This window comes from Loxodonta africana, chromosome 21 (genome assembly GCF_030014295.1).
Source record: "Loxodonta africana isolate mLoxAfr1 chromosome 21, mLoxAfr1.hap2, whole genome shotgun sequence".
NCBI lineage: Eukaryota > Metazoa > Chordata > Mammalia > Proboscidea > Elephantidae > Loxodonta > Loxodonta africana.
Genome location: NC_087362.1, coordinates 66,861,701 through 67,004,556, shown reverse-complemented (window position 1 = coordinate 67,004,556; position 142,856 = coordinate 66,861,701). Strand labels below are relative to the sequence as shown.

At 49.3% G+C, this 142,856-nt stretch overlaps 1 protein-coding gene across 1 annotated transcript; it reads left to right on the top strand.

Annotated features, from left to right (window-relative positions):
- The first annotated feature begins 26,948 nt into the window (after window positions 1-26,948).
- NKD1 (NKD inhibitor of WNT signaling pathway 1) lies at window positions 26,949-139,762 on the top strand. Its single transcript, XM_064273516.1, has 10 exons — window positions 26,949-27,033; window positions 33,896-34,135; window positions 34,321-35,714; window positions 102,933-102,999; window positions 121,177-121,283; window positions 124,969-125,064; window positions 135,526-135,673; window positions 136,168-136,252; window positions 137,516-137,643; window positions 138,411-139,762. Exons 1-10 carry the CDS (start codon window positions 26,949-26,951, stop codon window positions 138,998-139,000), a joined length of 2,940 nt encoding a protein of 979 aa, XP_064129586.1. The 3' UTR covers window positions 139,001-139,762.
- Window positions 139,763-142,856: the final 3,094 nt, after the last annotated feature.

Here is a 142,856-nt window from a genome sequence, read left to right as displayed (position 1 = left end):
CTTCCAGCACTATATTCGACAATATTCTATTGTGATCAATAAGGTTTTCATGGCTCATTTTCAGAAGTAGATTGCCAGGCCTTTTTTCCTAGTTTGTCTTAGTCTGAAAGTTCTGCTGAAACCTGTCCACCATGGGTGACCCTGTTGGTATTTGAAATATCGGTGGCATAGCTTCCAGCGTAACAGCAACACTCAGGCCACGGCAGTATGACAAACTGACCGATAGTTGGTGGTTCTAATTATTAGCTTCAACTAATTCAACAACTTAACACCTATTGCTTCTAAATTACCAATGAGTAGATTTAATTAGGACATTGGCCTTGTTCCTACCTACTCAGTAACAGGAGAGGAAACTTTTTAAGAAGGTGAGGTGACTCCTAAGGAGGCAAGAAGAGAATTGCTAAAGGGATGCCGCAGTCTTCTATCCTCCCAGCAGCTGGAAGAAGGAGAGAGGTCCAAGAAGGGGTGAATCTGAAGTTGTGACCCTGGTTTAGCTCCCAAAACAGAGGAGGCCTGGGAAGTAAAGCAAGTTCTCTGAGCAAGGAAGAGAAAACCAGGGAGGCCACCCTGGAAGCAGCTTTAGGGACTCACATGTGTGTTTTTCTTCTCATAGACTTCTAAAATTCATCAAGCTTTTGAGTTAGGTTCATGAAGTCATAACTTCACTCTACTAAAATGCCAACCACACTGTCGGCTGTAAATCCAAGTAGGACATGGAGCACGTGGGTGAGGATCCCTGCCCTCTCCAGCATTCTGGGGGCATTTCTGGGGGCGGTGACGGCTCCTTTGCCTGCAAATTGCATCTCCCAGGTCTCTCTAAGCTTCTCTGGAGCACCCGGGGCAGGAGCATCTACAAGAGGCCTGATAGTTCAGTTTTCTTGCTGTAGTGCTTCTAGCTCTCAGGTAGACAGGAGATGAAATCACTAGCACACTGCAAGACCTCGGGAAACTCATATAACCTCCCTGAGCCCCAGTTCCCTTCTCTACAAAAGAGGAATTATGGTCCACACCCACCTGTACAGGGTTAATGTCACGATTCAATGTGATCATGTAGGTAAAGAATTTAGCAGTCGGACATTCTGTAAGCACACAATGTCTGCCACCTAGTAGCATTGTTATCATCAGTGTCACAGAAGAGGCAACCTATGTGCATTTAACTCAGCTATACATGCCTGAAACTTGCTCTTGAACGTAGAGTAGCTAAAGGGAATGGAAGAAATGATCATGTAAAAGAGCCAAACAGAAGATTTCAAAGGGCAGCTCGAGAAGACAAAGTAAAATATTACAATGAAATGTGCAGAGACCTGAAGTTAAAAAACCAAAAGGGAAGAAAACACTTGGTGTTTTTCAACCTGAAAGATCTGAAGAAAAAATTCAAGCCTCAAGTTGCAATGGTGACAGACTGTATGGGCAAAATATTGAATGATGCAGGAAGCATCTAAAGAAGATGGAAGGAATACACAAAGTCACTGTACCAAAAAGAACTGTCGATGTTTAACCATTTCAGGAGTCAGCATATGATCATGAACCAATGGTATTGAAGGAAGAAGTCCAGGCTGCACCAAAGACATTGGAGAAAAACAAGGGTCCAGAAATTAACAGAATACCAATTGAGATGTTTCAATAAATAGATGCAATGCTAGAAAAGCTCACTGGTCTACGCCAAGAAATTTGACAGACAGTTACCTGGCCAACTGACTGGAAGAGATCCATATTTTTGCCCATTCCAAAGAGAGGTGATTGACAGAATGCAGAAACTATTGGGCAATATCATTAATATGACATGCAAGTAAAATTTTGCTGAAGATAATTCAAAAGCGATTGCAGTAGTACATTGGCGGGGAACAGCCAGAAATTCAAGCCAGTTTCAGAAGAGGACGTGGAATGAGGAATATCATTGCTGACGTCAGATGGATCTTGGCTGAAAGCAGAGAATACGAGAAAAATGTTACGTATGTTTTACTGACTATGCAAAGGCATTCCATTGTGTGGAACATAACAAATCACAGATAACATTGTTAAGAATGGGAATTCCAGAATACTTAATTGTGTTCATAAAGAACCTGTACATAGACCAAGAGGCAGTGTTTGGACAAAACAAGGGTATACTGCATGGTTTAGAGTCAAGAAAGGTGTGCATCAGGGTTGTATCCTTTCACCATACCTATTCAATCTGTATGCTGAGCAAATAATGCGAGAGGCTGGACTATGTGAAGAAGAATGGGCTTCAGAATTGGAGGAAGACTCATTAATAACCTGCAATATGCAGATGACACACACTTCTTGCTGAAAGAGAAGAGGACTTGAAGCACTTACTGAAGATCAAAGACTACAGCTTTCAGTATGGGTTACACCTTAACATAAAGAAAACAAAAATCCTCACAACTGGACCAATAAACAACATCATAATAAATAGAGAAAAGATTGAAGATGTCAAGGATTTCATTTTACTTGGATCCACAATCAACACCCATGGAAGTAGCAGTCAAGAAACCCAATGACACGTTGCTTTGGGCAAATCTCTTTAAAATGTTAAAATGCAAAGAGGTCACTTTGAGAATAAGGTGTGCATGATCCAAGCCATGGCGTTTTCCATCACCTCATGCATGTGAATGCTGGACAATGAATAAAGAAGACCAATGAAGAATTGATGCCTTTGAATTTTAGCATCAGCCAAGAATATTGAACATACCGTGGACTTCCAGAAGAAAGAACAAATCTGTCTTGGAAGGGGTACAGCCAGAAATACAAAAACAGTTTTCTTGATTGAAAACCAAGTAGAAGGGAGGATGGTGAGACTTCATTTCAGGTACTTTGGACATGTTATCAGAAGGCACCAGTCCCTGGAGAAGGACATCATGATTGGGAAAGTAGAGGGTCAGTGGAAAAGAGGAAGACCCTCAACGAGATGGGTTGACACAGTGACTGCAACAATGGTCTCAAGCATAACGATTGTGCGGATGGTGCAGGACTGGGCAGCATTTCCTTCTGTTGTACATAGGGTCGCTATGAGTTGGAACCAATTTAAAGGTACCTAACAACAACAACATATATGCCTGACCAAAAAAAAAAAGTAAAAGATGTGCATGTGTGCACATACACATACACGCATATACACACATACACACACACACACAGTGGCAGCTATGAAGACCCACCCACCACCCCTTGCATCTCCCTTCAAAGAAAGCCTTGCTGTTCAGCTGCAAGAAGTGCAGCTAGCAGACACCTGCAGTTTCAACACCTTTAGAATCTGCCTCAGCTTTCAGATCAAGGCCATGCCCTTCCCAGGAAGCTCCCAAATAATCACCGAGCACAAAGTGGGTAGTGTTGTTGTTGTTAGCTGATATCGAGTTGGCCTCAGTGTAAGCGGGTTGAGGTGAGGAGAGGGCTGTGGACCTGCTGGATAGGAGAGAATGTAAATCAGGTGATTGCATGGTGGGGATGTGGGGGGTAAGTGAAGTGTATTCGTGTGAGTTGTGGGTGTGGCAGAGATGTGTGTGATATGCACTTAAGTAGTATGTGCGGTTCCCGCAAAATGACCCAGGCAACAGGATCTGGGTTGAGTGGGGAGAAGAGTCCTGCGGGAGCAAGGGAGTGTGGCTAGTTAATGAAGAAAACCGGGTCTCCAGGAACCTCAATAAGGACATGAGCTCTCTACACACTTCACACAACCCACTTCCATGAATACCTCCCCGGGGTTGCCAGTGGAGCTGCTCTGCACCCAGCTGTCCTGGGAGGGGTCAGGGTGGGTGTTGTATCCCCCCACCCCATCCTCTCGGTATGCCAAGGGGTGCTTCATGTGGAGGCAAACCCAGGGTCCAGCTCAGTTGACCTCTCCCTTATCTAGCTGTGCGTCCCTTCTAGTGGGTAGGCATTTGGAGCATAATGTCTCTCGTTGGCACAAGAAGGACTGTGCCAGGCTGGAGGCGGTTTCCAAGCACCAACCCTCCATGCCAACATCTGCCTCTGGCCTTTGGCAAAACCAAATAGGGACAATGTGGTAAGTTGTTCCTATAATGAAATACATTCAGCTTAATGGGCTAGTCTTTCTTCTGAGATGACGTCCTTCCACTTTTTCATGTTCAAATGCTCTCTTAGAAATCAAATGATGGAAGATGGTGGTATTTAATATGTGTGTGTGTGCATGTCTGTATGCTTCTAGAAGAAGGCAGAATTGTGAAAGGCAGTGGTTATCAAAGTGTGGTCTGAGAATGCCTGGAGGTCCCCAAGATTCTTTCAGGGGCTCTCCAAGGTCAAAACTGTTTTCATAATAGTACTAAGACGTTATTTGCCCTTTTCACTGTGTTGACATTTGCATTGATGGTGCAAAAGTCTGACGAGTAAAACTGCTAGTGTGTAAATTAAGGCTGGGATGCACTCGCAGTAGAACAGAGAATTAAAAGAGCAACCGTATCCCTTAAGAACGTCCTTGAAGCAGTAAGACTTATTAATTTCTTGACTTTTGCATACAAGCCATTTTAATATCCTGTGTGTCATCATGGAAACAGGCATAAAGACTTTCTGCTGTAGACTGAAGTACAATAGTTGTCTTAAGGAAAAACACTTGTGCAATTGTTTCAGCTGCAAGCTGATCTAGCTGAACACCATTCTGACTTGGAAAAAAAAAATGACTAACAGGGAAATTATGGTTATTCAGGCTTGGGTATTGGCAGATATGTTCTCGAAAATGAACAAAGCGTGCCCGTTACTGCAAGGAAAACAAGGGACAGTATTTGTCACTAATTATAAAATTCAAGCTTTCAAGATAATGGAGATAAATGCCTGGAACAGAGCGGGTGTCCAGTAAATTCTACCATTCCCCCCACCCATTTCTCTCCTTTTCTCCCTCCCTTCTTAGGCTGGCAGGTCTCTGAGTCCTTGGCATGAGATTGGAGAGGAAGCATTAGGGTAAGCTGTTATAAAAGCAATTCCCAAATACAGCAACATAAAGATAGAAGGTAATTTCTCTCATAGAAAACATCAGTTCAGAAGGTGGTCTGGGAGTGGAGGGCAATGTGACTCCATGAAATGGAACAGGGACCCCAGTGACTTCCATCTTGATCTCTGTCCATGCTCAAGGTGGAAGCTCCATCTTAGAACCATGTCTGTGCTCCAACTGGCAAAAAGAAGGAAGGAAGATGTGCAGGGCAAGCACACATCACTTTGGCTCACTTCCCCATTGGCCAGTGCTTAGTCACATGGGCACACTTAGCTGCAAGGTAGGCTGGAAAATGTAGCCATTCTATTACAAACAGAATAAGCAGCGAGTGGATGCTGGGGCACAGATAGCAGTTTCTGCTACAATGGGAGGGGTGTAGGATCAGGAGGGGAAAATATGGAACTAGCAAGATGGCATCTACGGGCTGTCAACTTCAGAGAGATTCTGAGCTGAGAACCCAGAGAGGACTACATAGACTCAGCACTTGGTGTTGTTACTTCTTCTCACTTTGCCAGTCTGTATATGTGACTTGGGCCAAGTGTCCTCACATGTTCCCCCAAAATCTGAATGTGATAGATTTAGAAGAGATCTTAGAAATCTTCCTCTGCATCCTATACAAGGAGAAGCTGAGATCCGGAGGAGGAATGGTCTTACCCAGCAACACACAGCAAGTCAGTGGCAGGGTTGGGTCCAGAATGAAGTTCTCCTGCCTCCACCCAAGGATCATGGCCTTCCTGCTGAAACACTCAACTCTCTCTGTGATGATGCATCAGGCCCGCTCCTTCCTGAACACATTAGGTGACTCTCCCTAGCTCAGCTGGCCACCTGACTCCTGAATAGGAAGGAAATGAGGCAAGCTTGTATCACACAGTCGAAAAGACGACCAGCAGAAATGTAGGAAGGTCATCCAAGGAAGGAATCCCCGCACCTATTTTCTCATATGTCACTCGAGGTCTTTTGATTGCTCGTGCAAAAATCCCACTCGAGTTTGCTTACATAATTAAGGGGAACTTATTGGCTCACAGAGCCCAGGTGGCACAGTGGTTAAGAGCTCAGCTGCAAACGAAAAGAACAGCAGTTCAAATCCACCAGCCGCTCCTTAGAAACCCTATGGGGGTAGTTCTACCCTGTCCTATAGGGTCACTATGAGTCAGAATTGACTGTATGGCGAGGGGTTTGGTTTTTGGTTTATTGACTCACATTCTTGCCAATTTTTTTTTTATTGTACTTTACATGAAGGTTTACAGAGCAAATTAGTTTCTCATTAAACAATTAATACACATATTGTTTTGTGACATTGGTTGCCAACCCTACAGCATGTCAACACTCTCCCCTTCTTAATCTTGGGTTCTTCATTACCAGCTTTCCTGTCCCCTCCTGTCTTCTTGTTCTTACCCCTGGGTCAATGTGCCCCTTTAACCTCATTTTGTTTTATGGGCCTGTCTAATCTTTGGCTGAAGGGTGAACCTCAGGAGTCACTTCATGACTAAGCTAAGAGGGTATCCAGGGGCTATATTGTCAGGGTTTCTCCACTCTCTATCAGACCAGTAAGTCTGGTTTCTTTTTTGTGTGTGTGAGTTAGAGTTTTGTTCTACATTTTTCTCCAGTTCTTTCTGGGACCCTTTATTGTTATCCCTGTCAGAGCAGTTGGTGGTGGTAGCTGGGCACCGTCTAGCTGTGCTGGACTCAGTCTGGTGGAGACGGCGCTTGTGGTCCGTTAGTCCTTTGGACTAATCTTTCCCTTATGTCTTTGGTTTCCTTCAGTCACCCTTGCTCCAGATAGGATGAGACCAGTGGAGTATCTTAGATGGCTGCTCATAAGCTTTTAAGACCCCAGATGCTACTCACCAAAGTAGGATGTAGAACATTTTCTTTATAAACTGTTACGCCAATTGACCTAGATGTCCTCTGAGACCATAGACCCCAGCCCTTAGTCCCAGTAATTTGGTCCCTCAGGGAGTTTGGATGTGTCTATGAGGCTTCCATGACCTTGCCTTGATCGAGTTGTGCTGGCTTCCCCAGTATTGTGTACTGTCTTACGCTTCACCAAAGTTACCACTTATCTATTGCCTATTTAGTGTTTTTCCCTTCCCATTGCTCCCTTCCTCGTAACACTCGAAGATTGTTTCTTTTTATGTGTAAGCTTTTTCATGAGTTTTTATAATAGTGATCTCACAGAATATTTGTCCTTTTGTGATTGACTTATTTCACTTAGCATAATGCCCTCCAGATTCATCTATGTTGTGAGATGCTTCAACGATTCATCACTGTTCTTTATCGTTGTGTACTATTCCATTGTGTGTATATACCACAGTTTGTTTTATCCATTCATCTGTTGATGGGCACTTAAGTTGTTTCCTTCTTTTTGCTGTTGTGAACAATGCTGCGATAAACACGGGTGTGCATATGTCTATTTGTGTGACAGCTCTTATTTCTCTAGGATAGATTCCTAGGAGTGGGATTGCTGGATCTTACGGTATTTCTATTTCTAGCTTTCTAAGGAAGCACCGTATCATTTTCAAAAATGGTTGTACCACTTTGCATTCTCACCAGCAGTGCAATCTCCCCACAGCCTATCCAAACTTTATTTTATTTTATTTTAGTTTTGATTTGTGCCAGTAATGCTGGATGAGGTGGTATTTCATTGTAGTTTTGATTTGCATTTCTCTAATGGCTAGTGATTATGAGCATTTCCTCATGTGTCTGTTAGCCACTTGTCTTCTTTAGTGAAGTGTTTGTTGATATCCTTTGCCCATTTTTTAATTGGATTATTTGTCTTTTTCTTGTAGAGGTATTGGCTTTTCCTGTAGAGTTTAGAGATTAGACCTTCATTGGATTTGTCATAGCCAAAATTTTTTTCTCAGTCTGTAAAAAAACAAAATTTTTTTCTCAGTCTGTAGGTTCTCTTTTTACTCTTTTGGTGAAGTCTTTTGGTGAACATAAGTGTTTAATTTTTAGAAGATCCCAGTTATCTAGCTTATCTTCTGGTGTTTGAGTGTTGTTGGTTGTGGTTTGTATCCTGTTTATGCCATATATTAGGGCCTCTAGAACTGACCCTGTTTTTTCCTTCTATGATCTTTATAGTTTTTTTGTTTTATATTTAGGTCTTTGATCCATTTTGAATTAGTTTTTGTGTATGATGTGAGGTGTGAGTCCTGCTTCATTTTTTTGCAGATGGACATCCAGTTTGGCCAGCACTATTTGTTAAAAAGACTGTCTTTTCCCCATTTATGAACTTTGAGCCCCTGTTGAAGATCAAGTGACCACAGGTGGATGGATTTACATTTACGTCTGTGTCTGTCATTGTAGCAGTACCAGGCTGTTTTGACTACCATAGCTGTACAGTAGGCTTGGAGATCAGGTAGTGCGAATCCTTCTACTTTATTCTTCTTTTCCAATAGTGCTGTAGTTATCCAGGGCCTCTTCCCTTTGTATGTAAAGTTAATGATTAGTTTTTCCATTTCATTAAAGAATACTGTTGGTATTTGGATTGGGATTGCATTGTATTTGTAGCAAATCGATTTTTGTAGGGTTGTTCACTTTCAACACCCCCTTCTTGGTACTAATTTCTGCATTACTGGAGGTGTCTCATTGAGAGGCAGCAGCAACAGGCTCTGATTAACTCAAGTCTTTTGGCATTGTATTGGAATAATCCTGGGCTAGCTCAGAGGATTGAAGAAAAAAGGACTGAAGAATCAGGCTCCAAGTGACATCACAGAGAATGTCAACAATAGGGTCTACCTCCTGATGTTTCTGTTGCAACCACCTTCCATCCCTGAGTCTGTGTTCAAAGGCCAAATCTGAGAAAAAAAATTCTGATCATATGCCCACTCCTATTTTTTATCTGATACTAGAAGATAGGGCAAAGAGGGAATGATATGCCTAGGAGAAAAACAATCTTTATCACACCTTCAATTCCCCTATAAATGCATTCTGTGATTATTCACATTTGTTTACGAGCGCAATTATGTCTTTTTCTCAGGTTTTAACTTATAGATTTATGTATATAGATCTTATTGATGTCATCTTTCTAATGGGAGGCAATAAATATCGTAGTTAGAAAATCTTGGCCCAACACTTGTTGTTAGCTGCTGTCCAATTGGCCCCCAACTCATGGTGACCTCGTATACAACAGGACTGGATGGTTGTAATCCATAAAATTTTCACTGGTTGATTTTTTTGAAGTAGATCAGCAGGCCTCTCTTCCTATTCTGTCTTAGCCTAGAAGCTCCACTGAAATCTATTCAGTATCACAGCAACATGCAAGCTTCCACTGACAGGTGGTGGCTGCACTTGAGGGGCGTTGGCCGGGAATCAAACTCAAGTCTCCTGCATGGAAGGTGCGAATTACTAGCTGTATGACCTTGGACAAGTTACTTCTTGGTAAATGGGTCTAAGGAGATACTGGTGGAGCACTGACACTGCCTGTCATCAGTGTCTCTCTCTTATCTACACAACAGACCTAAAAGCTGGAAATGACTCTAATGAAGGGCCCAAGCCGAGAGAAGACATGAAGGACCTCCCACTCTGGGCCAGAGGTCTCTCTGTGGCCTCTCTTCTTGGGGCGGCCAACGTGTAAGGCATTTTCACATGAGAAGCTCTGCAAACCTGGAGACTTGGTGTGCTCAGCTCAGAAGCTGGGAGTGTTTGCTTCAAATCCCAGCCTGAGGAAGTAAGGATTCCCACCTGGGTACTTTTTCACTGGGCCAGGCTGCACATACTAGGCCGGGCTCACAGCAGCAGAAAAAGTGAGTGGCTGTTCCCGTTGCCCACACGTTTTTAGAGGCAGGCTGGGGTTTTGTGGTGGGCAAAAGGCCCACTTGCACAGGTATTCTTCCAGGACTTCCTGAGCACCTACAAACACCAGACATTGGGCTAGGCATTGGGGAAGACCTCACGACTCACAGGTCCACCACAGATGACACCAATCCCTGCTCAACATAAAAAAAGATGCTGATAAAGTATGTCGGGGGTGCTGAGGAGATTTCCACTTGGAAATTGGGGCAAGCTTTCCAGTTGGCCTTGAAAGGATCTGAATTTACCAAATAGGGGAAGAGCAAATCAAGGGCCATATTTAGCCCATTACCTAAAAGTTGCATATTTTAATATTTAATTTTTTTATTGTGCTTTAGGTGGAAGTTTACAGCTCAAGTTAATTTCTCATTGAAAAATTTATACACATGTTGTTTTGTGACATTAGCTGCAACCCCCTACTCCCCCTTTCCACCCTGGGTTCCCGGTGTCCATTTGACCAGTTCCTGACCCTTCCTGTCTTCTCATTCTGCCTCCGGCCAGGAGCTGACCATTTGGTTTTGTATATCTGATTGAACTAAGAAGCACATTCCTCACGTGTATTATGTTTTGTTCTATAGTCCTGTCTAATCTTTTTCTAAGAGTGGGCTTCAGGAATGGTTTCAGTTCTGGGTTAACAGTGAGTCTGGGGGCCATAGTTTTGGGGGTTCCTCCCATGTCCGTCAGACGATTAAGCCTGCTGTTTTTATGTGAATTTGATCTCTGTTCTACATTTTTCTCCTGCTCTGCCTAGGACTCTCTGTTTTGTTCCCTTTCAGGGTGGTCATTGGTGGTAGCTGGGCAACATCTAGTTTTTCTGATCTCAGGCTGGTGGAGTCTCTGGCTCATTAATTCCTTTATTCTTTTAGTCCTTTGGGCTATTCTAATATTTTAGAAACATTCATATGGTGCTGACGGTTTGTCCTACTGTGGTGGCTTGGGTTTTACCATGATGCTAGAAGCTATGCCACTGGTATTTCAAATCCAGCAGGGTCAGCCATAGTGGACAGGTCTCAGCAGAGCTTCCAGGCTAAGATAGACTAGGGAGAAATGCCTTTAGATCTATTTTTGAAAATTAGCCAATGAAAACCCTGTGGATCACAGAATATTGTCTGAGACTGACTTGCTTGCTTTGGACGTGTCATGAGGAGGGACCAAGTGCTGAGGAAGGACATCATGTTTGGTGAAATACAGGCTAGCAAAGGTGGGGGAAATCCTTAAGGAGGTGGATTGACGCAATGGCCAAAACAATGGACTCAAACATACCAATAACTGTGATGATGACGCAGGACAAAGCAACACTTTGTTCTATTGTACGTGGGTCAGAGTTGACTCTCTGGCAACTAACAACAACAATGTGCCAAAAACCTTCAGGAGCTTTACCGACATGAACTCACTTGGTGTTGGTTGGAAGTACAAGGTACGGGGTGGTTGTGGAGATTTAGACTGCCCAACACCTGACCCTAATTTCTCTTTGGGAGTCTTATGATTGTTCTCTTTCCTCACTGATGGCTGGGGTGTTGCTGAGCCAGGGGATGCTTTCTTCCTCAAAGAAGCAGGGAGAGCTGAAGAGTCCCTCTTTGCAAGTGGTGGCCTAAGGATCCTGCGCCCAGTGTCTGGGGAATCAGTGGTGGTCTCCTCCGGACTATGCCTGTGGCTTCCTCTGGCTCTGGCTCCAGCTGCTGACTTTTCCTGATCTCTGTATTCTGAGTCTGATTCTCCAGCAGCCTCTGAATGCTTTTCTGCTAGGGTTAACCAGGGATGGTTTCTGTTTTTGCACCAAGTTCTGGGAGGCCAGAGACATAAATGCGAGCCACACCAAGGAAGGCCTTGAATGCCAGGTTAAAGGTTTGGGACTTTATCTAGCGGACCAGTGGTTCTTAACCAGGGAGGTGCTTCAGAATCGCCCAATGTCTTAGTTAGCTGTTACTGCAGTAATGCTGCATAACCAGTGGACCCTCCCCCGCCACCAGAGGCGTACAACAAAAATTAATTTTTCTCCCTATACCATATACCAGTGACGGCTGAGTTGGTTTCGACTCATGTTAACCCCCTGTGTGTCAGGGTAGAACTGTGCTCCACAGGGTTTTCAATGGCTGATTGTTCAGAAGTAGATCACCAGGCCTTTCTTCCTAGGTGCCCCTGGGTGGACTCGAACCTCCAATCTTTTGATTAGCAGCTGAGTTTTTCGAACTTTTGCACTACCCAGGGACTCCATTTCTCTCACTTTGTTGTTGTCATTCAGTGCTGTTGAGTTGATTTTTAACTCAGAGTGACCCCATGTAGAACTGCCCCATAGGGTTTTCTAGGCTGTAATCTTTACAGGAGCAGATCACCAGGTCTTCTCATGGAGTGGGTGGGTGGGTGCAAACCACCAACTTTTTTATTAGCAGCCAAGTGCTTAACGGTTGTACAACTGGGCTACGGGTCTGCAAATCAGCTGAGTGACTCTGATGAACTTGATTAGAATGCCTTAACTTGGGTCCAGGCTAAGATTTGACTTCAGGTCTGTTCTTTATGTTTCTCATCCTGGGACCCAGGCTGAAAGGGTAGTGGCTATTCAGGGCAAACTCTTTCATGGTGAGTAGTAGGAGTACAAGTGGGGTGAGTGGAAATATGCAAAGTCTCTTCAGGTCTTGGCTTGGAACTGGCACAGTGTCCCTTTTACCCATATCCATTTGAGCAAAAATTCACATGGCCAAGTCCAACATCACTGGTGTGGGCAAGTACCCTCTGATCACGGTGAATCACAGTAGAGGTAGATGCCATGGACTGAATTGTGTCCCCCCAAAATGTGTGTCAACTTGGCTAGGCCATGATTCCCAGTATTGTGTGATTGTCCACCATTTTGTCATCTGATGTGATTTTCCTATGTGTTGTAAATCCTACCTCTATGATGTAAATGAGGCAGAATCAGAGACAGTTATGCTAATGAGGAAGGATTTAATCTACAAGATTAGGTTGAATCTCAAGTCAACTCTTCTGAGATGTAAAAGAGAGAAGTGAGCAGAGAGACGGGGGACCTCATGCCACCAAGAATGAAGAACCAGGAGGGGAGTGTATCTCCTGGACCCAGGGTCCCTGCGCCTGAGAAGCTCCTAGACCAGGGGAAGATTCATGACAAGGACCTTCCCCCAGAACCAACAGAGAAGGAAAGCCTTCCCCTGGAGCTGGCACCCTGAATTTGCCTCCTAAATTGTGAGAGAATAAATTTATCTTTGTTAAAGCCATTCGCTTGTAGTATTTCTGTTATAGCAGCAACAGATGACTAAGACAATAGACAAAGAAGGATTGTGGACAAATAATCTATCACATCAGGAGTGTTTTTTCACAATCTGGTACCCTGATTCCAAGTTTTTGAGTGAAATATCTGGAATGTCCTGTATTTTGAAAAAACTTTCCTGGTGATTGTGAGGTGTACTCCCCAGGGGATAAGTGCCACTGTTGTGGACAATGAGAAGCCGGTGAAGGCTTCTGAGCAGAAGAATGACATGATTAGTGCTGCATTTGGACACTAACTTTGGAAAGTGGAAGAGTATGAGAGCTGGGAGATGAGTTAGCAAACTGCTGCAACTGACCGAGAAGAGATGATGAGAGCATGAACCTGGTGTTCCAGGTACCCATTGCTGTGTACCCTGCCACCACAACACTTAGCAGCTTAAAATAACCATTCTTTTATTATCTCTCATGATGTTGCGGGCTGACTGGGCTCAGCTGGGTAGCTCTTCTGCTCCATGTGACGTCGAGTGGAACTGTAGTCATCTGGGGACTTGTTTGGGCTAGCCATCCAAGACGACTCAGACACACAGCTGGAGCTGTTGACTGAAGCACACACACATGGCCCGTCTATGTAGCCTGGGCTTCCCACAGCATGGCAGCTTTGTTCTGAGAATGTTCCAGCAGTGAGCATTCCATGGGGAGAACACAAAAACTTCCAGTCCTCTCTTTATTATTTTTTTAAATAATATTTTTGTTGTTGTTGAAAATATACACAGCAAAAATACATCAATTCAACAATTTCTACATACATAATTCAGTGACATTGATTGCATTCTTCAAGTTGTACAACCATTCTCACCCTCCTTTTCTGAGTTATTCCTCCACCATTAACATGAACTCATTGCCACCTAAGTTTCTTCTCTAACCTTTCAAGTTGCTGTTGTAAATTTCATCCCATACAGATAGTTCTTTAAAAAAGTATGACATTCAAGGCAGATGTTCTTTATTAACTGAGTTAAACTATTTTGGATTTAAAGAAGGCTTCAGGGGATGTTTTTGCTTTAAGATTTAAGGTTTAAAGATTATCTCAGGGCAATGGTTTTGGGGGTCCATCCAGCCTCTACGGGTCCAGTAAGTGTGGATTCCATGAGAATTTTAAATTCTGTTCCACACACCCCCTCCTTTGATCAGGATTCTTCTGGAGAATCTTTGAGCAAAACGTTCAGTAATGGTAGCCAGGCACCATCCAGTTCTTCTGGTTTCGTGACAAAGGAGCTGTCAGTCCTCTTCAAGTCAAGCCCAGCACTTGCACAGCATCACTTCCATCACACTCCATTGGTGAAGCCATCACAGGGCCGCCCAGATTCAAGGGGAGGGAAAACAAACACCTCTGCTTGTTAGGGAGAGTGACAAGTAACTTGTGGCCATATTTAATCAATCACGGCTGGGCAGTGGCAGTGGGGAGGGAGGAGATGCAGATTCAAGAGACACTTAGGAAGAATGGATAGGACTTGGCCTCTTATTGGTTACGGAAGAGGGATTGGGGTTGCCCCAGAAAGCCTTGACCTTCCCTTCAAATCCTAGTCCTTCAAACCCTAGAGTCAGCTATGGGGTTCTGACACTGAACGGTCCCTCTGTCATATACTGAGTGTGTTCCTGGGAGGAAAAGGTGATTGGCACATTCTCCCAGGACACTTAAATCACTCCAGCTGTCATCAGTTACTCAGATTAGTTGGGACTCTGCAGACCACTAAGAGAAGAGACATGGGACAGGTAAGTTTTAACAGTAGAGGAGATGGGAAGGAAAAAATAGTGGATGCTCCTAGGAGAAGAGGGGCGCAGAAGCCAGAGTACGGTGTAGTATTAGCTGGTCATAGATATGGACAATGACTGGCCTCTGAATCATCCTGAAGAGTAAAGTTCTTGCACGTACCACCAGAGACTGATTTATCCTCCTTTCTCCCAGTGGTCTCTGTGCGCTGATTGGCTTTGGGTAACAGTTGATATAGGTGATCAGTCTTGATGGCAACACCCCCTTTATGGTTGTAGGGCCATCTGGAGAAGGAGGTCTTGTGGTTCTACTCAACAGGAGAGAATCCAAAAATCATCTTCCTGGAAACAAATTATGGTACATACACACAACGGAATACTATGCAACAGTAAAGAACAATGATGAATCCATGAAACATCTCACAACATGTATGAATCAGGAGGGCATTATGCTGAGTGAAATAAGTCAATCACAAAAGGACAAATATTATATGACACCACTATTATAAAAACTCAAGAAAAGGTTTACATACAGAAAGAAACAATCTTTGAGAGTTATGAGGGGATAGGGAGGGGTAATCACTAACTAGATAGTAGACAAGTGTTAACTTTGGTGAAGGGAAAAACAACACATAATATAGGGGAAAAAAATTTTTTTTTTCTTTTTTTTTGGAAGTCAGCACAAATTGACTAAGCCAAAGCCATAGAAGCTTCCTAGACATGTCCAAACACCTTGAAGGACCAAGTTACTGGGGCTGAGGGCTGGGGACCATGGTCTCAGGGTACATCTAGGTCAATTGGCTTAACACTGCTCATGAAGAAAATGCTCTACATCCTACTTTGGTGAGTAGTGTCTGGAGTCTTAAGAGTTTGTGAGGAGCTACCTAAAATATATCCACTGGTCCCATCGCATTCAGGGGAAAGAAGAATGAAGAAAACCAAAGACACAAGGAAATATTTGTCCAAAGGACTAGTGGACCGCATGAACCACAGCCTCTACCAGCCTGAGCCCAGAAGAACTAGATGGTGCCTGGCTACCACCATTAACCACTCTGACAGGGATCACAATAGAGGGTCCTGGGCAGAGAAGGAGAAAAATGTAGAACAAAATTCAAATTCACAAAAAAAGCCCAGACTTATTGGTCTGACAGAGCCTGGAGGAACCCCTGAGACTATGGCCCCAAGACACACTGCTAACTCAGAACTGAAGCCACTTCCAAAGTTCTCCTTTCAGCCAAAGATGAGACAGGCCTATAAAACAAACAATAACGCAAGTGAGGAATGTGCTTCTCAGTTCAGTCAAGTATATGAGACCAAATGGGTAACACCTGCCCAAAAGCAAAGACGAGAAAGCAGGAAGGGACAGGAAAACTGGACGAATGGACACAGAGATCCTGGAGTGTAAAGGGAAAGGGGGAGAGTGCCGACACATTGTGGAGATTGCAACCAATGTCACAAAACAATTTGTGTATAAATTTTTGAATTAGAAACTAATTTGCGCTGTGAACTTTCACCTAAAACACAATTAAAAAAAATCCTCTTCCTGAGCATCATTGAGACCAGGCCTTGGAGGGAAGTGTGGGTCACTGTATGATACCTCTTTCTCTTGTCTTTTTTCACCAATTTTTTTTCTTCCATTCTCTCACCAAGCGAGCTTTCTTTCAGATCTAGGGCTTCTGGTCTCAGTGTCACCTGTGTTCTAGAGTCAAAGGCAGTCATGAAAGTGCTCTTCAAGTTGTTCGGTCTCTCATTCCTGTGCCACTGCTGTCTTCCATTTCCCTGGACTGAGGGGCCAATTCCAAGAGGCCAACTTCATCCATTTAAAGTCATCTCCAAAGACCAGGCAGGACTGACTCAGGTAGTAGCTGACTGATTTGTGGTCAATCTCTATCTTCTTTCTGAACGCTAGGATCATAGGGATTAGATGTAAGAATGCTCTTAGATTGAGCTCTTAGATTGAGTTCCAGGGCCACCACTTACAAATCATGTGACCCTGAGCAGGATCCAGAGCGAACGAAGCCAGCGAGCTTTGCCAGAAAGTCCACATATATTGAATGCAGGCCACAGGCCCAAGGAAACTCCTTTTAAAATGATTCGCTGCTGTGTTGGTCATCTAGTGCTGCTATAACAGAAATATCACAAGTGGATGGCTTTAACAAAATAAATTTATTCTCTCACAGTTTAGGAGGCTAGAAGTTGGAATTCAGGGTGCCAGCTCGAGGGGAAGGCTTTCTCTCTGTGTTAGTTCTTGGGAAGGTTCTTGTCATCAATCTTTCCCAGCTGAGGAGCTTCTCAGCACATAGACCCTGGGTCCAAAGGATAAGCTATTCTCCTGGCTCTAGTGTCTTGGTGGTATGAGGTCCCCATGTCTCCCTGCTTGGTTCTGTCTTTTATGTCCCAAAAGATATTAGCTTAAGATACAACCTAATCTTGTAGACTGAGTCTTGCCTCATTAACATCACTGCCTCTTCAGGATTTTTGTCAAGGATTCAGAAGCTGTGAAGGATTTCATTTTACTTGGATCCACAATCAACATCCATGGAAGCTGCAGTCGAGAAATCAAACAACCCATTGCGTTGGGCAAATCAGCTGTAAAAGACCTCTTTAAGTGTTAAAAAGCAAAGATGTCACCTTGAAGACTAAGGTGTGCCTGATCCAAGCCATGGTGTTTCCTTTTTTTTTTTTTTATAACTTTTATTAAGCTTCAAGTGAACATTTACAAATCCAATCAGTTTGTCACATATAAGTTTACATACATCTCACTTCCTACTCCCACTTGCTCTCCCCCTCTTGAGTCAGCCCTTTCAGTCTCTCCTTTCTTGACAATTTTGCCGGCTTCCCTCTCTCTCTATCCTCCCATCCCCCCTCCAGACAAGAGTTGCCAACACAATCTCAAGTGTCCACCTGATATAATTAGCTCACTCTTCATCAGCGTCTCTCTCCCACCCGCTGACCAGTCCCTTTCATGTCTGATGAGTTGTCTTCGGGGATGGTTCCTGTCCTGTGCCAACAGAAGGTCTGGGGACCAAGGCCGCCGGGATTCCTCTAGTCTCAGTCAGACCATTAAGTTTGGTCTTTTTATGAGAATTTGGGGTCTGTATCCCACTGATCTCCTGCTCCCTCAGGGGTCCTCTGCTGTGTTCCCTGTCAGGGCAGTCATCGATTGTGGCCGGGCACCACCTAGTTCTTCTGGTCTCAGGATGATGTAGGTCTCTGGTTCATGTGGCCCTTTCTGTCTCTTGGGCTCTTAGTTGTCGTGTGGCCTTGGTGTTCTTCATTTTCCTTTGCTCCGGGTGGGTTGAGACCAATTGATGCATCTTAGATGGCCGCTTGTTAGCATTTAAGACCCCAGACGCCACATTTCAATGTGGGATGCAGAATGATTTCATAATAGAATTATTTTGCCAATTGACTTAGAAGTCCCCGCAAACCATGTTCCCCAGACCCCCGCGCTTGCTCCGCTGACCTTTGAAGCATTCATTTTATCCTGGAAACTTCTTTGCTTTTGGTCCAGTCCAATTGAGCTGACCTTCCATGTATTGAGTGTTGTCTTTCCCTTCACCTAAAGCAGTTCTTATCTACTGATTAATCAATAAAAAACCCTCTCCCACCCTCCCTCCCTCCCCCCCTCGTAACCACAAAAGTATGTGTTCTTCTCAGGTTTACTATTTCTCAAGATTTTATAATAGTGGTCTTATACAATATTTGTCCTTTTGCTTCTGACTAATTTCCCTCAGCATAATGCCTTCCAGGTTCCTCCATGTTATGAAATGTTTCAGAGATTCGTCACTGTTCTTTATCAATGCGTAGTATTCCATTGTGTGAATATACCACAATTTATTTAACCATTCATCCGTTGATGGACACCTTGGTTGCTTCCAACTTTTTGCTATTGTAAACAGAGCTGCAATAAACATGGGTGCGCATATATCTGTTTGTATGAAGGCTCTTGTATCTCTAGGGTATATTCCCAGGAGTGGGATTTCTGGGTTGTATGGTAGTTCTATTTCTAACTGTTTAAGATAACGCCAGATAGATTTCCAGAGTGGTTGTACCATTTTACATTCCCACCAGCAGTGTATGAGAGTTCCAATCTCTCCGCAGCCTCTCCAACATTTATTCTTTTGTGTTTTTTGGATTAATGCCAGCCTTGCTGGTGTGAGATGGAATCTCATCGTAGTTTTAATTTGCATTTCTCTAATGGCTAATGATCGAGAGCATTTTCTCATGTATCTGTTGGCTGCCTGAATATCTTCTTTAGTGAAGTGTGTGTTCATATCCTTTGCCCACTTCTTGATTGGGTTGTTTGTCTTTTTGTGGTTGAGTTTTGACAGAATCATGTAGATTTTAGAGATCAGGTGCTGGTCGGAGATGTCATAGCTGAAAATTCTTTCCCAATCTGTAGGTGGTCTTTTTACTCTTTTGGAGAAGTCTTTAGATGAGCATAGGTGTTTGATTTTTAGGAGCTCCCAGTTATCGGGTTTCTCTTCATCATTTTTGGTAATGTTTTGTATTCTGTTTATACCTTGAATTAGGGCTCCTAGGGTTGTCCCAATTTTTTCTTCCATGATCTTTATCGTTTTAGTCTTTATGTTTAGGTCTTTGATCCACTCGGAGTTAGTTTTTGTGCATGGTGTGAGGTATGGGTCCTGTTTCATTTTTTTGCAAATGGATATCCAGTTATGCCAGCACCATTTGTTAAAAAGGCTATCTTTTCCCCAATTAATTGACACTGGTCCTTTGTCAAATATCAGCTGCTCATACGTGGATGGATCTATGTCTGGGTTCTCAATTCTGTTCGCCATGGTGTTTTCAATCACCTCATATGCATGAAAAAGCTGGACAATGAACAAGAATTGACTCCTTTGAACTATGGTATTGTTGAAGAATACTGAATATGCCACAGACTGCCAAAAGAACGAACAAATTTGTCTTGGAAGAAGTACAACCAGAATGCTCCTTAGAAGCAAGGATGGGGAGACTTCGTCTCAAATACTTTGGACAAGTTGTCAGGAAGGATCAATCCCCGGAGAAGGACATCATGCTTGGTAAAGCAGAAGGTCAACGAAAAAGAGGAAGACCTTCAGTAAGATGGATTGACACAGTGGCTACTACAGTGGACTCAAGCACAACAAAGATCATGCGAATGGCGCAGGACCAGGCGGTGTTTTGTTCTGTTGTGCATAGGGTCGCTACAACAATCCTGCCTCATTAACATCATTGGGGCAGGATTTACCACACATAGCCAAATCACATCAGATGACAAAATGGTGGACAATTACACAATACTGGGAATCAAGGCTTAGCCAATTTGACAGATATTTTGGAGGGGCACAATTTAATCCATGACAGCTGCTCATAGCAGATTTCATCATGGAAATGATTACATTATATCAGATCTCATTATGGAGGTGATTACATCATTACATAGCTGCGAAACTACATCATAACTGCCAAACCACTGAGAATCATGGCCCAGCCAAGTTGACACACAACCTTAATCATCACAGATGTCACTCCTGCTCATCATACAAGGCCCAGCCTCAGTGCCTCCTCTTCTAGGCAGGCTTTCCTATTATTATTGTAACAGCTGGCTCCAGAATTCTTTCTGGCCCTGTGTGTGTGTGTGTGTGTGTGTGTGTGTGCACGTGTATGGGTTGGGGGGAGGTGTGGCAAGAAACTCTGTTTCTGCTAAGCCACTTGGGGTGAGGTAAGACCTCCCCAGGGCCCCAGGTAAGTTAAAATGGTGGAAGGACAGCTGAGTCGTGGAGGAGGAAGTGACATCTATGCTGGAGCTGAAGGATGAGTGGGAGCCAGGTGTAGGGAGAGTGCTGAGGGGACAGAAGACAGAAGAAACAGCCTGCTGAGGTGGAGCCCGAGGTGGCCTGGGCTGCAAGATGAGGGGGAGAGCGGACGCCATGGTATGGGCTTTCGTTAGTCCAACACTGTCTGCTACCTTTAAGAATAGAAAAACTGGCATTTTTTCCTCCTAAATTCTATTTATTTTGCTGTTATTATTGAGAATATACACAGCAAAATACGTACCAATTCAACAGTTTCTACGTTTACCATTTAGTGACATTGATTACATTCTTTTGAGCTGTGCAACCATTCTCGCTCTCCTTTTATGAGTTATTTCTCCTTCACTAACGTAAACTCACTGCCCCCTAAGGTTCCTGTCTAATCTCTTGAGTTGCTGTTGTCAATTTGATCCCAAATAGGTAATTCTCAAAAGAGCATAATGCTCAAGGCTGACCTTTTTTACTAGTTAAGCTAAACTATTGTTCAGTTTTAAGATGACTTCAGGGAATATTTTTGGTTTAAGGTTTAAAGATTATCTCAGGACAATAGTTTCAAAGTTTCATCCACCCTCCATGGCTCCAGAAAGTCTAGAGTCCATGAAAATTTGAAATTCAGTTCTGCATTTTCCCCTTCTTGACCAGGATTCTTCTATGGACTCTTTGATCAGAATGTTCAGTAACGATAGCTGGACACCATCCAGTTCTTCCGGTCTCATGGCAAAGGAAGCAGTTGTTCAATGGAGCCAGTTAGCCACACGTTCCATATCCTCCTCCTATTCCTGACTCTCCTTCTTTCTCTGTTACTCTAGGAGAATAGAGACCAATTGTTGTGCCTTGCATGGCGGCTTCCTAGCTTTTAAGACCCTGGCAAAAACTGGCATTTTTATTTGTTGTTGTTATTAGGTGTGTTGAGTCGATTTCAACTCATAATGACCCCATGTGACAGAGTAGGACTGCCCCATAGAGTTTTCTAGGCTGTAATCTTTATGGGAACAGATCGCCAGGTCTTTCTCCTGCAAAACCACTGGATAGGTTTGAACAGCCAACCTTTTGGTTAGTAGCTGAGCACTTAACCATTGGGCCACCAGGGCTCCTTGACAATTCTATTGGCATTTTAAAAATTTCAGATCTGAATGATTTTCCTCTGGAGATAGAGATATCCAGAACGTTACACAGTGCATTAAAATGAGGAGGCATTGGTTTTGAGTCACTACATCTCTCTCTTGCTTAAAACCCTTTCAAGATAACTTATTGCTATTTAGTCCCCATTTCCCGGGTTTGGGAACTTACAAAGGGGTAAGATCTAGGCTTAGGGAAGGAGAGGCTCAAGACTCAGCCCTCCCCTCCATGCCTGTCCCTTTTTCTTTCTGAGGCCAGCTCCATTCTCTTAGGGTCCAACCTGCCAACCTCAGATAATGCATTGCGACCAGGCCCTCCTTCCCTTGCACCCTCCCTGGAGAGACCCAACGCGATGGATGGAGGAGCATTGGCTCTTGGCCCTGCTCCGCACGCCCTACTTAAGTGAACGGCATCCAAGAACAGAGGGCAGCAGACGGTGCGGGCCCATATTGCTTTACATCACATGGGAGCTCTGTCACCTTGCTCCTCAGCTGCAAATGCTGTTGGGAAGGTCAGCTGTGGCTGTGCTGCCCAGTGAATTCTTGCCTGAAGAAAGTGGGCACCATGGAAGGTTTTATGCAGGGGGAGGAGCACAGCCCCTCCTGAGTATGATCTCACTTGTGGCAGGTCATAGAGATAATGATAAGTATAACAACACATCATTAATGATAGCTAACATTTACTGAAAGTCCACTCTGAGCAGGTGTTGCATAGCATTTTACAGATGAAGGAACTGAGGATAAGTAGCTAGCCAAGGTCGCACAGCTGGCAGGAGAGGAAGTCAGAGCCTCCTGGTTTAGCCTAGACTCTCTCTCCAATCGTTTCCAAATGTTATACTCCTTTCCTAGCAGTAACCCTTTGAGGCTGGTGCCACAACCCCCATCTACAGATGAGAAAACCGAGGTAAGATGGTGAAGCCAGGAAACACTAAAGATCTGCCCAGTCTTTGCTGCTCTCAGACACAGGCAAGGTAGAAAGTATGGGCAAAGGAGGAGTTCCATTTCTTCACCAGAAACCAGACTTGCGTTGGGAAGAGGGCTCTCAGGGGAAGCCTCAGCCTTGATGTTCCTGGGCTGGGCCTGTATGTGTATCTGGAGGAACACTTTCTTAGTTTGTTCTACTGCAGGGCCAACTTGTACAGTTGTGCAAATTACGTACTGCACAATTTTAGGAGTTCCGCAGTGTAAACCTGGGTGACCCATCTTGCAGCCCATGGAACAGTGTGGAGCAGTGACCAAGCATTAGGTCTGGTCTGGCAGCCAGTGGGGGGTTTGAATCTAGTCTCTGCTACTTTGTTGAGAGGCTCCGTTATATTTCCTCACCTATAAGTGGGGATGATAATCATGTAAGGATTACATGAGGTCATAAATCACGCACAGCCTGTAGCATAGAGCCTTGCACTAGGGGGCCCTCAGTACAGTGTAGCTTCTAGCTCTTCCGTCTCCCCGCCTAGACAGTGAGCTCCCTGAGGGCAGGCAGGGTCCCGTCTGATTCATTTCTGCAACCCCGTGGCTAGCCCTGTCCTGGTACGTGGGAGGCACACGGCACTCATTTCCCCAAGGACTGGAGAAATAACACCAGAATTTGGGGACAGCCCTGGTGATGAAGTGGTTAAGTGCTCAGCCGCTAATTGAAAGGTTGACAGCTTGAACCACGGGCATAGTGAGGGTAATGAGCGCCCAGGGGCAATCTCTAAGTCCCACAGCCCCCCTCAATTTCAAGATGCATAGACCTTGATAGTGGTGATGAATCAGCAGGAACGCCTCTTCCCCTCTTGTCCGCCTGCCTCAGCCAGGCACCTTTCATTTTTGTGGCCCCTCGGAATGTCATTCTGTACCTCGTCTGGGACCCTCTTGGACTCGTCTCAAGGGCACATCCCCCCCTCTGCCCACCCCCCACACCTCTGGTTGAACCCACCAACTGCTCTGTGGAAGAAAGATGAGGCAGTCTGCTTTGGTAAAGATTACAGCCTAGGAAACCCTATGGGACAGTTCTACTCCATCCCATAGGGTAACCATGAGTTGGAATTGACTTGACGGCAGTGAGTTTTTTATGGGGGCAGCAGGCACCAGTCACCACCCTCCTCTTCCTTTTTGGAGACAGCCCGGTGCCTGGTCCCGAGTTCTTGCCTTCTACCCCCTCCCCTGCCTCCCAACTACATTTCTCTGGGGGTGAGTTTACCCAAGCAGAGGGCAAAGCTGGTGCCCATGGGCTGGATTCCAGTCCAGACACATGCTTCATCGGGCCTGCATCATGACTTAAAATTATATCCACTTAGTTGCCAATATTTTAAAAATTGAAGGTTTTAGTTAGAAACCTGGACTTAGAGGTCCTCTTTAAAAATTGAAAGAACCAGCGGCTCCAGGCCTGTGACTGATGACTGGCATTGAGCCACGACTGTCCCTCTGCTATCAGTTTACCACCGAGTCCCTTCCTTAGGTTCCCTGCCCTTCTCCTGGTGAACCTGTGACCCCCTGGCTCCATGGAGTTCCTGGGCCATTTCCCTAAGCTCTCAAGTCCCAGATAGGCAAACCATGCCTATGCACCTCAGTGTCTTCATCTGTGTAATGGGTGTGTCTCAACAGAAAGAATATGTGGGGCTGCCCTCCAAACGTGTCAGCAAACGTGCTGAGGCTCAAAACCAAGCCTCCCGGTCCCGAGCCTGCTCACTTGTGATTTCTCTTCCTGCTTCCACCGAGCCAGCAAGGCAGCTGCATTGTTTTGGGATGCAAACATACACACGTTATTAGAATCCCAGATCAAAGGCGGCGTCCCACAGCCTGCCTCTCAACGGTCCCTTTGTGAAGATGGAAGCCTGCGAGAGAGTTAGAACCCAGGCAGAGAGGGAGGGGCTAGGAACGGGGCTCAGCAAAAGACACTTGTCACCCAGAGATGTCCGGAGAGGATGATGTTAAAAGCGGCGCCAGGTGGAGGCTGTACCCTGCCCACTGCTAGAACGCGCAAACGGAACATTCTCAGTTCCACGGGGAAGACAACACTCGTCCCTCAAGGTGTCTGAGGAAAGGGACAACTGTGGCTGGGGGTGGCTTCACAAGCCGTCCTCGGTGGGGGTGGGCGTGATGGGGGCAAAATTTGCTTGGAGCCATAAGGTGGTACAGAGTCAGAAGAAACGGAATGATGGCAGAGGGGCCAGGGGGAGGCCATGAGACGTCGTTTAGACAGCGTCAGCTTCTCTGGCCAGATGGTGACCAGGCACATTTGTGCACCCGCTCCTTTCTATGGCCAAACTTTCCAAAGCCCCCATCATGTGCCAGGCACAGTGTGGTGTGAGGGGACCCGGAGATGACAAACTCAGTGTCAGGCCAAGTGGAGGGCGTGGTGCTTTGCGGTGACCACCTCATCAGAGAGAGGCGACACCCCCAGGGCCGAGGCGCCAGCAAGCGCTGCACGGAGCCTCCTTATCACACACATTATCTACTTTCCCTCTGGAGCTGGTTTGAACAAAGAAGAGCTTTGAGAGTTCAGATGTGGAGCTAGGAATCCTACCTGCTGTGTTGGGCAGGCAGGGATGGTGAACAGGTATCAGGAAGGATTTACTGAGGAGGAGGTCCCCCAGGAGGGGAAGCCAGGAGGGCTGAATGGAGGTGCAGAGGTCAGCTGGGGTGCTGCGACGTGGAGGGGACAGGCAGAATTGGTGGGTGTGGGCCCAGGAGAAGACTTGCTGACTTCTCAGCTGGTAGGGCCCCTGGGCTCTGTCCTTGGCTACGCTCACTCCCTTGGGAACTCACCCAGACTTGGAGCTTTAATTCTATCTACACGTCACAACACCCAGGTGTGTTTCTCCAGCCTGGAACTGGCTTCTGAACTCTAGACTCAGAGATCCAACTGCTGGCTCCATCTCGCTGCTCCGATATTCAACTTTGTTGTTACTGTCAGCTGGTGTCAAGTCGGTTCTGACTCATGGTGACCCCTCATACAACAGAATGAAACGTTGCCCGGTGCTGTGCCAACTTGAATCCATTACTGTGGCCGCTGTTTATTTTGAGAACCTTCCAACCTAGGGGACTTGTCTTCCAGGACTATGTTGGGCGGTATTTACTGTGATCCAGAGATCACACAGCATAGATCAACACAGCAGTCCCGTCACTCCTTTTCTCCTTAAGGGCTCTTGTCTCCCACATGTAAAGCTAAAGCCCTTCCCGAGGCCTACAAGGCTCTCAGGATGTGGTCCTGCCACCCTCCAGCCTTCTGTCTTCGCTACCCCCACCCTCTCTGCTTCAGTGCCACTGGTCTCTGTGCTGTCCCCAAAACACTCAGGGCATGTCCCTACCTCAGGCCTTTGCACTTGCTCTTCCTGCTGCCTGGCTGGACCGTCTGCCCCCCATATCCTCAGGCCCCCTTCCTCATTTTCAAGTCTTTGCTCAAACATCACCCTCTCTATCTAACATTGCAACCTCCACCCCTGGCATTTCTTCTCCTTCTTTCCCACTTTCTTTTTTTTCCCCACAGACACACCTTATGTTTAATTGATCCTTTTGTTTGTTATCTGTCTCCTCCGCTAGAATGTAAGCTTCGTGAGGGCAGGGATTTTTGTCTGGCTTGGTGACATAAAAGCCTGGCACAAATTAGGCCCTCAACAGATATTTGTTGAATGACTTAATTTGTAAAAGAGACATCTTTATTTCTCCTTTCCCCCCTTCCTGACTTCTGTCCTTCCTTCTCCTCCCCAGTGCTGCTACTTATTAGATGTAGAGGCAGGTTACTTAACCGTAGTAGTGGCTGAGATGCTTAACTTTCTAGAGCCTGGCTCCCCGAAATGTGGTCCATGGACCAGTAGCACCGTCTGGGAGCTTGATAGAAATGCAGTCTCAAGCCCCACCCAGACTGCATTGTAACAAGATTTCCCTGGGATTCCTGGGCACGTTAAATTCCGAGGAGCCCTAGTCTAGGCTATTTGAACTCAGCCCAAGAAAGGAGGCCCAGGGGTCTCCTAGGGACACAAGGTGAGAATATACAGGCAGAAGAACAAGGATAGGAGCTGGGGAACGGGCAGTATTTGGAACTTAGCCTGTCTGTGTGTGTCTGTCTCCACACGGGTTACTCTGTCTGTTTCTTTAACTGACTGCTCCTATCCCCGCTTTTTTCTGCCTGTTCATCAGTCTACATGGGCCTCAAACAGCTACTCCAGTCCCTGAGTCTACGGAACCCTCCAGCTTCAGAGACCACTACCAAGTGAAACCCAGGCCTTGGGTGTCTCTCTTTGCTCAGTTTCTGCACAGAGATCTTGATTGCTCAGACTCCTGGATCAGGCATCCAGCCAGCTGTGGCCAGGGAGCGAAGGGGTTATGCGGTGCCTACATGGTAGCCGGGGCCACCCTGAAGCTGTGCTCTGCGGGATGGGAGGAGAGGCTAAGCTGGAAGGGAAGGCAGGTGAGGAAAGCAACCAGTAGCTCGGCTATAGTGACTGCCTTTCCTTCATACCTCAAGCTGTGGCCTTAAAAAGTCCCATGTACCGACACAGTGCTTCAAGCAAAATACGTGTCCAATTGTCAGAGGACTGGGGATGGACAAACACATGCTAAAACCAAAAAACCAGACCTGTTGCCGTTGAGCTGATTCCGACTCATGGCAACCCCACGTGTGCAGAGTAGAACTGTACTCCACAGGGTTTTCATGGCAATGACCTTTTGGAAACTGATTGCCAGGCCTTTTTTCTGAAGTGCCTCTGGGTAGTTTCAAACTGCCAAACTTTTGGTTAGTAGCCAAGCACTTAGCTGTTTGTGCCACTCCAAATACATGCTGAAACACATGAAATGCACACCACAGACACAGGGAGCCTTCCCACACTGGCCCTGCCCTCATGGAGCTTCCCCCCCGCCATACTCTTGGTCTAAAAACAACAGAAAAAGCAAACCTGTTGCCGTCAAGTCAATTCCAACTGATAGTGACCCTATAGGACAGAGCAGAACTGCCCCATAGAGTTTCCAGGGAGTGCCTGGTGGATTCGAACAGCCAATATTTTGGTTAGCAGCCATAGCACTTAACCACTATGCCACCAGTGTTTCCACTCTTGGTCTAGGTCCCTGAATTTCATCCTTGGAATCTCAGATTGGGAGGAATCTTAGAAAAGACTTCCTTGGTCCAGTGAGTTTGAGAAACCCTGTTTACAACGGCCTCCTTTTAGAGAATCACAAGCTCAGCAGCTCACTAAAGCCTCAAACAAGTCCTGTAGAGAAGCCATCTGTCTCCCTTTGGTTAAGTTAGGGTTGCCCAAAGTTTCCCATGGATTTGTTCCTTTCACATAAATAGTACCGTCTCACAAAACCAGTGTCCAGTGGAACCCACTTTGGGAAATGTTTATCTGGTCCAAGCCTTCCTTGGATTTTTTAGATGGGGAAGCTGGGTGCAGTAATTAGAATTAAATTGACTGCATGTAACTGAGAGACAAAGGCTTAAACGACAGGAGTTACTTTCTGTCTTTTGTAAAAGAAGTCCAGAAGTAGACAAAGACTGGTACTGTGACTGTAAGGACTTCTCCGATGAGCCCAGGACAGAGCAGGGAGGCGGGGTCAGGGAGAAGATCAAGGCTTTGCTGAGGAGGAGCTCGCGTGGGTCTGGGGGTCACGGTGAGGCTGGACTAGCTTTCTCCCTCCTCCAGCCTTCCCTGGGAAGCCTGCTCTCTGAACTTGCTTAGATACCCTACACCTGGGAAGAATCGTCGGCACAAAAATTCAATTCAGTTCATCATAAAGAAAACAAAAATCCTCACAACTGGACCAATGAGCAACATCATGATAAACAGAGAAAAGATTGAAGTTGTCAAGGATTTCATTTTACTTGGATCCACAATCAACGGTCATGGAAGCAGCAGTCAAGAAGTCAAAAGACGCATTACATTGGACAAATCTGCTGCAAAGGACCTCTTCAAAGTGTTGAAGAGCAAAGATGTCACCTTGAAGACTAAGGTGCACCTGACCCAAGCCATGGTATTTTCAATCACATAATATGCATGTGAAAGCTGGACAACGAATAAGGAAGACTGAAGAAGAGTTGACGCCTTTGAATTGTGGTGTTGGCGAAGAATATTGAATGTACCATGGACTGCCCAAAGGACGAACAAATCTGTCATAGAAGAGGTACAACCAGAATGCTTCTTAGAAGCAAGGATGGTGAGACTGCATCTTACATACTTTGGACACGTTGTCAGGAGGGATCAATCCCTGCAGAAGGACATCATGCTTGGCAGAGTACAGGGTCAGTGGAAAAGAGGAAGACCCTCAATAAGGTGGATTGACACAGTGGCTACAACAATGAGTTCAAGCATAGCAATGATTGTAAGGATGGTGCAGGACCAGGCAGTGTTTCGTTCTGCTGTGCACAGGGTCGCTATGAGTCAGAACCGACTCGACGGCACCTAACAACAACAACAACATCACTTAGAGATGACTCAACTGTTGTCTTCTGGCTTCTCTTTCCTTTCCTATCCAATAGAGTGGCTGGGGACCCCATCCCTCGTTCTGTGGGTAGCCCAGCCCCCACCCCTCATCTGCAAGGGCTGATGCTCGGGGCCTGGCTTTTCTCCTGCTCCCTCTCTCTCCCGTCCTTCCTTCCTGCTGGAGATCTCCGCCTGGCAGAATGCCTGTGGCCTGTGTTGAGCTGCTTTGCTGATTCCTTCATTCTGTCCTTCGACACTGACCCCGGGATGGGGTTAGGCTTTGGCTGAGGGTCCGGGGTGGTGCGATGATGTTTAGCATAGAGAGAGAAATGGATGGCAACCACCAATTTCGTATTCGATCTCACTGTCCTGAAAATTAATGGGCTGCTCCCCATCTTACTAAATGAGTCACTTCTTAGGCCCTTGTTTACCCCGTCCTCTCTCTTACTGTTTCCCTTGAGACCCTGCTCTTCCCGTCCCTGTTAATTTCTCATGCAGAGCAATTTCACTCTCTCGTCCTTACCCAACCCAGCTCCTAGGCCACTTACCGCTACCAGGGGCTGTGGAGTTGACTCTGACTCATGGCGACCCAATATATGTTAGAGTAGAACTGAGCTCCATGGGGTTGTCAATGGCTGGTTTTTTGAAAGTAGATCGCAAGGCCTTTCTTCCGAGGCATCTTGGGGGGGACTTGAATCTTCAACCTTTTGCTTAGCAGCCAAATGTGTTTGCACCAGCCAGGGACTTCCCTAGACCATTCAGCAGTGCCCAAACTCTCCAGGTAACAATGAAATACAACTCTAGAGACCTCCCAGGATCCATCAGAGACTCTAAAATTAATTTTTTTCTTTACCATAACCCAGATGGTATTCTTGGGAGCCTCTTATTGACCAAAGCACACCCGGGCTGAGTTGAGGCAAGGTGGGATACTCTCATTCCATATAGAGAGCCTACTATGGGCAGTGCTGGGTTTGGGACTGCATGCAGAGTTGTGTTAGGCAAGACCCCTGGCCTCAAAGAGTCTAGAAGGGAAATTTAGCTCCACTATTAAGAAAATAGGAGCCTTGGCAGCACAGTGGTTAAGAGGTTGGCTGGTAACCAAAAGGTTGGCCGTTCAAATCTACCAGCTGCTCCTTGGAAACCCTATGGAGCAGTTCTACTCTATCCTATAGGGTCACTATGAGTTGGCATCAACTCAACAGCACCTAACAACAATAATTCCTTATTTTGGGGGCCGTCTGGTACATTGCAGGATATTAAGCAGCAACCCTGGCTTCTTCCTGCTAGATGCCTCCAGATATTGTTTTTTTTTTTTTTTATTTTATTAAAAAATAAGGAAGTGCCAAGTAGAGACGCACACGCACAGAGAGAAAGAGAGAGAGGGAAAGAGAAAGAGAGAAGCCTTGGCCACTCAGGGTGGCAGAGCTCTTTGGGTTGGAAGGCGAAGATAGGTTTCTTCTAGGGGGTGGCATTTGAAAGGAGCCAGATCAGACGGCTCAACTTGGGGACAAGCATGGGGGCAGCCAACCAGAGTGATTTTTCTTTAAGTCTCCCAGCTCCACATCTGACAGATTTCACCTAAACCAGCCTTCCTAAATCTCAAGCCCCATGAAACCAGTTTCTGGTATAATCTCTCTCTCTTATCTCCTCCTTGCCTTCATTTCCCATTCTCATCCCCCAAAGGATGGGAAATCTTCAAAGGGAGAGACGTGTCACTGCAAGTATACAGCCCAAGAAATGGGCCAGATAAATTATTAAAACACATAGAAAGACAGCGAGTCGTGGGGCGGGAAGCCCATGGAGGCCGAGTAGCCACCCCAGGTGGAGGGCGTGCTGGTGGCTTCTGGGGAGGCCCCTGCTCAGAGGTTTCTCATGCCAGGGCCAGGTGGGGGTCACCATTCCAATAGTGGCCAAGTCCCAAGCGTCTGCAGGGCTGGGAAGGGCCAGGCCAAAGGTGGAGGGGGCCTTTGTGTCTGGGCTGGACTTTTAGGACTTACTTCCTCCAAAACCCAAACTGGTAACTGCAGTGTTTTAGTTGTTGCTTTTATCTCTTTTTGAACTGTAAAAAGAAATTCCCAAGGGGAAAAGGGGATGTTTTTTTTCTCACAAAAGGAGAAAGCAACTACCGGTTTAAGGAAGTAACCAACTTTCTAAGCACTCTGAGAAAGAACTCTCAGGGTGTTGCTTTGATTCAGATGCACCTTGGCACAGGTGGGGGTGGGGGGAAGAAAGACAAACAGCCCCCCTCAACTGAATTCTATTTCCTCTTGAGGGGATTCTGTGGGAAGGCTCCTGAACCTCCACCTCCCTCCCCCTCCTGACCCCCATTAGCCTGTTCTTTTCACTTTCCTGCATCTCTGGGTTTCTCAGCTTCAGCACTGTTGACGTTTTGGGCTGCCTAACTCCTTGTTAAGGAGCCCTGGTGGTAAAACAGGAGCCCTGGTGGCACCGTGGTTAAAATGCTTGGCTGCGAACCCTAAGGTTAGTGGTTTGAACCCACCAGCCATTCAGTGGGAGAAAGATGTGGCAGTTTGCTCCCATGAAGATTACAGCCTTGGAAACACTATGGGGCAGTTCTGCTCTGTCCTATAGGGTCACTATGAGTCAGAATCGATTCAATGGCAGTAGGTTCTGTTGGTGGGTTGGTGGTGCAATGGTTAGGTACTGGGCTGCTAATAGAAGGGTCGGTGGTCCAAACCCATTCAGTCTCCGTTGGAGAAAAGACCTGGAGATCTGCTCCCATAAAGATTCCAACCTAGGAAACCCTATGAGGCAGTTCTACTCTGTCACGTGGGGTCACTATGAGTCAGAATCAACTTGATAACACCTGACAACAATTCCTTGTTCAAGGGGCCGGTCTGGTGCATTGTAGAGTATTAAGAAGCAACCCTGGCCTCTGCCCACTAGACGCTTCCAGATATTGCTAAATGTCCCCTGTGGCAAATCTGCTCTCTAGAGAACCACTCTAGCTGGTGCTGCCTTCTAACTTGCCACACTAGCTACCTGTTCATTGCATTTGTTGTTTTTGCCTATCTCCCCTCCACTGAGCGTGAGCTCCACAAGAATGGGAATCCTTGTCTCTTTTTTACACTGATGTATTTTAAGCTCCTAAAACAGGGCCTGTCACCTAAACCAAAACCAAGCCTGATGCCGTTGGGTCAATTCCGACTCATAGCGACCCTAGAGGACAGAGTAGAACTGCCCCCATAGAGTTTCCAAGGAGCGCCTGGTGGATTTGAACTGCCAACCTTTTGGTTAGTAGGCGTAGGTCTTAACCACTATACCACCTGGGTTTCCATTTGCAGTCCCAGCACTCTTCAAATGAAACCACCCTGCTAACACCATTAATTCAACTGCTCATAACATCAGCCTTGATTTCCATCGAAAAGGATGTGTAAAGAAGGAAGTTTGGAGCATGCAAGTAAAACACTGTTGGATGAAGAGATTTATGTCTCTGGAGGGCATTGTAATCCCGAATTTCTGTTTGGGACCCATAGAAGCTCCAGAGCTGTCCTGTCCAATACAGTAGGCAGTAGCCACCCAGAGATGCCTCAGAACACAGGCCTGGTGATCTGCCTCCGAAAGGTCACCGCCTTGAAAACCCCATGGAGCAGTTCTACAGGCACACATGGCATCAATATGAGTTGTAATCAACTGGACAGCTACTAACAACAACAACAACAGCCACATACGAGGTTCCTTGGTGGTGCAAATGGTTTGCTTTTGGCTTCTAACAGAAAGGTTGGTGGTTTGAGTCCACCCAGTGGTGCTGTGGAAGAAAGACCTGGCAATTTACTTCTGTAAGGTTACAGCTATTGAGAACCTTATGGTACGAAGTTCTACCCGGGAACATGTGGGGTGGTCATGAGTTGGAATTGACTGGACCTCCATGGGTTTGGTTCTGGTTTTTCGCCACATATGACCATTAAGCACATGCAATGTGGCTAGTTGACATATGCTCAAGTGTAAAATACACTCCGGATTTCAAACATTTAGTGCAAAGAATATAAAATACCATGTTGAAATTATAGTATTTTGTATCAATTAGGTTAAAAAAAAAAAACAAAAACATTGCCATAGAGTTGATTCTGACTTATAGTGACCCTATAAGGCAGAATGGAACTGCCCCATAGGGTTTCCAAGGCACTGGGTTTTAATCTTTATGAAAGCCGACTGCCACGTCTTTCTTCCATGGAGACACCAGTGGGTTCAAACCACTAACCTGTCCGTTAGCAGCCTAGCACTTTAACCATTGTGCCACCAGGGCTCTTTACATATTGGCTTAAACCCAGACCCACTTATGGCTTAGATAGACTATATTATTAAAATTATTATCACTTGTTTCTTTTTACGGAAACCCTGGTGGTGTAGTGGTTAAGTGCTACCGCTACTAACCAAAGGGTCGGCAGTTCAAATCCACCAGGCGTTCCTTGGAAGCTGTATGGGGCAGTTCTACTCTGTCCTATAAGGTCGCTATGCGTTGGAATCGACTCGACGGCAATGGGTTTGGTTTTTGGTTTTGGTTTCTTTTTAACGTGGCTATTTTTTACTAGAATATTTACAATGGCATATGTGTCCCACATGATATTTCTATTGGACAGGGCTGCTCTGGGGGTAGGCAAAAGGAGCAGAATTGAGCCTCCATTTTACAGATCATAAGACGGAGGGTCACAGAGAGCACTCATTCAAGGGGCAGAGCTGGTCCCCCCACTTTGAGCTCGGAGTTTTCTTTTCCCACGTCCAGGGACCCAAAGTGAACCTGACAACAGACCCACGGTGTACCTGACATTGCAAGCATTCTGTCCGAGAACCACAAAGGTGGGGTGGAGCCCCTTGATGTCGCCCTCCCCTCCGCAGAGACCTCCCCAGACAAAACAAACAAGCCCTTGGGTCTGCCGAATTGCAGCGGGGAGCGGAAACCAAAGAAGATCAAAGACCCAGCGGCTACCCCCTTCAGGGCTGCGCAGCTGGCAGCGTGCCCCAATCCCAGGCGGGCACCCACAGCCCAGGGACCAGGGGATCTGAGCCATTGGCTGACAACTCGGGGATTTTGGACACTTGTCACCAGGAGCGGGCTGTACTCACAACTGGCCCAAGGCGCGGCGAGAGGATGGATTGGGGCCAGAGGAGCTTCCTCTGGGTTTCCAAATGAACAGCCAGAGAAGGCAGGGGTGGGAGCTGGGGTGGATAATAAGTGAACACTTTCTGCAGAAGGCAGATCATGGAAAGGCTGGGAAGCAGCAATGCAGTAGGCGCGCAGTAGCTCCTGTTTCCTTTCCCAGCCTCAGTTCCCCACCTGTACACTGGGGCAGCGGAGTCCTGCCCTGCTGACTTCCAGGAAATGGAGCGCGGAGGAAAGGCACAGCACTTTTTGGCAGGGGATGTTCTAGGCTCGGCAAGACCCAAGGGGGGGTCTGTCCCAATAACGCCTCCTGGCCAGTGCTTCCCTACCGGGGTCCCCAACCCCCCGGCCCCGGCCAGAAGTAGCAGACTGCGGGGGGGCGCTGTGTTGGCCCCACCACCCTCGCGTTGCGCTGCGCCCCGCCCCTGCCCGCGGCCCCGCCCCGAGCCCGCCCCCTCCGCGGCCCGCCTCGCCTTTGATGCGCCGCGCCCGGCCAATGGGCGCGCGGGGAGGCGCGGGTCTCGGCGGCGGGCTGGGGGTGGGCGCGCCCCGGCGTCAGTAGGGCCGCGGTTACGGCGGCAGGACGCGTCTCGGTGCTGCCTCGGGCTTCGCTCGGCTCGGGGGCTGCTCCGGGAGGAGAGCGAGACCAGGCGCGCCGCCGGGCCCGGGGGCCGGGCGCATGGCTTAGGGGTGCCCCCGGCCGCCGCGCCCCCAGCATGGGGAAACTTCACTCCAAGCCGGGTCAGTGCCCCCGCCGCGCGCGCCTGTTCCCGGGCTCCCGCCTCCCTCGCCAGCGCGATCGCTAACTCTCTCCCTCTCCTTTCTTTCTGGCTCCCGCCGCCGCCGCCGCCGCGCGCGATGTGCCTTCAGCCGCCGTGTGCAAGCGCAGGGAGAGCCCGGAAGGTAGGGGCGCGCTGGGCGCGGACCCGGGGGACGGACTGGGGACGCACCGCAGACGGCGGCGGAACGGCTCAGTCCCCCGGATCTTATTACCAGGGCCATCCCCCTCCTCAACTGCGGCCGCCGGTCCCAGAAACCCGCTGCCGAAGCAGCATCCGTACCCCCTTCTCTGTCCCTCAGACCCTGTCCCCGAGGTCCAGCGCTTCTGACTCGCAACCCCTCCCCCCTCCCGTGGTCCCCTCCCTCGGCGCCCACTGTTCTCGCTCTTCTGACCCCCAAACTCCTCCTCCTTGGGTCCTCCCCCCCCGCACTCCTTTCTGGGTCCCTGCTCCTGGAGCTTTCCTGAACCCCCTTTTGATCACCTGCGTGTCCTTCTCTCGGATCCTGCCCCAGTTTTCCAGCCCCCTCCGGGCCCCCGATGTCTTTGCTTTCCTTTGCCGCGCCCACCCTCTCCCTCCCCTCTCGGGTAACTTTCGGCCCGGGGGCCAGACTCAGGGGCTGCGTGTCGTCCTCGCCCCAGGTGACAGCTTCGCGGTGAGCGCCGCCTGGGCTCGGAAAGGCATCGAAGAGTGGATCGGGAGGCAGCGCTGCCCCAGCGTCGGCCCGGGACCCAGACCGCTGCGAGCAGCGGGCACTGTCGGCAGAGGCACCCGGGTACGATCCCTACCCCACCCCATCCCTCCAACCCTCCCAGCTTCAGAGCTGGATCTCCATCTCCACCCACCCCAACTTATAAGCACCCTTTCTGGAACAGCTTCTGGGAGCAAAACTCTCTTCTCAGCTGCTGGCTGCCGTGCCGCACTCACAGGGCCCTGTGCCCTCATGCCTCGGGGTTGGCCTGGGCTGGCTCTAGGGGAGGGGCTGGTGCAGGTCCAGCTGATGGAGGAAGCTCGGTGCTGGAGGGATTTGGGGGCCTGTTCAGACTTCTACCTTGATTTCTGTGGCCAACATTCAAAGGTGGGTTTGGAGATGAGCTAGGGAGAGAGGAGGTACCCAAGGGTGGCCCCAGGATCTTGTGGCTGCCTCTGGAATGTGTTCCGGGTGCCTGTGGCATTCATCAGTGCCACCTGCCCAGGAGTTTCAGTAGAGCAAACTGCGATCTAGGTGGCAGGACTCTGGGGGCTCCGGGATCTGGTAGAACCCTTAGCTTGGCTCACAAGGGGAGAGAGAGCCTCATTCCACTATGGCCTGGGCTCACCCCTGAGCCTTCACTCAGTGGGTCTGGCCAGTGGGTCCTTGAGTTGTTCTGGCTGGGGGAAGGAGGGGGAGTAGGTGTGACCCGGAGCCAGCAAGTCCAGCCCCAGCTCCTGGCCTGGCACTGGTGTTCACAGATGTCCTCTGAGCTCTGGAGCTCTGTACAGGGTGGTCTGTGTGGAACTCTAGCAAGCCAAGGATCAAAGGATGAATCAACTATTTGATGTGACACTTAATTTTTACTTCGAGGGGGTTAGAACAGACTGAGTCTCAGGTCTGGTTAGCTCTTTGGTCTTGTCTGTGAGCTCAGGAGGAGCTGGGTGGAGCCTTCAAATGTGTGTATATATTTGGACAGAGGGCTCAGCTGCAGGGGCCGGTAATGGGAGGTGGGCCTGTGGGTAAAGCTGATTCTGGTGCGTGTATGAAATTAGCTTCTATCTCTTTCTCTACTGCCACTCATCCGTGGGGCCTTTCTCTTCTCAGTTCTGTCCATCTGTTGGTTGGGTTGGAACTGGGGCTGCTGTCCTGGATGGGGGCGTGGCATTGGGGGTCCTTTAAAAACAGAACTACAGACTTCTCCTCCCCCACCATTTCTTGTTGTTGTTCTTCTACTTTATTTAAAGCCCAATGAAAATGATCCCATTTAGCTGTATGGACAAACGCGTTTATAGCTCAAGATGGAGGTCAACTGAGTGGATTCCCATTAATCACGTTTCGGGTTTTTTGCAGCCTGTTTATTTTTACAAAGTATTCTTGCAGACTGACATTTATTTGCAGTTCTTTTTTTTTTTCTTTTTTCCTTTCCTAAACTGCCAGGCAGCTCGCTCCATGCTGGAGGGGAAACTTGAAATAGAGCGAGGGCTTACTTCAATTGACTTTTATCTTCAAAGCCATAACAAATGTTACCCGCATGTTTTTGGTGGGTCTCCTTGGCATTCAGTCCGGGAGGATGGGAGGGAGGAGGAAGGAAGGAGAGGAAAACAAAAGTCCTTCGTTTTTAATTAAATAGTAGTGTTCTCAGCAAGAGGAACGTGAGCCAGTAAAAGTTGCCATTGGGAGGATGAGGGAGGGTGGGCAGGGGCCCTCAGCTTAAGTCTGTGGCTTTGGTGAAGTCACGGAATTTTGTTGCCTGGTTTCCCCCAGCTGAGGACACTAGGATAGTGCTTGCCTGTCCCCTCCCTACCTCCCCTCCTCTCTCAGGGAAACACTGAGTGGTCATTAATGTTTGTTCAAAGCACTTTTGAAGATGTGAGGCTCAGAGCCATGGGCGTGACATTTGTTAGGCGGTTGGAGCGTGGGCCTAGCCATCAAAGATGTTGTGTGTGGGGGGGGGGAGGGCAAACCATGCCTCCTGGAGAGCATCCTTGGTGAGGGGACCCGGACGCCTGGGTTTTCACCAGCCCTGGCCCAAGATGGCCCAGTTACTGAGTTCACAGAGGTGGGGTTGGCAAGGCTGGCCCCAGGTTCCCTCTGAGGGGTGGACAGGGTGAGCTGAAATACAATGGCCTCTCCCAAGGTGCCTTGCAGCACTGCTGAGACCTGCAAGGCCATTTTATGTGGTACCTGGAGGGGTATTTTTAGTCTAAATAGTTCTGTATTTCTTTTGCCAGAAAAAAATAAGTAGGACATCAAACCCATGATTTCACGGGTATTATTGCTGAGGATAAAGCTAAGCTGAAAGAGAGTCAATTTAAAGTCAATTCAGAGAAAAATATGACATAGGCAGTAGCCCAGGTGGGCAGGATTGTGAAGGTGGGAGGTGGGCAGGATTGTGAGGGTGGGAGGTGGGCAGGATTGTGAAGGTGGGAGGTGGTCAGAATGGTGAAGGTGGGAAGTGGGCAGGATTGTGAGGGTGGGAGGTGGTCAGAGTTGTGAAGGTGGGAGCAGAGTGCCCAGTGTTTGGGAAACACCAAGATACCGAACAGGCCAGCAGTGGGCAGCCTTCAGTCTGGCTTAATTTCCTTGATTCCTACCAGGACGGAAAGGGTGGCTGGCAGGTTCTTCTGTTAGATCATCAGTAAGTAGGAGGGTGTGGCCTCCAAAGTCTGCTGGGTTCCAGGGGCTGGCAGAGGTCCCCAACAAGCCCTACATCTGTCTTGCGGATGGCTTCTGTCTCCATTTTTTCATCAAGCCTTCCACCAAAGTAGCTGGGGATAGTTTAGTGGCACATCCAACTTGCATTACTATTGTTGCACTGATTGTTGTTGTTGTTGTTAGCTGCCATCGGGTTGGGCCCGACTCATGGTGACCCCACAGACAACAAAATGAAACACTGCCTGATCCTGCGACATCCCCGTGATTGGTTGCAGATGGGACTGTTGTGGTCCACAGGGTTTTTACTGGCTGATTTTCGGTAGTAGATAGCCAGGCCTTTCTTCCTAGTCTGTCTTAGTCTGGAAGTGCCTCTGAAACCTGTTCGACATCATGGCAACGCCCAAGCCTCCACTGACAGATGGGTGGTGGCCGTGAATGAGGTACATTGGGCAGGAATCAAACCCAGGTCTCCTGCATGAAAGGCAAGCATTCTACCACTGAACCACCAATTGTAGTGATTAAAACAAAAAACGAAAACCAAACAAACCCGTTGCTGTCAAATTGATTCCGACTGCTATTTATTAACTGCCTGTGTGTGCACATTTCGTACATGATCTTAATCCTCCCCATAACCCTCTAAAGTTGCCAGCCAGCTGGTATGGACTATTTTTCTCCTCTTTGGAGCACTTTCCAGGAAAAAAGGAAATCATGTGTGGCAAAGCCTCGTGTCAGTAATTCCCTAGAAGTGGCATGTGGACCAGCTGCGAGCACTTTGGGGTGAGCTGGCTGTGGGGCAGGTAGAATTGGGAGGAGCCCCTGCTTGCCTTCTTCCTCCCTGATGGGGTCTGGAGACCTTGGTAAGTGGTCAGCATGCAGGCCGTAAACGAAACCTGCCCTCCTGCATGCAAAAATAAGTGAGGTCAGGCTCTGCCACAACAGCTGTGTCACTTCCTATAGCATTTTACCTTTGCATGCCTCAGTTACCTCATCTGTAAAATGGGTGCAGTAATATTCTCATCCCTGGCAGGGTTATGCCAGATAACTCTTCAAAAAGAACAGAACCTGGGAAGAGTGGTGCTGGAAGGTTCACTGAAAGGCTGGTAGGGTGACAGTGGGAAGGAAGGCTCTAAGCAGGGAGAGTTAGAGCTCAGGCTAAGGCTTGAGCTGCTACTCTTTCCACGTGCACACGTGCGCTCCAAGGGAATATGAGCCCCCAGGAGAAAAATAATGAGAAATGTGAGTACTTCGAAAGACAGAGGAGCCCTGGTAAAGTGTTCGGCTGCTAACTGAAAGGTTGGCGGTTTGAACCCACCCAGCTGCTCCATGGGAGAAAGACCTGGTGATCTATCTGCTCCCATAAAGATTTCAGCCTAGAACTCTATGAGGCAGTTCCAGTGTGTCACATGGGATCGCTATGAGTTGAAATTGACTTGATGCCAACTAACAACAACAGAAACCCTGGTGGCATAGTGGTTGAGTTCAGCTGCTAACCAAAAGGTCAGCAGTTCGAATCCACCAGGCACTCCTTGGAAACCCTATGGGGCAGTTCTACTCTGTCCCCTAGGGCCGCTATGAGTCGGAATCGACTTGAGGGCAATAGGTTGTTTTTTTGTAATGACAACAGCAGTGATATGAAAGGCAATAAACTGAACAGTTTATATGCCAGAAAACAATTCACGCTAAACAGAATTAGAAATTAAAACAAGCCTAATAATATCAGCGAGATACAGGGGTACCTTGCGCACATGAAATACCACAGGCAGTTACATAGGAAAACCAGGTGGAAGTGCTGGATATAGAAAACACAATGGGCAAAACAAAAAAGCCTAATGGATTGAGTCGCATAGTGGACACAGATGTTGGACAGGAAAACACTTGGAGAGACAGAAACCTGGGTGCCTGTGTGCACACTCACGTGGCATGTGTACAACCATATTGAAAACAGTCCCCTCCCCGCCCCCCAGCTTGGCCCTTTTGTTCTTTTATAGCAGAGCTGCATGAAGAAATAAGCTGGAAGCCACAGCCAGGCAAGCCTGCCTCTGGATCAAAGGCGGCTGCCAGGCGGTTTGGTAATTTGATTAGGGGGCACCCAGCGCGTTTTGATATTTGGGAGAGATTAGAAAGGTGCAGGCCCGGTTGGAGCCCGCGTGGACTGAGCGTGCTGGGTGATGAGATTGGAAGCTGGCCCAGCTGCTACCCGAGTGCCGGATTCCAGGGGAATTACCCTTGAATGATACCGGTTGGCACAATTAAAAGGCCCCATGTCTTCACCATATGGAAAGTGTTAGACCTCCTTACGTGGTTTCAAAGCTATGTGCCGGGAGGTGGACTTGACATTTGAGGTAAAGCATAAATTAAATATTTGGTGTTTTAGAATTAAAAGATGATTTGCTTTGAGGCTGGTAGAGGACCTGGGGTCGAGGTATTCAGGCCCCTGCTCGCTGGCAGCCTGGAGTTCTCCATGGAGTGTCTTTTCTGCCCACGGGCACCCTGGCCAGCCTCACAGCCCCACCTTGGAGTGTTCTTTATCCCTGGGGAATGGGAAGGAGAGATGGGGAAAGCTGGAGCTGGGCAAAATGCCAGGTGAGACTTCTGGCTTTCATAGGCCCGGTTCCCTAGGATGGTGGGTGGTGGGCAAAATTGTCGTGTTCTGAGTACTTTAATTCCTTTCTGTGATGTGGTCTCTGGCAGAGGCTTCTAGAAGTGTCTTGCCTGCCCTCTGAAGCTTTTCTTCTTTGAGAAGGAGGCTGGTTCCCCCTGAGTCAGGCCCGCATGCATGTTCTCTTCCCTAGATTTCAGGGATAGCTCCGCTACTGTCACATTTCATGAGGATGTCATAAGCCCAGGGAGATGCTAAACCAGGAGGCAATGGCCCTGTGTTCCACAGCGTCATAGAACTTGGGGGCCTTTTTATTCCCTCACCTGGTGAGGATGTCAGGAATGAGGAGACAAGGTAGACAGAGAGAGAGTGGTCTTCCTTTAAGAAGCTCTTTGTACCAGGAACCTCAACCACCACCGAGGGACCAGATTGTCCCTGAGCATTTAAAACATCAAGGCTGGGCCATTGAGCAATAAAAGAGTCATTTCCTGAGTGAACCGTCTTCACTGTGGTATCCCTGGGGCACATGGTAGACCTCATGATGTATTTGCTGAATGAATGAATCAGAGTAGAAGATAGATGAGGCCACCGTTCCTGCCCCTTCCCCCACATCCTCTCCCCCAGCCAGCTTTTCTCCTTTTATTCCTGCTTGTAAATTCCCTCTTCCTCAAGATCCCACTGTCCCAAGTAGAAGTAGGCATTTTTCTTCAGTCACTATTAATTACTAGCTCCCTAACTGTGTTAGGCACTGGGGATGTGGTAGAGAATAAAAGAGACGTGGTCCCTGACTTCTGGTAGCTTCCAGTCTAATAAAGGAGACAAAGATGAAGCAAATGAACAGGCCCATTAATAGACAATGGATGGCACAAACTGTTAAGCCTAAGGGTTGGTGGTTTGAACTCACCCACAGGCATCTTGGAAGACAGGCCTAGCGATGTGCTTCTGAAAGGTCACACTCTTGAAATCCCTACTGAGCAGTTCTACTCTGCACACATGGGGTTGCTGTAAGCTGGAATTGACTCGACGACAACTAATAACAACAACCTTTGTGAGAAGCACCCTGAAGGCAGCAGGCAGGATGTGCTGGAAAAGCAATGCGCAGGAAGAGGTGGTTTTGAAGCAAAGACCCGAAGGACACTGAGGAAGAAAGTGTGGGAAGAGGGAATGGCATTTTGCAGGGAAAGCTGCGTGAGGCTCCAGGCTTGTTCTTGTTCGCGGAACATTGGTGGTGACTGGGGTTTGCCGGGAGGCCTGTGTGTGGAACCCGGGCCAGGTGGTCGAGAAGGGACTGTGGGCTCCAAGTGGCTGTGCGGCCATGTGGGCACAGGTGAGGTGGAGACTTGGAATGTGGCAGTCTTCCCTGGTTCTCAGTCTTTCTGAAAAGTCCTTCCCATCAGCTGCTCTTGGCACGTTTGAGCTACCTGTCTCTCTGAGCAGGTGTTTGGAGCAGGGTGGGTGTTCAGTGTGCTGCCTGACTGGTGAGCATGCTCCTGAGAGCTGATGAATGCGGAGAGTCATATTCAGGGATTCGGGGCACTATCCTAGCAGTCTGAATGGGTTGGTGGCCTCGCTGCCTCTGGGAAGAGAAGGGTTGCTGTAGGGCCAGGAAACCAGCCGTTGTGCAGTGTTGGGGGCAGGAGGGATGAACTGGCTGCTCAAGGGCAGAGGGAGGCACCAAGGGCTGGGGAACTAGAGCCAGTGACTCGCCAATCCCAGAGAGGACCCATCCTGCCCCAGAGCTGCTGTGAGCCTATGCCTCAGGGGAGAGGGTCGTTTACCTTTGTTTACCAGATTTGTCTGAGAAAGGTGAGTATGAAGTGACCCTCTGGTCAGGGGGCTAGGGCAGTGGTCCACACAGGAGCTCTGAGGCACTGGTGAGTCAGGTAGCCCAGAATCCTCCCAGCTCCAGTGTTCTTCTTGTTGCACCTGGATCCCTGGCTGTGGGTTCCCAACGTGCTCCAGTTTAGAAACTTCTGGAATTTTTAGGTCGCTGGTTGGATTCCAGAGCAGGCACTTCCGGCTGCCTCCCCAACTTCTCTCTCTCCCTCACTCACACATGTTCTTTTTGTGGCTCTCGTGTCTCACAGACATTCTTTCTGTTCCTCTCTCTCTCTCCCCCTCCCCCCCCTCCCGGGAAGGAAAAAATTCAGAGTCTCACAAACAAAATATCTGCCATTCCATCTGAGGGAGAACTGAGGCAGGAGCCCAGAATATCCTGGAAGGAACTCCAGAGAGCTGAAGGCCTCAGTTGTTTAATCTGGAGGGAGGTCTTTGATGTCACCCTGCTCGTTTATCCTGGGAAGCTGCCTGCTTCTTTATGGTCAGCTTCAGACTCTCCGCTTGAAGAATGGCTGAGATCCTTCAGGGGCTGGAGGAAAAGCCTCTTCACTCCCCAAAGGGCAGGCCTGGTGACGCCTGCTGCTCCAGCCAAGCCCAGGTGGGGTAGAGAGCCTTTTCCAAACAAGCACTTCCAGAGACATAAGTAATTCTTTGATAACTTCGCAGGAAAGCAGAGGGGGCTGTTTATCCATGTGGGTACCAGTCACTGGGCTCTGCTTCCACTGATGTCATCCTCCTCAGAAAGGCACACGCACACGCCTGGCTGGCACGCTCGGCCCACCGAGGTGTGCCCTGGGTGTGTTTTTTTTATAGGGCTCTGAGGAATTGGTCTGGGCTTCATTCCTCTTGTTGAGCCACACAGGCGGTGGCGTATGTGCTTGGCCGTCCGTGTGGCTGACACCTTCTAGGGCAGCCAGGGGTACTGGGTAGACTTCAAAGTGGTATGGCAGCAGCTGAGGGCTCTCCTTCTCACCTCGGTTTTTCCAGCAGAGCGGTAGGATGAAATTATTCATTATAATTAAGCAGCCTTCTGTTGACTGCATTCTATTTAAGTCTTTCATGCATTTCTGTCACCACATATACCCAGTGCCATCGCCACATATAGTATCTCCTTAAGGCCAGGCGTGCGTTTGCTCTGTGAACAGGGCACAGGCTTTGTTCTCATGGAGTTTACAGTCTAGTCAGAAAAGATAAGTATTTTTACAATCCAGTTTTACAATTTCAGTTGTGATATGTGCTTCGAAGGAGTACTGGGTGATTTGAGAGCATATAAAGGGGCTCAGACCTAACCTGGGTGTTATCCATTCCACAAATATTTGAGAGCCCGCTATATGCCAAGCCTTTTGCATAGGGTATTGTGGAAATGATAAGGGCTAGGACAGAGGTCCTGCCTCACAGAAGTTAGAGCTTAGTGGGAGGAGTATGAATTGCCTCTCATTTATTTTTCTTATCTTATTGCATTGGTTAGAATCTCTTGTATACTGTTTAGTAACCATTAGGTGTGATGTTTGTTTAGGTAAGAAAACTTTCCTCGACTCCTAACTTGTTAGTATTTTTAAAATCAGGAGTAGTTATTAAATTTTATCAAATGTTGTTGGGGTATCAATTGAGCCGATCGGTCTTTGCTAATATATGATTTCCACGTACGATTTACATGGCTAGATTTCCTGGTGTTCACCTTTCTCTGCACTACTGAACTAAGTATTCCTTTGTTGTGATAGATTACCTTTTTAAAATGCTGCTGGACTTGGCTTGCTAATATTTTATTTTGGACTTTTCACCAATATTCATAAGTAGATTGACTCGTAGTTTGGGAAAACAGATACTGAGAAATGAAGATCATGTGAAGGGAATGTTGGAGGATGTTTTGGGGGCCCTGAGAGTTTACAGCACGTGGTGCCAACTGGTCTAGAGTCAGAGTGGTCTCAGGGGAAATGGAGTTTAAGCTGAGGCCCCAAGGACATATGGGGGAGAGGAGGGTGGTGGTGAGCAGAGCAAGGAGGGGAAATATAATGGAAATATGAGTGTCTGGGCAGAAGGACCAGCAGCATGTGAGAAAGCCCTGCGGGTCGTCTGAACTGCTGATTGAGGTTTGTTTGTAACCTCTGGCTGCTGGAAAAGGATCACTGCGTGGGCCTGGCGGGCTTCTCAGCCTTGTCATGAGGCTTGGTCTTGTCCAGAGGGCTGACAACTGTCAGGCCCTATGTGAGGGGCCAGCAGGACGGAGGTGTACTCCCTGGTCTTGTGGAGTCTCATGTGGGGCAAGGAAGGAGGAGTGTGAAGACAGGCTTTTTGTTATAAAAATACTTGCAGGAAAAAGTGAATTCAGGTAATTGTGTTCTGTGGGCTCAGAAAGGGAATCTGCAATGTCTTCTCTGGGCCAGGCACAGTGCTTGGTTCTTGGGAGTCATCCAGGGGACCCTTAAGGAGACCAAAGGTGGGCGAGGGACCAGGAGAAGTAAAATAGAAGGTAAGACTGTACCAGATGGTGGTTAAAGAGCCAGATGTCCTGCGTTCAAATCCTGCTATCACCATTTTATAACTATGGGATCTTGGGCACGGTGCTGGACTCATCTCAGTCAGGGGCCTGGCAGGAAGCAGATGCACTCCAGGTAGCTTCAATGAAGAGGCTGCAATGAAAGGACGGTTTCCAGAGGTGTGGGCAGGGCAGGGTAACCAGAACCCTCACGGGATGTTGAGGTACCCAGAGACTAGCCACGGTGGCACATTGTTACCACCCCTGGGGCAGAAGGGTCAGGGGAGGAAATGTTACTGGATCCCTGCTGGCAGGGCAGAAACCAAACCAATAGCCAAACCCATTGCCACTGAGTCAGTTCTGACTCATAGTGACCCTATAGGACAAAGTAGAACTGCCACGTAGGGTTTCCAAGGAGCAGCTGGTGGATTCCAACTGCCAACCTTTTGGTTAGTAGCTGAGATCAATCCCTCTATGATGATAGCCTCCAGTTTTCTGCTGGTGCCTCCCATTGGCTGAATCCAGAGTCCAGAGGAAAAGAAAACTCAGTGAATTGGGGCACAGAACAGGACAGAGAAGGGCGGAGAATGGGTGGGGAAAGAGGCAGTAGAATAATCAACTCCATGCCTAAGGTTTTCCCATCTGTAAACCACTATAGGTGGTTATGAGGACTCAGATTGTACAGTATTATACCTGCCTGGCACATAGTAGGTGCTCTATAAAAGTTATTCAAGTTCTGAACCCGTAATAGAGGCACAGGAGTCTGGAGATCTGGGAAGGACTTTTTGAAGGAGATGGCATGTGAGCAGGACTTGAAAGGATGGGAAGACTGAGATGAGGGTAAGAAATCTAGGGACCTGCAGGGGCCAGAGAGGTCATAGAAGTGAATGCAGCAGACCGGGTGGGAGACAGTTGGGAGGGGTGAAGACTGTGGTGTCCTGGAGAGCAGAGACATCCTGTCTCAAGGGGACCGTGCCACTCCACCCCAGCCAACAGTTGCCACACGAGAGTATGGCTCTGGTGTTGCCACATCTTCTGGTCTTTAACAGAATCCAGCAATGTGGATTTTTATGTGCAATCTTTCCAATTTAAAAACTATTGTCAACCAATTTGAGTAGACCAAGGACAACACTTTAGCGTGCTGCATTTGGCCTGTAGTCCCCGGCTTGTGATTGTCGATTCGTTGTTGGGTGCTGTCGAGTTGATTTTTGACTCATAGCGACCCCATGTGACAGAGTAGAACTGCCCCAGAGGGTGTTCTAGGCTGCAGTCTTTACGAGAGCAGGTTGCCAGGTCTTTTCTCCCGTGGAGCGTCTGGGTTGTTCGAACCGATTAACCGTTGCACCACGCGGTGTTGCTGATCTACACCTGTACAATTTGGGGGAGGGGTATCGGTGTGTTAGTGATAATACATAACTAACCAATCAACCAGTTGCTGTCCAGACGATCCCAACTCATGGCGACTACGTGTGTGTCACAGTAGAACTGTGTGACTTAGGGTTTTCCTGACTGTGACCTTTTGGAAGCAGATCGCCAGACCTTTCTTCGGAGGCACCCCTGAGTGGATTTGAACCACCGGCCTCTTGGTTGGTAGCTAAGTGTGTCACTATTTGCACCACTCAGGGACTCCACAGTATAGTACATACAAGTGAGCATTGTATGTGCTGAGCATTGTGCCCAGCGCGGTACATACAGTCTGCTGTGGAACCTTGCGGTTGCTATGAGTCGGAATCGACTCAATGGCAGTGAGTTTTGGTTTTTATTGCATAGATGAGGAGCAAAGCTCAGCATTCGCCTGGCCGGGGAGAGGTGGGTAAGGCTGCACTTGAGGCAGAGGGTGCAGTCTGAGCAAAGGCCTGGTGCCGGGAAGTAAGGGCACTGTGTTTTGGTTGACTGGAGAACGGTATGGGAGGGGAAGGCGGTGTAAGCACAGTAAAGATGTGGTTTGGGCCACTTTAAACTGTTGTCGGGTGCCTTTGAGTTGATTTTCAACTCATAGCCACCCATAGGGTTTTCTAGGCTATAATCTTTATGGGAGCAGACCACCAGCTCTTTCTCCGGAGGAGCCCCCTGGCTGGGTTCTAAATGCCAACCTTTTGGTTTGCAGCTGAGCACTTATCTTGTTGTACCACTTTATACTGAGGACCAGCATATGCATACAGTTGGTGCCAGAGGTGTGGTTAGAGCTTCAGAATCAGACTTCTGGGTTCTAAGTCCCAGCTCCACTTCTCTCCAGCTGGGTGGCCTTGAGCCAAGTGGCGGCTCATGTCTGATGCTCAGTCTCCACATCTGTGAAATGGGTAGATAGTTCCCACCTCCTAGGGTAGGTCTAAGGGTGGCACATCCAGGAGGATAAAGCAGGTGTGTCTCCTTTCGCTGCTTTCTGGTGTAGTTTGCCAGTGATCATTTGGCTACCTCTATCATTTAATTTATTTTTTTTTTTAAAATTTTTATCGTGTGGTAAGTGGGATGAAGGTAAAAACGCGGTTTGGTGAGGGAGTTTGCGGGGGAGCTTCTATTCAGATTGGGGAGTGATGTTTAAGTTGCTGAGACCCAAAGGATAAATAGGAGGTAGCCAGGTGATGGAAGGTCTGGTAAAGCATCCCAGGCAAAGGCTACGGGAAGTGGAAAGGCCGGAAGGAACGATGGGGGCATAGAGGAAGTCTTCAACCCACTGTGGGCGTCTGACTGGAGACCAGACTCCAGTCTCTGAGCTGTTAGGTCAGAGATCTGTGCTCAGCAGAGAGACGGGGTGCCTGTGTATGTGTGTGGTGGGGGGCGTGCAGCCCTTGCCTGTCCACGGCCCACCTCCTTCCATGAAGTGTCGTTGAGGTCTGTGAACTGGGTCCTCGCCTCTCTGTGGGCTGGGGTAGTGGCAGGACCTCTCAAGCACAAAAACATGTCCTCCTGGAGCTGATTGGCTTGCTGCCTGCTTCCCGCCCCCTGGCCCGGCCTTGAGCACAGAGCTGGGTCCCTGGAGAGGGTGGGCAGAATATAAAGAGACCTGTTTGCAAGATGGGCTTGTCCATCCTGAGGCCACAGGTGAGCCCCGGGGAAGGCCACAGCCTTTCAAATGGACTTGGCCAAAGATGTTTTTCCAACTTCAGAGGGCTGCGCGGGCTGGCAGGCACCTGGCAGAGAGGCCTTGGCTTGTGGTGGCTCCACTGAGTGGGTTTGGGGGTGCTAGTTTGGGGGTGTCACACCCACTCCGAGCCTGGCTTCCAGAGGGATCCTTGTTGTGGGACAGTCTTAGACCTTGACTCCATTGGTTTACCCGTCTTCTCCCAGATTATTTAGACTGATTTCGAAAGCGAAAAAGATGAATGAAGAAAACTACAGAACCAGGAACAAAGTTGCTTTTTCAGTGGGCGCTGGAGCCTTCCTCCTCTCTCTCCTGCCCTGGAGAGTCTGAAGGAGCACGCTGGCTTGCCCAGCCCTTGGCTGGGGCCCCCTCTCTCGCCTGTATGCTCATTTTGTCTACAAAGTGTGCACTGTGTGCTGAGCCTCACACTGAACCGTGAGTGCGGCAGTCGGAGGAGGGGCAGGTAACAACATTGTATTTTCGACTCATAGCAACTCCAGGAGACAGAGCAGAACTGTCCCATGGGGTTTTCTAGGCTGTGATTTTTGTGGGAGCAGATCACCAGGTCTTTCTCTCATGGAGCTACTGGGTGAGTTCGAACCGCCAATCTTTGGGTTAGCAGCCGAACGCTTAGCAGTTGGGCCACCAGTGCTCCTTCATAACAATGTAGTTACTGTTGACCGAGTTTCAAATCTGGGCCAAGAGCTCTCTGTGTGTTACACCACTCAGTTCTCACAACGCCTTGATGAAGCAGGTACTATTTTTACCCCCATTTTATTGATGGAGAAACTGAGGCTTTAAAGGAGTGTACCTCCTTACTCAAAGTCACTTGACTTGGAAGTGATGGAACAGGATTCAAATTCAGATCAGTCTGACTCTAGAGCCATCTTAAAGCAGTATATACATATAAAAAAACCGAACCCATTGTGGTTGAGTTGATTCCGGCTCATAGAGACCCTATAGGACAGAGTAGAACTGCCCCGTAGGGTTTCTGAGAAGCGGCTGGTAGATTCAAACTCCCGGCCTTTTGGTTGGCAGCCAAGCTCTTAGCCATTGCGCCGCCAGAGCTGTTAAATCAGTATAGACAAGCTCTTTTTTAACTGTATGTTACAAACCATTTGTAGCTCATGAGATCAATTTAGTGATCAGCATTAGAAAAAAATGAAATAGGAATAAAAATATGAGAGATTTTGGTGAGGGTATTAAAATATTGTTCATGTAACTTTTTGTTTTAGTTAAAATACATGCACACACAGACACGTAGATCTAAACCTGTGTATACAGAGACCCCTCACAAAATGTAATTCTATTGTGAGTCATCAACATGTTAGAAAAACACTGATGTTTATTTCATCAGGTGCAGGCTCTATGCCTCAATGCCTGGTTTCAAGCCCTAGGTCTGCCTCTCACTAGCTGCGTGACCTGGGGCAAGTTCCCTAACCTTTCTGCACCTCTGTTTTCTTTCTTGGCCTCGTGACCTTTTGGTTTGTTGACAATTGTCTGGGGCGTATACTCCCAGGACTACCAGGGTTGCTTTCTTGCTCACCCACTCCCTTTGCTTAGGGGACGAAAGAAATGCGAAGTCCTTTGAGGGCCCTGTGACCTCTTGTCTGAGAAGCCGGTATCTGAGAGTGAACAGTAACAGCTGCATCCTGGGAGGAAGACATGGCAGAATCTTTGGGGTCTGGGCAAAGCACTGTGCTAGGAATTCTGACCCCTGAGGGTGGCCCTGGTTTAGCCACTGGGTAGCTATGGTGACCTGTCTTGGCTTTTGCTTCCTTCTCTCAGAAACGTGCTGCTGAAAAGGAGAATGCATTGGTTATCTGTGGAGCCCTGGTGGTACAGTGGTTAAGAGCTTGGCTGCTAACCAAAATGGTTGTGGTTCGAATCCACCAACCGCTCCTTGGAAACCCTCTGGGACAGTTCTACTCTGTCCTATAGGGTCACTTAGTCGAATTGACTCGATGGCAGCGAGTTTTCTTTTTTTGTTGGTTTTTAGTTATCTATTGCTGCATAACATATTACTCCCAAACTCAGCGATTTAGCCATTTTATTATTTGCTTGAGATTCTGGGCAGGGCTCGGTGAGGGCAGCTTGTCTATGCTGCATTAATATAGTTGGGGTAGCTCAAACAGCCAGGGGTGACTGTAACAGCTCCAGTTGGGCCATATGCCTGGGGCCTCAGTTCTCTTCCGTGTGGCCTCCCCACATGGTTAGTTTGAGCTTCCTCATGGCTTGGTGGTCTCGGGGTAATCAGATTTCTTACATGTTGGCTGGCTTCCCCCAGAGTGTAAAAGTGGAAACTGCCAGGCCTTGTTAAGACTTAGGCCTGGAATTAGCAGAAGCACATTCTCTTAGTTAAAGCAAGTCACAGGTCCAGCCCAGATTTAGGGGAAGGGAGTGCACAAGGGTGTAAATACTGGGAGACAGGACTCATTGCGGCAGTCAGAGCAGTTAGCAAGAGGGGTGTGGTCTCTCGGTGAGAATGTTACTGAAAGGCTGAGTAGAAAAAGAACTGAAAGATGTCCATTGGATTAGGATCCTGGTGGTCATAGTTGAGTTTGGCAGGAGCTGCCTTAGTGGAGTGATAACAGAGGGTCAGGACCCTTTGCTCATTGCCATCAAGTCGATTCCAACTCAGCATGACCCTACAAGACAGAGTAGAACTGCCTTGTAGAGTTACCAAGGGACAGCTGGTAGATTCGAACTACTGACCTTTTGGCTAGCAGCCATAGCCCTCAACCACTACGCCACCAGGGCTCCATGAAGGTCATGAAGAGGCTAGGAAGTACTTTGCACCTGAGCAGAACCACATACTTACAAGAATGTTCATGACTGCATTATTTTTAAGAATGAAAAATGTGTGACAACTCTGATGTCCTTCACTAGGGGACGGGTTCATGAACAGTGGTATGGCCATTTCGTGGGTCACTCTGCAGCTGATCAGACCAGGCTGAGGGAGGCCTGTGCGTGCCAACAGAGAGGAGGCCCCGAAATACTGTTGACTGACAAAGGCAAGTGCAAAACATAAGTACAACGTGATCCTGTTTTGTGCAATATACCAAAGTCTATTTGGAGCTATGTCTGCATGTATTTGTAGGTGCACAGAGAAAGATCTAGAAGGATACAGTATCAAAGGCTGTTTTACTGAGAGCACAGTGATTAAGAGCTCGGCTGCTAACCAAAAGGTCAGCAGCTCAAATCCACCAGCCGCTCCTTGGAAACCCTATGGGGCAGTTCTACTCTGTCCTCTAGGGTCACTATGAGTCGAAATCAACTCAATGGCAACAGGTTTTTGTTTTTGCTTTTTGTAGAGTGGTGGAGGAGGGGGATGAGGAGGGAGACAATTTCATTTTTTACTTTATTCATTTCTATTTTTTATATTGTTTGGCTTTTTTTTTCCCCAATAAGCATGTGCTACTTTTATATTTTTCAAAAAGCCAACATATAGATGTATTTTTTTATTGTGCTTTAAGTGAAAGCTTACAAATTAAGTTAGTCTCTCATACAAAAATTTATATACACCTTGCTATGCACTCCTGGAAACCCTGGTGGCGTAGTGGTTAAGTGCTACGGCTGTTAACCAAAAGGTTGGCAATTCAAATCCACCAGGCACTCCTTGGAAACTCTATAGGGCAGTTCTACTCTGTCCTATAGGGTCACTATGAGTCAGAATTGACTCCACGGCAATGGGTTTGGCTTTTTTTTTTTTTTTTTTTAATGTACTCCTAGCTGCTCTCCCCGTGATGAGACAGCACACCCCTCCTCTCCACCCTGTATTCCCCATGTCCATTCAGTCAGCTCCTTCTTGTCCCCCTCTGCCTTCTCATCTCCCCTCCAGACAGGAGCTGCCCACATAGTCTCATGTGTCTACTTGAACCAAGAAGCTCATTCCTCACCAGCATCATTTTCTGTCTTATAGTCTAGTCCAAGCCCTGTCTGAAGAGTTGAAAAAGCCAGTATATTTTAAGGGAGAGTTCATGCATAGGCAACTCTTTGGAGAAGCTTTCCAGTAAGAGGTGGAGACAGAAAACAGTACCTGGTGGGGGAGTGTGGGGCTGGGAAGGATTCAGGGTGTGCCCGGAGGACCACTTACATCTGAACCTCCTGGGTGTTTATTAAAATGCAGAGTCCTTGGGTCCCATCTTTGCTGTTAGCTGCTGTTGAGTCTATTCTGACTCGTGGCGACCCCATGTGTGCAGAGTAGAACCGCACTCCATAGGGCTTTCAAGGCCGGAACCTTTTGGAAGCAGATCGCCAGGACTTACTTCAAGATGCCCCTGGGTGGGTTTGAATCACCAGTCTTTTGGTCAGAAGTCCAGCACTTAACCACTTGTAGCGCCTGGGAACTCTTTAGGTCTCATCTCCGCCTTCTGAATCAGAATCTCTCTGCTACTGGGTGGGGACTGCTGGCTGGACCGTGTACAAAAGCAGGTGGCGGGAAGGATGTAGGAGAAGGATGGGCTGAGGTGGGGATGGCAGTCCCCACATACGGAATTTTGGGGATTCGATAAGCAGCCCTGTGGAGAAGCCCAGCACGACTCTTGGCCCATGACAAGCTCTCAGTGAGTGTTTCTGTCTCCCTCTTCCCATTTCCCCATGGCTGTGGCTACTTCAACCAGAAAGTAGATTTAGAACTTTCCCGTCAATTATTGATACCTGGGTTGTCTTTAAAGGGCTGCCAGGACCCTCCTTTTATAGCCAGAAGGAAGAAGGGGATGTTCAAAGGCCCTCTAGAGCAGCGTTGTCTGATAGAACTTCCGGTGATGATCCACTATCCGATATAGTAACCCTTAGCCACCTGTGGATATTGAGCACTTGAAATCAGGTTAGTGCAACTGAGAAACTGGATTTTAAATTTTATTTTGTTTTAAGGAGTTTGAATGTAAAGTTAAATCGCCTCATGAAACTGGTGGCTAACGCGTTGGGCAACAGAGCTGTGGAGCAGTACAGCAGTGCAGGGCTTCGTACTAAACCCCACCTCGAGGGGTGGCTGAAGGAGTTATTTGCGGCAGGTAGTGGTGGAAAGAAAGCTCTCCTCCCCAGGGAATGCTGGTTAAACCCTCCTGGGAGCCTTTCCATCGCCCCCTTCTTGGAGGCATGGTTTTGATCACGCTTGGAGGGAGAGCGGGCTGGCTGGCCATCATGGCAGTCACTGATGAAAAAGATTGTGGGGTTTCTTTTAGGTAGGCGGGTCAGAGCGCCTTTTCCTGGTGTCACAAATTGGGGCTGTCTTAGCCTTTTTAACACTGGAGGCCCTGCATGGCAACTGCTTCAGGGCATCTTGGGTGAGAACTCACCCCCTTGGCTCTGGTCTGGGGCTCTGGGAGGCAAAAACACACAGTCAAGGCTGGATTTAGCAGCCTGAGGGGACTATCTCTTCTCCAGAAGGAACAGCCAGTATTTGCCCCGGGGCTTGATGGTTCGCGAGGGTCTTGGGTGGCGCAAATTGCTTGTGCTCAGTCGTTAACCTAGAGGTTGGCAGTTTGAGTCTACCCAGCGGCACTGCGGAAGAAAGGCCTGGCAGTCTGCCTCCACAAAACTGGCAGCCAAGAAAACCCTTTGGAGCTTGGTTCTACTCTGTAACACTTGGGGTCACTATGGGTTGGGATTGACTTGACAGCAGTACCCTCCACATCTGCTATTCGCCCAGGTCAATGTTATTACTCTGGGAAAACTGAGGCCAGACTGCAGACCCCATGGGCCAGGCCCTGTGCAGCTCACCAGTGTGTCTGCAGGGACTCCTGCGCTGCTTGGCACATGGTAGATGCTCAGTGAACATTTGCTGAGTGAATGAGGCTCTGAGAGGCTAGCTGCTTGGCCAGGGGTCACCCAGCTGCAGAGGGTGTTGAGTTCAGGTCCTGTCCCTCCAAATCGCTTTTCTCAAAGAGACACTCTGCTATGTGCCTTTGAAGAGAGCCTCTGCTTGCTTCTCCCCACTCTTCAGAAAGGGTTCTCAGTGTTTTCCTTTTGGCAAATTAAGTCATGCACGTGGTAAAAATAAAGAAAGCAAATTCTGAACAGTGCTAAAGGGTGTACAATAAGAAGGTAGCCCTACTCTGATGCCTCGTGAGGCCATAAGACCGCTTTGGGAATCTGTGGAATCTAATGGGGGTCTCCTTTCCCAAATAAATATTCTTACATCTTTGACTCCAATTTCAGGGCATGCAGAGCCCCAGACTATTTTTGTTTGTTTTTTATTTCATTATTTAATTTTCTTTTTCCCCACTATGTGAATCTTCTCCCAATTCCAGAGGGCACAGAGCTTCGGACCTGGGTTTCAGACCTGGGCTTATCCTGAACTGTGTTGATGATGGGCCTTAGTTTCTTCACCTGTAAAGTGGGGAAAAGAATACCCACCTCTTGGAGGTATTTCAAGGGTTAAATGAAATAATATGCATAAGCAATGTAAGAGCTTTGCATACAGTAAGCACTCAGTAAACCCACTTGCTGGCCCGGTTAGGCCTCCGGCCTGCTGCTATGTGTTCTAGCACAATCCCAGCAAACCCACCTCCGTCTCTGGGCCTTAAAACAGCACCTGGAAGGGGCTCAGTTGCTGTTTGATGAATGAAGAGATTCAGAGAAAAATCTCATTTGTTCTCTCTGGAGTCTCCATTTACAGATGGGGAAACTGAGGCCTGGAGAGGTTTCAGTGACTTGTCCAGGCATCTTGGGGTCCATGTGGGTGAGTTGTGAGTCCCTTTACACTCTGATCATAGGACACCCACATTTACCTTATAAGCTGCACCTCCACCCCAGCCAAGGACAGGCCATCGGTGACTGCTCACCTGATGACCAGGACAGCCCGAGAGGGTCCCTCACCTCTGCAGAGTCTTCCCAGCCCCGAGCCCCAGCCAGTGGTGCTACTGCCTGCTGGCTGGCTGGACTCCGGGTCTGGGGTGGTGGGTATTGTTGTAGCAGAAATGCGAACTGGTGCTGTGCTTTGAATGTATTAAGACACAAACTCCCTGTGGTTAACAGCAAATTAATCACAGCGTTGAGGAGGTACTGTCTCGGGTAGACATGACTTCATGAGCTTGTCATAAAGTCTGTCCCGCCATATTTCACTCTCCAAGAGTTTTGACTTTCAGAAAAGGAACCACAGATAGAGTTACCAAGTTTTACAGAAATATTTTTACTGGGCAGAAGATTGCTTTATGGCGAGAGCCAGTTATTTCAGGAGACGAGCAAAGAGCCCTTTCTTCTCACATTCTGTAGGAGGAAAATATTATGCTAGGAAGCCTGCTTCTTGGAGAGGCTGGTGGAGAGGCTGGGCCTGTGTTTCTGGAGTCGGGGAGTGGGTGGCATGAGATGCCGGGGGGGTGGGGGGAGGCCCTGAGCATGTCCCCACCCTCCAGAGAGATGAGGAGACCTTCTCTCCATCCTCCCTGGAGGTTTTGGGCTTGTTTTACAGGCAGAAGGAAGCTGAAAGGTGTGAACAGGGAAGGGAGGTGGCCCAAGGTGGGTTTTAACCTGGAATGAGGGTCAGAAGGAGGAAGAAACCAGGGTGATATGGCAGAGTGTGAGGCCCCGCTAGGTGCGGCGGTGGCTTGGCTTTCCTGGCTGTGGACTCTGGGTCTTCCCCTCTCTGAGCCTCCGTTTTCCATTTGTACACTGGGGATAACAGCAGTACCTGCCTCTTGGGCTTGTTTTGAGGCTTAAATAAGATCATCCTTGTCAAACACTTAGGAGCCTCTGGGTGGCGCAAATTGTTAAGCATTCAACTACTAGCTGGATGGTTGGCAGTTCGAACCCATCCAGAGGCTCCTTGGAAGACAGGTCTGGCAATCTGCTTCTGAAAGGTCACAGCCTTGCAAACCCTGTGGAGTAGTTCTACTGTCACATGTGGGGTCCCCGTGGGTTGGAATTGACTCAGTGGCAACTAACAGCAACAGCAACCTGTCAAGCACTTAGTCCTTTACTCAGCCCATGTTATTGATGGTGATCTTTGGAGACCGAGGATCTGCATTCTCCGTCCACATGCCTGAGCTAACTCCCCAGCTCATCTCTGCAGCTTCCTTGGCTTGTCTTCGAGTGCAGCAGGCGTGTTTCCTGAGCCCCGAGTGAAGACTTCTGATAAAACAGTGGGATATTGGAAACCTGGGCTGCCTGAACAAGTTGGAGATTTATGGGCCTCATTCTTTAAGCTGCAGTCGGTACCTCAGTTCATGGAAGGGTCTGTTCTCTCCTGGAAATTAGGGGAAAAAAATATTGGCTTGATTGCACCCAAGGAGGATGGTTTTGACCTTTGCAGATTAAGACTTTGTTCTTTCTTCCCCTCTCACTCGCCGTGGGAGAAGGATGCCTGCCAAAAGTTTTGTTTGTGTCTGGAGCAGCCGTGTGCCTGATAAGGATACAGCCTCGTTGCTGCTTTCTTGCTTCTGACCGTAATCCTTTTTAAGTTGGATGGTTGGAGAGGGCTGATTTATTTCCTCCTCTTCCCCACCGCCCTTTCGTTATTTAGAATGTGAGGGAGAGTTTATCTTGTGCTTTGAGAGATCTATCGTTTCAGCTTTGGAATGGCATCCAAGTTTACAGAATGGAGTCCTAGTGCCCAGAGCCTTCTGGTAAATATTTTGGGAAGTTGGATTCCTCTGGCATTATGGCCCTGGGTTGGGCAGTGGGTGTGTTTCCATGACTGGGGGATAGAACTTGGACATTCTTATATACTGTCCTGCATATGGACTTCATGCTAACGCATCAGAGTACCTAGGATCCCTACCTCTTGTCCTGGCTCCGAGGCTCTGCTGGTGCTGCGCCTTCCACCTGGAATCCACCCATTGTCTCCTCACTCTCTGCGTGCACACATGCCCCATCTTCATCCTTGGAACTCGCTTATTTCTTCCTTCTCCTGCTACCCCCGTGGTCCATCCACCCCAAGCTGAAACCTCTCCCAGGGCTGCCCACCTGGCTCCTAAAGACATGTTCTGCCTCCTCTGTTCTGCTGTATGTTGGCCAAGGCTTTGAAGGTGGATCTGTGGGCCCCGGCAACAACCATGATCTTTCAAGCCTCAGCCTCTTCATCAATAAAATGGGGACGGTAATAATAGAACCCGCCTCCTAGGGTGACGGCGAGGATTAAAAGATAATGGATGGGAAGCCTCAGGGCCTGGTTGGCTTAGTAAAACCAACCAGTTGTCATTGAGTCAACTCCGACTCATGGCAACCGTATAGATGTCAGAGTAAACGTGTGTGCTGTAGGGCTTTCAGTGGTTGATTTTTCAGAAGTAGATAGCCAGGCCTTTCTTCCAGGATGCCTCTGGGTGAAATCAGACTGTCGATGTTTCAGTTGGCAGCTGAGCACGTTAACTGTTTGTCTCACCCAGGGACTCTCGTGTGCTCAGTAGAGCCTGGTTAATATTTCACGTCCTTGGGTGGTGCAAATGGTTAAGCACTGGACTACTAACCAAAAGGCTGGAGGTTCAAACCCACCCAGAGGCGCCCCGAAAGACAGACCTGGTGATCTGCTTCCAAACGGTCACAGCCTTGAAAACCCTATGGAGCATAGCTCTACTCTACGCACATGGGGTCACCATGAGGCGGAATCAACTCCAGGGCAACTAACGAGAAAAACTCCCTTTTTAGATTATAAGCTGCTTGAGGGCAGAGGTCAGTTCTTATTCATCTTTGTATCCCCTGCAGAGCGTACTGTCTTGCCCATAGCAGACCTTGAGAACAAATGAAGCGCAACCCACCCCATAGAAGTGGGGTTGACTCTACTGTCTGGAGGGTGCTTCAAATGGAGAAAGTCCCTCAGGGTGCAGGGTTCCTGGCTTGATTTTCAAGAGCTCTGGGGAAGATAAACAATATTGCTAAAGCTTCCCTTTTAGCCGAGCAGGTTCGGTGGGGTGGGTGGTGTCCAGAACAGTTGCCACTATACACATGCAGCTACTGAGCACCTGAAAGATGGCTGGTCTGGATTGTAAAGACACACCAGATTTCAAAAAAATAAAATTTCTCATAAATAATTTTACGTTGATTACATACACTGATAATATTTGGAAATGGTGCTGTTTTGGATATAGGGGTTAAATAATATGTATTATTAAAATTAGTTCCACCTGTTTCTGTTTCTTAACGTGGCTACTAGGAAATTATAATTACACACGTGGCTCGCATTCTCTTTCTATTGGCCAGTGCTGGTTTAGAGTCCGCGGCATGCATTCCCAATAAAGGTGGTACTGCTCCCAGGAGGTTAGAACTGGTTTGGGGGAGGGGGGACAAAAAATATTACTCTTTTTAGGTATAAAGCAAAGACATATGTTTGTTATATAAACAGATTCACAGTATATCTGCGGTACTAAAATTTCATGGTGAGATGATTGGGAAAACAATGTCTAAATAGGCTCCTTGTTGTTAGTTGCCATTGAACTGGCCCCTGACTCATGGCGACCCCATACACAACGGAACGAAACACTGCCTGATCCTGCACCATTGCCACGATCAGTTGGGGTTTGGACCGTTGTGATCCATAGGGTTTTCACTGGCTGATTTTTAGAAGTAGATTGCTGGGACTTTCTTTCTAGTCTGTCTTAGTCTGGAAACTTCGCTGAAACCCGTTCAGCATCATAGCAACATGCAAGTCTTTGCTGACAGATGGCTGGGAGCTGTGTGTGAGGTGTGTTGGTTGGGAATTGAACCCAGGTCTCCCGCGTGGTAGGCGAGAACTCTACTACTGAGCCACCAATGTGATAGAAAGCAGTAGGGAGGTAATAACAAAAAAGAAGTTGAGAAACAGCTGCTGTACAGCAAGGACTCCAGAGACAGCAGGCCTGATTCAGATGTTGGCTCTGCCACTTACTAGCTCTGTGATCATGGGTGAGTTCCTTAACCTCTTTGTGCCTTTGTTTCCTCATCTGTAAAATGGGAGTAAAAATGGTGCTCACCCCACAGGCTGTTGTGCAGATTAAATGAGAATGTTGTTGAAACACTTAGCATAGTACCTGGCAAACAGAAAACAGGCAATAAATACAACGGTTGTTATTAATATTAGTATGTAATGAGCAAGGCTTCTGGAGGCAGAACGGGGTAGGACTTTATTTCTAAAATTTTTCATAAGGTCTCTTAGCTTCAGTTTTTTTCATCTGGAAAATGTGTTGCCGGAGGGACCGTAACATATGTACAGCACTTTGTACTGAGTGTGGAGCGTGGCGGACAGGTATTTGAGCGATGTCTGTCCACCTTGAGTTCTTACCCTGCAACTATGCCAGCACCAGGTGGTGCGGGGTGTTATGCACTGAGGGCTGGCTGGTGGTGGCCTCAGCTGGGCTCATGGCAGGCCATGCTGGCTTTGTGGGTGTCCAGCTGTCAGGGCCAGGCTAGAGCTGTGCTGGACACCTTCGCCCTGGGGCTGCCTTCAAAGGGAGAACTGGGGAGTGGAGGGTGGAACGAGGAGGAAGAGACTGTCCGTTGACTGCCCAACACAGACAATTGGATTAAAAGTCCCTTTCAAGGCCTTGGAAATTGTCAGTGACATGGGCCCTGGCCCAGGGACTGCAGACAGCCTCGCCACTCACCTGTTTGTCAGGCCAGAAACCTGGGGGTCATTCCCGACTCCTTTCCCTCCCTCAACTGAATGGCCAACAGATGGACAACTTTTGTCAGTTCTGTGATTCAGTGAATATCAAATTTGTCCACTGCTTGCCCTCGCCCCCATCCTAGTCTAAGCCACCATTATATCACACCTGGAGGATTCCAGCAGCCTCTGAATTTATCTTCCATTATTTCATCCAGGCTGATCTTATAGTGCCCAATGGGATCATGTCATTCTCCTACTTAAATCCCTACAGTGACTTCCCATGGCTCTTAGAAGAATATCTAGAATCCTTTTCATAGTCTGTAAGAGTGTACACATCCTGCCTTTGCCCACCTCTCAGCCCCAACTGCTTAGCCTCCTCACTTGCTCTGTTCCAGCCACTCTGGTCTATTTTGAACACACCCATCAAGCTCCCACCTCAGGGCCTTTGCACATGCTGTTCCCTCTGCTTGAGATGCTGTCCCTTATACTCTACCTAGTTATCATTTACTCATCCTTCAGGACTCCGGCTCCAGGTCTCTTCCTCAGAGCAGCCTTCCCTGAGGCCCCAGCAGAATCAGTGGTTCCAGCTCTTGTTCCTTCTCTTGTCCCTGCTCCTTCCACTTCCTCGAAGCATTCATCACCATGGGTCGTTAGCGATTTATTCATATGGTAATTGAATTATTGCTCACCCCCCAGAGTCAACCCCATGGTGATAGGCAGGTATTGCCAGTAACCCCTGGGGCCCCAGCCAGGTACAGGGCCTGACACATAGTCAAACCAAAAAAACCAAATGCGTTGCTGTCGAGTTGATTCTTGTGGGATGAAATTGCTTTGCTGTGTTCTTTGGGCAAGTCCCTTCCTTCCTCTGGGCCCCAGTTATCCTATCTGTAAAACGGGGGTGGAATTGGGGGGTGGGGTTTGGACTCGGGCACTTCTAAGTTGCGTCCATCTTGAATTTTTTTGGAATTAAGCAGTGCTCTTTCGTCGACTCCATGTTGCTCAGGGCTGGCTGGAAGACTGGGCGTGGGAGGCCTGTTTGCTTGTCCCTTCCTTTGGGTCCTAGCTGGCTTTCCCCATCAGTAAAATGGGAATGCCCCCTTCTTTAAAGAGTTGAAGAGCAAAGATGTCACCTTGAAGACTAAGGTTCGCCTGACCCAAGCCATGGTATTTTCAATCGCATCATATTCGTGTGAAAGCTGGACAATGAATAAGGAAGACTGAAGAAGAACTGACGCCTTGAATTGTGGTGCAGGCGAAGAATATTGAATATACCCTGGGCTGCCAAAAGAACAAATAAATCTGTCTTAGAAGAAGTACAATCAGAATGCTCCTTAGAAGCAAGGATGGCGAGACTGCATCTTACATAGTTTGGACATGTTTTCAGGAGGGATCAGTCCCTGGAGAAGGACATCATGCTTGGCAAAGTACAGGGTCAGCGGAAAAGAGGAAGACCCTCAAGGAGATGGATTGACACAGTGGCTGCAATGATGAGTTCAAGCATAACAACGATTGTAAGTATGGTGCAGGACCAGGCAGTGTTTCATTCTGTTGTGCATAGGGTCACTATGAGTCAGAACCGACTCGATGGCACCTAACAACAACAACTTGGGGCATTGTGTGAATTCAGTAAGATCTTGCGTATGAACCCATATGGCCTGCAGACCAGGTGTTCCGTAAAAGCTGCTCTTATTAATGGCTAATAATTGTTTCCTCCAAGATTGCTTGGAAGGAGATAGAAGAAGGAAAAGTTTTCCTGGAACTCTCCCTCTCTTTTCCCAAAGGTCTTTGTCATTCCCTTCCTAGCTGGAAAACCCGTCTACCACCCTGCAGCACCATCCATTGCTATCTTCCCATTGCCTCTCCTGCACCCCATCTGGCTGCCAGGTAACTCAGTAGTTACTTCAGCAAAAGGGTAGCTTTGGAGACTTCCTTCTGCTGGAATTGCTCTGTGGATGGGTGGACATTCCCTTCCCTCCTGGGCCCAGGGGCTATGGCTAAGGGTGCTCTGCCGGCTGCTGTTGGGGGAAGAGCCCAGAGGGTCCTTTCTGGGGCCAGATCAGGATTCATCCTGGTGCCTGCCCCACACAACCTCCCCTTGTGTCTCAGGGCTGAGAGTGGTCCAGTCTGGAGAGCCCTTTGGAATGGGAGATGCTTTGCAGATGCACAGCTTCCTGGGGGATTAACACCCTCTCCCTGTACACCCTCTCCCTGCACAGCCTCGGAGCCCTCCCAAGTTTTTCTGGCAACTGTTCCTAGACTGCTGCCTCTCGTGTGTCAGAATGACCTGGGGAGACTGAATAAACAAATAACTTTGGGTTTCACCTCTGGCGGAAGGTGTCTGGGAACCCTTATGGAAACAGGTCAGGCCTGCCTCAACCACAGGAAGTCCCAAAGGAGCTTTGGGGTTTGGGGGAGGGTTGCTGGGTGGGCACAGACAACAGCTGTCGACTACGTCTGTCTGGGTGTGGCCCAGAGGTCTTTATTTTTAACACATATACAAATACATATACACATGTATAGTCCTTATATACATACAAGGACGAAGGACAAGTATATACATATACAGTCCTTATGTACATACAAGGACGAAGCACATGTATACACATATACAGTCCTTATGTACATACAAGGATGAAGGACATGTATACACATATATAGTCCTTATGTACATATAAGAACTGTATATACTTATGCAGTCCTTATATGAATATATAGACTAAGGTGTGCCTGACTCAAGCTGTGGTGTTTTCCATTGCCTCATATGCATACGAAAGCTGGACAGTGAATAAGGAAGACCGAAGCAGAATTGATGTCTTTGCATTATGGTGTTGGCAAAGAATATTGAATATACCATGGACTGCTAGGAGAACGAACAAATCTGTCTTTGAAGAAGTATAGCCAGAATGCTCCTTAGAAGCAAGGATGGCACAACTGTATCTCACATATTTTGGACGTGTTATTAGGAGGGACCAGTCCCTATAGAAGGACATTATGCTTGGTAAAGTAGAGGGTCAGTGAAAAAGAGGAAGACCTTCAACGAGATGGACTGACACGGTGCCTGCAACAATGGGCTAAAACATAACAAAGATTGTGAGCATGGCACAGGACCAAGCAATGTTTGTTCTGTTGTCCATAGGGTCGCTATGGGTTGGAACCAACTTGACGGCACCTAACAACAGCATACGTATACACATATGTGTATGTATGTATATACATATATTAATTTTTAAATTAATTATTTGCACTTTATCAAGACCTTTTGAAGTAGGCATTCTCACTCCCATTTTACAGGTGATAAAACTGAGGTTTTGAGTGACGAGGTAACTCCTTCTAGGTCACGTGAGTACTGAGTAATGAACTGGGATTCAAGCTCAGGGCTGCCTATGCTCTGTCTACCTTACCTTTGCCTCTCTTGGGACTCAGTTGCCTCACCTGTAAAATGGGTATACCACACTTGGCTTGCCTGCTTACTGAGGGCACCTGACAGCGCTTGGAGATGGGGCCAGGGGATTGGAAACTGGTGTGTGTGAGTCACCTCTCTCAACTGACGGTGAGCTCCTTGAAGTGAGGACCTGGGGCTGAGGTGTCCTGGGAGAGCCTGTTTGGCTTGGCCGATGTTTCCGAGGGACGTCCCCTGAGCCAGGCCTGGCAAAAACCCAGCGTGCTAAATGCTGGGCCTTACTTGGGGCCCTGGCTGACCAGACACAGCCGTTTTCCCCCAGGGACTAATTTTAGGATTCCTCAGGTCTTGGCCCAGCTCATCCTGTATTTGGAATGGCTTCATTTTGTCCCTCCTGCTGTGACGACCAAAGGCCCAGCCACAGCCGAATGGCCTTCCTGACTGGACTCCACTCTCCTCTGGCTTGAACTGACCTGTCAAGAGTTCATTAGCTGCTGGGTTTGCAGGCCAGGCCCCCAGCATGCAGGGGGCGCTGTGCTTGGGGTGTGCCAGGAGCCAGGGCCCCCTCCTCAAGGCCCTGCCTTGCTGCTGTCTCAGGCAGTGCCCTCTGAGGGAGGTTCTGGGGTTTTCTTTGGCTCTTGGTTAGCACATGGCTCCCTTTCCCTTTTCTTCTGAGCCCTGTAAAAATAAAAAGTTAAAAGACCCTAAAGTTTGAACAGTAAAACCAAATACATGAAACCAAGCTGTTTCCATGTGGGGCCATGGGCTGTGAACACCCAAGTTTGAAACTTCCTCTCCTTGGAATTTGTGGAAGCCTTGGAAACTTTTTCCTTTTCCCTTTTAAACATCAGAATTGGCTCAGGACATTCTTTAAAAGCGTAACCCTGGTGCTTCTCACAGCTTGATTTAATACAGCTTGAATACAATAGTAGCTTCTGAATCCAGCTCTCTTCAGAGAGAGCTGGAAAGTTGTTTCATGACACCAGTAAGTAGGTTTTTTTTTTTTTTCCCTTGAGCCAAGAAGTATATTCTAAGATTTATTAGGTTCTTCTCCACTGCCCTCCCCCTAGTAACCCAGATTTTAGCTTGAAGTAAAGGAAACTTGCTTAGAACAAGTTCTTAACTAGGAGCAAGAAGTTACAGGGCAAGTCCTCTGGGGGAATGTTGCCACAAAGATTCACCAGGACCCAGAGGCCACCTGTTGCTACAGGCCGGCAGTCCACAAGTATTTGCTTCATAGGCCAGACCCAGCTGGAGGCCAGGGCTCTGGGACGCCAGCGAGAGGGTCATTGTACTTCTTGCGGGAAGGGGGTGAGGCAGGGATAGACAGGTTGGAAAATCTCTCAGCTTTACCTACATACAAAGGGAGGTTTGTCAGCGTGTGTTCCTGGGAGAGGGCTTTTGAAAAGTGGCTTGACAGGTGATGTCCTGACAGTGTTCCCCCAGAAATAACTTGGATTCCTTACCGGCTCCTTTGTTGTAGCGCCTCACAGCCTAGGGCCTCTTCCCAGGGCTGTGGGGTTGGAGTTTGGCCTTTAGGGAGCGCAGGGGCTTGATGGTTGGGAAATGGGTTATGTCCTTTCTCTTTTCTGCCTGGACTTAGCTGAGGGCTTGGTGGAGGTTAGAGGTTGCAGCTGGTGACCGTCATTCGTGTTTTCTGGCTCTCGCTGCATAAAAATATTTTTTTAATTAGTAGCCAAAATTTAAAATTGAGACATTTCACATAAAAATTCAGATATGAGAGGACGGACGATCTGTAAACACCAGGCTTGAATTCTGGCGTGGTCCTTATTCCGTGCTTTAGAGCAGGGGTTTTCAACGGGGGTCGGGGGTTGGAGGGAGCAGTTGGCAATGGCTAGAGACGTTGTTGATTGTCATGACTGGAGGGTGGGGATGCTATTGGCATCTAGTGGGTAGAGGCCAGGGATGCTGCTAAACATCCTACAATGCCCAGGACAGCCCCCCACAACAAAGACTTATCTGGCCCCAAATGATAATAGTGCCATGGATGAAAAACCCTGTTGTAGTAGAGTGTGAGGATGCCACCTGACCACAGAGCCTGCCGAGCCCACCGCTGGCTTCTAGAAGAATCTGAGTTCATGGGATTGATCCCTAGTTTATGGACTTATTTGTGCCTTTTGTTCCAAGTTGGAACTAGATGCTAATTTGCAACATTGGACTCAAGCATAACAACGATTGTGAGGATGGTACAGGACTGATTAGTGTTTTGTTCTGTTGTACGTGGGGTTGCTATGAGTCAGAACCGACTCAATGGCACCTAACAACAACAACACCCCAAGGGCTCTGCCGTGACCGGAACAAGCCCTGGACACATGGGCGCCTGGTGGCTAGCAGATGCGTGTTCTGCTGAGCAAGCCCCTGAATGGAGCGCTGCTGGGAGGAGAAGCTACTGAAACCCCCAGCCAGATGACATGGTGGCATCGGGCTGTTCCCTCTCCTCACCTCCCCAGATGCCAAGAAGGTGCAACCCCCGCAATGGTAATACTTCCTGGTTTAAATATTGATCATTCATGATCAATAAGATGATTAATCCACAGTCAAATTGCTGTGATCAAGTGAAGCTTGTTCCGGGGTGGAAGCCGTGCCTATTCATGGTAACATTACTGATTGCTCTTTGTGGAGAGAGATGGGCTTAGAGACCTAGGTTTGGGTTAAGATCCTTCTGAATATATTCAGGAGACCCCAGAATTTGGTCCAGGAAGGCTACAGGTTGGTGATGGATGGCTACCGTTGGCTCCCTGCAGAGAGTGTTGGGGGACGCAACCTCCACCTTCAAGAGGTACAGCGTAGTGGGGAGGTGGCCTGTGCCTGGTGGCTGGACAAGGCCTAAGGTGGTGCAAGGAGAAAGGAGAGGCTGGTGGATGGAACACCAACTTTATGGTCCTGTGGGCTGTGCCTGCCTTTGTCGGTTCCTCAGGTGGGCTTCCTGGTTTTGTTACTTTTGGCTTGAGCACTGATCCCATTTCTTAAAGGAACCTTAGGGAGTGGTATCATGATACCATGATGGGTCCCCTGGATGGACCCGTCACTCTGGGCTCCCGCTGTGTGCTGGGCTTACCTCCTCCCACATGTGCAGGGGCCAGCCTCATTTCAGATGGGGAAACTGAGACCCAGGCAGAGGAGGGGGACCAATGGCAGGTGACAGCATCTGATTAATGAGATTGCAAATTGGTAGCCGGCACCCAACCTGCAGGGATGTTTTATTTGACCCACTTGGTGGCGCAATGGTTAAGAGTTTGGCTGTTAACCAAAAGGTCGGCAGTTGGACTCCACCAGCTGCTCCTTAGAAACTCTATGGGGCGGTTCTACTCTGTCCTAAAGGGTCGCTATGAGTTGGAATCAACTCGAGAGCAACGGGTTTGGTGGTTTCTACTCAATTAAAAAAAAAAAAAAAATTGAACCAACATTTAAAGATGGGGAATTTCACTTAGAAATCCAGATTTCTGACTTCTTTCTAAAAACTGGAAAAGCTGATAGCACTGATGTCACCTTCGTAGCCTGACCCCACTCAGCTGGAGCTGCATCTGGCTGCCCCTTGGGCAGGGCATGTGCCCCCCAGAGCCCCACTGTGCCCACAAATCCTGTTTCTTTCTCCATTTCCTTTCATCACTGCTCTTGGACATTTTTTTCTCAGATATATTTCTTGTATATAAACATTTCTATTTCTCTGATAGAAAAAAAATTTTTTCATGACCAAAGGTGGGGGGAAAATATGGACCAAGATGGTTGTTTGTTTTAAGAAAATAGGACAGAGTATATTTCTTCCTGAAGATGAAGAACGTTTCTGTGTGCTTCTTGTGCAAATATTAAACCTGGCTCACTTCGTTTATTTAAGTGACTTAGCTTTTGACTTCTGTCATATCTGATGTGTTTCTTCCCATAGGACCAAAACAAACAAAAAGAACCTGTTGCCATCGAGGTGATGCCAACACATAGGGACCCTATAGGGCAGAGTAGAACTGTCCTATAGGCTTTCCAAGGAATAGCTCGTGGGTTCAAACTGCCAACCCTTTGGTGAGCAGCTGACTGCTTAACCATTGTGCCACCAGGGCTCTATCCCATTGGACAGTATTTCCCAAATATACTAGGGATTCTGGGGGGAAAAGATTATATGCTAAAATAAGTTTGGGAAACTGTGGCTACAACAGCCAATTAAACAAGTTTCTTTTTTTACTGCAGGATTTCTCAGAGCTTTCATTGTGCTAATGTGCATTACAAATCTTGAATTGAATGTGGTGGCGTAGTGATTAAGCGCTACAGCTGCTAACCAAAAAGTCGGCAGTTCAAATCCACCAGGTGCTCCTTGGAAACTCTATGGGACAGTTCTACTCTGTCCTGTAGGGTCGCTATGAGTCGGAGTCGTCTTGACATCAACAGGCTTGGTTTTGGGTTTTAGCGTACCTTCAGTTTATCGACCAGGTTCCCAAGCTTCTCTGTCTGGCCAGGGAACCCTTTGGGAAGCAGTGCTGTAGAGTTCGAGTCCTCTCTCTCTCTCTCTCGGATGCTCTCTCTCGCATTCACTCATTACGCGTGTTGTGCTCCTTGTGTGTGCCTGCTGCTATACCAGGTGCACTGAGGGCCACCCAAAGATGCAGGCTCTGCCTTTGTGAAGGCTCTGTCTGCCGCCAACTGCTTATTGAGATTTCAAGTCCTGCTTGCCGTGTGGCACCCGTGCTACTTGCTCCGAAGCAGCTTGGCTTGAGCGAGCTGGCGCAACAGCAAGTGCTTGCTACCTGTGGTGGGTTTGTGGCCGTGGGGCCTTTGTGGGCTTCCGCAGAGCTGAGGATTTCTTCTTCTGATCCAGGATGAAGTTGGGCTAATTTGCGATAGCTGTCAGTCACTGTGAGGCCGGAGGAATGGGATCGGGGCGGGCAGAATTGTGTGTGTAGGCATGCTTGCCCTGGGTCACTATTAGCCTTAATTTGAGAAGTTCTGTGCCTTAGTTGGAAACCCTGGTGGCGTAGTGGTTAAGTGCTACGGCTGCTAACCAAAGGGTCAGCAGTTTGAATCTATCAGGCGCTCCTTGGAACTCTATGGGGTGGTTCTACTCTGTCTTATAGGGTCGCTATGAGTCGGAATCGACTCGACTGCACTGGGTTTGGTTTGGTGTCTTAGTTAGGAGCCCCGGTGGTGCAGTGGTTAAACGCTCAGCTGCTAATCAAAAGGTTGGTGGTTCGAACCCACCAGCTGCTCCGTGGGAAAAAGATGTGGTAAACTGCTTCCGTAAAGATTATAGCCTTGGGAACCTTATGGGGCACCTCTACTCTGTCCTGTAGGGTCACTGTGAGTTGTACTTGAAAGCAACGGGTTTGAGTTTGGTTTTTGGTGTCTTGGTTATCTAATCCACTAACCTACTGCCGTCGAGTCGATTCCGATCTATAACAGTAATACTACAAGTGGGTGGCTCTAATGAACAGAAATTTATTTTTTCACAGTTTAGGGGGCTAGAAGTCCAAATTCAGGGTGCCAACTCTAGGGAAAGGCTTTCTCTCTATCAGCTCTGGGTCCTTGTGTCCTTCAGCTTCTCTTCCTCTGTTCCTTGGCAATCTTCTTGTGGCCTGTATCCCTCTTCTCTTTGGGCTTCCTTCTCTGTGCCTTACCTACTCTTTTTATATCACAAAGGTGATAGGTTTAAGACACACTCTACACTGATATGGTCTCATTAACACAACAAAGAAATTCCTATTCCCAAGTGGGATTACATTCACAAGCTTACAACACATGTTTTTGGGGGGACAGGCAGGGTAGTTCTAGAAGCTGAGTACAGAAAGCTCAAGGATTTTGTGCCCAGGACCCGTAGCAAGGACTGGCTGTTGGGGGTGATGGGGAGACTGCCTGCCCTGTTGGTGTCCCTGAGCGTGCTGTGAAGTGTTTCCTGCACAGTCAGATGCTCTTGTCTCTCTGCCCAGCCGTAGTAACACAGCTCCTGGACCAGATGCCAGCCTTGGTTGCTGAGCGGCCTGGGCTGCTCCCGAGAAGGCAGAATGCGGGGCTCGGCCAAGGATGTCGCGCCTAATTAGCCCATTAGAGCCGATGGGCCACAGATCGTGAATTTGGAGCCATCAGCTAATTATGCCTTGAATGCGATTTAGTTAAACGATTAAGGGCTCTCCCAGGCCACCCTGTCTACAGCAGCCCCCCAGGCTTCCGCCTAGAGCCCCAGCCAAAAAGAGATTCTTTCCTATCCTAGGCGAGAGCTGCCCCTTCCCTGGCCTGAGGGAGTCCAGAGCTCACAGATGCCCACTTCCGGCCTGAGGTCTTTGCAGAGAGCGTGGCTACCTCATACCTTCTGGGCATCCCCCAGTGCGTGAGGATGGGAACCGGGCCATTCAGCCGTCATCCCACAAATTCGTTCTTAAAGGGGTCTCAGGGTGACGCAGCAAGAATTCTGGGGTTCAAAGGCTGCTGCCTTGGATTTGGTGTTCATCCACGAACTGTCTGTGGCTCTGGGGGGAACATGCCATTTGGTTATTCAGTGCATATGCTGCCGGCCCATCCCAGGCCTGCTGCCAAGTGTGGATGAGGGTATAAAATATAGTATGGTCCACTTCAGGATACGGGCTGCCTCTGGCTTTGGCTGGATAGAGTGTTAGGCTGAGAGGCTGCCAATGGGTGGTCAGAGGGTGTGGTGGATTAAAATGGCTGCAGCTTCTTCCTTTTCCCTCCCTTTGAAAGGCAGAGTCTATTCTCCTACCTTGAATCTGGCCGGGCCCTGCGACTGCTTTAACCAGTAGAATCCAGTGGAAGCGATACTTAAGGAGGCTGGAAGCTTCTGCTTGTGTGACTTTGAGAGCCCTGAGCTGCCATATGAGAAGTCCAGCCACTTTGCTGGAGAGGCCATGTGGAGAGACCATGTGGAGCGGTCATGTAGCGAGGCCACGTGGAGAAGCTTCATGGCATGGAGAGAGCAAGGCCCTGAGACAGAATGGAGCCCAAGAGAGGCCCAGCTCTCCCAGTGGCCCAGCTGAGCCGGCCTTCCAGCCATCCCTGTAGGGATGTCAGACATGGAGTGAACCATATTGGCTCTTCCAGCCAGTTAAGCTCCCACTGACCGCAACCTACCCTCCATCTGACTGCAGCCACACAAGAGACCCCAAGAGCGGTCTGGCCTGTCAACCTGCTGAGTCATGTGAGATTATAAAGTGGTGGTTTTAAGGCACTAAGTCCGGGGTGGTTTGTTATACAGCAGTGGGAAACGGAAACAGAGGTGTAGCTTCACGGCACGGTGGCAGGGAAGAGAGAGAATATGTCCCTGGCACGTGGCGGAGCATTGTCTCATAAGCGTGTATGGGCGAAGGAGCAGGGCGGTGAGGCGGTCCGCCTGGGTGACACGGTGCAGGGTGTGATGGAGGGAGGAGGGCTGGGACTGCAGATATGGCTTGAGGCCTTCTTGGTTGTTGTTAAGGGTTCTAGGACTCAAAGCCTGATCTAAACCCAAATCAACATTGACAATCCCTCATTCAAGGCAAGTCCCTTACTTTAAATGGGTTTCTTGTGCAATGGAGTGTTTACCCTGTTAATTCTCAGGAGGTTTTTTCCCCTATGCTGAAAGAGAATGGGCAATATAGTTGGTGTATCAGTTAGCTATTGTATAACAAACCATTCCAAAACCTAGTGACTTAGGGTAAGTTACTTCTCACTCAACAAAGGACTGGCTGGGCAGTTTTACTGAGCTGGGCCTGGCTCAGTTGGTCTGGGCTGGACTGGCTTATGCTTTTGGGTCAGCTGGCGGGTCAGGTGGGAACTGCCTGTTCTAGAATAGTATTGGGATCAGTGGATCCCCTTCACGGAATGTAGAAGGCCCAGGCATTTCTCATCCCAGTGGCAGGGGACCAAGAGAGGAAGTAGAAATCCCAAGTGCCTTGTCAAGTCCCTGCTTGCATCACATGCGGTATTGTTCCATTGGCCAAGCAAGTGACATGGCTAAGCCCAGAGTCAGTGTGGAAGGGTACCACCAAAGATGTGGATTCAGGAGATGTGAATAAATGGGGGCTGTGAATGCAAACAACCCACCACAGTGGAGTTGAGGGGCCTTTCTCTGCCCACAGGCCCTGGAATGGGATCGCATCCTGCCTTTGCCACTTTGCAAATATGTGACTTTGGACCTTACTCAGCCTGTGTCCCAGTTTGTTCATCTGTTAAATGGGCATAATCATAGAAGAAATGTTGCAAGTGTTTGAAAAGAGGATAAATGTGAAGCACATGGCACAATGCCTGGCACATAGTACTAGTACCAATTGCCATCGAGTCAATTCTGACTCATGGCACATAATAAGCATTGGCGAATGTTAGCAATTATTACAATTATCAGCCAACTTATAAGTGACCCTAGGTCATAGGCATGGAGTCCCTGGGTGACCCAAATAGTTAAGTGATCGGCTACTAATTGGAAGATTGGTGGTTCAAACCCACCCAGAGGGGCCTTGAAAGAAGGGTCTAACATTTCCTTCTGGAAGGTCACAGCCTCGAAAACCCTATGAAGCACAGTTCTACTCTGCAACACATGGAGTTGCCGTGTGTCAGAAGAGACCCGATGGCAGCTGGTAAGGTCATAGGCACAGGGATGATTGTTAGCTATTGGAGGCTGGCTGCTTTCTCCTCTGTGGCTTCCATGGATAAACAGGGGGTCTGTTTCATCTAGGGTGGCCCTGGCCGAGCCCACTGCCCTCTGACCGTGGACAGCAGGGACCCCTTGACCCCACCCTTATCCAGTAGCAACTGTGCATCCAGGTGCTCTGGGCTGTAGTCTGCAGATGGGTGACGAGTCCAAGGTGTGCATACTGAGGGTCCCAGACATGCACCCGGTGTGCACGGCTGGCTGCACAGAGCCTCTGGTTAGATGGACTTCCTGTGGGGTCCAGGCAGTGGCATTTTCCTGGCCCCCTGAAGAGCCGGGGCGCTGCCAGATTCGGGTTGTGCTGCTCTGAAGTACAGGAAGGTTTGTTTTGTTTCTTTTCCCTCAAAACTTGGCCTTCCATGGGATTTTCTTCTGGTCCTTGAGAAGGCCACGATGGAGATGGGTGAGTGAGGAAATGTGTTATTAGACTCAGACCGTGGCCACATGGTGCCTGCCACCATTCAGGCCTACTTTCCTGAGGGACCAAGAGGCGGCCAATGGAACAGTAGCAAATGTGGTGCAAGCAGGGACTTGATAAGGCATTTGGGATTTCCACTTCCTCTCTTGGTCCCCTGCCAGCATCCCTCACTGGAGTTTGTACCAAATATGTGGGCTGGGCTGGGGCCGGGGACACTAGCAGGGCCAGGTTCATCTCCTTGGTAGGAGTGGACGAGAAGGCGCCCCAGCAGCTGGGCCGTGTCAGCTTTGTGGAGATGTGCTCCCTACCAGCCAAGGAATTCTGGGCTTAAGTCTGAGATGGGGCTTCTTTGGAAGCACATCCTGGGCCCTGGAAGAATCTGAGAGCCCGGGCAGCAGGCCCAGTTGGGACGTGGGGCTGGAATGACGGGAACTGAAGGCTGGCCTGACTTCTAAGGCCTGTGGAGCTGGCTCTCCGGAGGCCTCACTGCTTCCAGAATTCAACTGCCAAGCTTTTATCCAGGCAGCTCCTTCCCCTCTTCCCCAGCCCTGCCTTCTTCCTCCTTTAGGGTCTCATGTCCCCTCGTCTCTGTACTTCAGTGCCCTGGGCTGGACAGTGTGGTCTGGGCTGATTTTTTCCTGTTCTCCCCAATTAGAATTTGATAATGGTGATAAAAGCAATGACCGAGAAACAACAGTGATAACCAGTTACTAGTTCGTGCCAAGTAAATCCCAGCTTATGGCGACCCATGTGTTTCAGAGTGGGACTCTGCTCCATAGGGTTTTCAGTGGCTGACTTTTCGGAAGTAGATTGCCAGGCCCTTCTTTTGAGGCACCTCTGGGTGGATTCAAACTGCCAACCTTTTGATTAGCAGCAGAGCGCTTAACTGTTTACGCCACCCAGGAACTCCACAGTGACAAGAGCTCCCATTAGTTAAGAGACGTGTGTGTGCCACAGACATGCTGAGTGCTTTATGGTCATTATTTCTTTGAGTCTTTGTGCCCCGACAAATTCACCACTCGTTTGTATTACAAGTGTGTTTTTGTCCACTTTGGGTTTTTATTTATGAAATTCAGTGCTTACCATGTATCGGGCACTGTTCCAAGTACACTTTAAATACTAACTTTATAAGAAGTCAAGCAGGGCACTATTACTGTCCTCACGTACTGGATACAGAACCTGAGGTCCCAGAGTGGTCAGTCTACATGTGGAGCTAGGATTTGAACCTGGCGGTTGGGCTCGTACCCTTGGCCATGCTGTCTCCAGGCAATATGCCAGCCTCCTATCTCTGTGAAAAGCATTGTAGAAGACAAGTTCCCATTAGGGTTTTTAATTTTCACCTTGTTCTTCCATAAGCACAGCAAAGATTGCGGTTGTTTGTGGATGCCATTGAGGGGGTCTAATTAATGAAGGTGTTGGCCCATTGGGGAGTGTTTGGGGGACGTCTTTAGGGGTTCCCTGTTTGAGAAAGCTTGGAACACTGGGACATAGAGGCATCTTCTTAATGGGGAGGTGTCTCCCCACTTCCTCACCCATTCCTACCAGGAGTCAAAAACCACCATGCACCATGTGTCTGGGATCCAGGATGAGGTAGATGCTTGGGCCACGTCTCTTCAAGCTCTTTGAAGGATTTGGAGGCTTCCTAGGCTCCAGTGGGCCACAGCTCTCCACAGCCATCCCTTAGTGGGAGAGGGGAGCACATCTACCGTCTGGGCCTCCCAGCAGGTATAGAAAATATCTTCCTGGTCTTGAGATTGGAGAAGACAATCCAAGCCATCAAACCTAGCTCCTTCATGAGTAGGAATCCTCTCTAGCACATCAAACACAGGAGATCACCTAGCCTCTGCTTGCATGCCTCCTGTGATGGGGCGCTCACTACCCTAAGAGACCTCTTCCTATGTTGGATGGCTTCAGCTACTAGAAGGATGGAGAATTGGGGCCTTTGCTACCATTGGTCCTGCTCTGCTTTCAAGCAGCACCCAGAATTGGCCTTATCCTTCTGCCAAAGGATGGTCCTTCCCCTGTCTGAAGGCAGGAAGCTGTCTCTTTCACCCTCTCTCACAGGCCAGTTTGGGTCCTCACCTGCTCCATGAATTCTCACCCCTTCACTGTTGTACCGTCAGCTCTGCCACTGTGAAGTTGTGGGCCCTGGAGTAAGTTGCTGGGCCTCTCTGTGTCTTACTTCCCTTATCTGTAAAATGGGATAGCAGTAGTCTCTACCTCAGGCTTCTTGTGAGGATTAAATAATCTATGTAAAATATAAAAAACAGGGATTGGTACATGCTAAGTAAATAGCAGCTCTAATTATGCAGTCGTCCTTCTGGTCATCTCTAGACCAGGGCTTCTCAAATGAATGCACATGGATTACCTGGGGATCGTGTAAAAACGCAGGTTATGATTTAGTAGGTCAGGTGGAGCCTGAGATTCTGCATTTCTAACAACTTCCTAGACTCTGGAGCCTGCTGGTCCTCACCCAAACTTAGACCAGCAAGGCTAGTATATCCATGTGTTTCTTTTCATGAGAAACTTCAGGCAACATCTATCCTGTTCCAATGCTAGTGGAATCATCACCTCCCATGATAAAGCTGTAATACCTCTATTAATGTAGCCTAACATTGTATTAAGGAGCCCCGGGGGCACAATGAGCCCTGGTGGTGTGATGGTTAAAGTGCTGGGCTGCTAGCTAGAAGGTCGGCAGTTCGAACCCACCAGCTGCTCTGCAGGAGAAAGATGTGGCAGTCTGCTTCCGTAAAGAGTTATAGCCTTGGGAACCCTATGAGGCACTTCTGCTCTGTCCAGGGGTTCTGACTTGATGGCAGTGGGTGTTTTTTATGGGGTGGGGTGGGGTTGGTGGCACAGTGGTTAAGTGCTTGGCTGTTAACTGAAAGGTTGGCAGTTCAAACCCACCAGCAGCTCTGCAGGTGGAAAGGTCTGGTTCTCTGCTTCTGTAAAGATTACAGTTTAGGAAACCCCGTGGGGGCATTTCTCTTCTGTCTTACAGGACTCTCATGAGTCCAAATGGACTCAATGGCAAACAACAACACTGTGTCACTTAGGGGGAAAAAAGTATCATCTGAGATGTCAAGGTAGCTTTCCTCCTCTGGCATCTGGGTCTGAACAGTGATTTAAGGAGGAATGGGCTGCAGTTTGCATACATCTTGATGGATCCGAAGGAACCAGGAGGGATCGGGGAGAGGTGCCTTGCCTCTGAACTTCCCTCTGCTCACCGGACCTGGGATGGTGACTGAGCCTGGAGCTGAATCACTCACTTGAATCCCAGGGGTACCGTACAGCAGGTTCCCTTAGGGCCAGTGGGACGGTGAGGGCAGCGGGTGTGGGGGAGGGGTCGGCGCCCCGACTGAGGAGGCTCCCTGTTGTGCTGGAAACTTCCCTGAAAGGAAGCACCTATACCCATTTGTACTTTGCTTATGGCTCAGTTCATTCCACTTGTATATTTAACAGAGGCACAGTTTTTCTTAAAGATTTAAATGCTAATTTCAGGTTAAATTCATATAAACAGTTGGAGCTGAGAATACAAATTTAGAATGAAAGAGCAAATACACTAACAGCAGATATAATAGTTATCAGCTTATCACCACGCTTGCTACCGAGCCTCTTCCAAAGCGATGGTGTTGACACTACACCTTTAGCCCATTGCCTCCTTGTTTCTGTATTTGACCCAGTGGGCTGAGGTCTATTCCAGGCTAAAATGGAGAGGCAGTTCTGCAGATGGTTAGAGCACAGTGCTGCCACTACATAGCCATTTAACTGCTCTGTGTCTCAGTTTCCTCATCTGTAGAATGGGCAGAATAGCGGTGGCTACCTCCTGGTCATTGTGACAATGAAATGAGTTAATAAACACAGAAGCACTCAGGACAATGACCGGCCCAGAGTAAGTGCTGCACACTGTTTGGTCCCTTCCCGTTTTTCTGTCATCTTACCATGCCTAAAAGAATTCTAGCGTCTTCATAGAATCCCAGCATCAAGGATCCTGGTTACCCACTGGCTGATTCTTTTTTTTTTTTCTCTTATTGTGTTTTAGGTGAAAGTTTGCAGTGCAAATAAGTTTCTCATTCAAAAATTTATACACAAATTGTTTTGTGACATTGGTTGCAGTCCCTGCAATATGTCAGCACTCCCGCCATCCCTTTCCACCCTGGGGTCTCCATGTCCATTCGTCCAGTTTTCCTGTCCCTTCCTGCTAGTTAATTCTTGGCAAGCCTTGGACTTCACTGCTTCTCTCAAGATGAATCATCTTCTAAGATGATTCAAGCTCAAGCCACTGGTCTTCAGGTAAACCCATTGCTGTCAAGTTGATTTTGACTCAGAGACATTGTAGGACAGAGTAGAACTGCCGCACAGGGTTTCCAAGAGTGGCTGGTGGATTCAAACTGTTGATCTTTTGGTTAGCAGCTGAGTTCTTAACCATCGCACCACCAGGGCTCCTGTCTTCAGGTAGAGTTTCTTATTTATTTATTCGAAAGCTCTTTAGTATAGAAAATGTTAACCGTACATTAGAAAGAATGTTGTGTTGAGTCTCCATGAACCGGTCATCATCCAGTACAGTAACCATCAGCTTTCTTGACTTCCTTTGTAAGCATTAAACTTCACTGGTTGCATAAGAGAGCTTTTTAAGCCCATGCTTTCTTGCTGGGTTTTCGTTTGGGTTTGCTCTTATTCAGTCCGGTGTCCCCTATGGCTCTTGCTCTGGAAACCCTGAGTGGCTAGCTCACAGCTTACTCCCTTGGCATGGCCATATACCACCCTACTCGAAGGCACTTTTAATAGAGAGATGTGCCTTGCTAGCACTGCCCTACAATTAGTGGGCCACCTCGAGGGTTCATCTCCTGGGAAATGGTGGATCAAGCCTGGGCGGTTGCTGCTCCCTGGTAAAGGCAGCTGGCAAAGGAATCATTTGGAGCCTCAGTTGAATGCTCTTTTGACCTTGTATCATGGGTGACCCACGGTGCAGGTCTAGACTTGCCATTTTTGGAAGAGGCCTGACCTTTTCTAGGACTGTTGGGCCCACCCTCACCTCCTTGTATTGATCCTTCTGTGTTTGTACAGATAACACAAGAACATAGCAATACCTCATGTGAGACTGGCACACGTCCAATGGAAGAAACAAAAATACCCACATACGCTCATACCTCCCTGTGTGTTAAAACCAAATGTGCTGAAGGTATTCTGAAACATTCTTTCTTCTTTCATATTGTTGTTGTTGTTAGCTGCCATCGCGCAATGGTAGGAAACACTGCCCAGCCCTGTGCCATCTCCGCGATTTGTTGTGGGTCAGACCGCTGGTTTTCGTAGGGTTCACACTGGCTGGTTTTCAGAAGGAGATTGCCAGGCCTTTCTTTCTAGTCTGCGGTAGTCTGGAAGCTCTGCTGAACCCTTGTCAGGATCATAGCAACACGCAGACCTCCATCGTTGGACGGGTGGTGGCTGCACGTGAGGTGCATTGGCCGGGAATCAAACCCGGGTCTGTGCATGGAAGCCAAGAATTCTATCACTGAATCGCCACTGCCCCTCTTTTATATTACAAGTGAGTTTTTATGTGTATTAAGTTACCTTTTATTTTTATTTATTTAACAAACACTTGATAGAGCTTCAGATGAGCCAGGCACTGTTCTAAGTGCTTTATAGATATCACCTGATTTAATCCTCACTACAACTTCGTGAGGTAGATATTACTATTTCCCCAGGATACAGATGAAGAAAGTGAGGCACAAAAAGTTTAACAACTTGCCCGGCATCACACAGTTGGTAAGCGACAGAGCTAAGACCCAAACCCCAGGTGGTCTGGGGCAGAGCCTGGGCGCCACACCACCTGGCGGTGCTGCTTGCTCTTTGTGGCACCATTTTGAGTTCATGGCTGTTAGGATGCACTCTGTTTTAAAATTAACCTGATAATTTTTCATTTTTGAGGTGTAAGTGGTCAGGCGAGGATGCTGAGGACCTTGCTATTTGCTGTTCTCAGTCCGTGAGGTGAGGCCTGTGCCTTTCCAGGACTCTGTCATGGCAGGGGTGGGTTGAGAGGGGTGGGAGGTGGCAGCAGGGCAGCCCAGCCAGCCACCTTCCCCTCCTCCCAAGGGCACCCCTCTCTCTGTCTGTAGCTGTAGCCACCCTTGGCCCACAACCTGTATGGCTCCCATGAGACAGGAAGGATGTTTGAGGCTGGGAGAGCTGGGTGCTGGGCTGATCGAGAATCTGGTTGAGGGAAGGATTCAGATTCTTCACATTTCTTTCCTTCTCCCCAAAGCACTTTTGCCCCCTGAGACAAGCAGTTCCAAAAGACTTTGTGGGTGGGTGACGGGAGTCCCTGAGTGGTACAAATGGTTAATGCACTTGGCTGCTAACTGAAAGGTTGGTGGTTCGAGTTCACCAGGAGGTGCCTCAGGAGAAAGGCTGGGTGATTTCCTTCTGAAAGAGCAGCGCTTGAAAGCCCTGCGGGGCACAATTCTACTCTGACACACATGGGGTTGCCACGAGTTGCATTGACTAGAGGGCAACTGGTGTGGTTTGGTTTTTTGGATGGCCCTATGGGGTGGCCTGAAGATAGCAGAGGAAGGACGGAGGTCAGAGCCTGGCTGAATGACCCAGGAACTCATGGACTGTCATAGCAGGAAAGCCTTTGGAGACCCCCTCCTTGCCCTACTGCCTCCTTTTGTACATATGGGTAAACTGAGGGCAGGCTTTTTTCGTCTCCCACATTGGCACTGGGTTTTTTGGGTTTAAAGCTACTTATTTCCCAGTGAGCAGGACAGGGCAGGTAGGGTAAGACTACAGCAGGATTCGAGTTGGTCAGAAGTAGGGAGCCATTGAGGACTCCAGAGCAGGAGAGGGATCCTGGGAAAATACAGAAGTAGTGTTCCATCTGGGATGGGGTGTGAGCCAGGGAGCTGGGGTGGCAGATCACCCCCCACATAGATGACCTCAGGCTGCGGGCCTGGATGAACTCAGAGATTAGGTGGGAGCTCCCTGGTGTGGGCCAGGGGAGTTGTGGGAGGGGACGAGGCTGCATCAAGGGGGCCGAGAGACCTGAGGGGCCACTGTCTGTTCACAAGTAGAACAGCCTGGGCTGTGTGTGGGACGTGTGGCTTTGGTCTCAGTTGAGAGAGGCCCTTTGCACCTGCCTGATTTGCATTCTGGGCAGTGACTTGGCTGCTGCTGAGGACAGAGCTGGCTGAGGCCGCAGGGAGACGCCAGGCTTGCGTTTTGAGCAGGAGCCAGGTCTGGATTCTGGAATAGGCAGCCGGCCCAGGTCCAGTCCACGCTGGCCCCAGATCAATGAAAGCTGTCGGGGCCTGCTCATTGCTGCCGCCGCGCTGCCGCCTGGGGGCTGCCGAACTGGGCTGGGCCTTCTGGGGCCGCTGTCCCTGGAGTTAGTTACTGGCTCCAAGAATGTTATCAGCATGTTCGGGGCCCACCAGGGGCAGGTCCTACCCCTGCCCCATGCCCTCCCCACCCTGGGATTCATGTCCCATTTGTCCCGGCTTGACATTTCACCCAGGATGGCTTTGTCAACACACAGAGAAAACACAGAACCTCGGAGAGAAGGAAAAGCTGTTTATTTTTGGGCTGCTGTTTTATGTGTCCCAGGCACTGTGCCAGGTTTGCGGAGTCGTTAGTAACGAGGAAGAAATGTATGGTCCCTGTCTGTGACGAGTTTTTCTAGCCAAGTGGCAGGACTGCTGGTGATTGGCAAGTGGTAGACATACAGAGCACTAAGGGCTAGAATGGGGGGAAACACAGGCATCCGAGGGCACAGAGTGGGGGACCCTGCTGAGTCTGGGGGGCCCAGGACAGCTTCTCCGAGAGGGGACATTAAACCTGAGGCCTGATGAATGAATTGGGAGGTAGCTGGAAAAAGAGAGTGGGGGGAGTGCCCTGGGCAGAGGGCAGTGACAGGGAGGAGGGGGGTGGGCAGGAGGGAAGGCACTTAGGTGGGTGGGGTGGGGAGCGTGGGGAGATGGGTGGGGATGGGCAGGTCACTTGTCGGAAGGGCGACCACATGGGCCATTTACGTGACAGTTCTGATCATTCCTGGTCTCCTGGCCTTGTTACTAATCACATCTTGGCTGCTCACTGAAAGGTTGGAGGTTCAAGTCTATCCAGAGGTGCCTCAGAAGATAGGCCTGGTGATCTGCTTCCAAGAAGTCAGCCATGGAAAACCCTGTGGAACACAGTTCTACTCTGACACACATTGGTCACTATGAGTTGGGGTCGACTCAGTGGTGACTGGTGGTTTACCCTTAAGAGTGTCCTGATTTGGGGCAATAGAATTATATGGTCATCCCAGATATAGGTATTAGTATCTTCGTTTTAAGGAACCCTGGTGGCACAAAGGTTAAGTGCCAGCCGAAAGGTTGGCAGTTGGAGCCCTCCAGCAGCTCCACAGGAGGAGAGACCTGGAGATCTGCTCCCCTAAAGATTACCGCCTCGAAAGCCCTATGGGGCAGTTCTGCTCTGTCCTGCAGGGTCGCTGTGAGTCAGGATCAACCCAATGGCACACAGCAACAACACCACCCTCGTTTTACAGATGACAAAATTAACTTGCAGAGACATGATTATGGGACAGAGCTGGGATGGGAACTGAGCCTGTCTGACTTGAAAGCCCAGGGGTAAATGATCCAACCATAGTTCTACACCACCTTCCATGGTGAAGGATAAAGTTAGAGACCTATGCATATGCAATTTAAATATTCTCTGCATGGACTCCGTGCCCAATATTGTGTTAGGGGTAGGTGGGGTGAGAGGAAGCCAGACTGTACAGTACTCATTCGGTAGCTCGTGGCAGAAAACAAGCTCAAATTGGCATAGGCTTAGTGTTTGAGTAATTGAAAAGTCAAGGGGGGAATATGAGCTTGAGGTATGGTTTGATCCAGGTGCTCAAATGATGTTGTCAGGACCTCTTTTCTCTTGCTTCACCTCCTGGCCCTGTTTTCCTTTATGTTGGCTTTTTCCTTAGACAGGATCTCCCTGTGAGGAGGTAAAATATTCTTGGCAGTGTCAGCTTCCCCCTCTCATATCTCAATAATGTCAGCAGAAAGAGAGTTTTTTTGTTCAGCAGATATCCTGGAATTAAATCTTTTGGCCTGGCTTGGGTCATGTGCCCAGTCTTCACCAATCACCATGGCTGGGGATGTGCAGAGTTCTGATTGGTTAGACATAGGTCATATGCTAGCCCTGACCTATCCTTATGGCCGGGGATGTATGGAGCTCTTATTGGTCAGGCCTGGATCATGTGCCCAGTCTTCACCAATCACCATTGCTGGGGATGTACAGAGTTCTGATTGGTTAGACATAGGTCATATGCTAGCCCTGATCTATCCATGTGGCCGGGGATGTATGGAGCTCTTATTGGTCAGGCCTGGATCAAGTGCCCAGTCTTCACCAATCACCATTGCTGGGGATGTACAGAGTTCTGATTGGTTAGACATAGGTCATATGCTAGCCCTGATCTATCCATGTGGCCGGGGATGTACGGAGCTCTTATTGGCCAGGCCTGGATCATGCGTCCATATTCAGGGGCGAAATCAGCCCTGCCCACACCACGTGGTTGAGAGTGGTAGTGGAAGGGTAGGGATTCCAAATAAAATACAAGAAGCCCAGCTAAATTTGAATATCAGATAAATAACAAGTAATTTTTTATATGTCTCAAATATTGCATGGGACATACTAAAAAAGTATATGTTTATCTGAGATTCAAATTTAACTGAAGGCTCTATATTTTTATTTTCTAAATCTAGCAAGCCTTTGAAGGGATGGCTTTCCATGGAAAATCAGTGTTACCAGAAGAAGGAGGAGTGGGTGCTGAGGGGGTGGCATCCAAATCATAGGTGGCCACTGCCCAGGCAAAGACAGGGACAGAGACCATTTCTTCAGACTTGGATTCCTCCTGAAGGCCTGCAGGTCTGTGAAGTCAGCCCTGAGAGGTGTGATGGTCAGTGAGAGAAATGTTTGGTGGAGGTGCTCAGAAAGGACTTCCTGTATTTGAATTAGGCCCCAGGAGATGGGTGAGAGGCACTCTTGAAGTGGGGGCTAGAGGGTGGGTGCAGGAGGTGGGTGGGAGAAATATCCATCTCCACCTGCCTGCTGATCAGGCCAGAGCCCTGCCAGAAGAGCCCTTGACCCCTTATCTCACTGGAGTGGCCTGGGTGTGTCCATCACTTTCCTGCTCTAGACCAGTGTCCATCTGCTAGATCATTTGAGACAGACTAACCAGCTTGCTATCCGTTGGCCCGTCTGTTCCCTGTGAATTTGACAGATATGCCAGGATGCCTGCAACTACCCAGGTAGCTCAGTGGAGTGCTGCCTTATGTTAGGGACCACAGAAACAGAGCCTGAGACAAGGATGGTGTACAAGTGATTTATTACGGCCATTCTCCCAGTCAGACCAGTACAGGAGGGGAAGAAACAGAACTGAAGAGAGGAAGGGTGCAATTCCAGGCAAAACCTTGGCCTGTGCCTGACCCTGCAGGGGTCTCTGGCGTATAAATTGTGCCCCTGAGTTTGTCCTGGCTGGAGGATGGGCTTTCATTTTCCTGCACAAAGCAGTCATTGCTAACAGCCACCTGGTAGAGAAGGGGGCTTTCTGTTTTCGGAAGCTGCAGACAGAGCCTAGGGCAGTCCCCACATGTGTTGAAAGGGAAAGCCCATCAGAGGGGGGAGCACACGGAAATGGTGAGAGGGATGTGAGGGCATCTGCGTGCAGGTGGAGATGGCTCCGGGGAGCTGAGCCACAAGTAAGAGGGTTTGGAGGAGTTGGGGAAGTCCGGCATGCTGTAAGCACCTTTGGGGAGTTTCCAGTGCACCTGGTTCATAAAGGCTGGAGAGTCCTGCAGTAAAGACTCCTTTCCCCACCCTCTCTGCACCACAGGACTCCGCTCACAGAAACAGCAGTCTGAAGATTTGGGGTTGTTGACTCAGAGGCTTCAGTGGGGTTCTAGACCCCGAGGGAACCGATCGGAGGGCTTTTTTGCTGCCTGTTATGAATTGAACTGTGTCCCCCAAAAATATGTGTTGGAATCCTAACCTGTGGAAGGAGCCCTGGTGACACAATGGTTAAGTGCTCAGCTGCTAACCAAAAGACTGGCGGTTCTGACCCACCCACTGGCTCCTCAGGAGAAAGGCCTGGCAGTCTGCTCCCATAAAGATTAAGCCAGGAAAACACAATGGGACAGTTCTACTCTGTCACCTGGAGTTGCTACGAGTCAAAACCATTTCCATGGTAACTAACAACAACAACATACCTGTTCATGTAATCCCATTTGGGGGTAGGAGTTTCTTTGTTATGTTAATGAGACCCTATCAATGTAAGCTATATCTTAACCCAAATGACTTTTGAGGTATCAAAAGAGCAGATTAGACTCAGAGAGGGTGTCTAACCTGGGGGAAGAAGATGCCATGGGGAGGTCACCAAGGAACCCAGAGACTGAGCCAAGGACCTTCCCCAGAGCTGACAGAGAAAGCTTTCCCTTAGAGCCAGTGTCCTGGACTCTTGTCTCCTGAACTGTGAGCAGCTGAAGTGCCTATTCTTTAAAGCTACCGCTTGTGGTGTGTCTGATACAGCAGTAGCAGCAAACTAGGACACTGGCTGCTCTGGGTGCTCTGGATTCTGACTGTGGCGGTGCCATTCTGGGCTTTGTGACCCTGACCGATAGGCCCCTTTTCGAGGCCTCAGTTTCCCCATCTGTACTCTGAGAACTCAGTTTCCCCATCTGTACTTCTTAACTGGAAGTTCACACGTGGGCTTGCAGGAGTGAGCTTCATGACCCCCTGATGTTCAACGTGCAATTTCATCTATTTTATCATTTTCTGAGGAGACCTTCTCAGAGGGGTTGGGCCTCTGTGCGGGTCGGAACCTGATCTCTGGTCTGGTCCCAGCACTTGTGGTCCAAGAGACCTTATGGGCTTGTTCCCCTGCCTCGTGCTGCAGAGGCTCTCGGCCTGTGCATCCAGGAAGGACAAGCTGGTGCCATGTCTGAGAGCCCTGGCCTTCCTCTCAGGAGGCCGTGGTCCTTGCCAGCTGCACCTCTTTCTTGCCTCTCCTTTCACAGCCTTAGACTCCTTACCTTTAAAAAGGGGTCATAGCCCCCTTGCTGACCTCTTAGGGTTGTTGGGCAAGTCGCATAACCAGAGGACTGGTGGGACAAGGTGCAGGTGTGATGGGTAGAGTCCTTGTCGTGAACCCCTCTCACTCCCAGCCCTAACATCCGTAAGTTTTCATTGCTGGCTGCACAGGGCGGCCCCACCAGCAGCCTCTCCCAGACGACTATGGACTTCCCAGCTGGCCACCCTGTGCCAACAGGGGTCCTTGGCATTGGTCATAGGGGCAGACAGCTGCCTTCTGGATCCCCACAAGCTTATCTTGAGATCTTTGGTTGGCGGCGAACGGGAACAGTAGAATTTGGTGTGCTGTGCTTGGGATGGGGGAGAGAGAGTTGCCCCCCTCCCAGCGGTAGCCAGGTTTGACCTGCTCAGCTGGCTTCACGCCATTTTCTGGAATCAAAGCTTTGTCTGTGTACACAACCACAGAGGGTCTTGCCAGTCCCCTGGCTTCCTATGCATGTATGGCTGAGAGCATTGAGAAGCAGGCAGGTTCCCTGCGGGGGCCCTTGCTGGCGGGTGGGGAGATTCTGCCTGCCTCTTCTTGGCCTGAGTGGCTGTGGAGGGGAGGAATGGGTTCTGGGGTTCAAGGAGCCCGGAGCTTCTCACTTTCCCTCCCAGCTGCGATCAGAAAGCTACCCGTTTCACTGGACAGTTGCAGAGAGTTGCAAGATTCGCCAGGAGCCTTGTAAGCAAGCCCTTCTAGAACCCACGTGGGTGTCCACTTGTGTTTGCTTCAATGTGTTTGTTTCAAAATGCTTTGCTGTTGTTTGTTATATGCTGTTATTTCTGATTGTGGAAGTAATAATGCATGCTTATGGCGCACAGTCTGAGGACTTGGAGTCCAGTGCTCGGCGACAATCCCTGGGAGCATTTTGGCGCCTGTTTCTCTAGACACGTCCCTCTGACTACAATGCACGCAGACACACGCCGATAATTTTAGGATGGAATTGCATTCTCTCTGCTGTTCAGCAACTGCTTTTCTCTTTCAAGAAAATGCGGGGAATGTTTTTGCGAGTCAGTAAATACAGAGCTGCATTTGGTCGTCCAGTACGTACTCATCGAGCACCCCCTCTGTCAGGCATTGACGCAGGGGAGGTCAGATGGTAGCAAGCGCCGAAGAGAAAAATAAGGCAGGGAAGAGGGAGAGGCGATGGAGGAGGGGCCTGCAAGTTTGAATAGAGTGTTTTGAGAAGACCTCATCCAGGTGAAAGTGAGCAGAACCTGAAGGAGGAGAGGGAGGGAGGGAATATTCAGGGAAAAAGAATTCCAAGCAGAGGGACCAGCAAGTGCAAAGGCCCTGAGGTGGGGCGTACTGAGCTTCTTCAAGAAACAGTAAGGAAAGCCAGTGTGGCTGGAGCAGAGTAAGCAAAAGGGACTAATTGATGAGTCAGGGAGGTAACGGGGGCTGGCAGATCGTGTGGGGCTTTGTAGGGCATTGGTAGGGCTTTGGAAAATTGAGGGGAGGTATATTTTACAAGCAAGGGTAGAAGCAGAGAATAGAGAACTACTGCTATAACTTGGTGAGAGAGGACGGTGGCCCAGAGCACAGGTAGACGTGGAGCAGGCGAGAGCTTGTTGGCTTCAGAGTCTGTTTTGAAGGTGGAGCCAACAGGATGTACTGATGGATCGGATGGAACGTCTGAAAGAGAAGAGTCAAGGATGGCTCTGGGGTTTTTGGCATGACCTGCTGGGATGACAGAACTGTCATTTTGGAATACAGGGAAGTCAGGGAGGACAAGTTCGGGGAGGCCAGGAGTTTGAAATGCCTGGTAGGTGTCTTGGTGGAGGTGCCAAGGAGGCAGTGGGGTCATGTCAGTCTTTCTAATGGAGTAGCAGCTTTTTAAAAGTTCAGTTTATTTTTAGTCACGTTCTTGGTTAAAAAGAGATGAAAGCAGAGAAGGCCTGAGCGCAGTGTATTCCAACAGTCCAGAACGCTGGAGAGTGAAAGGGACAGCTCCGCAGCTCCCATTCGTTCCATGCCCCGCGGACTATCACTGCTGTTAAGTGTTGTGTGTCTGTCCAGAGCTGTTCTGTGTGCAGACAGGTGGGGACTATGTGCCTTTTTTTGTTTATTAACACAGCAGAATAGGACTCCCGGCTCTGTTCCTCACTTGCTCCCCACCATCAGTGCTCTGCCGACCCTGGTAGCCCCTGCTCCTGGACAGCACCTCTAATTTTTCTTGGTTCTTTCATGAGCGCCTTCTTATGGGACCCTCCTGGCCCTCCTGTGCTGCAGGCAGGGCAGGCTTGTGCCCCCATTTTACAGATGTGGCCTCTGAGACCTGTCAACACAGGTCTAGTGACGCGTAAAGCTAAGTTTCAGAGTAAGCTAAGTATTCTGGTTGCCCAGGGATGTGACCCTGATTCTGCCCAATTGAGGGCCGATGCCTGTGAAGGCTTTGAAGGAGAGGCAGCATTTGCGCTGGTTCCGAGGGACCAGTCAGACTTGCCCTGGCAGGGCAGGGAGGAGGGCTGTCCAGGCACAGGAGGCAGCACAGGCCAGGGCTGGGAGGCTCATGACAGGTGGCCCAGCCATGAGGGGAGAGGTGAGAAGTTTCTCTAGGCTGCGTTATGGGGGCGGGAGGCAGGTGGAGAAGGGGGCTAGGAGATGAGAAAGGGAGGCCCAGTGGTGGCCTAGGAGCAGGAAGATGATGTCTGCAAGCTGTTTTCTCCAGAGAGCTCAAAGGAGTGGGGTGGACTGTGTGTGGTGTCTGTGTGTATGGATGTGTGTGTGTATGGGTGTGTGTATATGGGCATGTATGTTTATGGGTGTATGTGTCTGCATGTGTGTGTGTGTATGGGCATGTGTGTGTATGGACGTGTGCGTGTATAGGTGTCTGTGTGTATGGGCATGTATGTGTGTGTGTATAGGTGTGTGTGTGTATGGGCATGTATGTATGTGTGTATAGGGGTGTGTGTGTGGGCTGTATGTGTATGGGTGTGTATGTGTGTGTATAGGTGTGTGTACACACACGTACACATGTGTGCACAGCAGGACGATCCAAGAGACTGGCCCAAACCATTGTTCTCCTTGCCTCTTTGCTGATACCTCTCCAGAAAATGAGGACTCCTGGGATATACAAAATGAGGGTCTTATTACACCTATTTCTGAAGTTAGGAAAAGCAGGAAGCCCCAGTGCTTCACTCGCCAAGGCTGTGGGCGAGGAAACCCGGCCTCCCAGGTCTCCAGACCAGCCTGGTTTCCAGTGGGGCTGGCCCAGCCTGGGCAGGAGAGCTCATCCATCCCCTGCAGCCAGGGGGGCCTGGGCTGGGGGCACCACTCTTGGTCCACAGATGACAGTGCCGTCTGTCATAAGCAGCCTGGCTCTTGGCCGCCCTGCTCAGCAGGGCACACATGCTGGACCCTGGCAGCAGACCCAGGGCCTGTCCCAGGGCCAGGAGCTGCTGGCAGGAACAGCCCCAGCTGCTTGGGGATCACAGTCACACCACAGCCTTTCTGCCTCTCATTATCAGCACTTGGCTCTCTGGCACGGCGGTTAGCAGTGTGGTGAGTTAGCAGTGTAGGAGGTTAGCAATCTCCATGATCCTTGTAATATTTGAACCCATTGTTGAGGCTATTGTGTTAGTCTATCTCACTGAAGGTTTCCCTCATTTCGCTGCCCCTCTGCTTTACCAAACAGGATGTCCTTTTCTTAGTGATTGGTCTTTCCTGATGATATGTCCAAAGTAAGTGAGCCAAAGTCTCACCACCCTCACTTAAGTAGCATTCTGGCTGTATTTCTTCTAAGGCTGATTTCTTCGTTCTTTTGGCAGTCCATGGTATATTCAGTATTCTTTGCCAGCACCACAATTTGAATGCATCAGTTCTTCTGTCTTCCTTTTTTGCTGTCCAATTTTTGCGTACGTATGAGGCTGTTGAAAAGACTATGGTGACTTGGCTCAGGTGCACCTTAGTCATCAAAGTGACTTCTTTGCTCTTTAGAACTTTAAAGCAGTGTTTGGTAGCACATTTGCCCAGTGCAATATGTCATTTGATTTCTTGACTGCAGCTTCCATGGATGTTGATTGTTGATCCAAGTAGAATGAAATCTTTGACAACTTCCGTTTTTTCCATTGTCTCATTTTACTTTCACAGGGGCCCTACTCGGCAGGTGAGTAAACTGAGGTGCAGACAAGCGAAAATAATTTGTATAAGGCCACACATTGTAAAGTACAGGAAACAAGGCTGAAACCCAGATCTGACTGGCAACTTGGGGGAGTCCATTCACTTCTCTAAGCCTCCATTTCCTCCTGGCCAAAGCGGAGAGAGCAACAGTGCCAACCCAGCTCGTAGGGTTGTTGGGGGTGATTAGTTAGTAACACACCTAAAATGCTTAGCAGAGCACTTGGCATATGGCATGTACTTACTAAATGCTGGCTATTATCTCCAAGTCCTTTATATTTGTGACCTCAGTTACCCCCACGCTTCTACAATCTCGTGGAATCTTGGTCTCTGCTGCAGAAACTTCTCTGAACACTAGTAGGAGAATTCCAGTCAAGCCAACAGCAAACTCTTGAAGCCCCAGGTCTGCCCAGCCCTGGACAGTCTGCCCTGCACTGGGTCATCTCCTCCTGAAAGCTCTGACTGCCAATAGTTTGAGATTAGGGAGGATTCTGGGTAATGCCAGGCTTTACTGTTTTCTGTAGGTCTTTTTTTTTTTTTTTTTCTTTTCTATTGGCAGCCATTTTTCCCCCATGGCCAGAAATCACAATCAAGAAACATAAGCCTTAGGGGAGCAGCTGCACTGGGTGGGCAGAGCGTCCCTTGGGCCGTGAGAGTGCTTTTTCGTCTGTCCTCACCTGCTGTCTGCCTTGCTCTGGTCTCCCCCCTCCCCCTCTCCATCTTCCTACCTGTGGGAACCAACCTGACCTCTTCAGAGGCAGAGGACTTTCATCTTGGGCTCTTTAAATCTTGTCGGTCCCAAAGCATGGTCTACCTGCTTCTGAGGGCATGGGGTTTGAGGTGGTAAGGGGGTAGATATCTTGTATTTTAATGGTTTTGTATTTAACATGAATTGCATAGATAAGGAGCCCTGGTGGCACGGTGGTAAAGAGCACGGTTGCTAACCAAAATATTAGCAGTTCAAATCCACCAGCCACTCCTTGGAAACGTATGGGGCAGCTCCACTCTGTCCTGTGGGGTCGCTATGAGTCAGAATCAACTCGATGGCAACAGGTTCTTTTTTTGCAGGGGCGGGGGGGGAGGTTATATAGATAAAAAATAGCTTTAGGATATCACACCCATGATTTCACTGATCTTATTGCTTATGGCAAGAATAGGTTAAAAAGAGAGCAAGACAATTTACAGAGAAGTGTTAGGTAATACCACCACTTGTCTATCAGCTTATGATACTGTGGTGGCTTGCATATTGTTATGATCTTGGAAGCTTTCCCACTGGTATTTTAAATATCAGCAGGGTCACCCATGGTGAACAGGTTTCGCTGGAGCTTCCAGACTAAGACAGGCTAGGAGGAAAGTCTTGGTAATCTACTTCTGAAAACTAGCCAGTGAAAACCTTATGGATCACAACAGAATATTGTCCAATATAGTGCTGGAAGATGAGCTGCTTAGATTGGAAGGCACTCAGAACAGACAGTGGTGGAAACAATGGACTCAAGCACACCAACAGTCCTGAAGATGGTGTGGGACTGGGCAACATTTCGTTCTGTTGTACATGGGGTTGTCATGAGTTGGCGCCAACTCCATGGCACCTAATAACAATTAAGTAATAATAGCATCCCAGGAGGGACTGAAGCTTGGAAGAAAGCGAGGTTGCTGAGGTGACATCCCAGGAAGTGGACTTTGCTGGCCCATTTCTGGTCCCCATCGTGGCTGGCTGTGTTTCTAGAACAGGAACAGGGAAGACCCATCTTTGGGAGTTATTTGCACCCCGTCGGGCCTGGGGCCTGAGGCCTGGAGGAAGGGAACATGGTGGCTTTAGAAGGTCTGATGTCCTTCCTGCTACACCCTGCCATTCTGCTCTCTGCTGGCCATTCACCTTCCTGATAGATAGCAAATCCCCAAGCTCAGAAGACAAGGTCTAGCTGAAGTCCGCAGGATATGGGGAGCAGAAGGCTCAGGGCTGCTGTTCCCCAAAAGAAACAGCAGGGATGTACAGTTAGGAGCACACTGGTTACATCTCAAGCAGATGAAAAATAGTGAGAACTCTGAGGAATTTTAATTGCCGCTCCGTCTTTGGAGTCATGAAGGCCTGGTCTTTGGGGACGCAACTGGCAAGCCAGTTCTGCATCCACAGCCCTTGGAGCCTACCTTCCCCTGCCCCCCACCCCTCAGCTCGCTTGGCTCTCAGAGTTGAGCTGGGCTGGGGCGGAGGCTTGTGGTGGTGGCCTCAGCACAGCTGGGCTGCGGAAGCTTCTGTCCTTCCTCTGGCTTCCGTGCTCGACTGGAAGTCTTGGATTTGTGTTTTAGGCGACCCTGTATTGGCTCTGGAGTCCGTGGGTGGTGCAAGCAGTTAACATGCTGAGCTGCTAACTGAAAGGTTGGAGGTTCAAGTTCACCCAGAGGCACCTCAGAAGACATGCCTAGCAATCTACTTCCAAAGAATCAGCCATCGAAAACCGTATGTAGCACAGTTCTACCCCAACACACATAGAGTCGCCATGAGTCAGGCTGACTTGGCAGCAACTGGTTTGGTGTTGGTTCAGGTTGCTGTGAGAATCAGAGCTTTTAGTTTCCCGTAAGAGCTACCCTGTCTGAATTGTTATAAGCAACGAGGGCTTTTTTTTTTTTTTTTCGAAATTGAACTTTAGATGAAGGTTTACAGTTAGTACACACATTGTTGTGTGACATTGTTTAACAACCCCACGACATGTCAACACTTTCCCTTCTCAACCCTGGATTACCTATTACCAGCTTTCCTGTTCCCTCCTGCCTCCTAGTCCCTGCGCCATGGCTGGTGCACCCCTTTAGTCTTGTTTTGTTCCGTGGGCCTGTTCAATCTTTGGCTGAAGAGTGAACTCCAGGAGTGACCTCATTACTCAGCTGAAAGGGTGTCCAGGGGCCATACTCTCAGGGTTTCTTTAGTCTCTGTCAGGCCAGCAAGTCGGTCTTTCTTTCTGATTTAGAATTTTGTTCTGCATTTTTCTCTAGCTCATTTTTCTCTATTGTGATCCCTGTCAGAGCAGTGAGTGGTGGTAGCTGGGCACCATCTAGTTGTACAGGACTCAGTCTGGTGGAGGCCGTGGTAGATGTGGTCCATTAGTCCTTTGGACTAATCTTTCCCTTATATCTTTAGTTTTCTTCATTCTTCCTTCCTCCTGAAGGGATGAGACCAGTGTAGTATCCTAGATGGCTATTCACAGGCTTTTAAGACCCCAGATGCTACTCACCAAAGTAGAATGTAGAAAATTTTCTCTATAAACTATGTTATGCCATTTGAGCTAGATGTGCCCTGAGATCGTAGTTCCCACAGCCCTCAGCCCAGCAATTTGGTCCCTCAGGGAGTTTGGATGTGTCTATGGAGCTACCATGCCGTTGCCTTGTACAGGTTGTGCTGGCTTCCCCAGTATTGTGTTCTGTCTTACCTTTCACCAAAGTTACCACTTATATGTTGTCTGTTAAGTATTTTTCCAGCCCCGTCCCTCCCCTCCCTCGTAACCATCAAAGATTATTTCTTTTTGTACGTAAACCTTTTCATGAGTTTTTACAGTAGTAGTCTCATACGATATTTGTCCTTTTGTGATTGACTTATTTCACTCAGCATAATGCCTTCCAGATTCATCCGTGTTATGAGATGCTTCACAGATTCATCATTGGTCTTTATCATGGCATAATACTCCATTGTGTGTATGTGCCACAGTTTATCCATTCATCTGCTGATGGGCATCTAGGTTGTTTCTGTCTTTTTGCCATTGTGAACAATGCTGCAGTGAACATGGGTGTACATATATCTATTCGTGTGACAACTCTTATTTCTCTAAGATCTATTCCTAGGAGTGGGATTGCTGGATCATATAACATTTCTATTTCTAGCTTTCTAAGGAAGTGCCATATCATTTGCCAAAATGGTTGTATCATTTTGCATTCCCACCAGCAGTGCATAAGAGTTCCAATCTCCCCGCAGCCTCTCCAACATTTGTTATGTTATTTTCTGTTTTATTGATTCATGCCAGTAATGCTGGGGTAAGATGGTATCTCACTATAGTTTTAATTTGCACTTCTTTGATGGCTAGAGATCGTGAGCATTTCCTCATGTGTCTGTTGACTGCTTGAATGTCTTCTTTGGTGAAGTGCCTGTTCATTTCCTTTGCCCATTTTTTAATTAGATTATTTATTTGTCTTTTTGTTGTAGAGGTGTTGGATTTTCTTGTGGATTTCAGAGATTAGACCTTTATCTGATTTGTAATAGCCAATTTTTTTTCCCCAGTCTGTAGGTTCTCTTTTTACTCTTTTGGTGAAGTGTTTTGATGAGCATAAGTGTTTAATTTTTAGAAGATCCCAGTTATCTAGCTTATTCTCTGGAGCTTGTGTGTGGGTCATTGTGGTTTGTATCCAGTTAATGCCGTGTATTAGGGCCTGTAGTATTGATACTGTTTTTTCTTCTATGAACTTCATAGTTTTTGGCTTTATATTTAGGTCTTTGATTCATTTTGAGTTAGTTTTTATATACGGTGTGAGGTTTGGGTCCTTTTTCATTTTTTTTGCACATGGACATCTAGTTTTGCCGGCACCATTTGTTAAAAAGATTGTCTTTTCCCCATTTGATGGATTTTGGGCCCTTGTTGAAGATCAGGTGACCGTAGGTGGATGGATTTACATCTGGGTTCTCAATTCCATTGGTCAGTATATCTGTTGCTGTACCAGTACCAGGCTGCTTTGACTACTGTAGCTGTATAGTAGGTTCCGAGGTCAGGTAGTGAGAGCCCTTCTACTTTATTCTTCTTCAGTAACCCATTCCCATTGCCGTCGAGTTGATTTAGTGCTTTGCTTATCTGGGGCTTCTTTCGCTTCCATATAAAGTTAATGATAAGTTTTTCCATCTCTTTAAAGAAAATTGTTGGTATTTGGATTGGGATTGCATTGTATTTGTAAATTGCTTTGGGTAGAATTGTCATTTTCACAATGTTGAGTCTACCTATCTATGAGCATGGTATGTTTTTTCCATTTATGTAGATCTCTTTTGGTTTCTTGCAGTAGTGTTTTGTAGTTTTCCTTGTATAGATCTTTTACATCCCTGGCTAGATTTATTCCAAAGAATTTTATTTTTTTTAGGGGCTGTTATAAATGGTATTGTTTTCCTGATTTCCTTTTCATCATTCTCTTTATTGGTGTATAGGAATCCACCCAATTTTTATATATCATATCTGGCTACTCTGCTGAATCTCTCTATTAGTTCCAGTAGTTTTCTGCAATGAGGGCATTTTAGTGTCTTCTGTAACCAGCCCATTCCCAGGAAAGGCGGGTAAGCGTGGAGCTGGCTTCAGGGTTCCTCCAACAGATAGTAAGTGCATAAGACCTGATGATTTGCTCCCGTAAAGATTACAGCCTAAGAAACCCTATGGGGCAGTTCTACTCTGTCACATAGGGCGGCTATGAGTCAGAATCCACTCGATGGCACCCAGCAACAATAATAATTACGTCAGGAAGGAGCCCTGGGGGTGCAATGATTAAGCACAAGACTGCTAACTGAAAGGTTGGTGGTTCAAACTTACCCAGCCCCTCTGCAGGAGAAAGACCTAGTGATCTGCTCCTATAAGGATCACAGCCTAGAAAACCCCAGTGGGGCAGTTCTACCCTGTCACATGGAGTTGCTGTGAATCAAAAATTGACTCAACGGCACCCAACAGCAATAACAACTATGTCAGGGACTGTTCTAGATCTTGGGGACTCATAGGAGAGCAAAACAGACCCATATCCCTGTCTTCGGGAACCTACTTCTGGAGACAGTGGGACCTGAGGGCTTGACCACGAGCCTCCTGTCTAGGTGCCGGCCTTTGCCTCAGTCTGTATGCTTCCTTCTCAAGCAAGCTGTCTCTAGGAAGCTGGAGACACAGCCCTGGCCTTAGAGAGGTTTCCTGCCAGCTCCCATAAGAAAAACCCCAGGGAAGGATTCTAATTGTCTGAGTTGCAGCTGGGGGGGTGGGGCGGGGCATGGTGGGAGCTGGGCAGGCAGACTGTGGCCACCATCAGGTCAGCTGTGGCTGAGGAAGGCTGGATGTCCACAGGGAGTGGCTGAGTTCTCTGCCCACATTTTCACTCCTTAAAGAGGAGACGTCATTTCGCTTTCCTTGTGGTCTGGGTTCTGATGATATTCATGGGGAGGAACGAGTTTGTTTTTCTTGAATACCTTGCCTTTCCCCCTTCTTCCTGACCTTTGGACCGTGATTATATTGCAGCACTGGTTTGCATGTTATATATGGCTGGGGGGGCGGGGTGGTGAGTCCCGGCACTATTGACTGGCCATGCTAGTGGGCAAAGTGGGCTCTGGAAGCCAGAGAAAGGCCTCAGGTTAGAGGCACAAGTTAGAGACGTGGAAACTGAGGCCCAGAAAGTGTTTTTTCTCCTGGTCTCTTGTTTCCTGGGTGTAGCCCTGGAGAAAAACTCTCCCTCACTGCTGGAATTGGCCTGGGACCCCAGAAGACCTGGGCTTGAGGGAACCGTGAGCATCATCTTGACCCATGGGCCGTTCTGGAGAAGAGGAGGCTGAGGCCTGGAGGCTTTGAACCTGGCTCTGCCGCCTGCTCTGTGAGACTTTGGATGAGTTACCATCTCCTGGCTAAGCCTCAGCTTTCTCTTTTAAAGTGGGTTATTGCATAGGGTTTTAATAGCCCAAGTAACATGCATATATTCATCTGTTACAAATTAGAACAGTTCAGATCACCTCCTCTGCCTCCTCTGTGTTCCCCCTCCCCTCCCTAGAGCTAACCGTGGTTGTCTTTTTCTATCTAGTTCCCTCCAAGTAGATGACTCCATGGTCCATGTGTATGTTTAAACCAGTTGCCTATTGAGTTGACCTGACTTATGGTGACCGTATGTGTGTCAAAGTGGAACTCGGCTCCATAGGGTTTTTAAAGGTGGATTTTTTTGGAAGTAGGTCACCAGGCCATTCTTCTGAGGTGCTTCTGGGTGGATTTGAGCCTCCAACCTTTTGGTTAGCAGCTGAGCGCGTTAACTGTTGCACCACCTAGGGACTCTGTGTATGTTTAGTGCCTTCTCAGATGTACAAGTAGCATCATGCTCCTTGTGTCTTCCTATACCTTGTCTTTTCACTCGCATCAGGCTTTCCTGGTCTACCTTGTTCTTTTAACCCCCTGTGTAGGATTCCGCTGCACAGATGTACGCCGTTTCCTCTGATGGGCGTTCAGGGTATTTTTGATTGCTGGTTGCCACAAACATCACTGCAGTTGACCGTGCCTTCTGGTGCACACGTGTGTGATGCCTGAGAGTGGACTTGACCATGCCTCCAGGTACACACGTGTGTGATGTCTGAGAATGGACTTGACCATGCCTCCTGGTGCACACGTGTGTGATGTCTGAGAATGGACTTGACCATGCCTCCTGGTGCACACGTGTGTGATGTCTGAGAGTGGACTTGACCATGCCTCCTGGTGCACACGTGTGTGATGTCTGAGAGTGGACTTGACCATGCCTCCTGGTGCACACGTGTGTGATGTCTGAGAGTGGACTTGACCATGCCTCGTGGTGCACATGTGTGTGATATCTGAGAGGGGACTTGACCATGCCTCTTGGTGCACATGTGTGTGATGCCTGAGAGTGGACCTGACTATGCCTCATGGTGCACATGTGTGTGATGTCTGAGAGTGGACACTGAGATGTGGACTTGACCGTGCCTCCTGGCACACACGTGTGTGATGTCTGAGAATGGACTTGACCATGCCTCCTGGTGCACACGTGTGTGATGTCTGAGAGTGGACTTGACCATGCCTCCTGGTGCACATGTGTGTGATGTCTGAGAGTGGACACTGAGATGTGGACTTGACCGTGCCTCCTGGCACACACCTGTGTGATGTCTGAGAATGGACTTGACCATGCCTCCTGGTGCACACGTGTGTGATGTCTGAGAGTGGACTTGACCATGCCTCCTGGTGCACATGTGTGTGATATCTGAGAGTGGACTTGACTATGTCTCTTGGTGCACACGTGTGTGATGTCTGAGAGTGGACTTGACTATGCCTCATGGTGCACATGTGTGTGATGTCTGAGAGTGGACTTGACCGTGCCTCGTGGTGCACGTTTGTGATGCCTGAGAGTGGACTTGACCGTGCCTCCTGGTGCACACGTGTGTGATGTCTGAGAGTGGACTTGACCGTGCCTCCTGGTGCACACGTGTGTGATGTCTGAGAGTGGACACTGAGATGTGGACTTGACCGTGCCTCCTGGTGTACACGTGTGTGATGTCTGAGGGTGGATACTGAGATGTGAACTTGACCATGCCTTCTGGTGCACACATGTGTGATGTCTGAGAGTACACACTGAGACGGGCACTTGCTGGCTTCAGGTTCTTGTGATGCTAGCATGTGAGAATGTTCCCGAGCACGTTGGAGGCAGGCACTGCATGAGGAGGAGACAGTCATGTTTAGCGCCCCCCTGTTTTGCATCAGACTCCATCCTCAGTTTTTTGTCTACATTTTCTCATTGACGCTTCTTTGACATCTGCATCCCCATTTTACAGAAGAGGAGAAGGGGGGTCAAGAGGTTAAGTCCCACATCCCACGTGTCACTCAGGTGCCAAGTGCAGGACTGGCTTGTAGCCCTGCCGCCCTGACATCTGGGTTACTTGGGATGCCAAGGAATGGAGCATCCCGGCCCTGTCAGTTTGTCATATTGTGGTGGCTTGGTGTTGTTGAGATACTGGAAGCTGTGCCACCGATCTTTCAAATCCCAGCAGGGTCACCTGTGGTGGGCAGGTTACAGCGGAGCTTCCAGACTAAGACAGACGAGGAAGAAAGGCCTGGCGATCTTCTGAAAATCAGGCCGTGAAAACCCTGTGGAACACAACAGAACACTGATACAGTGCTGGAAGAGGCAAACCAGGCAACATTTTGTTCTGTTACACATAAGGTGACCATGACTCAGAGTGGACTCAAAGGCAACTAACAACAAGCCCTGCCTCTGGGGCGGGGCCGTGAGGAAGACAAGCTCACTCTGTGCGAGGCCAGCCCCCATGGCGCCAGTTCCCTGGGAACTGGCCGGCTGCATCTGTGCAGTGCTAGGAAGAGAGCTTGTCAGGAATTTCCTGGGGCCGCTCTGGGGCCGGCCGCCTGGGTGTAAGGGTTCCAAGGACAGCCTGGGTCCTCTCCCCCACCCTTCTCTGTCTCTCCTACCCCGGAATGTCCCAGCTCCATGCATTCTTGGAATCTGTAAGTTGTGCTGTGTTTTGTGGGCACCAGGAGTTTCCTTTGAACCCCCGGGGCACCAACATCTGTTAGCTCTTAGAGAACAGAAAGATTGACAAAGAGCTGCTGGGGCAGGTGGGTGGGGGAAGATATTAAATTCAGGAGTCCAAAGTCTCAAACACAAAGAGGAAAAACCCAACCAGACTCCAGCTCGCTCCCCAAGGCCCAGCTTTGAAGTGGTTTTCCAGTCCCTGAGGCCTTATAAGGCATTGTGCCTGTGATGCTGGGCTCTGGGGTGGTGTTGGCCTCACACCCAGCATGCCCGGAGGAGCTGGCCTGTCTTCCTGGGGCCCCGAGTGGGGCAGAGGAGGGGCTCTGAGGGCCAGCAGAGGAGGCAGTGCTGGGACTCATGAGGGAGGCAGGTGGGCTCAGTCCTTTTGTCTGAGGGGCCGCCAAGCCTGGTCACAGGGCAGGTAGAGTTGGGGGATCTGGGTGATCTAGGAAGGTCTTGGTCAGAACTTGGAGCAGAGACTGAGGCTGACCATCCGGACAGCCAGAGGGAAGGAAGTCTGGTGTGACGAGGAGACAAAGGAAGCCATGAAGGCAGGTCGCTGCATACTAAGCCACATGCCCGGATGCTCTGTATAGCGCAGTGGTGAAGGGTGTGGACCCCAGATCCCAGTCTGCGTTCCGTCCCGTCTCTGTCACTTACTAGCTGTGTGACCTTGGGCAAGACACTTAACCTCACCGTGCCTCAATTTTCTCATCTGTAGAGTGGGGACAAAAATGGTGCTACCTCAAAGGATTGCCATGAGATTAAATGCAATGTACTAAAAACAATGCCTCGGGCAGGATGGGGGCTCTTTATAGAGATCTGTAAGGGCACCTTGGGTCTAGTGAGTCAGCTTCTTTCAGGAAAGTTCTGGTAGCCATTTGATAATAACAGTAGAAGAAGTAATATATATATATATATTTTTTTACTGATTTAGTGAACCTTGATTGTGGCACCAGGTGCAATGCTAAGTAAGCACTTTATAGACAATAGATTACTCAGTCCTCAAAACACCCTGCAATTCATTAGCGCTATCGTCTTTGTAGACAGATGCAGAAACTGAGGAGTGTTGGAGCTGAAGTTCTTTTACCCAGATGATGCAGCGTGTAGCAACAGAGCTGGGATTTGAACCAAGGTCTAGCCAACGCCAGGTCCGGGGCTCCCAGTGGGGCTCATGGCTGTCTCTGGGCCTTAGACTCCCTGCAGCTCCCACCTTCCTGCAGGATGGCACTAAAGGCCTAGCCTTGGACCTGGCATGTAGGGCTCCTGGCCAGGGCTGGGCCTGAGGCAGGGCCAGTCCCAAACCTAGTGGGGAGAGCTGTGGGAAACTTAAGTCCTGCTAGACTTGGCCGCTGACCCCACTAGAGCTGCTGGCTGGGTGATTTTTCTTGCTCTTCTTTAAATGTGATCCCTTGCAAGTGCCAGGACTCTGGGCCACCCTGCCCCATGCCCACGGGAGCTCTGCCCCTACTTCACGAGGTCGGCACTGGCACTTGGAGGGCCTGGCTGGAATCTGGGCTCTGCCCCTTGCTCGCCTCTGATCCAGAGCAGGCTGCCTGGCCTCTTGGAGCCTCTCCTCATTGAAAACACAGTCCGGTTCCAGGGGCTTTTGTGAGCACTCCGTTGGTTAGTGCTCTGCATGCCACGAGTGCTTGGGAATGACGGGGTGACTGTCGTTAGCATTATTTTCCTGTCTCATATGGTCCGTGAGGGTTGGGGACACGTTCTTTGTAGAAGACAATTATACCTCACACATAGCAGTTTTTGCAAGTCATTTTTGTGAGTATTGATTCCTTGAGAGGCAGAAAGAGCAAGGTTGCAAGGACGATTTAAGAAGTTAACATATCATATAAGTACACACATTTATATATAGATAGCACTTAGCGAGGACAGTGGAGGTTCAGTGGCAGAATTCCATTCCCGGCCAACGCACCTCGTGCACAGCCACCACCAGGGCTGGATTACCCAATAAGCAAGGTAGGCAAGGGCCCACTGGTGCCTTCCCACCAATCTGCTGTGCACCACTTCGTTTGTCCCCCACCACATCCAAGATGTGGTGAAACCCATGTGAAATTGCTCCCACAGATTAGCGAGTGAATACAATCAAGCTTGCACAGTACCTTGCTCAGTGCAAACTGGTGTGTACCGTGCTTCCTGGTTAATCCACCACTGGCCACCACCTGCCTCTCAGTGGAGGCTTGTGTGCTGCTGTGATGCTGAACAGGTTTCAGTGGAGCTTCCAGACTAAGACTAGGAAGAGAGGCCTGGTGATCTACTTCCAAAAATCAGCCAATGAAAAGTCTATGGAGTACAATGGTCTGATCCACAATTGGGATGTTGTGCACAGGGTCACCATGAACTGGGATCCACTTGATGGCAGCTAACAACAACATAATGCTCAGCGAGGTGCCTGGCTAGGAAATGCACAATGAGTGTTAGCTGTCTTATTATTGTCGTGATTTATTCCTGTGCCGTTTTTACACATGAGTAGACTGAGGCTGCAAGAAGGCAGTGGCTGTTCCCAGGGGCAAGAGTGAGGGAGGCGGTGGAGCCATGACTTGAACCTGTGTCTGGTTCAACATCCCATGCTGCCTCTGGTCTAGCAATTCTAAGCTTGAGGATTGTGGACACAAGCTCTGAGCTTGGTGGGAGATGTGAATTTTGAGCATTTCCCCTACACAGTGCTTCAGCAGACCATGGAGCTGGAGGTTTTCAGTGTTATACCGAGCAGGGCACAGTTTAGTGGTGAGGGGCCAACCCCAGAACTTGCCTGGACTCTGCTTTGTGAGTATGTCAAGAGCTTCATCCTCCCAGCAGACAGTTCTCCTCAAGGAGTGCTAAAGTCGTCATCAGAATGATGACTGGACTGCGCCACACACTGTGAGGCAGCATCGTTACAGGGGTCCCAGACGACTGTCTTCTTGGTGGTGACGTTTTGAGTCTTTAAATTCCTCCAACTGTGCCAGCAAAAAGACGCTAGGCCTCAGAAGGCTGTTGGACCTGCATGGTGCAGTCAGGGTGGTGGCCACGGTCATAGCGAGCTACCTCTGTGCAGAAGACCTCAGTGTGAGGTGGCCTTGTTTATTCCCTTGAAGACAGTCAGTCACCCGCACCTGTCAGGAAGCGCCGTCGGCCTGCCTTTCAGGGGAGGTGGCATTCGTCTTCCTCTGGCATGAAAGATCTGGTTTAATTGGCTGCCGGGGCGTCCCTGCCATCTAATGATGCCACCCGAGCGCATCCTTTTGCTGTCACCGTCTCCCAGTCTTCTGTCAACTCCAGCTCTGTTAACACAAACAACCAGTTTACAAGCCCAGGAAATGTTCGGTGATTATAATAATTGGCGGAGGAGGAGAGAGAAGCCCTCTGACTGGAGGAATCAAGTAGCTGGTTTTGAAGTTCGATGGGGCCCTGGGAGTCTGAATGACCACGTTTTACCAACCTTTAAGAAAGAGTGTGTAATGCCCCGGAACATTCTGAAAGAAGGGAGAGAACAGAGAAGACCCACCCTAACCCAGAAAAGGTTAGCTGCTTGTCTTAAAACACAAAATACAAACGCAGGACACCACCAGCTGTGTCCAGTTGATGATATCAGCTCTACAGAGCATCGTTTTTCTTCTTCCATCAAGACGAGCACTGAGCTTTCTTTAAAGATCTGAGATATTGGATTTCCCCTCCACCCCCAAGGAAGAGGGTTCTTTTTTTTTTTTTTCCTACTGTCACTTTTTTAAAATAAAGAGAATTTTGTGAAGGCGGCTGAGTTTGGGCTCTTCTTACAGCTTGTGGTTGCTGCCATGGCGTCATTCTGGGCATCAAGAGGGAAACGGGGAGTCTGACCTCCCAAACCGCTTTTCTTCCCTCAGAGAGGAACCATTCCTAAAGAAGGTTATTTGAAACACAACTCCCATGAGATGCTTTTGAAAAACAAACCTCCCTGGTCTAAATAGGTGTGGGGACTGCAGCATAGCTCTTGGGGAGCCTCAGTGGCTATTAGCACAGTTAAAGCCCTGATAGGTTCTGTAGAAAGAAACGAAGAAAACCGTTACTGTCGAGTCGACTCCCACTCATGGCGACCCACGTGTGTCAGAGTAGAACTGTGCTCACAGGGCTTTCAAGGGCTGATTTCTTGGAAGCAGATCTCCAGGCCTTTCTTCTGAGGCACCTCTGGGTGGACTTGAGCCTCCAACCTTTCAGTTAGCAACTGAGAGTGTTAACTGGCTTGCACCACCCAGGGACTTCCCTTGCAGTAAGGAAGGGGACTTCCCCTGCAGTAAGGGACGTTGTTTAACTTTGTTTAAGGCAATCTTCCTTGATCACAGGACTCTTTTTGGCAGAATGCCTATGTAAACACAGAACACAGTTTGATAAGCTCCGGTCTAGCCTTTTCTCTGTCTAGAGCCTTCCTGCTGGGGATGGGTCAGAGAGATGGGATATTTGTCTGGTGACATCCTGGAAATTTCCCAGCCTGTGGCACCAACCAAACTTCCTTTGCCATCCGGACGGCATGTGAGCAGCAGTCCGACCAGGCTGCTTGGAAGAAGCCCTGCCACGTGCAATGCGATGTCGAGCGTGTTTAACACATGCGTGGGACCGGGCAGGGCGTGTGCCCCGAACAGACTAGTTTCCTGGGAGGTGTGTGCATCCACGAGATGTGGGAGTGTCTTTAAAGGTCAGCTGGGGTGCAAGCATGTGGCTTCCAGAATGTTCTGCTGGAGAGTTAGGGTTTTATGGTAAGGGCAGAAGCCCTTCTGTCTTCTTTATAAACCTACCAGACAGTGGCCCAGGACTCTCCGTTGGAGGAAGAATCCAAGTTGAGGCCTCTTCTGGGGCCCACAGGGAAGGCTCCAGGTCGGGTTCTGTGTCCAAGCTGGCTCAAGGGGATGGATCAGGGACATTTTCTGATTTTGTCTTTGCAGACCCCAGGTAGAGGGTGGAGCCATCTTTCTAAGGGATAAGGAGGTCCTGTGTAGTGTTTCTTGGAGGGCTGTAGGCGGAGAAAACTTACTTCCTAAAAAGCACTGTGATAACCAATTTTTTAAGTGGCTACATCTCAGTTGACCTAAATTCCCACCAGAAAAATCAGAACAAGATGCTTGCTTCCTTGTGACCTGTGATACTGACCTTGAATGTCCCAAAGCTGTGTTCCTGCCTGACCGTGACAATGCCTTAATGTCCCTGCTTTGTCTTCTCCTAGGAGCTCACGGGCGAAGTCTTCAGAGAAACACTCAGCGAGGAGGAGGAGGAGGACTTTCGGCTGGAAGGTACTTGGAGTCAGTTGCTCTCTTCCTGGAGCAGTGAGGCGGCGGGAGGCGGTGTGTGGTCTGCCACTTGCCCCTTGTACTCTCCAGAAAACCTGCAGACAAAGCTGAGGAAAAGGACTCTGACTCTTGGTGAGGGGTTGGGGTGGGGTGGGATTGGGCATGAGGAGTAGAGGGAAGGGCAGCACTTCACAGGTCCAAGCACTGATTGGAGCCAGCCCACCCTTGCGTACACCCTGGCTCCTCTCTGTATTAGCTGTAGGACCTTGGACAAGTTGTTTAACCTCAGCTAACACCTTCTGGGGATAATAATAGGAGCTACCTTCTAGGGCTGTGTGTGAAGCCCCTCATTATATAAAGTAGCTATTTTGTTTCTCAATGTTTCCATTCACATCACTCACATGGTGCCCAAGTGTGTACACATGCACGCACGCACACGCACACACACTCGCATGCACACACACGCATACTCACACACACACGTACCAGCCAGCCTCTCCCCTCTCTCCTCTGTAGCTCTCACCCCTTCTTTTCTTCAAGAGTCTGTGCCATGTTATAGAAAGATGCTAGAAGAGAGGGTTGGCTGGCCGCTGGCCAGCTGGTTTGACTTTTGGGCAAGCCACATCACCTTTCTGAACCTTAGTTTCCACATCAGTAGACCAGGAATAAGGGCTTTTTCCCTGCTTAACTCCCAGATTGCGGGTAAGGAGCAGACGGCATCTGGAGCTGAAGTATTTGCTGAATGGAATAGCGTTTCCCTTTTTTATTCAGAATCAGAGAACCACCAAACTAGAACAGCCAGAGGACGGTGAAGGCCGCTCTGCTGAGGCAGGGGTGGGCAGCTGGCCAGAGAGCTGGGAGGCCATGGACCAGCAGTCACTGGGGGATCCAGACCTTGGGGTCCTGCAGGGCCTCGAGAGGAGAGCAGAGGCTCTCGAGGGGAGCCTGGGCCATACCTGAAGATTGTGACAACATCTGGCCCGAGAGCTGTTAGAAATGTAGAATCTCTGGCTTCAGCCCAGATATCCTGGATCAGAATCTACATGCTAACAAGTTGCCCAAATGATTCGTATACACACTCAAACACTGAGTCTGAGAAGCCCTGTTGTAGGACATTCTCTCAGTTGCTTAGAAGTTGGAGGCAGGCTGGGGATCCATGTTTCTATCAAGCACGATATCACAGTGGACTAAAGATATCACAGTGGACTAAACTTCGTTCAGATATGAGCAGGTCTCATGGGCAGAAAGCCCTGTCCAGCCTGTGGGGTATTTCCCTTGAGCATGTTTGCTTGTGGACCTGGTGCTTTCACTCAGGGGTGCAGTGGCTGTGATTTTCACCATTCCCCGAGCTCCCCCAAGTCTCGGCTGTCATCCTTGGCTCTGTGGATAGATGCCAGGATTTGGTGCCTAGAAAAGTTCTGTAGAATATAGGTCCTGGGAATTGACACTGATTCATGGATGTTCACACTTATTCCATTTATCTCTTGATTCACTCATTCATATGGTGACTTACCGGCCAGTTCATTCTTTTGTCCACCCATCACCCATTCGCTATCCACCCACCCACCCACCCACTTATCTATTTATCTACCCATCTACCCACCCAGACACAAATCCATAACCCATCCATCCAGCACTCTTATCCATCCATCCATCCATCCATCCATCCATCCATCCATCCATCCATCCATCCATCCATCCACCCATCCACCCATCCACCCATCCACCCATCCACCCATCCACCCATCCACCCACCCACCCATCCACCCTTCTGTCCATGGTGTACTTGCTCATCTGCCTACTCTTCCCTCTGCCAGCCATCCCTCATCGCTCGTCCATCAACCAACCATCCTCCTCTGTCTTCCATCTCCCTCCTTAATCCATTTAACCATCTTCCACTTATCATCCTTCTATTGTTCTATCTGACTTGCCACCTAAGGAGCCCTGATGGCGCAATGGTTAAAAACTTGGTTGCTAACCAAAAGGTCAGTGGTTCGAACCCACCAGCTGCTCTGTGGGAGAAAGATGTGGCAGTCTACTTTTGTAAAGATTTACAGCCTTCAAAACCCTATAGGGCAGTTCTACTCTGTCCTATAGGGTTGCTGTGAGTCAGAATTCACTTGGCAGCAGTGGGTTGGTTTTGGTTTGGTCTTTCCATCTATCCATCATTTATTAGACCATTGATTGGAGTTGAAAACTAAGTCCTTTTCTGTCCCATTGTGGCTAAGCCTGAAATCACATAGTTGGTTTCAAATGAGATGTCTTTAGCTATGAATAGATGTGCAACAGCCTGCCCACAGAACCTACCTCCCTCTGAAAGGGAGAGTCACTTGCTCAATGTCTGTGTTCAAAGCATGAGCCCTGTTACAGTGAAGCAGAAGGAGCACTGGCCTAAGAGCCCAAAGACCTAGCTCCTCCCCCGACTCTGGCAGCGACTTGCTGTGTGATCTTGGGCAGGCCCCTTCCTCTCTGAGCCAGCTGTGCCCCTCTGTAACATGGTGAGCAAGGATGTGGAGCTAGACTTAGTGGGCAGTCAGAATGTGGGCAACATGTAGGGAGAATGAACCACTGTGTAGGGTGGCACTTACAAACATAGGTGGATGGATTGGAGATAAATAGGAGGTGCCTGAGGGTCCCAGCACCTGTCAAGGAAAGGGCACGTTGTTGGCAGGCACTTGGCCTGACACTGCAGATACCCGCCAGGTGGTGGCAGCCTGGGTGCCTTGCCAGTTGCAAATGGTGTCCAGGCATCTCAGTGCCACCATGATGAGGGAGGAGCTTGGGAGCCCCTAGCCTGCCTCAGTTTCCCAGCTAGGGGTTGGTCTAGGCTGCTGGCAGTCAAACTTTTCAGTCCCCTTTTTCAAACAAAAGCTTACCCAGGAGCACAAAATATAAGGTAGATAAAACAGGTTGCAGAAAGATGCATACAGTATGATATCTTTTATATTGAAAAAAAAGCACTACCCTGCATTTTCCCCAGGTGCCGTAAAAACCGGTTTCCACCAAGTCAGTCTTGACTCATGGTGACCCCACGTGTGTCCAAGCAGAACTGTGCTCCTCCATAGGGTTTTCAGAAGATCACCAGGCCTTTCTGAGGTGCCTCTGGGTGGTCTGGAACTGCCAGCCTTTTGGTTATTAGCCAGGTAGGTTAACCATTTGCACCACTCAAGGACTTTTTAGATACCATGTATATAATTTTGTAGAGAGAGATCTAGACAGACAGTAACAGTGATTCCTTCTGGACCTGGGAGAAGATTAAAATTGGAAAGCATAGCCAAAGAGGACTTCAGCATTATCTGTAATTAATGTTTTAATTTTTACAAGAAGATGTAATCTTGTATCCCTGGTGAAGTTAAAATTAGTGGTAGAATTAAACACTAAAGACAATAAATAAATAAACAAAGCAGGTAAGCGTGGAGCTGCCCTGGTTTGGGCCACTTGGGGGCCTGGACCTGCCTGCTGGACCCCCAAGGTTCCTTGGAGGGACTCTGGGCCCAGTGACACTTGGCGCAGAAGTCTGAGCCCAACCACCCTAGGACAGGGGACGTGGCTATGGATGGTAGCCACCACACGGCAGGGCCTGGTGAAATGGGTGCTGGCTGAGTCCTGGCCATGGAGAGCCATCTCCTGCCTGGGGTCGTGGGGCTGTGGGCGTCCCTCTGTGCTACCAGCCAAGGGAGAGAAAGCGGAACCCCGAATCTCTTTTTTGTCTTCCCTTTGGCCAGGTGCTTTGCCTCTTGGCAGGCTGGAGGGCTGTTTAAGGGAGAAAAAAGGCCATCTGAAGCCTGAAGATAAAAAGAAGTCTTTTAGCCATCCCAGGAGAGGATGGCTTTAGCTCCCGTGTTGTTATGTAAAGCCGGCCCTAATCCAGCCATCTTAACCGCCTTAACTGGCCAGCTGGGAGCGCAAGGGCTGGGAGATTAAGGCCAGGCTTGGTGAGAGGGCTGGGGCTGCAGAGCTCCTTTTGAACTGTGGAAAGAACAGAGTAAACATCAAAAGCCCCAGGCTGGGTGAGCTGCCTGGGTGTGGCAGGGGTGGAGAGGTGAGGCTTGTAGGGGGAGCAGGGGAGAAGGACCCTCCCTCTGCTGACCACAGGGATATGAGGACAGAGGAGGTCGGCCCCCACTCACCTCCAGCATCCACCTGGCTTCCCTGCCACCTGGTGGGCAGGACGCCCGGTGGTGACAGCCTGTGGCTTGTGCCCTCAGGTGGAAATTGGTGCCAGGCCTGTTTGGCAGACCCATGTCACCCTGAGTGGCCTCCAGGAAACGCCAAGTCCAAGGGTGCCTTCCTTACCCATCGCCCTGCAACCACTGCCCCATCCCCGCTTCCTGACTTCCCACTGAAAACCTTCCATTGAAAAAGACCACAAATGGTTGCAAGCGCCTTCTCTCTGGCTGCCCTTCTCTGCCTGTCTACCCAGTGCTGTCCCTGCCCCTGACCAGCCTCTTCTCTCACTCCTGTCTCACCCTCTAGTCTGCACACTGCCCCCAGCACCCCTGAGTGCCTCTTTCCTGTCTCCTGGCCTCTTTGCTTGGGGTGAAAGCAGGCAGTGTGCAGCCGGCTTGGCATTCTCTGTAGAAAGTTGACTCTACAGCACCCAGTCCAGGCTGCTGGCCCTACTTCTCACGAAAGAGGCTCACAAAGCCATTGAAGTCAGGCAACCCCACCCCTCGGGGGCCCAGCCCAGTCCACCCAGTCACTGCTGCTGGCCTGGCCTTGTTTGCCCAGTGGTCCCCTCTCTGCTGGCCTGACCCTGTGTGGACCTGCAGAGCCTGTGGGTCAGCTGTGTTCCCCAGCCACGCAGGGCAGTGGCATCAGGACCAAGACCCGGGGGGCAGCAAAGCTGGGAGCTCACAGCTTGCCAGCCCCAAACTCTGCCTCCATTGTCAGTCCATGAGGGGCTCCCTCCTTCCTTTATTCTGACTGTGGGAATTTGCATAGGCTTTTAAAGTCAGACCCCTGCTCCAGCCTGGCTTTACCACAACTCACTGTGTGACCTTGGGAAAGCCACTTAACGTCTCTGTGCTTCAGTTTCCTCATTGGAGGCTGTCTTAGCCCTTATTCTTCAGGGTTATCATGAAGACAGCGAGGTAATTCATATAAACCCTGGTCCATATATTACAGAGCAAGATGTCACGACCACTACAAGTTGCCATTGAGTTGACTCCAACTCGTGGTGACCCCATGTGTGTCAGGGTAGAACCGTGCTCAACAGGATTTTCAATGGCTGGTTTTTCAGGAGTAGATCACCAAGCCTTTCTCTCGAGGTGCCTCTGGGTAGCCTCGAACCTCTAACCTTCATTTAGCAGCCGAGCATGTTAACGATTTGCATCACCCAGAGGCTTCTGTTATTTCATAGGGTCCAGTTTTCTTTTAGAGATGCCAATCTGTGTTTATAATGATTTACCCGGTCTAGATCAAAGAAAATCTATTTTCAAAGTTTCTTTAGTCCTATGAGAACTAAAGAATTTTTAGTTCTCCTTTCTGTTCTTCCCCAAACACCAAGCTCCTTCCATCTTGGGGTTTTGCTCATTCCTCCCAGTTGCCCTCCCTCTGTGTCTTCCCATGGCTGACTTCTTCCCATGGCTGGGGAACACAGCTGACCCACAGGCTCTGCAGGTCCAAAAATTCCCTGAATTTTTCCTTGTGCCCCTAAGTACATGACACAGGTCTGGCATGCTGTAAGTGCTCAATTAATACTTACTGGAAGAATGAAGGAAACCCTGGTGGCATAGTGGTTAAGTGCTACAGCTGTTAACCAAGAGGTTGGCAGTTCAAATCTGCCAGGTGCTCCTTGGAAACTCTATGGGGGCAGTTCTCCTCTGTCCTACAGGGTCGCTATGAGTTGGAATCGACTCGACAGCAGTGGGTGTGTGGTGGTGAGAAGAATGAAAGTTGGTCCTATGAAGTCACTGAAGTCAGGTAGCTTCTCTCCTTGGGAGGCCTTTAGTCCCCTCATTCGTCCTATGAGAACTGAGGCCCAGAGAGGAGAGGTGACATGTCCAAGGTCACACGCAAACTGAGGAGAGAACCCCAACTTGTTCAACATGTGTTTACTGAATTCCTGCTCACGTGGGGGTCCCTGCTGTCAGGGTGCTCTTGTGAGGGAGGAGGTGGTTAGTAAAGAAGTCAGCAAATAAGCACACACGTTTCCAGTGCTCATCAAAGAGGTAAAACATCCAGTGAGAAAGTGGCATTTCAGCTGGGATACAGATTCCAGGAAGAAGTCAGCCATGGGAGGACACAGAGGGAGGGCAACTGGGAGGAATGAGCAAAACCCCAAGATGGAAGGAGCTTGGTGTTTGGGGAAGAACAGAAAGGAGGCCAGTGTGTTAGGAGGAGACATGAGGGAATGAGGGTGCAGCGGTCAGCCAGGGTCAGACCACACACTTTTGAAGAGAAACCATTGGAGAGTTTCAGGCAGGTGAGTGCTAGACCCTGACTTCCATTTTAACGAGAGAATTATGGCTCCAGGAAGGGTGGATGTGTGGGAGGGGAGGGAGGAGGGGATGTGAGAGCAAGCGGAGGAGGTGATTCCAATAGTGCAGGCGAGAGAGGCTGAGCACTGGCCTAGGGTGGGAGCTGTGGGGCTGGAGAGAAGTGGACGGGTCTGGGACATGCGGAGGGTGGAGGGTGGCCGAGGGGCAGTGGTAGTTCAGTGGTAGACTTCCATTCTTGCCTTCCGTGCGGCAGACCTGGGCTTGACTCCCGGCCAATGCACCTCAAGCACAGCTCACAGCCGTCTGTCTCTGGAGGCTTGTGTGTTGCTATGATGCTGGATAGGTTTCAATGGAGCTTCCAGACTAAGATAAACTAGGAAGAAAGGCCTGGAGATGTACTTCTGGATATCAGGCAATGAAAACCGTATGGATCACAACAGTTCGCTCCACAATTCATCATGGAAATGGCACAGGACTGGGCAGTGTTTTGTTTGTGGGATCGCCACGAGTCGGGGGTGACTTGATGGTGGTCAGCAACAACAACAGAAGGTGGTGGGATTGAGGATGTGCATGAGGGAAAGAACCTTAGACTTCCGGCTTAAGAAACTGAGGAAACTAAAGTGGTGTCATCCCTGAGGTGGAGGCTATGGCAGGTGACAACCAAGCTTCTGCTTTCAGACATGTTGGTTTTGAGATGCCACTGTGACATCCGTGTAGAGATGCTGAGTAGACAGATACCCGAGTCTGGAGTTCAGGGGCGGCTGGGCTAGAGAGAGAATCAGGACTTTTCCTCAGGAAGTAGCTGTCGCTGGTTCTTCAGGCCTCTCGGGCAGCCGTAGGGCTGGCTGGTTGCTTCCCTGGAAGTGTGAAAGGACGAGAAGTTCACTGATCAGCAGCAGGGACCCCAGCCTGAGGGGGCAGGCAGGCCACACCCGCTGGCTTCTCTCCCCTCAGTTCAGAGCCTGTCCTGTCAGGGAGTGTCAGCCGGCCCTGACTCCACTCTGCTGCAGTCCCCCAGAAGCCCGAGTTTCCGTGTGGTGACAGAGAGAACAAGCAGACTTTGTTACCTAGGCGGTTTCTCTCAAGTCTGTTCTTCATAAAAGCTCAGCTTGAACAGTGGAAATTCTGACTTGTGTCAGATACTGAGGAGGCTTTAATAGTTTCAAGTAGCTTGGGGTTAGATTTTAAAAGTTGAATTTCATCATATGTTTTAACTTGGGTGGGGATGGGGGAAGAATGGAAGGGACATGATATTTTTAGCCCAGAGAAGGTTTTTTCCTTCTCCCTCTCTGGGCGTTTCTTCCTCCCTCTCTGAACAGATGTTCCGTGTCTCAATCCTGTTCAAACCTCAAAGCGGAGTGGCCATCAACCTTGTGCTCTGATGAGAAAAAAAGGCCAGAATGCTATTTCCCCTCAGCCACGACTGGTCCTTAAGTGAAATCTACTAACAGTAAAATGCAGCCTGGGGAGAAAAAGAATCCCAGTGGCATTTCTGTACCCAGGAAGGGGTAGACGCCCACTGGTGGCAAAAGCCAGCAGCCACCCTAGAGAGTACTGCACTGAGTAAATTACTGTTTTGGTTTTGTTCTTGTCATTGTTTTTCCTGAAAAGCAGGAGCTCCAAGTGATGGATTAGTTAAGTCAGGATCCTATGAGTTTTTTTTTTTTTTGAAACACAATTCAAACTTGCTTAAGTTGGAATTAAAAAATCCCAGGATAGGTCTTGCTCGAAAAGGCCTCACTGGATCCAGGAGCTCAAGTCATGCCGTCAACACACACACACACACACATTGATACACACACTCGTACACATGCACGCTTACTCACACACATGCATACTGTCACACACACATACATACTCCACACTCACACACACACACACACACGCTAACACACACACATTCGCACATACACACACTCTCTTCATCTCTTTCTCTCACTGCCTGTCTTTCCCTCTCCATCATCTCTCCCTCTGCCCTCCTGTGTTAGCCTCTCCCCCTAAGGTGCCAAAGATGGTTACCACCAGCTCTGGGCTGTCATGTCCTATAAGCTCAGCAATCCCAGGAGAAAGAGAGCATGCAAGTCTCAATATTTCTTGCAGAAGATTGACTCTCACCTTACTGACCAGAGTGGATTCAGGCTTATACAATTTTGGGGGTTCTTTTTAAAGAAAAAGAATACATGATTCTTTTATTCTTTTATGACCATGAACGACATGTATGTATCCTGCTGAACCTAAATAAATATATCTGTTGCTCAACTTCCCCTTAGTGAAACCCCAAAAACGCCTATATTCAGCCCACACCACCTGATACAAGGGGAAAAATGGAAAAGAGACATATAGCTTCACAATAAAGCCTCCTTTGGTACTGACCTAGGACCGGCCACGTGGCCATCAGGATGAAATGAGCTGGGTCAGGCCTGGGTACACGCCTGACGCTGGTGTGGGATCCACCCTCCACAAACCCTGCGGATTGAGGGTGGGGGAGGAGTGGCTCCTCAAAAGGAAACCGCTGTGCTATTCTCAGAAGAATGGGGATGGTTGCTGGACAGGCAGGAACAGGTGTCAACTCTTGTGGTGTGACAGGGTGGGGAGAGCAGTGCCCGGGAGCAGGAACCTGGCACTTTGGTTCTGTTTCCACACCTGGGTTCAAATCCCAGTTCTGCTACTTACTGTTGTTTCTTGGTTTAAAAAAATTATTATTATGCACTAGGCGCTCCTTGGAAACCCAATGGGGCAGTTCTACTCTGTCCTTTAAGGTCGCTATGAGTCGGAATTGACTTGACGACAATGGGTGTTTTTTTTTTTTTTTTTTCATTTTGCGACCAGAAAAAAAACCCATCGCCCTTGAGTCAATTCCGACTCATAATGTATTGTATGTTGGGACTAAAGTAGAAAGAGTCAGACAATTAAGTGAGTAATGAGAATAATGATATAATATAGGCACACGACACAGCTGCTAACTGAAAGGTTGGTGGTTCAAGTCTACCCAGAGGTGCCTCGGAAGAAAGCCCTGACAATTTGCTTCCAAAAAATCAGCCATCGAAAATCCTGTGGAACGTAGTTTAACTGCGACACACATGGGGTCACCACGAGTTGGAATCAACTTGAGGACACCTTTTTTTTTTTTTGTTTTAGCAGGGACACCTAACCTAGCCCTTCAGGGCATGAGGGCTTGCTTCCCAGAGAAAGAGAAGCTTAAACTGAAGACTCGGAATGAGCAGAAGTTGGAGAAACGAAAATACTGTTCTTGGCAGGGATGACAGTGTGAGAGCATGGGAGGGTCAGAAAATGGAAGGAAGTTCCATGAAGACATAGGGCAGAGAAGCAGCAGAGCCGGTGCCGTGGTCGGCCTCAGAAGACCACGTGGAAGGCTTTGAGCTCAACCTTAGTGGAAAGGGAGCTAGCTAGTGGAGGATTTTAGCAAGTCCCAGATGGGGCAAACGCTTTGTGCTTGACTATTAAACTAAAGGTTAGCAGTTTGAACCCACCCAGCTGTGCTGCGGATGAAAGTCCTGGTAATCTGTTTCTGTAAATATTGTTGTCTCACGCCATCAAATCTATTCCCACCGAGGGCAACAGCCGAGAAACCCCTATGGAGCAGTTCTACTCTGTAACACATGGGGTCGCCATGAGTTGGAATCAACTCAAAGGCAATGGATTTGGTTTGGCTTTTGGGCAGTGCAAAAGCTTGGCAGTTTGAGTCTACCCAGGGGTACCTTGGAAGAAAAGCCTGGTGGTCTACTTCCAAAAAATCAGCCATTAAAAGCCCTATGGAGCACAGTTCAACTCGGACGCACACGGGGTTGCCATGAGTTTGAATCGACTTGATGGTACCTGGTTGGAGGGTTTTATGGAGGAAGACAACTTCATCAGTTTTGCTTTGTAAGCTTAGTTTCCTCTGCTGTAAAATGAGAATAGTAACACGCTCCTCGTGGAGTTAGGAGGATTTAATGAAATAAGGCGTGTAACAGATGAGCGTCCTGTCATCCCCTGAATGTGCACTGGCAACTAGTGACTTCCCCAGCAGCATCCCCAGAGCAGCCCGCCCATGTGTGTGCTTGCGTTGACAAACAGGTTTGTGCATCTCCAGAATCCTCGGCCCCTAATGACAGCCTGGTACAGATTATGCAAGAAACCATTTGGCCTGGAATGTGTATGTGATATCTTTCTCTTTTTACTGGCAGCAGATTTCCCTGTCTAATTATATTCGGCATAGGCTAATATTAAAGTTCGTTTGCATTCCCTCGAACAGCTGCTGTCAGAGGGTCGGGGACTCAGAAACATCCTGGCAAGCCATCCTGAGACTCAAATATTTGTGGCAGATAATCTGTACGTGGACAATTGAGAAATAACTGTGGATACGTTAGGGCGAGTGTCCAGCCTCCAGCAAGGAAGCTCTGGCTTGTGTTAAATCTTACGCTGTATCAACTGAGAAGGGTTTGCCAGGTAACTGGGCTGAGAGAGGTGTCCACCAGGCATTGAAGTATTAGCAATTTCTGGTCTTTAGTGGGGAGAATTCAGTCATAACTGTGTTTCAAATTTCAGTCTCTTCCAAAGTTTAACATCAACCAGGCCTTTCTGGATTGTGTTAAGATTAGCTGACATTGGTTGATAGCATCCAGGGTTTGGATTTTAGCCTAAGTATGGGATTCAGGAACAGACCAACCCCTTTTCAACCATCCCTTCTTCCCATGCCAGTTCCCAACCTCAGCCGAGCCAGAACTTAATGTGTGTTTGTTATGCAGCCAGCCTTATCCCACCTGTAGGATTTGGTGCATTTCAGAAGACTACCGTGGAATGCCTGCTCTGAGCGTGTATGGAATGTACCAGGCACCGTGGACAGGCCTGGAGCAGTAGCAAGATGGGCCTCAACGCTCAGGAACAGTTACAGTCTAGCTGAGCAGATAGGTCCCTGGGTGGCGAAGTTTGTGCTTGACTGCTAACCGAAGGAGCCCTGGTAGCGTAGTGCTTAAGAGCTAGGCTGCTAACTGAAAGATCGGCGGTTCGAACCCACCAGCCACTTCACAGGAGAAAGTTGTGCCAGTCTGCTTCCGTAAAGATTTACAGCTTTGGAAACCCTATGGGCCAGTTCTACTCTGGCCTGTAGGGTCGCTAAGAGTCTGAACTGACTGGATGGCAGTGGCTTTGCTTTTCACTAACCTAAAGGTTGGTGGCTTGAACCCACCCAGGCGAGGAGACCTGCTTTCGTAAAGATTACAGCTGAGAAAACCCTATGGAACAGTTCTACTCTGCAACCCGTGGAGTCACCATGAGGCTGAATGAACTTGACAGCAATAGGTTTTTAGCTGGGCAGATGTGGCAGGCGCCTGTGTAGCGGTCAGAAGAACCCCATAGGATGGTGCAGAATATACTGCTGGATGGAGTGAGAGTAGACGGCACCCTGCTAGCTCCGAAGTGCACTTGTGCAGACTCGCAAAAGGTGCCCGTCCTCAAGACACTTTTCTGCCGTCTGTCTGGAAATGTGATAAGCAATACACAAATCTCTGATGTCCGTCTCTTGAACAGTGCCTCCCGGAGCTGGACAATGCACACAGGTCAGCAACTCCCAAGTAACCCCAGGGGAAGAGCCCTGAGGTGCTCATCCCATTGCCAGGCTGCATAGGAGGGTGGGGCTGTGGGGGGCTGGGGCTGCTTTATTTCACAGCCCTTCTTTTCCTGCTGTTTGGGTGGCACCAGCTGTCAACAGCTCTGGCTGGGTGGGCTGTGCCATCCTGCTGCCTGGGTCACTGCTTTTTGCCAGAGTAAACAGTACAGAGAAAGTGACCGTGGCTCTACCAGCATGCGGTCCCAAACCAGCCGCTGACGCCTCCCATCGGGCCAGCCTGGGGGTGGGACGCCAGACCCGTGAGTGATCAAAGCCTCCACATTCAGGTATTTCCTCACTTTCCCCAGTGGACAGCCAAGCGCACTCTTCTTCCCCGCCCCCCTTTTTTTTTAACTGGGGGAGGGGAGAGGGAAAAGCCTGTCTTTGATCTCGGCGGAGGAAAAAAGTCTGTTCTATTCAGGCTTTTGGCTAACACAACAAACAGTGTTTAAAATTTAACTTTGCTTAATTAATTAGTAATTCTGTTTAATGCTGTCTGATCTCCCTCCAAAAGGTATTTTGAAGCTTGGGAAGGGAACATCAAAGGGAGCCGGGTGAAGATGGTCAAGTAATGCATTTAATCTGGCAGTTGCTGGGGGTGGAGAGATGCCAGGTTGGGAGCTAGTGTGGGAGAGAGCTGTCATTTGGTAAATACCGCGAATCGGCTCCTCGTGGCTGCGGTGTGAGGAGGGGCCGGGGTTGGCTTTCCAAAGAAGGAGCTCCACACACCGCCCCCAGAATCCTTTGGGCTGACAGTGGGTTTTCAGGAAGCAGAGTTGACATTTTCTTTCTTCCAAGGCCACTGTGGACGGTTGAGCAGGTTGGGTACTGCACAAGGGTTTCCAGTTGAGCAGGCGAGTAGTGGCTGAAATCCAGCCTTCGCTTGCCTCCTTGGACATGCACCCTGGGTTTTTTGTTTGTTTGTTTAGGGAGAGGAGGGAGTGCTGCATTCACCTAAAGCAGCAGTCCACACAGGTTTCTGTAAAGGGCCACGGCTTCGTGGGCCATAGGGTCTCCGCAGCAACTACTTAGCTCTGCCATTATAGAGCGAAAGCAGCCCTAGGCAGTTTCTATGTGTGTGGCTGTGTCCCAGTAAAACTTTATTTACAAAAACAGGTGGTTGGCCGCGTTTGGCCCTTGGGTTGTAGGTTGCCCACCCCTGCCCTCAGTCATCCGAAGGTGCTTCATAGGCAGCTGTGAGATTTTGCTTTTCTCCTAACTCCATCCTTTCCTTCTGTTCCCTTCCTTTGTCTTCCACCTTTTCTCCTTCTTTCCTTTCTTCCTTCAAGTTTGCGGCATCCCCTCTTCTGACTATGACTTTGCAATTGAAAGAGCAATCCCAGTTCCCCTGAAATTATGCCTCCCAAAAATAATTGCTGGGGGAAAAAATGGCTGGGCTGAGCAGGAGTAAGGGACAGAGAATGGGATGGAACTCTAAAGCCCGTCTTGACGGAGTGACCTGGACAGCCTGCACCAGGCACCCTTCACCTCTTCTGGCTGTCAATGAGCTTTGCTGTCTGAAGATAGATGGCTGAAGAGTGATTTGTCCTTTCCAGGGATGGCTGGGGGCCAATGGCAGTTTGACTCTGTTTGGTTTCAGGTGTGGCTGGAGAAGAAAGGTCCCTGGGTCTCTGCCTCTGCGTAGTTTCTGACTGGTTCTCTTCCTCCTCTTCTGGCCATTGGGCAGGAGACAGCAAGAGAACAAAAAGCCTTTTTTGGTGGTTACAGGAGGGGAACTGAGTAGCCTCTTTCCTGGCCCCCAGGGTCTCAGAGCAGCAGTCCTGCTGCCCATCTGTGCTGGAACAGGCACCCCAGTGGGCTCGGTGACCACAGAGCAGTGTGGGTATCTGAGCTGGGGCAGGAGACGGACCCGCTGGTGAAGAGGGCAGTGTAGACCCTGCTTATCTTTGGATAAGATGTATGAAGAGAGTGAGGAGTTGAGGGGAGTTCCCACCTCCCTGGGTGAGGAGAAAGGAAGGAAGGGAGGCCAGGGAGGACCTGAGGGAGAACAGGCTCTCGCGTACATGGCGAGAATCAGGGAGTTGCTCCCGAGAAGGAGCAAGTAGGGACAGAGGTTTCTTTTTTTTTGGATTTTATCAAGTGGAACTTGAAAGTGAACTTGAAGGTGGTTTTCTGATAACTTCCCTTTGAACTTGAAGTTTGGTTTCGATAAGGCTGGCCGGCTTGCATCTCCAGCCAGGACCTCTGCTGAGGGAGGCAGCAGCTTTGAAGATGGAGCTGTGCTTTGTTTTTCTTTCATCCTTTTTTTTTCCCCTGGGGGGTGAATGGAGGACGTTATAGGCCACGATATCACTGTGATTTCTCCAGTGGGACAGTTTTGGCGTGAGGATGGTTGTCTGGATCTGTGCTGTCACCTGGGGACCATGGATCATCTATGTGCTTTGTAGTGCCAGCATTTATTGCACACTTACTGCGTGCCGGCCACTGTGCTAAGTAAGCATGTTTCTCGCTGCATCCTTCCAACAGTCCCATGAAGAACCCTTTTATCCGCATTTTGCAGATGAGTGGGCTGAGGTCTGGAAAAGCTGATCGCCTTGCCCAAGTCTGTCCAGGACAGTCCGTGGTGGATTCAGGAAATGAACCCAGCTGTCTGAGCCTGAATGTGCCCTCCCAGTCTCATGCTGCACCCATAGAGAATTCTGGAAATTTCTAGGCTGAGGGCTTCACTTAGTGCTGGGAATGGGAAGAGACCTAGCTCCCTGACTCATTCAGACAAGCCTCTCGACCTTTTTGCCTCATTTTATTATCTTTCCAGTGGGGATGACAGCAGTGCCCACTGCTCTGTAACCTGGCTGGCCCGTGATGGCAGCAGTCTTGGTCCAGCAGGGCATGGGTAGATTTGGGATGGAGGAGTCAAGGGTGGCCCAGGCCATGTGCTTGGCTGTCCTTGGGCCACTGGCTAATCACCCACCCACCTTCTCTGGGGTTTGGCGTCCTACCTTCGAGTGGGACTTGGGAACTGGATGGGACACCTTCTGCCATTGAGCTGTTTGCTTGGGAGAAACAAGGAGGGCAGGACTTTGCTTTCTCGATGACATCAGAAGCAGTCAGTGTCAGTAGCTTCCCCCGACAACCACCAGCAGTGGGGATGCCAAGTGTCCCCAACCATGAGGTCTTTCGAGGAGTCAGATTTTTTTTAAGGCTTGTTCCCCACTGGCCTTCTTCTGCTAACCCCTTCTCTCTATTCCAGGGGAGGAGCTGGGGTTCGTGGTCAGGGTTGGGGCCTCGAGCTAGGCTCTTGACAGCACTGGGGAGTTGTGGCCTGGGCATAGGGGGCAGTGCATGATGGAGGCACCCTGCATACCACTGTGAGTTTTCAAGGTGAAGAGAGGGAATGGGACTCTGGGTCAGCAAGGGCGAAGCGGGTGGAATTGCCGGGCCGGGTCCCTCAGGTGCAGCTGGCATGGCCTTCCTATCCCCACCTGTCTGGACTGGTGACCCAGAGTCTCCATATCTTCATCTTCTTCCCCTCCCCAACCTGCTCCCCACCTCACCCTGCTCCCCGCTCACCCCGCTCCCTGTGTGTATTTGAGACAATGCCTGTGTAACCATTCGTATGGCAAAAGCCCCACTTCTGAGAAAACTTGGTGTCTTCATTTTCTAGGGCCACTGTAACAGAAATACCATAAGGGGGTGGCATTAGAGAATGGAAATTTATGTTCTCACCGTTCTGGAGGCTAAAGCCCAAGCCAGGGTCTCAGCTGTGTTGATTCCCTCCTTGTTGGCAGCCCTGGGCGTTCCAGGTTCCTTGCCTTGTAGACAGTCCTCATGTGACATCTGTGTTCCCCAGTGAGCGCCATACCTGTCTCTGTATCTATGCTGCTCTTTACTCAGAAGTGACTAGGTTTAGGATCCACCCTACACTGGTATGACCTTAACTGATTACATTAGATTGCATTGTGGAAGGCGATTACATTATGTTACATCCACAGTTACAGGGGACACGATTCAATCCATAACACTTCACTACCAACTGACCTGATTCGTAAAAGAGTAAATAGGGGTGAGGGCATCATTCTCCTGTCGGCTGCTCACAGCCAGAACCCCTGAGCCCTGGGCTCTCAGCCGTTCACAGCCATCACTTATGGATCCACACAAGCACCCCCCTGAGGAGGCGATTATTATCATCCCCACTTTACAGATGGGAAAACCAAGACGTCTAGGGAAGCTATGGGACCTGCCAGGGTCATACATAGTGCAGGGAGGGTTAGAACAGGTGGACTCCCCACCCTCCAGACTGGCTTGTCTCCCTCAAAGCAGGCTGAGAGAGGCACCGGGACTCCTGAGCCAAGCCATCAATGGCCTAAGCCTTTCTCACTCGAACCCCACTACTTGGGTTCAAATCCTAGTTCTGTCATTCTCTAGCAAAGCACTTCACCTCTCCGTGCCTCAGTGCCCCTCTTTGGAAAAGGGAGTTAATAGAGGCATGATGGTTCAGTTGTAGAATTCTTACCTTCCATGTGGGAGACCCGGGTTCAATACCCGGCCAATGTACCTAATACACAGCCACCACCCTTCTCAGTGGAGGCTTGTGTGCTGCTATGATGCTGAACAGGTTTCAGCGGAGCTTCCAGACCATAAGTCAGGGCCAACTCAATGGCGGCTAACATGAACAACGATGAGTATATAGGTATGTTACTTAAAATACAGTGACTGCCTCACAGGGTTGCAGTGAAGACTGAGCAAGTCTGTGAATGCGAGTGTTGACTAGCACTCTGCAAGGCACTGCCTGGTTTTTACACACAGTGGCCGCCAAGGTGAGGGGCACACTGGGAAGTGCCCTGGGGCCCACAGGACAAGGGCCCACCGGGAGACCTGAGGGACTGGGGACCACTTCTGGGTCCTTATCTGCAAAGCTGGGTTGTGTGGGTGTGGTGGGGGTGGGAGTGGGGAGGTGCACAGCCCCCCACCTAGTTTGCTGGCCTGGTGGCCTCATTTCTCCAGGCTCCTGGCTTTCCAAAAAATCCAGCCATGCCTTGATCTCTGGTTGAGGCAGCTGCCCAGGGGTCTCAGCTCCTCTCGTGTCCCCTGGGTGACCTCGATGCCCTCAGGTGGGTATGGGGGAATGGGGGAAGGTCCCTCAGGTAGGATCGTACTTGTCAAGGAGGACCACAGAAGTCACTGCCCCAGGAAAGCTATGCGAGTCTAATGAGAGGGTAGCTGTGAACAGGCTCTGGAAAAGCCAGGCCCCCAGGCAAACCCAAGTCCCCTTTGTCAGGAAGAGGCAAACTAGCAGAAGGGCAAATTAGTCTTGTGGGAAATTTCAAGATTTGATGAAATTTTGTTGGCTGGGTCCTAGGTAAAGGAAAGTGGGTGCTACCCCAAACCCCGCTCCTGTGACCTCTTGGGAGGGTCTCATAGGAATATAGTGTCAGTAGGCGACAAGCTTTCATACCTACCTCCTGCTGCTCCTGGAGGGATGCATGAAGGCCTGAGACTTTTGGTGGAGGGAATGGACTCTCTGGGTGAGCAGACCCTGAAAAAAGGGCTGTATTGGAGCAGAGCGAGCTAACTCTCACACATACCATTGTGTGTGTGTCTTTGCGTTTGTGTATGCGTGCGCATGTACGGGTATGTACCCCCGTGCCCTTCACCAGCCCAGCTGAGCCCAGTTGCTGCAGCCCCTCCTGATCACCCACCAGTGTCTTTGAGCAGGCCAGAGTATCAGCATGCAAGGCAGTGAGACTGAAGAAAATGGGCCATGCTTCCCAAGCTCTCCCCTGTGGTCCACAGAGTCCCCCTGTCCTTTGGCCCCACACTGCTGTGTGTGGCTGTACATCTCTGGATGGCACCTGGGCTGAAGGCTGCTTCTCTGAGCTGGGAATTGGGTGCAGAGAGCGGGCCTGAGTGGCTGGTGTGGACGTGTCCTGAGGGGATCGCCCCTGGGTAGCCCCCGGCAAGACGAGTGGCCAGAGAGATTTAGACCCCAGCAAACTGGCTGGGCAGGAACAGAACCCAGCACCCAGGCGGGAATGTCCTCACGCCAGGCCTGGGGACAGAGCCACAGGCGAGTGCAGCTTCATCTGGACAGCTGGACGTGGGGAGCCCCTCCTGCCATGGTGGAGGCACAGTGATCTCCTCCTCATGCCTCCTCACTTGTCCCCACAGTGGCCCTGCCGCCAGAGAAGACCGACGGGCCGGGCAGTGCAGACGAGAAGAAGATGGAGAAAGTGGGTGAGCCCTGCCCAGCCTCCAAGAAGCAGCTCAAGTTTGAAGTAAGTTTCCTTTCCCAGTGCTGGGCCCTGGTTTTTTCTCCTCAGGTTGGTGCTTTGGCAGAGGGACGCTGAGGCCCATCCAGATGTGAGGGCCCATCTGTGAGAGGTATCACCTCCACTGGCTCAGCACAGACCCCCAGGGACCCTCAGCCTGTCTCCTGGCCTCTCCAGGTGCTGAGGACCCTGCTGAGCTGTGGCCTGGTGACCTGGGAGGAAGGGCATGGGAGTGGGCAAGGGGAAACATGGTTCTGAGCCCCAGAGCTGCTGTTAGCCTATTGTGTGACCACCTTCCTCTCTGGGCCTCAGTTTCCTTGTTGGTGAAACCTACCCTTCCAGCCCCTGAGGCTGCTCTGGAAACCACACAGGGTTTTCAGGTAGGGACGGGATGATCAGGTGGCAGATCTCTGGCACTACCCGGGCCTCAGTTTCCCTGTGTGGTCAGTGAGAGAGATGGCCTGGGGTACAGGAATGTGTTCAGTCTGTCCTCCACTGCCCACCAACCCCAACAGTGTATTAAGCTCCTTGAGCCCTGATGGCGCAGTGGTTAAGAGCTCAGCTGCCAACCAAAAGGTCGGCAGTTCGAATCCACGAGTTGCTCCTTGGAAACCATATGGGGCAGCTCTACTCTGTCCTGTAGAGTCGCTGTGAGTCGGAATTGACTGCATGGCAACGGGTTTTGGTTTATGCACCAAGCACAGTCAGTACCAGGTCCAGAGAGACACCCAAGTGAGCCCCAGCCCTGCCTGCCTGGAGCTGACCACCTTCTCCCTGCCTCTTTCTCCCTCCCTCCTCCCCTCTCTTTTTCCTTTCTGAGGAATAGCTCTGGAGCCAGTAGGCCCGGGTTCAAATCCTGGCTGTGCCACTTCAGGCAGGTCCTTTAATGTGTCCACTGCCTTGTCCAGCCCACCTGTGAAGTGGGGAGAGTCACTGTGTCAGCCTCAGAGGGGAGTTGTGAAGATGATGAGTTAGTGCATCTCAAGTGCCTTGAGGGTCCTCTGGTACCCAGGAAGCACTTCCATTCCTCCTTCCGACACTGTGAACAGCACCTGGTGGTTGCCAGGGGATGTGGGCATGCCCCTGCCTGCACGGGGGTGTGCATGGTGTGACCAGGGGCCAGGGGAGGCAATGGGCAGCCCCAGGAACTGCGAGGTGGGGATGTGACCGGATGTGAGCACCCAGAAGGCAATCACCTGCGTTAGGTAAGGAGCTGTCAAGTCTAGACTCTGTGCAGAGTCCGAGGAGCCCAGTGGCGTAGTGGTTAAGAACTCAGCCGCTGACCAACAAGTCAGCAGTTCAAATTCACCACGTGCTTCTTGGAAACCCTGTCAGGCAGCTCTACTCTGTCCTATAGGGTCGCTCTGAGTCAGAATCTACTGTATGGCAACAGGTTTGGTTTCAGGTTTTGGCGTGTTGCCCAGAGGAGGGAGCTGTAGCTGCAGCCGAGGGTGGAGGTAGGCATCCGAGCTGAGTCTTGGTGTATAGGAGGGGGGTTCGTGAGAGGAGGATGTGCAGGGGGACATTTAGGGTAAGGAGGCCACTTCAGACCCACGAGGGATGTGGGCACGTGGTAAAAGATGACACCGAAAGGGGGCAAGACGGTCACCAGGGGCCCTGGATGCAGGAGCTGAGGGGCGACAGGCCAGCCAACAGCTAATTGAGGGCCTAGGTTGCTAGCTTCTTCCAGGAGCCACTTCCCCCATATCCTGAGCCCACCAGGTCCCTACAGGGTCTTCTGGGGGCAGAGCCAAGCAGCCAAGGGAAAGCCTAGACCTAGACCCCTCGCTTCCCTGGAAGCCTGAGGGGGTCTTTCTGGAGAGGAGCTGGCAGGCTGCCTGGGACTCAGCAATGGTCCCTGAGGAGGACTCACCTGAGAAGTCCAGGTGGGGTAGGAGGTGAGATGACATACGCGTGACGGAGGTGGGAAAAGGTGGGGGGGGGGTCACTCAATTCATGTTTCTGAAATTCAAGCCAGAGGGGTCTTGTGGAGCCAAGCGGAGGGGCCAGAGGGAGGGAAGCAGGTGACCGCTGTGTGTGTGCGTGTGTGTGTGTGTGTGTGTGTGTGTAGGCAGGCATGTGGGTACTGTCTCAGATAAAACGGTGCCTCTGAGAGCAGAGCAGACACTTGGCAGGTATCAGACGGGCATATTACAACTGAGGGAAGGCTGACTTTGAACTCAGCGTGGGTTGGCCTGAGGACTGTTGGAGGGAAATGGCTTGAAGCTACAGAAGTCAGGGGCAGGGACATCGTGCTGGGGCACACTCCTGCCAGCATTCGGAGGCCAGGTACCTTCCCCTCTCTGGGGGGCTGAGCCTGTCCTCATGCCTGGCCAGCTGGGGCACCAGCTCTGTGGCAGAGGAGGGGGAGGCAGGCAGAGCAAGGTATGGAAGAAGATTCAGTGAATCTTGGGGATCTTAAAGACCATTTGCAGAGCCTCTTGACTCAAACAGCCATCCTTTCTAGAACTCTCTGTCTGATGCTTAGCCAGCCTCTGCATACACGTCTTCAGTGATGGGAGCTCAAAACTCCCAGATCAGATTCTTTGTGGTTAAACCTTTCTGATTGATATGAATAACCAAAAAACCAAACTGTGGAGTTGATTCTGACTCATAGCAACCCTACAGGACAAGGTAGAACTGCCCCATAGGGTTTCCAAGGAGCACCTGGTAGATTACAACTGCTGACCTTTTGGTTAGCAGCCGTAGCTCTTAACTATTCTACCACCAGGGCTCCTATGAATAAGGATAATAAAATTATTGTTATATTAATAATCGTTGCAGCAAAGACAGTAAGAGCTACCACCATTAACTGGGCTTTCCTATGTGCCAGACACTGAGCTTAGCAGTCTGCCTACTCCTTGTCTCCAGTTCCCCAAAGCAGAACCTGAGACAAGGGCTTGGGAGCAGGCAGTGTACTGGAGATGATGCCACGAAGCAGGAACAAAGGAGCAGGGAAAGAGGAAAGCCAGTAAGAGGGGGTTAACGGGTACGGGCCTGCCACGGGCAGCTGGGGCTCATTCCTGCTGGGAACCTTCTGAGGAGCCCTATAGGATCTTTGTAGATTGTCCCATGGGGGATGAGAGGCTGGGGAATTTACCCATCCCTCACTCATTCTGGACTACCTCTAGGGGCATGAAATCCTGGATCTTTAGGCTGCTCTTGGGGAGAGAAGCAGGAGCTTGAGGTAGGAGGCCTAGAAGTATTCACCACAGCTGCAGAGAAACTCTGAGGTGGGCTCAGGTGACATGGGACAGACAGGACATTTAATCCTCTTAGCAACCTTATGGGATAGATACTGTCATTTTCCATAATTTATACAGGGGAAACTGAGGCACAGAGAAGCACAGTGACATGCCCAGAGTCACGTAGCTGTGAAGGACCGAGCAGGGGCTGGGACTTGGGCCGACTCTAGAGCTCTGGCTGTGGTGCCCATTCTCTCCTGCCTTCCTGTTCAGGTGGCCATCCTGGGAGTCTGGCCTGGGCTTGCTAAGGAGCAGTTCCCTCTTGTCTTCCAGTAGCATCTAGCCCTTGGTCCCAGTTCAACCTTCGGGAGACCACAATGCCCCTCTCACCTCCTCCTCCTCTTGTGTCTGGCACCCTCACTCCCCAGGCCAGGCCTGCCTCTGGGCCGGGCACCCAGCACCCTAGCCAGTAGGTGACCATGCACGCCCGTCTGTTTGTGCCCCAGGAGCTGCAGTGTGATGTGTCTGTGGAGGAGGACAGCCGGCAGGAGTGGACCTTCACCCTCTACGACTTTGACAACAATGGCAAGGTCACCCGAGAGGTGAGTGCCTGCACAACCGCCTGCCACTCCCTCACCCTCGGGCACAGGACCAGGTCCAACTTCCTTGGGTACCCCTGCCACCACTGTCCCTCCTCCCTGAGGCCTGCCCTGGTTCCAGAACCCTCCTTTAATGGACGGCTGTAGTGGACAGTGGCTGTGTAGGGAGCCGACGGGGAGATGAAGGGAGCGAGGCTGCTGGGAACTTCAGGGGGACCTGGAGGGACATTCCAGAGGTACTGGGGATGAAGGGAAGTGACAGAGAAAGGAGCGGCTGGGGGCACTGTTCCCACCAGGGAAGGGCAGAGGGCAGGCCCAGAGCCCCAAGGCTTCTCTAGAGAGGGACCCCAGGCCCTGTGGAGTCCTGCCCAGCTCCCTTCTCTCTTGGATCTTGGAGCCCTAGGCCTGGGGCTGGGACCACCCCAGGCCACTTCCTCACCTCAACCATTCTGCCCTGGAGCTGCAGGACTGGGGGGACATACAGTGCCTCCCTCCCTTGGTACAGGAATGAACCCCCCAACCACCTTAAGTGCTTGCCACTCTGCGGGTCACTGAAGGGCCTCCAGCCTCTCTGCTCGTGGCCACCTCACAGCCTGTCCCTCTGCGTGTCTGTGTGTCTGGCCCCCTCATTCTCCCACACCCCTCTCACCTTTCTCCATGCCTGGTCTCTGCATGTTGAGCACCACTGTGCGCCCAGGCCCGGTACTGGGTGTGGAGGACACAGAGCGGAACATAGCAGACACAGTTCCTAACCTCAAGGCTCTGACAGTCTGATGAGGGGGGCCACCCTAAACAACCACAGGGTAATCATAAGCTGGGGTGTGTGCTGTGGAGGAAGTAAACAGGAAGATGAGGCAGAGACTAGCAGGAGCAGTCAGGGAGGGAGGCCTCTTGGAGGAGGCAACCCGGGAGCTGAGGTGTGACTTCTGCAGAGAGAATGCTGGGCCCCTGGGGAGCATTGAAGGAGGCTGGCGCACCAGCTGCCTGGGACCCTGGATTTGATTCCAGTTTCTACTGTAAGCCACTGGAGGGTGTTTTAAGTAGGGGCGTGGCTTGGTTGTGTTACTGCTGAGTCTCTGCCTCCCTTTGGCCCTGGGCCTTGGCATCATCCCTTTACCACCTTGTTTCTCTCTCCCCCTCCCTCCCTAATTTCCTCTCCCTCCCCAGGCAGCCCTCACTGCAGGTGTGTGGCCTGTGGCAGATTCGAGGCTCTGAGGTCAGCATGGCTGGGCCCCATGCCCAGCCTCCCTTCTGGCCTGTGAGGGCTCCAGGGCTGTTCTCAGAGAGAGTTGTTGAAGCTTCGCTGTCATATCTCCCTATCCCACTTCAGAGCTGAGTATTTCTTCTCTGTGGATAGTGCAGAAGTTGGCCTTTACGGCACCAGAGGAAGTGGACTATCTAGGGTATTGCACTGGGCCTGGGCATGTGGCGCTACTGAGGGATTTCCTCAAGCATGGCAAAGTGTTAGTTAAAAAATTAACAAGCTTGGCTTGTATTTTTAAGCTGATATTACAGTAAAGTTATCTAAAAGAAGGGTGTCAGATACGTGGACAGGGGCATAGTTTTAGTGCTTGCCTTTGGCGCCATTTCCTGTAGATGCACCACTAGCTGTACCAAACTGCTCAGTAGTGTCACGCACCCGGGGATGGTGTAATACCTGCCATACCCTAGATACACCCCTGTCAGAGGAGAGGCCTGGCTAAAAAAGGCCACCTCCCCCTCAGACTGAGGTTTAGACGATGTTAGAACTGGTTGGGGAGGAAGCTATGACTGGCTTTTATTCACTCAGGACTCTGGGGTGTAGGTGACAGAAACCCAGCTTACTTATTCCTGTGAGTAAAAACACGGGAATATAGTGGTTCCTGTAGCTGGAATTCCATCTGGGGGCACTGACTTCACAAGGCCCAGGATCTTCCAGACTTGGTCCTCTCCATGGCTATTTGCTCTGTATTTCTTTGTTATTATGCAGGCTCTCCCCTTGGTGGTAGCAATTTGATGGCCGGCAGTTCTAACCCATATCCCATCCTCTCCGAAACCCTCAAAGTGAGCGTCAACAAAAGCCCCAGAACCCAAGCTCATTGGCTCTGACTGCGTCATGTGTCCAGCTCTGAGCCAGTCATTTTTGCCCTGGGTTTGCAGTGCTTTAATTGGCTGAGCCTGGGTCATGTGCTCATCCTGGAGCCGGGGAAAAGTTATTTGACACACAAAACACTTAGACTGAGAGTGAGGGGCGTCTCGCAACATAAAGTCAGGGAGCCATCATGAGAAAAATGGGGATTGGATTCTGGGCAGGCAAAGCCCCTAGAAGGGCCTGGTGCTTTGGAAACTATGGAGACCCATCCCGGTTTGGGGACCCCTCTCTGGAGGCAGGTTATGGCTTAATTGACATATGAAGTCCACTCCAGTGACGCTAGTGCCAGCAATGATGTAGATAAGGGGGTTGGGGCTGTTCAGTCACAGACGGCGGGCAGCAGACAGCAAAAGCCTTGGACATTCGCTTACCCAACCCTGACTGAGCACTGCCTTTCTGCCAGCTCTGTGCTTCTTGACAGGGTCCCATCTGCTAATGGAGCCATGCCCATTTTGTGGGAGGGGATATTGTTGTTCAAGGATCAGTGAGCCACCGTTCTACCCCGTTTGGGAAATGGCAGCTGTGATATGATTATCTCAGCAAGGAAATGCATCACAGGTTTGTTAGCTGCTGTCCTGTCACACTGACTCATGGCGACCCCATGCACAACCAAAAGAAATGCTGCCCAGTCCTGCACCATCCCCATGGTCAGTTGTGGATGGGACCATAGTGATCCACAGTGTTTTTGTTGGCTGATTTTTGGAAGTAGATGGCCAGGCCTTTCTTCCTAGTCTGCCTTAGTCCAGAAGCTCTACTGAAATGTGTTCAGCATCACAGCAACACGCAGACCTCCGCTGGCAGATGGGTGGTGGCTGTGCGTGAGGTGCATTGGCCGGGAATGGAACCTAGGTCTCCCGCATGGAAGGTGCCAATTCTACCACTGAACCACCACTGGCTGCTCAGGCGGGCAGGCTGGGCCCTGGGGGTGTAGCAGTGGCGACTCCTTCTCATCTTAGATGTGCACCAGCGGAGAAGACACAGCTCCTCATAGCTGCCTTCTGGATTCCTTTCTGCTCAGAAGGTGCTGACGATAAAAGGGTTTGTCCCCCACCTGGGAGACTTTGCAGAAGCCTGTGGCAGACAGGTTTTCTGATGCTGCATGTCTGTCCCCCAGAGGAAACAAGGAACCGAGGGTTTGGGAGGAAGGTGCCCCAGCCTGGCCCGGGAACTTTTCTTCTTCTTACGAGGAGTGAGGAGGTTGGTGTCAAGTCACTGGAGGACCCAGCCTGGTGTTTCCCCTGAAGCCACTCCTCAAACCTGGCTCTAAGTGCTGTCCCCGCCCATGCTTTCTGGCCACCGGTGCACATGTTCCTGTGTGCGGGGAGCAGGCTCACACCTCCCACGGCATCCCCAGCCCGGAGCCAGCATTGGGGCTGATTTTCCAACTTGGAAAAAAGTACCTGTTTATCCTCCAGGCTCTCTTTCATGCAGTGAATATCTATGGGCACCAGCTGGTATGTGCCAGCTGTGTGCACCCAGTGGGGCTGGTTTTCAAGCTGGGATCATCAAAGCATACCTGTCTCTTGACCCTGAATCAGCTGGGACCTGCCGGGCTCATACCCAGGGCCCTAGGCCTCCCAAGGTGTGTGAAACAAGTTGTGAGACGTCAGTGTCCTGCTCTGTAAAATGGACCTAACAGTGCCGCCTTCATGGGCTTCCCAAGATGATGAGAGAGAGCAGGTACACATGGCTGTACCAAGAAGCTCTGTCCAGGAAAGGAGAAGAGGGGAGTGGAGGGCCCTCTGCAGAGCTCTCCAGAAGAGCTGGGGTCCCTGAGTGAGTGGCAAGTAAGTAGCTAGAGCCTGTATTTCTAACTGGTGGGCCCCACAATCCCGGTCTGGCCCTGAGAAGATTTAATGGAAGATTCTGGATTTCTGGCTTCTCTGAGGTGACTGTCAGCCCACATTGCCACAAAGCAAGTACCCCTAGTTGGCCCTCACCCTTCCTTACCCATCGTCATAGTTATCCAGTGCTGCTGTAACAAAAATACCACAAATGGGTGGGTTGGAAGAACAGAAATTTGTCGTCTCATGATTTGAGAGGCTAGAAGTTGAAAACAGGGCATCCGCTCTAGGGTAGGGCCCTGCCTTGTTGGTGGCCCCAGGCGTTCCTTGGCTTGTAAATGGTTCCTCACCTGGTCTCTTCTCATGTGTGTGCACACCTGTGTCTCTTCTGCTCTTTTTATTACACCATTCACAAGAGATTAGGTTTAGGACCCACTCTACTCTGGTATGACTCATTGACATAACGAAGAAACCCTTATTTCCAAATGCGTACAGGGGTTAGGACTTCAACAGGACTTTTGGGGGGATGCAATTCAGTATGTAACACCCGTCCTCATACCTGCCTGGCCTTGGCAGCCTCTGCTGCCTCTGTCTAAAGGGCTGATACTCCTCTGCTGAGGAGGAAGAGACTCAAGATGGCAGAGGGGATGGTAAAAGGAGGGGGAGGGGCGAGTCTGTTTGTTCCGTGTTCATGAAGAATCACGGGGCAGCTAGCTAACTGAACATCTGTGGGCCTGATCCATAGAGAGCTAGAAAATATCTTCTTCAGAGGTTCCCAGTGTCTTTTAAAGCAGGAAGCCTCTCCTCAGACAGACTACCTTAGCAGATGCCCAGAACAAAAGGAGGTCTGGCAAGGCAGGTCATCCCCACCCCTCAAATCAGGAGCCCCTAAGGCACCTCAGCAGCTTTGGCATTCTGTGGCGCGTGGTCCGGAGACACCGTTCTGGTTGACAGGTAACTGAGGCCCAGAGCCAAGGTGCGATTTGGTCATGTTCTCACAGAATAGTTTATCTTTTAAGGACACACATGTAGTTTTCCATTTTTTTTGTTCAGAATATGCTCATGACACCTGAAGCAGATGTTGCTGATGCCCTCCCCCATGTTCCCTGGGCCCACCTCGAAGTTCACCTGTTGCTGGGGTGGACGGTGTTCACCATAAGGGCTTTCTCTGGTGCCTGGGTGTCCCCTCAGCTCTCGCTGGGAAGCCTAGAAGTTCAGGGGGTGAAGCAACCACGGGGGCAACCCTCAGCCAGTGAAGGATGAGACTGTTTCCAGTTGTGTTCCACACTGTCCCTGGAGCACCCCAGCTGGACTGAGCTCCAGATGCCCATGGCAGTAACTCACTCATTCAGTTATTCTTTTTCTTCTTGAATTTTGGTGAATGTATACGCAGGCAAAGATACACCATTTCAACAATTTCTACATGTATAACTCAGTGACATTGGTTACGTTCTTCAAGTTGTGCTACCATCCTTGCTATCCTTTTCCACGTTATTCTACCACTGTTATCTTAAACTCACTGCCCCCTGAGCTTTCCATCCAACCTTTCAAATTGCAATTGTCAATTTGATCTTATACGTTGTTGTTGTTGTCAGGTGCCTTCAAGTCAGTTCTGACTCAGATTGACCCTGTGTATAACAGAGCGAAATACCGCCTGGTCCTGCACCACCCGTACAGTCATTGCTATGCTTGAGCCAATTGTTGCAGCCACTGTGTCAACCCATCTTGTTGAGGGTCTTCCTCTTTTTCACTGGCCCTCTACTTCACCAAGTGTGATGTCCTTCTCCAGGGACTGATCCCGCCTGATAACATGTCAAAAGTATGTGAGACGTAGTCTCACCGTCCTTGCTACTAAGGAACATACTGGTTGTACTTCTTTCAGGGCAGATTTGTTCGTTCTTTTGGCAGTCCATGGTATATTCAATATTCTTTGCCAACACCACAATTCAAAGGTGTCACTTCTTCGGTCTTCCTTATTTATTGTCCAGCTTTCCCGTACATATGAGGCAATTGAAAACACCATGGCTTGGGTCAGGTGCACCTTAGTCTTCAAGGTGACATCTTTGCTCTTCAACACTTTAAAGAGGTCCTTTGCAGCAGATTTACCCAAAGCAATACATCTTTTGATTTCTTGACTGCTGCTTGCATGGCTGTTGATTGTGGATCCAAGTAAAATGAGATCCTTGACAACTGCAGTCTATTCTCCGTTTATCATGATGTTGCTCATTGGTCCAGTTGTGAGGATTTTTGTTTTCTTTATGCTGAGGTGTAATCCATACTGAAGGCTGTGGTCTCTGATCTTCATCAGTAAGTGCTTCAAGTCCTCTTCACTTTCAGCAAGCAGGGTTGTGTCATTTGCATAACACAGGTTGCTAATGAGTCTTCCTCCAATCCTGATGCCCCGTTCTTCTTCATACAGTCCAGCTTCTTCAATTACTTGCTTAGCATACAGATTGAATAGGTATTAAGAGGATACAACCCTGATGCACACCTTTCTTGATTTTAGACCATGCACTATCCCCTTGCTCTGTTCCCACGATGCCTTTTGATTCATGTACAGATTCCTCATGAGCACAATTAAGTGTTCTGGAATTCCCATTCTTCAAAATGCTACCCATAATTTATTATGATCCACACAGTCAAATGCCTTTGCATAGTCATTAAAACACAGGTAAAAAATTTTTTGGTATTCTCTGCTTTCAGCCAGGATCCTTCTCACATCAGCAATGATATCCCTGGTTCCACATCCTCTTCTGAATCCATCTTGAATTTCTGGCAGTTCCCTGTCGATATACTGCTGCAGTCACTTTTGAATGATCCTCAGCAAAATTTTACTTGCGTGTGATATTAATGATATTGTTCAATAATTTCTGCATTCAGTTGGATCACCTTTCTTGGGAATAGACATAAGTATGGATCTCTCCCAGTCGGTTGGCCAGGTAGCTGTCTTCCAAATTTCTTGGCATAGAGGAGTGAGCACTTCCAGTGCTGTATCTATTTGTTGAAACATCTGAATTAGTATTCCATCAATTCCTGGAGCCTTGTTTTTTGCCAGTGTCTTCAGTGCAGCTTGGATCCCTTCCCTCAGTACCATTGGTTCGTGATCATATACTACCTCCTGAAATGGTTGAACGTCGACCAATTCTTTTTGGTATAGTGACTCTGTGTATTCCTTCCATCTTCTTTTGATGTTTCTTGCATTGTTTAATAGTTTCCCTATAAAATCCTTCAGTACTGCAACTTGAAGCTTGAATTTTTTCTTAAATTCTTTCAGCTTGAGAAATGCCAAGAGTATCCTTCCTTTTTGGTTTTCTACCTCCAGGTCTTCGCACATGTCCTTATAATACTTTGTCTTTTCAAGTGGCCCTTTGAAATCTTCTGTTCAGTGCTTTTAATTCATCATTTCTTCCTTTTGCTTTAGCTAGTCTATGTTCTAGAACAAGTTTCAGAGTCTCTTCTGACATCCATTTTGGTCTTTTCTTTCTTTCTTGTCTTTTTAATGACCTCTTGCTTTCTTCATGTATGATTTCATTCCACAACTCATCTGGTCTTCAGTCATTAGTGTTAAACATGTCAAACCTATTCTTGAGATGGTCTCTAATTCAAGCGGGATATGCTCAAGGTTGCACTTTGGTTCCCGTGAACTTGTAATTTTCTTCAGCTTCAACTTGAACTTGCATATGAGCAGTTGATGATCTTTTCCACAGTCGGCCCCCCGCCTTGTTCTGACTGATGATACTGAGCTTTTCCATCATCTCTTTCCACAAATGTAGCCGATTTGATTCGTTTGTATTCCGTCCAGCGAGGTCCACATGTATAGTCACCATTTCTGTTGGTGAAAAAAGGTATTTGCAATGAAGAAGTCATTGGTCTTGCAAAATTGTATCATGCAACCTCTGGCATCGTTTCTATCACCAAGGCCATATTTTCCAACTACCAATCCTTCTTCTTTGTCTCCAACTTTCACATTCCAATCACCAGCGATTATCAATGCATCTTGATTGCATGTTTGATCAATTTCGGACTGCAGAAGTGGGTAAAATTCTTCAATTTCTTCATCTTTGGCCTCAGTGGTTAGTGTATAAGTTCCAATAATAGTCGTATTAACTGGTTTTCCTTGTAGGCGTGTGGATATTATCCTATCATTGACATCATTGTACTTCCAGATGGATCTTAAAATGTTCTCTTTGATGATGAATGCAATACCACTCCTCTTCAATTTGTCATTCTTGGCATAGCAGACCATATGATTGTCTGATTCCAAATGGCCAATAACAGTCCATTTCAGCTCACTAATGACTAGGATATCGATGTTTATGTGTTCCATTTCATTTTTGACGATTTCCAATTTTCCTAGATTCATACTTCATACATTCCAGGGTCTGATTATTAATGGATGTTTGCAGCTGTTTCTTCTCAATTTGAGTTGTGCCATATTACCAAATGAAGGTCTTAAAAGCTTGATTCCATCTGCATTGATAAGGTCGACTCTACTTTGAGGAGGCAGCTCTTCCCCAGTTGTATTTTGAATGCCTTCCAACCTGAGAGGCTCATCTTCTGGCACTATATCAGACAATGTCCCACTGCTATTCATAAGGTTTTCACTGGCTAATTCTTTTCAGAAGTAGACCACGGAGTATTTCTTCCTAGTCTGTCTTAGCCTGAAACCTCAGCTGAAACCTGGCTGCCATGGCTGACCCTGATAGTATTTCATACCAGTGCATAGCTTCCAGCATCTCAGCAACACGCAAGCTCCACAATATGACAAACTGACAGAGAGAGAGAGTGAGAGATAATATACATAATAATAGTAGATAAGTGGTAACTTGGGCGAAGGGTAAGACAGAACACAATACTGGGGAAGTCAGCACAACTTGACCAGGGCAAGGTCACAGAAGCTTCACAGACACATCCAAATGCCCTGCAAAACCTAGCTACTGGGCTGAGGGCTGGGGACCATGGTCTTAGGGGACGTGTATCTAAATTGGCATAATATAGTCTATAAAGAAAATGTTCTACATCCAACTGTGGTGAATAGTGACTGGGGTCTGCAGGCGGCCATCAAAATACATCTACTGGACCGATCCCAGCTGGAGCAGAGGAGAATGAAGCAGACCAAAGACACAAGGGAAAGATTAGTCCAAAGGACTAATGGACCACAACTACCACAAGCTCCACCAGACTGAGCCCAGAACAACTAGATGGTGCCTGGTTACCACTACAGCCTGCTCTGGCAGGGATCACAATAGAGGGTCCTAGACATAGCAGGTGAAAAATGTAGAATGATTAGACAAGTCTATAGGGCCAACAATAACACACATGAGGGACATGCTTCATAGTTCAAACATGTATACGAGACTAATGGGTATACCAGCCCAAATGCAAAGATGAGAAGGCAGGAAGGAACAGGAAAACTGGACAAATGGCAACAGGGAAACTGGGGTGAAGAAGGGGAGAGTGTTGACACATTTCAGGGTTGGCAATCAATGTCATAAAACAATTTGTGTATTTGCTGTTTAATAAGAAACTAATTTGCAATGTGAATTTTCACCTAAATCACACACACACACACACACACACACACAAAAAGCATAATGCTCAAAGCCGACATAGTTTACTAATTAAAATAAGCAGTTTTTGGGTTCAAACAATACTTCAGGGAATAGTTTTAAGGTTTAAAGTTTAAAGATTATCTCAGTGTAATATTTTTAGGGGCTTAGAACATTCAGTGATGGTAGCTGGGCGCCATCCAGTTCTTCTGATCTCATGGCAAAGGAGGCCATTGTTCATGGAGGCAACCAAACGTGTATTCAAATTTCCTCCTCTGATTCCTGATTCTCCTTCTTTCTCTGTCGCTTCAGGTGCATGGAGACCAATTTTTGTACCTCGGATGGCTGCTTGCTGGCTTTTGAGGCCCCAGTCCCTATGCAATGAACTAGGAGGTAGAACAGAAGTATTGAGAAACAATATTAGGCTAGTCGATTGGGATGCCCCTCAAAATCATGTCCCTAAATCTTCAAGTGAAGAAAACAAATCCTGTGAGGTGTTTGGTTGTGCATCAACAACCTCAGCAGCTGCCCCCCCCCACACATTTTTTGGGTAAAATATATATAACACAATATTTGACAACTCAACATTGTTCAGGTGTATAGTTTTATGATATCAACTACATTAATCCATTGTGCAGCCATCACCCTTAATAGATGCTGAATTTCCCATTACCATAAACAGAAACTCACTGCTCCCCAAGCAGTGGCTCCCCTCTCCCCCTCCCTCCCGCCCCTGGTAACCACTAATAAACTTGGTCTGTATATATTTGCCTATTCTTGTCATTTTATATAAGTGAGATTATTTCCCTGCTCCCTTACCCCCGTTCCCTAGAATCTTCTCCCAAGTTAACCTGCCCCATAAAAGTGTTTGCCTTAAGCTGTGCTTTGGGGGAGCCCGAGCAGTTTCGACACTTCAGGGTAAACCAGCCCTGAGATCCCTGCGTGTGCAATGCACTGTGGCTGAGGCCAGGTGTGGGTTTGTGCTTCCCTCCCCTCCCAGGACATCACCAGCTTGCTGCACACCATCTACGAGGTGGTGGATTCCTCCGTCAACCACTCCCCAACGTCAAGCAAGACGCTGCGGGTGAAGCTCACGGTGGCCCCTGATGGGAGCCAGAGCAAGAAGGGCATGCTTCTCAACCCTGCTGGTGAGGGCCTAGACTCTTAGACACTCCACCCCACCCCCCCTCAGGAAGAATCAAAGCCCTGCCTGGGAGGAGCCAAAGGGAGTCCTGGGGGGCTTTCCTGGGAGCTGCTTTGTGGATGAAATGGGGTTTGAGTTGGTCCTTGAGGGCATAGAATTTGGATAGGCAAGAGAAGGGAAGGGATTCCACATGGAAGGACCTGCTGTGTCAGTGGGAATGGGTACAGCAGGCAGCCAGGAGGCCTCCTGAGCTACAGCAAAGGCTTGTGTGGCAATGAGGGCTGAGGAGTTTGGGGGAGGAGGTCGGGGGACCCATGACTGTGAGGCCCCTCTATTCGGTCCCAGCTCAGAGAACCCTTCCCACACAACCGTTCTGAAGCTGCAGTGGATACGTTTTCAGGCGTTGGGCAGCACAGAAAACCTGGCAGGTCCAGGAGGCTGGTGGGCACAGGAACAAACTGTTTACGGGGTGTTTCTGGGGCTTCTCGGGGGGTTCAGACCTACAGAGCATGCGGCCCAGAGCGGAGACCAAGCCCGCCGAGGAGCTGCGAAGCTGGGAGAAGAAGCAGCGAGCCCCACTCAGGTACGGTGGGCACGGGCAGAGGTGGCAGCCCAGTGCAGGTGAGCAGGTACTGAGCACCAGCTGTGTACCTCTGTCTAAGCGACTCCAGGGCAGAAGGCTGTCTTCAGGGGACCAACAACTTCAGAGTCACAGACTTGCAAATCAAACTCTAGTTTGAAAAAATAACTGACTAAAATGCTGTGAACCAGATATGTGTTGGAATTCAGAATTTTTGGGGGTTTTAGAAAGGGGCTCCTGATGTATTTCCCACATATTATATGTGGGGTCTGGGCAACACCTCAGCTAGGGAGACTTAATACTCACACTGAGTGAGCTCAAGACCGAAACTACCTTCACACCCATCGAGGGCCAGCTTTTCCACCCAACAAGTTAAGAAAAATAATTCGGTTTTCAGGCTTTTGGACTTCAGAATTTCAGATAAAGATTGTGAAGCCGCAATAACAGTACCACCTGTCACTCTTACTTCTTTAACTGGGAGGAAAAAAAGGAGGAAGGGAGGGAGGAAAGGAAGTAGAGCCTATTTAAAGAAACACACGGAGTGGTTAACAGTGATGTCATGTAAGCGGTGTGAGGACATGCAGACACGTGGTGGAAATGCTGAGGGATGACTGGTGTTTGAGAAGCACTGGCGTGGGGCAAGACAGGGTTCAAGCAGGGCATGGTGTGAATACAGGTGTCGGAGACTGCTTGTGTGCTGGGGTGGGTGGGGGTAAGGCAGGGAGGTGGGGTGGGCAGATCATGGAGAGCCTTGAATGGGTAGGGCAGGGAGCCCAGTGTCCTGCAATGGGGTTAGGAAGCCACTGGCAGCACCTCTGCCTGCCCCCCCCACCCATTGGCAAGACCCATTCTGGCCTTGAGGTGGGCTATGGCATTGGCCAGCCTCAACTGCAACAGTTTAGAGGGCTCCTGCTGTCCACACGCCCTGGGGAACCTGGCTGGGGGTGAGGATGTCTGCCTGCGGTGGGCGCACACGGTTTGAAGCCTGGCCTTGGGGCATCCTTACATTTTAGCCACTAACCCCTCACATTTGCTGTGGGTCATTCCTCCCAGAAGCCCCAGGGAGGCCGGGCAGTGGTCTTTATTGCTATTGCTAGAGGAGGAAACTGAGGCACAGAGAGTAGGCAGAAGTGACTATTACTTCCCCACCCCCTTCCTAAGACCCAGAGGAAATTAATGAAGGGTCCAGAAGGGCTTGTCCATAGCCTGTGGGGCTGCCCTGACCCGATGGCCAGCGCTCACCAGCTCTCTTCCTTCCCCACGTAGGTTCCAGGGTGACAGCCGCCTGGAGCAGTCTGGCTGCTACCACCACTGTGTTGATGAGAACATTGAGAGGAGAAACCACTACTTAGATCTCGCTGGGATAGAAAACTACACGTCCCAGTTTGGGCCAGGTAAGGGAGTTCCTGCATCTTCCCAGGTGGGGTGAGGGGGGCGTGGCTGAGCAAGGAGGCAGGACCTGTGGGCGTGGTCACTGTCGGTGGTGGGGAGACACGTAGCCTTTGGACGGGTTAAAGAGTCCTGGAAGAGGCTGAGAGAAAAAGCATTTTTGAAATTAAAGTAATACATGCATAAAGTTGAACAAAGTCAAATAGTATCCCGGGGCTGTCCTGTCCCAGCCTATCCCCAGCCCTGCTCCCCAAGGTGACCACTTGGGCCTCTCTTTGCTGTTTCTCCAGGGGACCTCAGTATCTCTAAGCCTAGGCTGCTCTGTCTCCATGAGCTCTGCACACCCGCTGTTGACCTCTTACTAAGATGCATGAAGACGTAGCTCACTCACCTTCTCCCCCCAGCTTCCCTCTCCCCATCCTTCTAATCCGTTTAATTCTCTCTGGGTTACTGCTACACATTTAAGGAATATACCCACAGATTCTTTGTTGTTCCAATGACCTTAGACAGTTATCGGTCTCTCTCTGTCTTTTCCCGCCACTCTCTTGGAAGGAGAATTTGTTATTCTTGAAGACCTAATATTTAGGTCTTCACTTAACAGATGGGAAAACCAGAGACTCATCTCCATGTGGGTTCCTCACAGGCATGGAGCACTCCAGGAGGGCAGCTCTGATAAAGAACAGCTGGCATTGATCAGTCCTGGAGGACTGGGGGGGGGTGATTTCTGAGGTACAGTTGGTGCTCGTGAAACATCTGCTGGCTTGGTTCCTAGGCTCCCCTTCAGTGGCCCAGAAGTCAGAACTGCCCCCCCGCACCTCCAACCCCACTCGGTCTCGCTCCCACGAGCCGGAAGCCATCCACGGCCCACACCGAAAGCCCCAAGGCGCGGACCCTGGCTCCTTCCACTTCCTTGACACCCCGTTCGCCAAGGTCTCTGAAGTCCAGCAGCGGCTCCGGGGCACCCAAGACGGAAGCAAGCACTTTGTGAGGTCCCCCAAGGCCCAAGGCAAGAGCATGGGTGCGGGCCACGCAGCCAGAGGGGCAAGAAGCAAACCCCCTGTGGGGCCCGCCGGCTCCTCGGTGTCCCCCTCTGCCCATCTGGCCACCAGCCCGACCCTCCTCCCCACCCTGGCACCCCTCGGGCACAAGAAACACAAGCACCGAGCCAAGGAGAGCCAGCAGGGGTGCCGGGGCCTGCAGCCCCCGCTGGCAGTGGGCGGCACGGTGGTGGGGCGGGAGCACTTGAGGGAGCTGCCCACCGTGGTGGTATACGAGAGCCAGGCCGGGCAGGCCGTCCAGAGACATGAGCACCACCACCACCACGAACACCACCACCATTACCACCACTTTTACCAGACCTAGGCCCCTCCACCTCACCTCTCCCCTGCCATATGAAGGAACACCCCTCCCCCAATGCCCCCAAGGCATTATTATTCTATTAATTATTGTTATTATGATTATTGTTATTAATAATTATTGTTACTCCACTAATATTCCGCTAGCCTCCATGTAGAAGGTATATGGAAACACAGAACTAAACTTTTATTTATATGTTGTGGGGACTGCATTACTGACTCTGGGTTTGGAAGCGGCCTGTCCATGGCAAGGGGTCCCTCAGTTTCCTGGTGGATCTCCCCTTCCCAACCTCCCATGCAAGCCTTTGGCCAGAACTCAGCCCTCACCTCAGTCTCTCCCAGGAGAGCACCCTTACCTGGCCTGGCTTCCAGAGACCCTTGGAATCTCCGAGAAGACAAACAGCTGCTACCTCTTAGTATTGTTCTGAGTTTATTGTGCCGTTACCTGGTTGTAATGTGCTACGAGGGGTTTCTGTGGACTGCAGACGTGTGACTGCCTTACTGTTGTGTTTTTCTGTGCCAACCTAGAGACCTTCGCTGTCCTTTCCAGAGAGATCCAACCCTTGCCCCAAACCAGCCCCATCTCTTCTGCTACGCACAACAGGAAAATCCACTTCTCCTCCTCCTTCCCGCTTCTCTTTTCTTCTTTAGAAGGAATCACACACACATCTTTGAGACTATCTGAGAAACCAGCCTTCTCACGTTGGAAACCACTGGAGGGAGAACCGACCACACCAGCAAGCGTGGTTTTCCAAGATCCAGCCATTGTGTGTTGCTGGTTGTGACTGAGGACATGGGGACCTCGTGTTTTACTGCTGGCAAATATATATGTACCTACCAGGTTCTCAGCCAGAGCTTTCTGTATCTGTAGATAGCAGCCATCTGTCTGTTTCTATGTATCTTTCTATAAATATACACTCTCAGGTACCTTTTCTGTGTGGAGGAATCAGTGGTTTGCTTCTCTGGAGACTCACCTGAGCCCAGAGGTGAGCCTGGGCGCCTCCTGTTGGGGCTGGCTGTCCGTCAGCTACGAGTGGCCACTTGCTGCTCTCAGAGCTCCTTTCTCAGGGGTTGAGGTCTGACAGATTTTGGAGACACTTGCTGGAGTTCAGAAGCTTGGAGGGAAATGGGGGCAGTGACCAGAGTTGGGGCCTGGAGTAGTGTCCTCTGCAGAGCAAGATTCTGTCTGGCCAGGGTCTGGCGATCCAAGAAAAAAGACCACTGCTGACCAGTTGTGGTGCCAGCAAAAACAGAGGGACGCTCAGATTGGGTGATTTGAGGAGAATTTGACAGAGGGAATATCTGCAGAACGTGGGCAGAACCTGAGAGGGTGCAGGATTTGGGGGCTAACACTGTAGGGCGTCACTCCCACCCCTGAGCCTGAGGGGGTGAGGGAGGGAGTTATCTGCACAGGGGTGGGGCTGGGGCCTTCCACTGAGGGATACAGTCATCCGAGGGGACCCTGGGGGAAAATTAATCTCCTTCCCCCTCTGAATCCTGTGCTGGCATCATTGGCTGAAGCCACTGGGAGCCAGAGGACAGGGGAGCCCATGGGTGTGGCCACATGGGCAGCTCCCCCCCTCCCGCCCCAGGGCAGAGAGCGGATCTGGAGGGACCCAAAAAGAAAAAGTGACTCCAGCCGACTTCCTTTCTGCTCATCTCTCTCCCAGCTGGGCTCCTCCTTTCCAGAGCCTCTGTTTTGTTTTAATGTGGTTAGTGAAGAGTCATTTTTGAAGATAGTGGGCATAGCTGTTGTCACCGTATTTATTTTGTTAATTAATGACGAGCCTGGGATGGGATACTGCCGTTTAGTCCTCACGGCAACCCCATGAGGAAGGTACCGGAAGCTCAGGGAGCACGTCTGAGGCTCAGAGAGGTTAAGTGACTTGCTTGAGACCACACAGTAGTACAGAGCTGGCACTCTCCTCTTCTGCATGACCCCCTCGCCAGAGACTTCTGGTTGGGCAGCACCGTTTTGGGTAGTGGCCTGTCAGGATCCAGCTCAAACTGAATGTCACCAAAACAGGGGAAAGCAGGGACAGGAGATAGGACCCAGGGATGTGAAGGAAGCGGAGACTGGCTGGTTCTCATCCCCCTCTCTTTCTGGATTTATACTTCTACCCCGACAGGTTGCCAGAAGGAAAGAATCTCACACTAGCTCCAGCCAGGGGCAGCCCAGGGAAGGGTTCTGATTGGCTAGGCTTAGATCCGTTACCCATCTCTGGACCAATCACCGTGGCCCATCTGGGGTCACATGTCTACCTTGAGGTAAGTGGGTGGGTTCTGTATCAGAAGGACATGGTGGGGGGGTACTGAGCAGAGCGAAATAAATGCTGCCTCAGGCCCGGAATTGCTGCAACCATCCCCGCTCCCAGGGAGCCTCTGTGAGAGCATTCCCTCAGCCTCTGAGAGGAGGCCCTCTGCTGCCTCCCCCAGTGCCATGCCTGTCAGAATTCCATTAATTTTTTGGTAACCGGAATTTACCTAATTTTAATAATCATTTTTTAAAGTAGTAACACAGCATGTAAAAGATTCAAATACTACAAAAAGGTGGATAATAAAAAGTAAATTTCCCTCCATCCCAGACCGTCCAGCATCCTTCAGCTTCCCTCCATGTTACCAGCTTCTTGGGGGCCTTTCCCAAGCTGTTCATTCTAGCGTGGTGGTTGGGAGCACAAGCTTTAGTGTTCGCTGCCTGGGCTCAAATACTGACTTGCTCTTTCAGTAGCTCTGTGCTATAGGGTCGTTATGAGTTGGAATCGACTCGATGGCAGTGGGTTTGGTGCTTCAAGTGAAATGCTTTACCTTCGACGCCTCGGTGTCCTCTTTGCAACAAAACCCAAACTCGTTGCTGTGGAATGGATTCCAACTCACAGCAACCCCGAGTGTTACGGAGTGGAATCGAGCTACATAGGGTGGTCTTGACTGTGATCTTTATAGGAGCAGATCACCAAAACTTTCTCCCATGGAGCCACTGTGTTGGCTCCAACCACCAGCTTTTCTGTGAGTAGCTGAACGAACCATTTTGCACCCCCCGGGGACATCTAAAAGTACTGTGAAAGTGTTAGCTGTCATTATTTACAAAAGTACAGGCATTTAGATAAAGTAGCTCCTCGTTGTTATTAGGTGCCATGGAGTCGGTTCCGACTCATAGAGACCCTGTGCACAACAGAACAAAACACTGCCCGGTCCTGCACCCTCCTTAAAATCGTTGTTATGCTTGAGCTCATTGTTGCAGCCACTGTGTCAATCCACCTCATTGAGGGTCTTCCTCTTTTCCACTGACCCTGTACCCTGCCAAGCATGATGTCTTTCTCCAGGGACTGATCCCTCCTGACAACATGTCCCAGGTAAGTAAGACGCAGTCTCGCCATCCTTGCTTCTAAGGAGCATTCTGGTTGCACTTCTTCCAAGACAGATTTGTTCGTTCTTTTGGCAGTCCACGGCATGTTCAATATTCTTCGCCAACACCACAATTCAAAGACGTCAATTATTCGGTCTTCCTTATTCATTGTCCAGCTTTCACATGCATAAGGTACAATTGAAAATACCATGGCTTGGGTCAGGTGCACCTTAGTCTTCAAGGTGACATCTTTGCTTTTCAACACATTGAAGAGGTCCTTTGCAGCTGATTTACCCAATGCAATGCATCGTTTGATTTCTTGACTGCTGCTTCCATGGGTGTTGATTGTGGATCCAAATCAAATGAAATCCTTGACAACTTCAATCTATTCTCCGTTTATCATGATGTTGCTTATTGGCCCAGTTGTGAGGATTTTTGTTTTCTTTATGTTGAGGTGTAATCCATACAGAAGGCTGTGGTCTTTGATCTTCATTAGTAAGTGCTTCAAGTCCTTTTCACT

Excerpts from the sequence above, each read along its gene's own strand:
- NKD1 (XM_064273516.1), top strand. The coding sequence starts at position 26,949 with ATGCGGTGCCTACATGGTAGCCGGGGCCACCCTGAAGCTGTGCTCTGC. Across the intron at positions 27,034-33,895 it reads TAAGCTGGAAGGGAAGGCAG|AGACCTCCCCAGACAAAACA; the intron begins GTGAGGAAAGCA and ends TCCCCTCCGCAG. Across the intron at positions 34,136-34,320 it reads GTACTCACAACTGGCCCAAG|CCTCAGTTCCCCACCTGTAC; the intron begins GCGCGGCGAGAG and ends TTCCTTTCCCAG.